This window comes from Leopardus geoffroyi, chromosome B4 (genome assembly GCF_018350155.1).
Source record: "Leopardus geoffroyi isolate Oge1 chromosome B4, O.geoffroyi_Oge1_pat1.0, whole genome shotgun sequence".
In the NCBI taxonomy this organism is placed as follows: Eukaryota; Metazoa; Chordata; class Mammalia; order Carnivora; family Felidae; genus Leopardus; species Leopardus geoffroyi.
Window position 1 is genome coordinate 81,191,220 of NC_059341.1, and position 121,847 is coordinate 81,313,066.

Sequence of the window (121,847 nt, forward strand, 5' to 3'; positions counted from 1 at the left end):
GTTTCTATTGTGCCTTCCTCCAGTGAACTCAAAACTTCTCAAAGTGAGATTTGAGTAGATATGACATCTATATTTTGAATGGCAGCTCCCTAATTAATGATGTTTTATCCCTTAAGACTAGGGTGGCCAACGTGTTGTTGTTGTTATCCTAGGATAATTATTGTTCCCCCCTTCATGCTCAAGAGTATCCTGGTTTGAAGGAAAAATTATGTGGTCACACCAATCAGTTAAGACTACATGGCTTTTTAGGGGACGATACCATATACCTAAAATATGATAAAGGAAGACATCTTTGTCTTTTGGGCTATTTTTCCTAGGAAACATTTTCTTAAAGTTTTTTTTCAAAGGTTTATTTATTTTTGAGAGAGAGAGAGAGAGAGAGAGAGAGAGAGAGACTGTGAGCTGGGGAGGGGCAGAGAGAGAGGGAGACCCAGAATCTGAAGCAGCCTCCAGGCTCTGAGCTGTCAGCACAGAGTCCAATATGGGGCTTGAACTCACAAACCATGGGATCATGACCTGAGCTGAAGTTGGATGCTTAACCAACTGAGCCACCCAGGTGCTCCACCTAGGAAACATTTTAATTTTCATATAGTTTGGTGTTAATATACCAAAGTGTAATTTAAAAAATTCAAAATATGTGTAAGGCCTTAGATGAAAATCTTGTTTATATTATGTAAATACAAGGGAGCAAGTCAGTAGCCCTCCTTTGTACAAAGTATACTAGAATGTGCTAGATTCTATAGGTATCTAGTTATTCTCCCTTCTATTTTCTGCTTTAAAGGGGAGAAAAAGATCATCTGAAAAGGATCTAGAAAGTATTTGGGTAGGAATAAGTCTCATAGGGTCAGAAAATATCCATTTGATTATAATTTCTACTTTTAATTGTAAGTCTAACTATACCTGAACTAATTAGTAAACTAGCAAAAAACTGAAGTCATTATTTAAAATATTTTTTTTAATGTTTATTCATTTTTGAGAGAGAAAGAGAGAGCACAAGCCAGGGAGGGGCAGAGAGCGAGGGACACACAGGATCCAAAGCAGGCTCCAGGCTCTGAGCTGTCAGCACAGACCCCTATGCGGGACTGGAACCCATGAACCATGTGACCATGACCCGAGCTGAAGTCAGATGTTTAACAGAATGAGCCACCCAGGTGTCCCTGAAGTCATTTTAAAATTAGCTAGCTGCAAAAAACAAAAAACAAAAAACAAAAAACAAAAACAACAGGTTAAAAGGAACAAATTTTGGCCTGTTATAAATTGGGTCTTGATTCAGTTTAAGCACCAAGTATGTGAATATCTCCTAGATGCATAGCACCAGGCTAGTGATGTATGGTATAGCAAATACAAAGCAGCATGTGATTCTGACTTCTCTTTTGAAGATTTGTGGTATGGCTGAGGTTGGACACCTGGTAAGTTTAAATGTGGTGAGGCATAAGAATTCGCCTTAAAAAAAAAAACAACAGCTAGAAAGAGATTTCAATGGTTGAAGGGCAAGGGGTAACATTTAAAAATGAACAGAGTAGCAAAGAATAAGGTGTATATAAGATTGGAATAACCTGACTTCTATGGAGTTAAGAAGGGAGATTTGGAGACATGCTCCAGACTCAGCTTCTCATAAAAACGATATCTTTTTTGTTTGTTTTGTTTTTTAAAGTAGTCTCCATGTCTAACATGGGGCTTAAACTCACAACCCTGAGATCAAGAGTCACATGCTCTACTGACGGAGTCAGATGCTCCTAAAAACTGTATCCTTTTTTTTTTTTTACTTCTTTTTGAAGTTTTTATTTTTTTAATTTACATCTAAGTTAGCATATAGTGCAACAATGATCTCAGGAGTAGATTCCTTAATGCCCCTTACCCATTTAGCCCGTCCCCTCTCCCACAACCCCTCTAGTAATCCTGTTCTCCATATTTAAGAGTCTCCTATGTTTTATCCCCTTTCCTGTTTTTATATATTTTTTTGCTTCCCTTCCCTTATGTTCATCTGTTTTGTATCTTAAAGCCCTCGTATGATGAAATCATATGATATTTGTCTTTCTCTGACTGACTAATTTCGGTTAGCATAGTACCCTATAGTTCTATCCACATAGTTGCAAATGGCAAGGTTTCATTTTTTTGATTGCCCAGTAATACTTTATTGTGTGTGTGTGCGTGTGCATATATATATATGCACACGCACACACACACATATATACCACGTCTTCTTTATCCATTCATCTATCGATGAACATTTGGGCTCTTTCCATACTTTGGCTATTATTGATAGTGCTGCTGTAAACATGGGGGTGCATGTGTCCCTTAGAAATAGCACCCCTGTATCCCTTGGATAAGTACCTAGGAGTGCAATTGCTGGGTTGTAGGTTAGTTCTATTTTTAATTTTTTGAGGAACCTCCATATTGTTTTCCAGAGTGGCTGCACCAGTTTTCATTCCCCAAAACTGTATCTTTTAAACATTGAAGGTTTGTACAAAATTAATTGAAGAAGGTTGATATGATGGTCATGTAGTACATGACTTGGAGTAGGAGAAAAATAATCGGAGGATAAAGAATCTGATTAAGGGGGCGCCTGGGTGGCTCAGTCGGTTAAGCGTCTGACTTCAGCTCAGGTCATGATCTCATGGTTTGTGAGTTCGAGCCCCACGTCTGGCTGTGTGCTGACAGCTCGGAGTCTAGAGCCTGCTTCAGATTCTGTGTCTCTCTCTCTGCCCCTACCCTGCTCACGCTCTGTCTCTCTCTCTCTCTTAAAACTGAATAAATGGTAAAAAAAAGAAAAACAAAAAAGGATATGATTAAGGTTACTGTATTTCCTGCACTAATAAGGGAAATAGGCAAAAAAGCCCTCTAGCCTTTTGGTTGACAAATGAGGATATGAAAACAAGGAAGACTAAAAAACCAAATGAAGCCGGTCACAGGAAGGATATTCTTTATTTAAATAAATAAAAACATACTAAGATGCCAACAATGGCTGGAGTTGTTATCTAAAACTTGACAGTTAAGATTTCCCCAAAGTTTGAAAAAGGACAATACATTTTCTGTCTGCTGGCTCTTTAATCCACAGCTTCTCCATCAGTTTTTCTGACCTATGGGTAGAAAGAGAACATTAAAGTAGTGTCATTTTTTATAGTGTTTTTATAGAAGACCTAAGCTCGATATGTGTTAGTTGCATTTCAAATAGAGTTTTAGACAGCTCTTTCTCCATACTCTGACTTAAAGCCATTGGGACTTTCTTTGCATTCTACTATTTGGTGTGGAGAAGGACTTAGAATAGAAAATATGGTTTATTTTTTTAAACAATAAAAGTTTGTCTAAGAAACTTTGAAGATTTAGAATACGACATTAGTGATTAGTTAAAACTGTTAATATCCTAGAACTATGATACTGTTAGTTTTTTTTGAGAGAGTGCAAGTGCAAGCATAAGTGTGAGAGGGGCAGGGGCAGAGGGAAAAGGAAAGTGAGAATCTTTTTTGTTTTTTATTTTTATTTTATTTTTTATTTATTTATTTATTTATTTATTTATTTATTTATTTATTTATTTTTTCAACGTTTATTTATTTTTGGGACAGAGAGAGACAGAGCATGAACGGGGGAGGGGCAGAGAGAGAGGGAGACATAGAATCGGAAACAGGCTCCAGGCTCTGAGCCATCAGCCCAGAGCCCGACGCGGGGCTCTAACTCACGGACCGCGAGATCGTGACCTGGCCGAAGTTGGACGCTTAACCGACTGCGCCACCCAGGCGCCCCTCTTTTTTGTTTTTTAAATGTTTATTTATTTTTGAAGGAGAGAGAGACAGAGTGTGAGTGGGGGAGGGGCAGAGAGAGAGGGAGACACAGAATCCGAAGCAGGCTCCAGGCTCTGAGCTGTCAGCACAGAGCCCATCGTGGGGCGTGAACTCACAAACCGCGAGATCATGACCTGAGCCGAAGTCGGATGCTCAACCCACTGAACCACCCAGGTGCCCTGAAAGGGAGAATCTTAAACAGGCTCCACAGCCAGTGTGGAGTCCGACTTGGGGTTTGACTTCATGACCCCAAGGTCATGACCTGAGCATAAATCAAGAGTCAGACACTTAATTGACTGAGCCACCCAGGGACCCACTAGTTTAAAAAAGTTACTCTACCTTTTCTCCAGGACTTATAGTTGTTAGGATGTTTTTCATCCATAGTCTCTTTTTTTATGTCTCTTGAGTCACTGTAGAAGATAACCAAAAAAGGAAAATTAGTTGGAGACCAGCACTGAAGATTTAGTTTAGATAACCAGTTCTAGGGGATTAAAATCACTTTATAAAAAAGGTTTATTTATTTATTTTGGGAAAGAGAAAGGGAGAGTGTGCATGAGTGGGGGAGGGGTAGAGGGAGAGAAAGAATCCCAAGCAGGCTCTGAGCTGTCAGCACAGAGCCTGGTGTGGGACTCCATCTCACAAACTGTGAGATCATGACCTGAGCCAACGTCACAAGTCAGATGCTTAACTGACTGAGCCACCCAGGTGCCCCAGAGATTAAAATTACTTTATCACAAATGGTTGATATTATTGTCAGAGTAGGAATTATTGACTTCGTGCAAGCTTCTGTTTATACAGTCCCTTTGTACTTCCCATACCCCTGTACACGTGGTGGGTAATTCCATCGATGGCTTCTTTCTCTCTCTATTTTTTTAATTTTTTTAATGTCTTATTTATTTTTGAGAGACAGAGACAGAGTACATTCGAGTAGGGGAGGGGCAGAGAGAGAGGGAGACACAGAATCTGAAGCAGGCTCCAGGCTCTGAGCTGTCAGCACAGAGCCTGATACGGGGCCTGAACCCATGAACCATGAGATCATGACCTGGGCTGAAGTGGGACACTTAACCAACTGAACCACTCGGGTGCCCCTCTAACTCTTGTTTTTAAGTTTACTTATTTTATTTTAAGAGAGAGAGAGAGAGAGAGAGAGAGAGAGCAGGGGAGGGACAGAAAGAGAGGGAGAGAGAGAGAGAATCCTAAGCAGGCTCTGCACTGTCAGCACGGAGCCCAGTGTGGGACTCAAACTCACTACCCAAGAGATCATGACCTGAGCCGAAACCAAGAGTCAGATGCTTAACCTACTGAGCCACCCAAGTGCCCTGGCTTCTCTAACTCTTAGATGTGCCCTTCAAGCTTGTTAGGTTGGGGATCCTTGTTAGGTTGGTTCATGTGTAGTATAATAATTATTTTCCCTTTACAATTTTAGGAATTGTTTTTTTTTATTTTTGAAAATCTAAGATAGAATTGAGAACCTGTGTAATCAAGTCCTTAATGGATTAAAGTCCTAAGTGGAGCCTTAGGGAGGGAATGGAGGTACTCAGAGCCCATGAGTATAGGTTTTTAAACATTTATAATTGAAGTTTAGGCATCTGCCAGGTCTGTGACATAGTGGCCATCTAGCTTTAAGAATTGAACTTAAAGGTATTTTTCTCTCTGTTCCAATAACTTTAAAAAAATTTTTTATAAAAAAATTTTTTAGAGAGAGTATGCAAGCGAGGGAGAGAGACAAAGGGAGAGAGAGAGAAAGAGAGGGAGAATCTTAGGTTCCATGCTCAGCACAGAGCCTAATGTGGGGCTTAATCCCATGACCCTGGGATCATTACTGAGCCAAAATCTACACGCTCAGCTGAGTGAGCTACCAGGCACCCTACTATTCCAATGACTTCTGTAAGATGATTTATCTTACCTTTCACAAACCAGCATTTTTGGAGCAAATGTCTTAAGAACAAATAAAGGAGAATGATATGTGTTATCTAGAAACAAGGAGAGAGGATGGAGATGTGATACAAGTACTAAGCATTTTTTTTTAATTTTTAATTTTTTTAAAGTTTATTTATTTTATGAGAGAGAGGAACGCATGCTGAAGGAGCAGAGAGAGGGAGAGAGAGAGAGTCCCAAGCAGGCCCTGCCCCATCAGCATGGAGCCCGATGCAGGGCTCGAACCCATGAACTGTGAGACCATGACCTGAAGAGTCAGACACCCAACCGATTGAGCCACCCAGGTGCCCCAGTACTAAGCATTTTTAGATTGTTGCAGAGAAAGCTAGTTGGCAGCAGAGATTTGAATCTCTCTTCCATAGTTGTTGCTGGGAATTGCCTGTGCCACCAGGGACAACGTTCCCACCAGTTTTACCTTAGGTGTGGCCATATGATTAGTTTTTGCCAATGGAATGTGAGTGGAAGTATTTTCTTCTGGGTCAAGCTGCTTAAGAGGCACCCGCACCTCCACTGTCTTTTTGTGGCAGTTTGGGAAGCCAAGCGTGGAAGGTGACAGTCACAGATGAAAAGAGCCTGTGGTCTCAATCCACCATCCCCACTGAATGCTTGCATTGGGTTACACAAGGAAACTTCTGTTGTGTTAAACCAGGATATCAACACAACTTGAACTTTATCTGTTAAAGGAACTTGCATTATTCTAATACACACATACATCTTTATTTAATACTTATCTTATAAGGTAGGTGTTATACCTTTATAGGTGAGGGAGATGTGGTTGAGAAGTAACTTTCCTTATGGCCACAGCATATAGTTGAACCTAGACTGACTGAAAACTAGTGAATTCTTTATGGCATGCTACATTTTAGAGAAAGGATATCACTTGAGATGGGATAAATCCAAACCTTTTAGACTACAAGTTTCAATTTATACCAATACTTTTTTCTATGGAAAGTGACCAGATATTGGTAAGGTAAGATTCTTTAAGCTGTTATAAATGATTTTTGGTTTTAATTAGATCCCTTTTTGCTGGGTTGCTTCTCCAGATGCAGATGAAATTCCCAGATTTATTTGACTGTGTTGAAGGATTTTGTGGGAGGAGTATTAAGACTTAATTTATCCAGGACTACAGTACTTATCAGCTATGAAGGGCTTAGAGTCCAAGCCTTCACTTATGGCTGTGTTCACTGTTTCACCCTTGCTCACCTATGTTCCAGACATCAGGGTCTAGAATCTGATTGGCAGTATTAGAAAGTTTTTCATTTGGCTCCAAACTCGGAGAAATAACCTTTGGAAGATTAAATGGCTCTGAAATAAAGCAGATCAGAAGTTGTAGAAGTAGAGTAGAAGAGTAGAAACTTCCTTTTGTTTTTCATTCCTCTTAGTGGGCTAAGACTTCCCTAGTTATGAAATATGGAGGGCAAGTGGCAATAGAACTTGATGCCACTCATCTATCCTCCCCCCACCCCCCCCCCCTCAAAAAGACTTACCATCATCTACAGCAGTTCTATTGACACAGTTAGCCTCATGTTCCTTGAGCCTTTTGACTGGGACCACATGGCAAGCATTATATTTGCAATTAGCCATCTTTTTAGCTATCTTCAGATTTTTCTAAAAGAAAAAGGCTCTTGTGAAATGGCTGTTAGGTTTTGCCTGTATTCTACCCTCCATTCCTTTCAGGAAATGCTGAAGACAAACCATTTCCAACATTAAGAACTGCTAAGTGCTATGTATGGTCAGAAGCTTGTTCTTTTTTTTTTTTTTTTTTTTTAATCTTTTAACTTTTTATATTGAGCTTATATTTCTTCCACCAGTGATTTAACATTTTTTAAAAAGTTTATTTATTTTAGAGAGAGAGAGAGAGATTGAGAGAGGGAGAGAAGGGGAGAGAGAATCCCAAGCAGGCTCCACACCATCAGCACAGAGCCTGATGCAGGACTGGAACTCACAAACTGAGATCATGACCCGAGCTGAAACCAAGAGTGGGATGCTTAACTGACTGAGCCACCCAGGTATCCCAACATTTTGTATTAACCAGGAAAACGTACCTTTCTACATGATGCCAGGTGGTACTGTAACCTGCTGGCTGGCATCCTGTGGTTTGGGTCATAAGGACATATTTCTAGGACTTCTGGCTCCATGAGGCCTAAATAGTAGGAACCTTGGGTTGACAAAGAAAATATTGACATTTAAGATCAAGTAGTTTTGACATAGGCCTACTTTCTGTTCTCAAAAAAAGAGGCAAAGATACGGGTATCTCCCTATGAAAGTTTTGCATGTCTAAAGCAATAGCCAAGTCAGCTAATAGGAGAACTTCACGGCTTACATGCCTTGGAAAACTAAAAATGAACATTTATACATATATTTTAGTCTTATGGGTTCTTTTGAATAGAATTCTGTGCCCCCAAATAGAGTATTAAACAGACAAGGCTCTTTGGAAAGCTCACAGTACTGGGGTAAGATGAAATTCAGCACCATCAGCTTGAGTGTTCAGGAAAGCAAGGCCGGGGCAGCTGGTTCCTTTACAGTTCAGCATTGCTCCCTTCCTTCTCTTTGCCAAATCTATCTAAATTAAGCCCTTTGCTAGACAAAGATGCTACTTGTCAGATCAGCATAGCCCTTTTGGGGAGAGGGGAATAGAAGAATGAACAGTACCATGTTCAAGTTCAGGCTACTTTATAATTATCTGCGAATGCCAGTCTGAAATCTTTAAAGTTGTACGTATCAGCATATGAAGACTCCTAGAAAGAACTAAGAATATACCATCTCAAATCTGCCACATTTGACTGCCAATAGGAGGCCTACTTTCCCTTATGGCTAGCTGTCTTTAGCTATCCTAGCAGACATTCACTTCAAGGACTCCCAAGTTTCCAGGCAACAGCTACAGCTGAGATTTCTGCAAAGCAGGGACAGCATAGTCTGATTGAGATGGGGGGGGGGGGCGGGGAGAGGATCAAGGCAGAGTGGCATAAGAAGGAAGGATAGAAAAGTGCCTAGAATAGCCCATTTCAATTCTGCTTTGGATCATGCCTAGGGCATAGACAAAGGGCACAGAGCTAGACTGTTAAATGTCAGATTTTCCTGAGAGCATTTAGATGATTAAGTCCAGGGATTTACACTCAGGTGCCTTTCAGGAACGCAAGCCAGGGTGGCTCTTTCAAGCTTACACTGCATGTTAATGATAATATTAGAGCCACGAACACTTATTATAAAGTGAATTGGCTTTCTGGAAAATAACACCTGCAGTATAATCCAGTATCATACAGTTATCTTTAGATTCTTAAAGATAATAGAAGAAGAGCTTTAATACTAAAATGTAGTCTTCAGATAACCCCAAACTCTTATTTTATCCAGCAGCCTAGAAAAGTATAAAGTTTGATCAGACTGATAAGGCTGGTCTTAACAAAGAGTGCTTCAAAAGTGGCAGCAAGAATTGGTAAGCTTGGACCGTTCGTCTAATTATCGATAGCTGAATATCCCATGTTGGGAGGCCAAGACTATAATGGAGGCCATTTGATTTAATACGTATTAGACTTGGCGAGAGTGTTGTAGCCTCGAAGCTACTTTGACAATTAAACTGAGTCTAGAGGCCTTTGAGACCTCTTACGTTATTCTTGAAGCAATGTCTCTCAAGAATCTGAAGGGAAGTGTGTGAATCTGAAGAGGGAAACAATCCTACAAGTCAGAACAAGGCAAATTTCGCAGAAGTTTGGGGTGAGGGAGAGCAAAGTACCTTTGTCAAGTGATGTAAATCAACTTTCTGTTCAAGCTACTCAATTCCTCTTCTCCCACCGTATGGTCTACGGTTTCTCAAGAGGTTTGGAAGTTTTTGATGTCATAGTTAAGTCTTGAATGACTGTTTTTCAGTCTTGGTTGTGCATGAAAATCACTGAGTAGTTTTAAAGTGACAGATCTTCCAGAACTAGCAGATCAGAATCTTCACACATGAGGTCTGGCTGACTGTGGCTTTAAAAGAGTTCCACAGGGGATTCTGACTTGTAGCCGGGGTTACTAGGCCCTGCCCGGGGGTAATTGAACCACCCTCAGAAGGGTTCTTCCAGTTTCCAGGAGGAACTGCTGCATGGTCTTTCCAATGAAGTTTCTCTAAAGTCTACCAGTTGGAACAATTAGTCCCATCTTTAAATCTGGCCTTTTTCTTTATGCGATGCCAAGTACAATTTCACAGAAAGTGACATAAGCTCATCACATACTAAAAACACCCAAATTTTACTTTCTTTTCGGCATTCTTAATCCAGCGTACCAGGCCTTGAGCTGAATGTTTACAAACACCACTTCTACAGGTATATGAGGAATGTAACCACTTCTACAGGTACATGAGGGATCACCACGGTTCTATAGATTAGGAAACCAACTCCGTGAGTGAGAGAGACCCTGAAGTTACAAAGCTAGCACATGTTTGAATAACATTAGTATTATTTGAGGTAATATGTACAAAAGCACTTAAAGTACCGGGTCCCTAGTATATAACTAGGTCATCACTTCGTGTGTAGGACCTTAATACAGTTCCTTTCGGTAGGAACTGTTATCAATATCTCCATTTTGTAGGCAGGGAAACTGGATCAGAGCTGCTAAATGATAGAGTTGGGATATGGACTCAAGCTTTATGGCTCCATAACCTGGCTTCTTGCCTCTAAATCATAAGGCTTTGTCCATTGGACTCAACTACATTCAAGCCCAAAATCTGTCCTATGCCGAAATGTAGGGTTTTCACATATACTAAATACAAGCAAATAAGTGTTTTCCAGTCTCCAGCAATCTTACAGTTCAGCTGGGGTGGCAGTAGAATATGAAACAGGCAGTCAAAGATGGGACCTAATTTAGATGTAAAATATGTGGTAGTGACCAAATACCGCAGGAGTTCAGCAAGGGCCGGACTTAGGACTCTTTGAGCCAGATCCAGAAGATCGAGTAGGACTTGGGTCAGCAAGAGGGAAAGCACACGTCATGAGAAAGGCAGAAATGAATGTGGCACATTCACAGTAGACTACTAGGCTGGTCCCTGCTGGGTTGGGGAGTATGTGTTTGGGAACAGGAGAAAAGATTGGCTTGGTATGGAGAGTCTTCAACAAAATTTTCAGGAGGATAACAAATGCAAGCGAAAAAGATCCAATGAAACTATACTAACCTGTTAAAAAGGCTGCGGCTGTATGGCAGCTGTGCTTCCTACCTGTTGGTGCCTCAGCAACTGCTCTCAATCTCCCCCATCAAGGTGAAAGACCAGTAGAAATCCCACCAATGTCCTTAGTAGAACCTGGGTTTCTTTGAGAATAGCAGGTAATTCAAATCTTCAGGGCCAATAACACCTCATTCCAGGCCCCTAGCTTTCTAGGGATTCTATCTAGTAAATAAACTGGAAGGCAGATTCTGTTTTCCAGGAGTATAAAGTTTCCCTTAGGGATGTTTGAAATTTTGTGTAAGCACTGTTATCTTGTTTCTTTAAAAGAGACATTATCTTGAGAACAAACGTATTAAGATCTGTATATAATAATGCCAATCAGCTCTCCTATCCCTCCATCCCAGGATTTATTGGAATAATGTAAGAGCCCTGGATATGGAAAATGAGAATGATTGAAAAGTGGAAGGGGGTGCCTGGGTGGCTCTGTCGGTTAAGGGTCCGACTTTAGCTCAGGTCATGATCTTGCGGTTCATGAGTTCGAGCCCCGCATCAAGCTCTGTGCTGATGACCACTTGGGAGCCTGGAGCCTGCTTCAGATTCTGTGTCTCCCTCTCTCTCTGTCCCACCCCCACTCGCGTTCTGTCTCTCTCTCCCTCTCTCTCAAATAAATAAACGTTAAAAAATTTTTTTAAAAGAAAAGTGGAGAAAAGGTATTGGAAAGGAAGTAGATATGAAGACAACTCTGTAATATAGAATTTTTCTGAGGACGTTCTGCTTTTCTCCTTGAAAGAAACATGAAAGTGAGTTGGTTTTCTTGAATTAGGGAGCTAAGGCCTGGTTAGAATGGCAAGAATTTTTTAGTGCTAAAATTTATTCAGCCTTCTAAGATTTAAAGTCTATTAATTACTTTTCCCTTGTTAATCTCAGTTAATATGTTCTTCATGTGGCCTATTTCCCAATTTAGTCTTAATAATTCAACAAACAAGTCAGCATCTTTACTAAGTGGTTGAGTCCAAGAGGTGGTGTTCTAGATCAATGTTTCTCAACATGTATTTGATGGAATATTTGCACCAAATCCTCCCATGGTACTTAGAAATGCAGATTTCTAGGCCTCACTGCAGAGTTACCAATCCTGAATCTCAGAGGATAGGGATTGATCTCAGTTTCTTAAGCACCTTTAAGAGCTATTGTACTAGAGGGGCGCCTGGGTGGCGCAGTCGGTTAGGCGTCCGACTTCAGCCAGGTCACGATCTCGCGGTCCGGGAGTTCGAGCCCCGCGTCAGGCTCTGGGCTGATGGCTCAGAGCCTGGAGCCTGTTTCCGATTCTGTGTCTCCCTCTCTCTCTGCCCCTCCCCCGTTCATGCTCTGTCTCTCTCTGTCCCAAAAATAAATAAACGTTGAAAAAAAAATTAAAAAAAAAAAAAAAAAAAAAAGAGCTATTGTACTAGATGGGGGCCTGGGTGGCTTGGTAGGTTAAGCATCCAATTCTTCATTTCAGCTCTGGTCATGATCTCACAGTTTGTGAGTTCAAGCCCCACATCGGGCTCTGCTCTGACAATGTGGAGCCTGCTTTGGATTCTCTCTCGCACTGTCTCTCTGTGCCTTCCCCACTTGTGTGACTGTTCTCTCTCTCAAAATAAATAAATAAACTTAAAAAAAATAAATGAACTCTTGTGCAAGAGCAGTGGTTCTCAAACTTGAGAGTACATTGGAATTACTTGGGAGGCTTATTGAAACACAGAGTGCTGCATGGGGCGCCTGGGTGGCGCAGTCGGTTAAGCGTCCGACTTCAGCCAGGTCACGATCTCGCGGTCCGTGAGTTCGAGCCCCGCGTCGGGCTCTGGGCTGATGGCTCAGAGCCTGGAGCCTGTTTCCGATTCTGTGTCTCCCTCTCTCTCTGCCCCTCCCCCATTCATGCTCTGTCTCTCTCTGTCCCAAAAATAAATAAACGTTGAAAAAAAAAAAAAAAAGAAACACAGAGTGCTGGACCCTACCCCAGAGTTTTGGATTCAGTAGGTCTGGAGTGGGTCCTGGGAATATGCATTCTAACAAGTTTCTAGATGATGCTGATATGACTACATTTTAAGAATCACTGTATTAAAGTATTGTGAAAGATATGAAGAAGTATTAGATACAATTCCTATCATTAAGGGGCTTATGATGTGGTTGGGGGAGATAAGTCATATACTTAAAAATATAGTGAAGAATATGGTGTTCTGTATAGTATTTGACACTGGAAGGGATAATGTGGAGGATTTGGGATTTAATCTGGGCCCTAAAAGATGGATAGGCCTAAGGTTCAGCTGAGAATAACATAGGTGTTCCTTTTTTTTTTTTAATTTTTTTTAAACATTTATTTATTTTTGAGAGACAGAGACAGAGCATGAGCAGGGGAGAGGCAGAGAGAGAGGGAGACACAGAATCTGAAGCAGGCTCCAGGCTCCAAGCTATCAGCACAGAGCCTGATATGGGGCTCGAATTCACAAACCATGAGATCATGACCTGTGCTGAAGTTGGACACTTAACCGACTGAGCCACCCAGGCGCCCCTAACATAGGTGTTCTTGATGGGGATATATAAAAGAGAAAAAGCATAAAGGTGGATGGGAGTGGGGTAGTCGATACTTGTTTGTCTGGTGCAGAGCTTTTTATAGGACTCTAGTGAAGGGGTAAGGCCAAAAAGGTTGGTGCTATACTGTGAGGAGCCTTGAAAGCCTGTCCCTCTCCCCTGCCTCCACCAATTTCACAGTCTTACCAAAAATGCTACACAGCTAGAAAGAGGAAGTGTCTCCTGCTGAGTGTGCAAGAGGAAGCACAAGAAGATTCTGAAGGTCTGTGAGCTGTAATGACTGCTTTCCCCCATGAGCCAATTGTAGAGGCTACAGGAAGACCAGCGCACCAACCAGGCTGGGTCCCTCCGCCCAGGGGGTGTCACCACCTGAGCTGAAAGTGTTTGGGGAGATTCGGCATTGCTGTCCGGATACTCCTCTCTTTCGGTGGCCATCATGTCTTTGACCTCTGCCTACCAGCATAAATTAGCCGAGAAGCTCACTATTCTGAATGATCGAGGTCAGGGTGTTCTCATCCGAATGTATAACATCAAGAAGGTAAGCATGAACAACTGGGCCAGTACTAATTATTCCAGCAACAGTAGGGCAGGGGACCCCGTGGCTGGCAGTTCCAGGGGCTGGACTCCTCTTCTTTCCCACTGGCCTTCAGTCACTCGGATTACATAGGCCAGCCAGTGTAGGAAGGCAGAACGGGAGGCTCTTTTTAAGGGCTTTCCCCTTCTCGATATGATTCTCGCCCCAATGAGAGTGTCTGCTTTCTGCTGGGCATATGGAGGTAGGAAATAATTTTGTTCTGAGTCACTTGAATAAGGTCTGGGATCTAGAATTCTGGGTCTCATTGTTTATTGTTGATCTCCCATACTCTGAAGACATCCAAAGTTGGGTCTCTGGCAAAAACTTTTCCATGGAAGTACTTACCTAAAAGGAAAAAAATAGATATTTCAATAAAATATGGGTAGGTGCCTTCTGAGATACTTAGAGTCTGAGAATTCATGCTCTGGTTGTGTGTGTATGCTTAGGATAGGATCTGTTGAGTTGAGAGAGGCTGGTGACAAGAGTGAGACTAGGCGGGGGTGGGGGGTGGGTGGGGGGCAAGGAGCTGGGCCTAGGGAAGTAAAGAGATAAAGACAGGGGCGGGAGTAGGGAGTTTCTGGAAGAGAAAATAGGGAGAGGGAACTTTTATGCATTTTGTAATAAAACAAATCACCAGGAACATGGTTTGTCTGACCCCGTGACTCCTACAAATGCCCTCTGGGTGAGATACTTAGATATGGACATAATTGTGACACACTTGCCCATGAAGTCTAATTCAGGAGCAGCTGCTTTTCTCCTTCCGGCTTCAGCTGAGGGGTGGGGAGAGAGCTTCCTCTTTGCGCTGGGGCCCCAGCAGACGCTGAATTCGCTGAATTCTTCTCCGTGAGACAAGATACCCAGGTTGTTCAGCTCTACTGATAGTTGGCTTCATGTCTTGGAGCTTGTTCCTCGTCTACTTAACAGTAGACTTTCATAATGCTTTCATAATGAATTCTCAGATTCCCTTTCCATGAGACTGTGTGAGAATGAATGCTGCAGGGAGGGGTATGTTTGGAGGGACAGGAGAAAGGGTTGAAACAGAGTGTGCTTTATTGGTGCAGACTTGCTCAGACCCCAAATCCAAGCCACCTTTTTTACTGGAAAAGTCCATGGAACCTTCTCTCAAGTATATCAACAAGAAATTTCCCAACATTGATGTCCGAAGCAGCACGGTGAGAACATGATCCCTCTCCTCTCTTTTCTCTGAAATTATTCTGTGCTTGGATGGCTTGAACTCTCCTCTTTTAACTGCCTTTCTTTGAACTTGGCAGGGGATAGAGTAGCCTCCTTTTAGTTTTCCTGGGCTCAACAACAGGGCTTCAGGCTCTTGTAATCTTGAGAGTTCTGAGATAAGATGGGATTCTCTCAGGGTAAGCTAGAGCAAAGCATTGCCCCTTTCTCCGTTGCAAGATTCACGAGAACACTTTGTTCTTATAGAGGAAGACAGTTTGATCAACCCAGCAAGGTACATTTATTTTACCGTTGTTCCTGTTTCCCCCTCTGTTTCCTTGCTGATTATCTGAGAATCAGGCATCTCGTGGAATGTTCCTTAGTTCTCCTCCATTAAATATTAGCCCTAGATTTCTTACCATTATACGTATAGCATCTTCTCATTCTGCTTCTTTTGACTTTAATATAAATGGCAAGCCTCTTTGACTGAAAGAGACCTTGAAGTTTCCTCTCATTTAGCACTCTGTATCTAGTCAAGATTATACGCATCATCTTACCTAGAGACTCTCCTCTGTTTAAGACCTTCAGAGCATTGGAGATTTTCCAACTTTGCCTGTCAGTGTATTTCAAGTCTTTTCAAGAATGTTTTAGGCATGACTCCTATTCTTCTTGGATTACCTTGAACAATTGTGTTATTTTGTGTTTTAAAATTTTTGCTTTGTGTTTCCCTCAGCAACATTTAGGACCAGTACATCGAGAAAAATCTGAGATAATTAGATTCCTCATCAACTACTACCAGTCATTTGTGGATGTCATGGAATTTCGGGTGAGCTCTCTCTAGCCTAGGACCCCAGTATAGGCATTATCCTTCTGAGGCTATTCCTTCTTTAGTAGATGTTCATTTATGTTTCTTAACATTGTTTCTTGAAAAAGTAAGGGATTGGGGCTCCTGGGTGGCTCAGTCGGTTGGGCGACCGACTTCGGCTCAGGTCATGATCTCGCAGTCCGTGAGTTCGAGCCCCGCATCGGGCTCTGTGCTGACAGCTCAGAGCCTGGAGCCTGTTTCAGATTCTGTGTCTTCCTCTCTCTCTCTGACCCTCTCCCATTCATGCTCTGTCTCTCTCTGTCTCAAAAATAAATAAACGTAAAAAAAAAAAAATTAAAAAAAAAAAAAAGTAAGGGATATGTACTGATGTGGAAGGATATCTTGGTTAAAGAAAAACAAGTTATAGTGTATGATATAATTACATTTCATTTATGGGGCACCTGGGTGGCTCTGTTGGTTAAACGTCTGATTCAGCTCAGGTCATGGTCTCACGGTTTGTGAGTTCAAGCCCTGCATTGGGCTCTGTGCTTACAGCTTAGAGACTGGAGCCTGCTTCAGACTCTGTGTCTCCCCCTCTCTCTGCCCCTCCCTGCTTGTGCTGTCTCTCTCTCTCTCGAAAATAAATAAACATTAAAAAAATAAAAATAAATAAATAAAAGGATACATAGGCTTGTATATATATATATACATATATATATATATATATATATATATATATATATAGTGTTAGTATGTACTTGGGCAGATTTGGAACGTTATACATTTAACTGTTAGGAATAACTACCTGTGGGAGTAGACTATGATTAGCTTTAATTTATTACAGCGTATATATTTAAGCATTATTAAGTATTCAAGTATTTTAAGTACCATTCCCCAATATTTTATTACAAATCTGAAAAATTTCAAGAATATTACAATGAATATGATTCTATTCTTCTCTTAGATTTCCTAATTGTTAGTATTTTACCATGTTTGCTAATCTTTATTGTTTTCCTGAACCATTTGAGTTAGTTGCAGATGTCGTGCCATTTCCCTTCCTAAATACTTTAGCATACATCTAAGAACAAGAATATTTTCTTACATAATCCTAATATAATTATCGCCCTCAGGAAATGTAACATTACTGCAATATTATTAGTTTTAGCATACAGTCCGTGTTCACATTCTACTAGTTGTCTCACGTATAACACATTGGATTTAGCTGTCATGTCTCTGTAGTCTTTTTTTTTTTTTAATTTTTTTTTTTAACGTTTTATTTATTTTTGAGACAGGGAGAGACAGAGCATGAACAGGGGAGGGTCAGAGAGAGGGAGACACAGAATCTGAAACAGGCTCCAGGCTCTGAGCTGTCAGCACAGAGCCCGATGCGGGGCTCGAACTCACCAACCGCGAGATCATGACCTGAGCCGAAGTTGGCCGCTTAACCGACTGAGCCACCCAGGTGCCCCTGTAGTCTTTATTTTTAAAAAAAAATTTTTTTTTTCAATGTTTATTTATTTTTGGGACAGAGAGAGACAGAGCATGAACGGGGGAGGGGCAGAGAGAGAGGGAGACACAGAATCGGAAACAGGCTCCAGGCTCTGAGCCATCAGCCCAGAGCCCGACGCGGGGCTCGAACTCGCAGACCGCGAGATCGTGACCTGGCTGAAGTCGGACGCTTAACCGACTGCGCCACCCAGGCGCCCCTCCCCTGTAGTCTTTAGAATAGTTCCCAACCGGTTTTTTTTTTTTTTTTTTTTCTTTATGTCTTTGATGACACTGACTTTTTGGAGTCCAGACTAGTTATTTTCAGAATATCCCTCAATTTGGATTTGTCTGATTTGTTAACTCTCTGATTGTAGTTTTGGTAGCAATACTACATAGATATTTTCTTTGTGTTTTAAATAATGAGCGGGTACTATTTTTGTAAATGTAAACAAACTGTAAAAATTATTTGGTATGATGTTTTTGAAGGGCAAATTGATGATGTGTTTCAAAAGTCTTAAAAACACACATTTTTTTTTTTTTTTTTAAAGTTTATTTTGAGAGAGTGAGAGAGAGAGAGAGAGAGAGAATGAGCCGGGGAGGCATAGAGAGAGGGAGAGGCAGAATCCCAAGCAGGCCCTGCTCTGTCAGGATAGAACCTGACGTGCCGCTCAAACTCACCAACCATGAGATCATTGACCTGAGCCGAGAAGAGTCCGTGGCTTAAGGGACTAAGCCCCCAGGCATCCCTAAAACACATACTTTTTAATGTAGTAATTTTATTTCTAGACGTTTTTCTTAAGGAAACAATCAGAAGTACAGAGATATGTAAGAGTATGTACTCTGTTAAAAAAATAATGTACTCTTTTGCCTTATTTAAGATAGTGACAAATTGATAATTGATGTATCCGATATATAGAGGTTCGGTTAAAAATTCAGAGTATATGTCTATAAATGAATATTATGCAGCTGTGAAAGATGATAATATTTATGATAATCAGCATGGAAAAATGTTTTTCATATATTCTTTAATGTCAAAGCAAATTATAATACAGTAAGACATAAGATGTCTCTAATATGTATATTTATATGGGGAAACACGCATATAAAGAAAATTTGAACTTCTGATTGGTGGGATTTTGAGTGATTTTAAAAATGAATTAAAATTATGCTTGTTTGTATTTTATAATTTTTCTGCAATGAGCATGTGTTATTTACGTATTCAAGAAATAACACAGATTTTAGCCATCTGAGCAATCCAAGTTTGTGATGGTACCATAGGATTTCTTCAGATGAAACAAGAGTATGGAACCCTGCTTTGGGTGCCCTGAATCTACCGGAGGGGGCTAATCCAGGCCTTTCATCACACAATGAAGTGGGGACATGGAAAACTGTAAAGTCTGAAGGAGGGTCAGGTCAGAAGTTATTAATCTTGGAATTGAGGGTAGTGGTTAGGAAGAAGGTAGGCAGGCACTGGTGGAGGTGGTGGAAAGAATGCTGGATGCGTATAAACTAGGAAACCTTTGGGTGCAAAGGGGATTTTAGGACACCTTCTGGTTGCTGCATTGGTAAAGTTCTGAGCCCAGGGTGTATGGTATCGCTCATTTAGGGTAAGAGGAATAATAGAGACACTGAGATATTGTGCATTGTAAAGTAGGTAGGCTCTGAATCAGACAGACCTGGTTTCAAATCTCAGCTTTACCACTTGCCAGATGTATAAATTTAGACAGGACACTCTTTGGATTCCAGTTTCTTTATCTATAAAATGGGGAAATAAGATCTATGTGGGGTATTTGTGAGAATTAAATGCGATGATGCAGGGAAAACATCTAGCTCAGTATTTAGCATATAGTAAGGTTATAGGCCAACAAATGCTAATTCCATTCTCTTTTGATTCTTACCTTTAGAAGATAAGACTTATGTAGTGACATTGTGTGAGTGGCCGATAGTAAATCTCATCTATAATCTTAGGGAATTGGGTTTCAGGAAGGTGTGGTAGAAAGGCCCTCCTAGCAAATGAGGCAACATAGGGGTAGACAGAGATTTAGAAGTCATGTAGTATACAGGGAAAATCATGAGCTCTGTGTTCTAATTCTGATACTATCCCTTACTAGTTTGTGATCGTGGGCATGTATCTTAACTGCTCTTAGCCTTGGTTTCCCCATGTATTAATTTATTTTTAAATTTTGTTTGTTTGTTTATTTATTTATTTATTTGAGAGAGAGAGAGAGGGAGGGAGAGAGAGGGAGAGTGTGTATGCATGGAGGAGAGGGACAGAGAGAGAGAGAGAGAGAGAGAGAAGGAGAATCGTAAGCAGGCTCCACGCTCTGCACAGAGCCGGACATGGGGCTTGATCCCACAACCCTGGGATCACGACCTGAACTGAAATCAAGAGTTAGATGCTCAACTGGCTGAGCCACCCAGGCGCCCCAATCCCCCATGTGTTAATTTAGATTAGGTCTTTTGGGGAAGATAACGTGGAAACATTTTTTCCTGTTTTAATAAGTTTGACACATATATGCACCTATGTAAAAACCACCACAGTGAGAGTATAGAAAATTTCCATCACTCCAAATGTTTCCTGAGCCTTTTTTTTCCCAGTTCAATCCCTATCTCCTCAACTCCTGGCCCCAGGCAACCACTGATCTGCTTTCTAGATTAGAATTTTCTTTTCTTTTCTTTTCCACAGGTTCATATAATTAGAATTTATACAGCATGCATTCTTTTGTATCTGGCTTCTTTCACTCAGTATAATGTTTTTGAGATGTCTCTCTCTTGTTTCATGTAACTGTGATTCATTTCCTATTTTTGTGGAGTACTGATCCATTGTATGGATACAATTTATCTATTTACCTGTTGATGGCTATTGGGTTGTGTCCATTATGCATATTGGTGGCCATTATGCCCACGATGCTATAAACGTTTGAGTACAAGTCATTGTGGCAACATATTTTTCATTTCACTTGGGAAAATAATTTAGAAATTGAATTGTTAAATCAAATGGTACGTGTATGTTTAATTTTGTAAGAAACTGCCAAACTTTTTTTCCAAAGTCGTTGTTCCCTTTTCTCCTCCCATCGGTCATATATTAGTGTTCCAGTCGCTCCACATTCTCATCAGCACTTACTATTAACTGACTTAAATTTTAGCCTTTTCATGGGTATACAGTGTTGTTTTAATTTGCATTTCTCTGATGACCAATACCGTTGAACATCTTTTCATTTGCTTATCGGCCATGTGTATATTTGTTATTATCAAGTATCTGCTCAAGTCCTTGGCAACACATTTTTAAAGTAAAAATATATATATTCTTTGATCTAGCAGATCCACCTTGTAGAAATGAAAGTACCAATATGTTAGGAATAGGGAACAAAGGAGAGGCCAGGGACTGGGAACAAAGAAAATGTCCATCAGTGGGAAAAAAGGCTGAATGAATTGACCATACCATGGGCTATTATGTGGCCATTAAAAAGAAGTACATTAGTGTTCTACCAGATGACTTGGAGGACTTTAAGCAGGTAAGGTTGGATGAGAAAAACAAAATGGCAAGAAGAATATAACATTATCTCAATTTTATAACACAAATGATGATGAAAAAAACCTCTCTCTCTAGTTTTCTCCTTCCCCTCCCCCCCCCCCCCCCATCTGAATAAGACTATATAAATAGGGAGAAAATTAAGAAAGTCCATACTGGGTTGTTAAACTGGTTTACCTGGGGGTTGGGGCAGGATGGAGGGTGGTGCCGATGTGGGGGGAGGGAAGTGTCCACAATAAAACTGCATATTTATTTAGGTAAAATTGTGTATGAAAAGAAAACGAATCCCTATCACACTGGAATGAGGGCTAAATGAAGGATATGCAAATTACCTAGTACGTACTTAGCACATAGTAAGTGGTCAGTAAATAGAAACATAGAAGGTTGGGTCATAGTCTCATTTGTTAATGACTAATTTCTGAAAACAGGAGATGGATTACAAGAAAAACTTTTGGGATTTATCAATAAAAAATGGGTCTAATTTCCAGTATCTTAGAAACAGCCTATCAGATGATCTGCATTTTGTAACCTTTTTTTTTGTGTGTGTGGAGGAAGGGGGCACTGGGATGGTAAAATTAAGGAGAGTATGTGTAATATAGTAGTGACTTGTGTCTGTGGAAACTTGGGCATTTGGTAGGGTAAGCTTAATAGGGGCCCACTGATGGCTTCCTGAGGAGAAACTCCCTCTATTCAGCTTCCCTTATGTAACTCAGTGGCTCTCTAGGACCTCTAAGGGAGAGAACCTTCCCTTCAAATTCTAGTAGTACATGTCACCTTCTCTTTATTCTTTATTCATTCTCATTTCCAATTCTACCCCCAGGATCATGTATATGAGCTTCTCAACACCATTGATGCCTGCCAGTGCCATTTTGATATTGTAAGATTCTTCGTCATTCTCTTCTACCTATTCCTTTAGGATGATAATATATTACAATATGTTTATAATATAATATACTGTATTGTTCACTCTGTGACTATAGTTCTTTTGTATAAAGTGCTGAAGTTAAAGGATATTTACATGTGAAGCAGATCAGCAGTATGATTTATTTAATATAACAATGACACCAAAATGTTCTTATTCCACCTCTTCTAACCTCCAGATGTTACCAGATTTCCTGGCCTTTTTGTATCTTGAGCTCATTTTTATTTTTTTTTTAATTTTTTTTTTCAATGTTTATTTATTTCTGGGACAGAGAGAGACAGAGCATGAACGGGGGAGGGGCAGAGAGAGAGGGAGACACAGAATCGGAAACAGGCTCCAGGCTCTGAGCCATCAGCCCAGAGCCCGACGCGGGGCTCGAACTCACGGACCGCGAGATCGTGACCTGGCTGAAGTCGGACGCTTAACCGACTGCGCCACCCAGGCGCCCCAATTGAGCTCATTTTTAACCCCTGGCTGTGGTTCCGATTTTCTCCTTCTGAATTTTCCATCCTACCAGTTCGTCCTTCTAAACAGACCCTTTCGGAGTCTATTTAGTACTGTCTGGAATGGTGGGTGAAATAGGGATTAATTGGCCTTGCTGTTCTTGGGTTCCTATGTATTTTCCTTGCAGAATCTCAACTTTGACTTCACCCGGAGCTACCTGGACTTGATCGTGACTTACACCTCAGTTATTTTACTTCTGTCACGGATTGAAGACCGACGGGTACTCATTGGCATGTACAACTGTGCCCATGAGATGCTGCATGGGCATAGGTGAGTTAAAGGGATTTAGGAGATGAAGAATCTCCTACATGGTGGTATGAGGTACAAGGTGGACACAAAGGAAATAGAATCCATGTTTTCTCATTTGAGGACTTACAATCTACATGATGATCCAGGCCAAAAAAAAATTTTTTTTTTAAATCCTTATAATGGCATATATCAACAAGTGCACAGCTCTTTTACATATCGTTAACTCTTGAGTATCTTCTAGTGGATTATCCAATTTGCATTGTCTCTGATCATTTTTTAATCCTGGGCTGGCTTCCACTGTGCTTTTCAGGTTATTGCGAAAGGAAGATAAAGTTTTCTTTTTTTAGTATTGGTGGGAATAATATTAGCAAGGTAAAGCCATTAGAGGTAAGTAATGTATGATAGTACATTTGAAGCCAAATATAAATGGATTTTGGATCATCTGAAATTCTGTGCCCCTCCATTAGTGCAAATAAAAGTATTTAAGGGCTGAAAAAATGAAGATGAGAAGAATCACAGTAGGCTGTGACACATTGTTCTATGTATGATGTGTATTCCCATGTGTCTCCAGGAATACCTAGGCACGTGCCTTACCCATTAGCTTTGAATTTACTTGTATCTTTTTGGGTTGTATACAGATTTGGACCTAGGCATGTTACTCAAATTGCAACTAATTAACGTGAATTTATAGAGTACCTATCATGTGTTCAGTACTATTTTGGGTACTTACATGGCAGAAACTTTCATGGACCTGCCCCAAACTATGTAGTTCTCTCTAATAGCTTGATACACTTGGGTCTGGAATGGGTTATCTGTATATGTAACTCACAGTTTAGTTTCTATATTTTTGAAGGTGGAGGGGGATGCCAGCCTATGCACACAGCTTTATCCCATCTGCAAACATGAGAGTTTACATCATGGTCAAGGGAGACCTGTAACTCTTCTCTCCTATGCTTTTTCCAGTGACCCCAGTTTTGCCCGTCTGGGGCAGATGGTGTTGGAGTATGATCACCCTCTGAAGAAGTTGACAGAGGAGTTTGGGCCTCACACGAAGGCAAGTTTCCTGAGAGAGTGGAGAATTCCTCTGGTGGAAGTATATCGTCCTCGTCATTGACATTAAGGATTCATTTGTTTATTCCCACAGGCTGTGAGTGAAGCTCTCCTCTCTTTGCACTTCCTCTTCGTCCGGAGGACCCAGGGGGCTGAGCAGTGGCGCAGTGCCCAGCTTCTGAGTCTCATCAGCAGCCCCCCAGCCATGATTAACCCTGCCAATTCAGACACGGTACGTTCCCTTCTCTGGTCAGTGATGACATTCTCTTGGCCAAGGCCATCTCTGTAGAGAGTGCTTCTTTCAAGAAATATCATCCCTAAGAGTGCTTTAGCCCTCTTCTAGGATATGCATCTAAGTTGATAACCTCTTATAGCTAAAAAATCATGTTTGGATTCGAGCTTTTGTTTGGACCAGGATTAGCGTGTGGCTGCCCATAGGAAGAATTTAATGAATAATCATAGAATAAATGGACAGATGAAAGTGAGTCATTAGACACCTATTCAGCCCAGCAGGAAATTAAACATAGGCATCAGTTAATGAACAAATATTTTTATTCAATTAATATGGGCCCAACATCCGTGCTTCAAGAACTTAAACTCTTGGAGGGAATATATGCCACGTAGTCATAAAAATACAAGAGATGGTACAAGATGAATGAGAAACGCCAAATGAGTGATTTGTGCTTGAAGTGGCAAAAGAATCCAAAGGAGGAAGCGATCATGAGAACATTTTGAGTATTGCTTTTCTAAGCTGTTGAAGAGATATTATATTACATGTTTCGTTGTCCCAACTTCCAGCCCAAGCTTCATTTCCTTTTCTCAAGTGTATTCATTTTTGCTCATTTCACTTCCACTGCCTCACCTCCATGATTGGCAGGTTCCCCAGCTACTGGTTTATCAAAGTGTCCTGAGTCAGTCTGGTAAAATAAAAGTTGGTTTTGATACTTAAATTCTAGTTTGACTTCCCTGGTCTTGACTGCCTTAGTCTTTAGGGGAAGACCAGGTTCAGTAACTGCTTGACCATCTCTGCCTCTCTTCTCACAGATGGCCTGTGAGTACCTATCTGTGGAAGTGATGGAACGCTGGATTATCAGTAAGTTTTATGGGATCAGGTGGGAGTAGATGTCGCAGCGTGTTACGTGGATAGAAAATTCTAAAAGTCTTCATCTGCACTATTTTATCCACCTGCAGTTGGGTTTCTTCTTTGTAATGGGTGCCTCAACTCCAACAACCAGTGCCAGAAGCTGTGGAAGCTGTGTCTGCAGGGCTCCCTGTACATCACCCTAATCCGGGAGGATGTGCTACAGGTGCACAAGGTCACCGAGGACTTATTTAGCAGTTGGAAAGGGTGAGACATGAGAGCCAACTAATCTTATTTTGAGATTTTTAGGGTTTTGGGGAAGAGGGAAGACAGAAGTGAAGGGAAGAAAACATTCTCAGGAGGGAAGATCGGTTATTTACATTAGATGACATTGAGAAGTCAAAGAAAATGAGGACTGGAAAATGCTCATTGGATTTGGCTATAAAGGTGGTCTTAGTGCCCTTCCTGTGCACAACTTCAGCTGAGTGGTAAGGTTGAAAACCGGGTTGTGGGTTTAGAAGCAAATGGGGGATAAGGAATTTAATAAGTAATTCTTTTAAGAAGTTTGACTGTGAAGGGAAGAATCGAGAGAGAACTATAAAGAGAAGGAGGCGTTGGATTGAGGAAGGGGTCACATATCTTTATTACTTTTTTATTGCGCACTAATATCCAGAAATGTACAAAATAGAAAGTGGACCTTGACTACAATCTCATCTCCCGGAATAGTTTGGCGTACGTCCTCCAGATGCTTGTGTGTCTGTAACACGTAAAGGTGTGAATGTGTTTTCAGCCTTACATAAGCAATTTTTTTTTTAATTTTTTTTTTCAACGTTTATTTATTTTTGGGACAGAGAGAGACAGAGCATGAACGGGGGAGGGGCAGAGAGAGAGGGAGACACAGAATCGGAAACAGGCTCCAGGCTCCGAGCCATCAGCCCAGAGCCCGACGCAGGGCTCGAACTCACGGACCGCGAGATCGTGACCTGGCTGAAGTCGGACGCTTAACCGACTGCGCCACCCAGGCGCCCCAGCAATTTTTAAAGAGCAATGGACCCGCCGCTACATTATGTTCTGCAGTTTGCTTTTTTTCACTTACTATATTTCAGATATTTTTCATGTCCGTCTATAGTGACTTATCTTATTCTTTTTAACAGTTGCATAGTATTCTATTATGTGGTTGTAACATAAGTTATTTACCCAATCCCCTGTGATGGACATTTGAACCATTTCCACTTTCCTTTCTTTGTTTTTTAACTGAAGCATAGTTGAGAGTGTTTCCTTTTTTAAAAAAAAATCATTACAAACAATGCTATAATGAACATTCTTAGACGCATATCTTCATGAACATTTCTCTAAGGTAGATTCTCAGAAGTGGAATTGCTGGGGTGAAGGGTATGCATATACCAAATTTTAATAGCTCCTACCAAATTGCCCTCCAAACAGCTGTATTATCTGCAGTCTATGAGAATACTTATTCCTCATACTCTCAACAACTGGATATTACCATAAAAAGAATCACTGTCAGAGTTAAGAGAGAGTAAGTCTAAGATTAATAATTAGAAGTTACAAGGGGTGGATTTGGGTCTATATCTACATCCATATCTGTATACCTATAAAACTTTCTAATAATTATTGCTTGTTTTTTTTTGAAGTTTCTTTATTTCTGAGAGAGAGAGAGAGAGAGAGAGAGAATGAGTGGGGGAGGAGCAGAGAGAGGGAGACACAGAATCCAAAGCAGGCTCCAGGCTCTGAGCTGTCAGCACACAGCTCGATGCGGGGCTCGAACTCACAAACCGCAAGATCATGACCTGAGCCGAAGTCGGACGCTTAACCGACTGAGCCACCCAGGTGCCCCAAATGATTATTGCTTTTAAGGAATGGAAGGCATGTTTGAAGAGTGTTCAGTTCCCCATCACTAAGAACAACAACTAAGATGTAAGGTTTATAGTTGAGGGAGGTTTTTGGTATAAATGATCTAATTTGATCTTCATGGTACTTATCCTCATGTGTAAGTAAGTATTAATATATTTTTTATAGATGAGAAAATGGAGTTAAATCTCAATGCCACTCATTGGAAATAGGAAATAATTCCAGATTATTTGACTCTAATCCTGTCACTTTCCATCATACTATGTAGAGGTGAAAAAATTATCTACCAGGAATGCTGTGGAGTTGAATCCTGATTTAATTAAGATACTTTCCAAGTCTAAATCTCTTTCATTCTGTGCCAAGTTCAGTAAGGGAGTGGTTTGGAAAAGGGAAAAGAAAGGTTATGAAGTTTGACTAATGCAGTGGCAACAGTGATGCAGGACAAGAGAAGACAGATATAAGGGACACAGGGAACACACAGAGCCTAAAGTAATGTGGGATTTTTGAGCCTGGATCACTAGTAGAAAAAGGAGATGGTCAGGAGAGTCAAATATTACAGACAAGTGAAGATCAACGAAAAGGCCATTTGGTGATTCAACAGTTCACATTGACTTTAGAGAGAACAGTTTTTTAAGTGTCAAAATCTTTGTGGGATTCAAGGGTCAGTGAAAGGTGAGGAAGTCAAGAGTTTAGGTGTGTCTTTGGAGGAGTTTGGTGGTGTGGGAGGACAGGAAAGTTCAGCAGATTGTCAAGGTCAAGTGAAAGTCTTTCAGGATAAGGGAGGCTTTGAACTTATGTGTTGGGAGTAGAGAGTAAACTGGTGGAGAGGGAGAGACCAAGTGACAGAGGTAACTGATAAAGAAAAATTCTAAGAGGAGAAGGGTGAGAATGGGATCCAAGGTAGAGCTGGAGTAACTACTCCTACTTAAGAGCAGGGCCCGTGTCATATTTATGCACTGCCTCTTTTGTCTCCCCCAAACCCGGAAGAGTACTTGGCCTAATGGTGTCAAGGCAGGAGCACATGACAAGAAGTCCAGACCCAGTTTTGCCATTACAACCCTATGTAACCTTGGGCAAGTCGTTCCTCTTCCCTGGATATTATTTTCTTCATCCGAAAATAGTGAGGAGAACTGGATAATCTCTAAGCTGTATGAGTCTCTTATTAGTAGGCCAGGGTGAAAAGTTGGGTTTGGAAAGATCCTGAAAGTGAGGGGTGCCCATGCTTCCCATACATAGGCTGTCATTTGGAATCTCTCAGGACTGGGAAGGTGGGACAGGGTCTCTAATTGGTGGTGTGGCCAACCCTGCTGTGCTTGTGTCAATTTTCAGGTATGGCAAGAGAGTGGCAGACATAAAGGAAAGCAAGGAGCATGTAATTGCAAACAGGTAAAGGTGGGGAATGGGCTCTCCAAGAGGGGATGGAATAGGAATCTCTCTTGACCTTTGTTCTCACCTAAACCCCCCACAGCTTAATTGCTTCAACCCAAGAACTTGCTGCTTCCCCACAGATTCTTGTGTTTTCTTACCAAGTCTAATGGCAGCACTGAATGTTCCTCCTATCTGATACCCCTTCCTAAATGCCTTAGGAGGATTTTTAAGGATGGGAGAGGCACTCTTCTCTCGTTTCTACTTTCTTTCCTTAGCGGCCAATTTCACTGTCAACGGCGCCAATTTCTGCGGATGGCAGTGAAGGAGCTGGAGACTGTGTTAACAGATGAGCCAGGACTGCTGGGTCCCAAGGCAAGAAAATGAAATGCTGGCAGGGGAATGATGACCAATGATGAGAGACTCTGTGGGGGAGTGACTTGGCATTCATTAGTTTTTGCATTTCTGAGTCGTTGGTGATCTGTTTATATATGTATACACTGATTCCCTTGAATCCTCCTGGAGCACCCCAAAACTTTTTGGATCTCTTTATTGGGTACCATCAGTGGGTAGTATATGATGCATTATAGCTGTTTGTGTCCTTGTCTTATCCTCTATTTGAGTGTGATCTAATTGAAGATAGAGCTTGCTTCTTTTTTTTTTTTTTTTTTTTTTTTGCCAAACCACATAAATGCCTACTAAATATTTCCAAGACTTAATAGAGATGAAATAGTATTGACTGTGAGCTAATGTCAACATACGTGCGTGTCTGATTCTGTTTCACATGGTTTTTATGGGTCTCTGTGTTTATTATTGGATACTATTGCTGGTGAGGTTACACGATTGTGTCCGTAGGCGTATTATCATGATGGTTCTCTGTGCTCTGAAATCCATTTTTAAAGTTGAAAATTCTCATAATCTCTGTCCTCTCCTTAGGCCCTTTATGCTTTCATGGCTCTGTCCTTCATTCGTGATGAGGTCACCTGGCTGGTTCGCCACACAGAAAATGTCACCAAGACAAAGACACCTGAGGACTATGTTGACTCGTAAGTACTTGACATGGTTAAGAGCCTTGACCTTAGATGGATTGGGAAATGGGACAGGGAGGCATCAAATGACCTCAGGAGGTCTCTGTTTCTGCTCTATTATCACTGTCTTTGTCTCAGTTGATATTTCTAGTCTCAAAACCTCCCTGTTCTCTTCCTTGACTCTGCAGGAGCATTGCAGAATTGCTTTTCTTATTGGAGGAGATTAGGGCTCTTGTCCGGAGACACATCAAAGTGATACAGCAATACCACCTTCAGTACCTGGCCAGATTTGATGCCCTTGTGCTCAGTGACATCATTCAAGTAAGTTTAATTAACTAAACTTTGGAACTGTCAGGGCGATCCCTGGTCATTTCCCGCTGGGGGCCACCCTGGCTGAATCTCATGCTTTGTAGATTGTCAAAAAGCCCGATTTTCCTCTCTGCATTTGTTGAAAGAAAGAAAAAAAAAAAAGACCTATAATCTCCACGGTCTTTTTTTTCCCCCCTCTTACATGAAGAAATAGGAGAGAAAAATACTGAGGAGAGAATATTTCTTCTTACATGAAGAAATAGGAGAGAAAAATACTACTTAGAAATAGAGAAAAATAAAGAGAAACTGGGTGTTAGCATGGCAGTGAACCCAGGGGATTTCCTCCATCTCTTGGTTAGCTCTTTCTGTTTCTGGCACTTACCAGTTCTTTCTACCTTCATGAACTGATTGAGCCTTGTGGTCCTGGTTTCTGTCCTGGTGGAACCTCTACCCACTTGATGTCAACTCAAACTTCTCTTTTAGAACCTGTCTGTGTGTCCTGAGGAGGAGTCCATTATAATGTCCTCATTCGTCAGTACTCTCTCCAATCTCAATCTCAAACAAGGTAATTGGAGGGAAGAGGAGAAGGTAAGGTATATAAGGGTGAACATCTTTAGTTCTAGAAATATTGATCTCTTGAGCCAGGGAGTGGGACAAGATGACTTTGAAAAGGACCTACCATTCTGTGGAGTTTGATATAGGGTGCTGTTTTATTATTTTCTTTTAAACTTCTGTTTTTCTTGTAGTTGATAGTGGAGAGAAATTTGAATTCTCTGGATTGAGGCTGGACTGGTTCCGTCTACAGGTAGGTCTGTTCCTGTTAATGGTCCCGCATTCTCAAGGTTCTTCCTCCTCAACAATCCCTTCTCTGTTTATTTCCTAATCTCTGCTGTATAGAGTGATTCAACATTGACAACTGCTGATTGACAGGACAAACCCTAGCCAAACTGTAGCTCCTAGGTGGGCTGTCCTTTTCATTTATTTTGTTCTTCTCCACCCTTTTCCTAACTCCAACCACAGGCATATACCAGTGTGGCTAAGGCTCCCCTGCACCTTCACGAGAATCCTGACTTAGCCAAGGTGATGAATCTCATTGTCTTTCACTCCCGAATGCTGGACTCAGTAGAGACTATACTGGTGGAAACTTCTGACTTGTCTACTTTCTGGTATGCCCTTATTCAGAGCTCTTTATCATTTGACCTGATCTCTTCCCTGGCTTCTGTGGAGAACAGTAGTTCCTTCCAACAGATGGGAAAATATTGTTTGAGAGTTCCTTAGAGGCAGGTGCTCCAACTCACTCATGCCAGGTTCTACCAAGTCATAGGAATTTTAGGTTGATTCCCTTTTGTTTTGGCTTTCTTTAGGATAATAATCTGTGATAATTCATCAGTATATATTTTTCCACACTGGTATCTTTGGAACCTTCTGCAGCTTCTTTTTATTCTTGGGGTATTTTGATTTAAAAGAGACATGGAAAATGTGGGGTTTCAGTGGAGGGAGCTGAAAATAATTGAGAGAGTTGGAGAATAGGGCCTTTGGAGAATGAAAATTAGTTTGTCTTCCTTAGGTATCATTCAGCATTTATCAAGTGACCACTGTTGGACATAACTCTATCCTTTGGCAGATCAAACAAACAACACAATATGTTGGCTCTGTTCCCTGCATTCAGTATAGGTGGGGAGATACAACACCCATGTACATGTGAAAAGGACATCAACATAATAATTGCAAATGTAAGAAAGTGTAAAAAGAGTGCATGATATTGAGAGGATATAGGGTTGAGGAAAGATTAGTATCATGGAATTAACCTGAGAAAGTTTTCTGGAGCCTCAGTGGTCGAATTTTGGGAGGGATGTGAATTAATATTACTGTAGGACTTCTAAATTAGGGGGAATAGCCCAAATCATGCAGAAGCTCTAGGGCGCCTGGGTGGCTCAGTCGGTTGAGCGTCCGACTTCAGCTCAGGTCATGATCTCACAGCTCGTGAGTTCGAGCCCCGCGTCGGGCTCTGTGCTGACAGCTCAAAGCCTGCTTTGGATTCTGTGTCTCCCTCTGTCTGCCCCTATCCCACTCGCATTCTGTCTCTGTCTCTCTCAAAAATAAACGTTAAAAAAAAATTTAAATCATGCAGAGGCTCTGAGGGAAGAATAGCAAATTTTGGACAAGGGCAGGGAAGAAGATTAGCACTAAACCACCATGGGGTCCAGTATGAAAATCGAAAAGGGTTAAGTTTCTTGGTTTCCTGTCTACCTTAAGAGTAGGGAGTTGTGGGGGCACCTGGCTGGCTCAGTCTGTAGAGCATGTGACTCTCAATCTTCGGTTCATTAGTTCAAGCCCCATGTTGGGCATAGAGTTTACTTAGAGAGAATGAGAGAAAGAGAGAGAGAGAGAGAGAGAGAGAGAGAGGTAGAGAGAGAGAGAGGAGGGAAGTGAGGGAGGGAGGTGTGAAGATCAGTAGATATTTGTTGAAAGAATGAATATTCTCTCCACCTCAAAGGGACCAGCTGGCTCCTAAACCCTGGTTCTAAGTCTGCTTCCCCTTTGTCTGCAGCTTCCATCTCCGCACCTTTGAGAAGATGTTTGCCGTGACCCTGGAGGAACCTACCATGTTGCGTTATGCCATTGCTTTCCCTCTGATTTGTGCTCATTTTGTCCACTGCACTCATGAGATGTGCCCGGAGGAGGTGGGTACCCTGACCTCTAAGCCCTGTCATCTCTCTAATCACATCTCATCCATATTCCACAAAACACAATTCCAAGGGTTGGTTTTGGTCATAAGAAGGGTACAAACATAGGTATGTGACACGTGACCCTAAGTGTCTCAGCTTGATGTAGAACGTGTCCCCTCTCTGGGTCTGTTTCTTCTTCTGAGTGGTGGCTCAGAGCAGATTATGAGGAAGAAGTGACTGTCTTGGTGATGACAATTTCTTCCTTGGTTCCTCTTTTCCAAAGTACCCCCACCTGAAGAACCATGGCCTTCATCACTGCAACTCCTTCCTTGAAGAGTTGGCCAAGCAGACCAGCAACTGCGTCCTGGAGCTCTGTGCTGAACAACGAAACCTGAGCGAGCAGGTAGGCTCAGTCTTCTCTCTCTATTTCAGTTTCCCTCTGTCTACCTTGTCTTCCTGTCAAATGCCAAGTTCTCTAACCCTTTCTCCCAAGTAGAGCTAGGGCTTTTGTGTACTTGAGTTTATGGCAGGTTTCTTTTCTTAGTGTAGTTCCTTCAGTCTTTACTCCCTTAGGACGAGATAGAGGTGTCCAAAAATACTCTTATTTGAACAGCTGCATACCAGCAAAATCTGTGCTCTCATTTGAAGCGTTCTGAGAGAGGAGTTAGCTCCCTTGTTTATTCCCCCTCCCCTCTCTGCCCTGTGTATGCATAATTAGGACTGTGGCCCCTATATCACCTGTCTTGTCTCACCTTTCTGTCCAGCTGCACCCTAATCCGTGGCCATGTGAACATTTTCAGGCACCTCCTCTGTGTTTATCCTCAGGGCTGCTTTCTTGTCCTTGTCTGCTTGTTTCCCCCACCCCCACGCCCCACCTTGACTGACTCACAGCACCTGGTCCTGATTAGCTCAACCTAAATTTCAGAAAATTAGAAAATGAGGAACTTGTTGCCCTGGAGTCTTTTAGGTTTCCTGGACTACCCACCCTTCCTGGGTTTGAGTCAGGCTTTGTAGCAACTTTGGTAGAAGGGGGTCCAGGTTGTGTGTGTGTGTGTGTGTGTGTGTGTGTGTGTGTGTTGTGTATATATATGGATGGTTAATATTATTACTTACATAACCTTCCCATTGTCTCATATGTAAAATGCGGATAAAAATAGTTTCTTCACAGAGGTATCATAGAGATGCAATGAAATAGAGTATGTTAAAAGATTTAGTACACCGCTCTCAATAGAGGTCAGCTGCTATATTATTTGGTACTTACTGAGCCCTAAGCTCTGTGCTGGGTTTTTGGGATGGGGTCCCAGAAGGAAGTTACGCAATCCCTGCCCTTGGGGAATGTCCTGGTTTAAGGGAAAGAGGAGTACAAACACATGCCAGAAAGAAATTTAAGTGATGAATGCCCAGAAGCTAGGCAACCAAGTAGAATTGCGGGCATATTCTTCACTTATTTTGAGTCCCTACTACACGCAAGGGACGCGAAAGAGTTTGCTCAGTGTTGTATTGGGTGACTCAAGCGTGATGTGAGTAATTGTTTTCACGCACACCAGGACTTTTGTGCCCAGATGAGTATTGCCCCCTCTAAAGTTATCATTTGGAATAAATAATTAGTGATGTTGCCATAACGAGCAGAATTACGTTATTTTGGAATTACTTTCAGAATCTAAAACCGCAGACGTTTTGGCATAATATCAGGGTTGACACATCTTTAGGGTCACATCTCTTAGCATGACTGTGAAGTACCAAAACCGGTTTTCTCATGGTGCTTACACTACTCTAAGAGGAATTCTGAATGAGGAGTTTCCAGACGTGCTCTGCACAGGCTCCACAGCATTGGATTAAGTGGAGAGAATTCTAAGATGATTATCTTGAAGGAGAAACCTGAATATATAATTCTATTTTATATTTTCTGTGCAGCTGACTGGGCTATCTCAGTGAAGAGAAGAGATACAGAATTGATTAATAATAATAAAAAAAGAAGTGGAAAGAGAGTGCTGGCCATATTGTGAGCTCTGAATCTTTGGACAGCTACATAGCACGGGCATCTGTATCCATGGGACAGAATATGAAGGGATGTAAAGTGAGATGGTTGTTCCATCCAAGCAAAAAATAACTTTCTTCCCAGGTTGGAAGATCCTAGAAAGTGCAGTTGCGTGGAGCTCTTAGGTCCTATTCCTTTTACTTGAATTTTTCCATCAGTAAAGAGTTTCTCTCAGGATGTGAGTGGGGACTTGACGATCTGATCCATAAAATACACTGCCGTTTCTAGACTTTGAGCCCTACCCATGGAGAGATATTTAGTGATACCTAAAAGAAATGAGTGCATTTCAAATTGGCCCCCATTCAAGGAGGAGATGCTGGAAGGAAAGAGAGAGAAAGGCAGACAAATAAAAGAATAGACAATAGTGGAGGGTCTGCGAGACGGGCTCCTTGTCAGTTTTAGGAATGGATCTCACTATTCACTTGTGTTTGTCCCTAAAGCTTCTACCTAAGCACTGTGCCACTACCATCAGCAAAGCCAAGAATAAGAAAATCATGAAGCAGAGGCAGACTCCCAGAAAAGGAGAACCTGAGAGAGACAAGCCCGGAGCTGAGAGTCACCGGAAGAACCGCAGCGTTGTCACCAAGTGAGGACCTGGGCCCTTGAGGGCCAGGTGGCCACTGCCTCCAAGAAGGGAGAGCAGGGAAGAGGGAAGGTGATTCGGCAGAAGAACGTGGGAGTGGTGGTGGCAAATGGCAGATACGGAAAAGCACTTCCGTGTGAATTTCCTACTTTGCCTTTGAAGGCGGCATCAATGTCCTAGAAGCTGAAAGGGTCTGAGGGTCATGGGCCTGACAAATCCTTCCTGGGTACTAGCAGGTAGTGCCAGCCCTGTAATTAAAGCTCGTTTTACTTTCTCAATTTCCCAGCATGGACAAGCTACACCTAAACTTGACAGAATTGGCACTGACAATGAATCATGTGCACAGCTTCTCTGTGTTTGAACACACGATCTTCCCTTCTGAGTATCTCAGCAGCCATCTGGAGGCCAGACTCAACAGGTATCACTCTTTCCTTGTCTTCTATGTTTGCATGGTATGGTAGTCCTTTTTTTTTTTTTTTTTTTTGAGAGAGAGAGAGAGAGAGAGCGCACACACGTGAGTGTGTGCGTGTGCGTGAGCGGGGAAGGAGCAGAGAGAATCTTTTATTAAAAAATTTTTAAAAATTTATTTCATATATAGAGAGGGAGCACAAGTGGGGAAGAGGGAGAGAGGGAGAGGAAGAGGGAAAGAGAGAGAGAGAGAGAGAGAGAGAGAATCCCAAACAGCCTCCATGCTCAGTGTGGAGCCTGACATGGGGCCCTATCCCATGACCCTGGGATCATGACCTGAGCCAAAATTGAGTTGGATGCTTAACTGATTGAGCCACCCCGGTGCCCCTGCATAGTATGGTAGTTCTTAAAGTTGGGTTCTGTCAGATTCATTTTGGTGGTCACTCTGATGGAGTTAATCTGGCATAGGTCTCAAGTATCTTTATTAAAATGCAATTAACAAAAAAGGTCCCAACATTCTACAGGTGGTTTGGTAAACAACCAGAACTGATCACCACTGGTTTAGTGGTTTAGTAGAGTGAGCGGGGATTTCGCAGTCAGGAGACCTGTGTTGACATCCTGGCCATTAGTTAAGACACTGGAGTGGGGAATCTGACTTGTTTGCGCCTTGTTTCCTACCCTGCAAATAAGGATAATGATATTTACCTTATAATGAGAATTACCTGTAATTGAGAATTGGTATAGAATTAAAGGTAATAATGTGTACGAAGTTCCTGACACATACAGGCTTCAATAAAATAGATTCCCTCCCTTCACTTTGCCTCTCTTTCCATTGCCCCTTGAAGTAGGAGGAATATTCCTTATATTGGAGTTGAGTGCTATAGTCAGTAATTAGGGGAATGAGGGGAAAAGGTTTTGTTTTTTTTTGTTTTTGTTTTTTGTCTTAAATAATACTCCAGTCTTCTATGTTTTGTTTTGGAATTTGTAATCTATTCGCTTGAGTTGCCAGGGAAGGCGTGCTTGAGAAAGTGACATTTGGGTAAACTCCTGAAGAAGCCAAGTGTGTGACTATCTGAGGAAAGAGCGTTCTAGGTAGAGGAAATAGCCAGGGCAAAGGCTCTGAGATGGGAACCTGCCTAGAATGTTCAGGGACACGGGGGAGGCCAGGATGGCTGGACCAGAATGAGCCAGGGACTGATGGGTCAGATGTCAGGTTAGAGACTAGGTTGGAGGAGTTGGCAGACTGTGTAGGTATTTCTATGTCATTGTAAGGACTTTGACTTTGACTCTGAGTGAGATGGGGAGCCTTGACAGGGTTTGAGCAGAGCACTAACAAATGTACCTACCTTTTTGGGTTTCTATGAGATTTAAAGGAGCTAATGTGTGTAGTTAAATCATAGCACAGCACCTGGAACACAGAATAAATGTGCTGCTACTGTGTTTAATATTATGATTGTGATTATGATTTTTGTCACCCAGAGCCATTGTGTGGCTGGCTGGCTACAATGCCACGACCCAGGAGATCGCGAGGCCTTCTGAACTGTTGGCAGGAGTCAAGGCATATGTCGGTTTCATACAGTCACTGGCCCAGTTTGTGGGTGCAGATGTTTCTAGAGTCATCCGCAATGCCCTCCTGCAGCAGACACAGCCACTGGACTCGTGTGGGGAACAGACGATCACCACTCTCTACACAAATTGGTCAGTGTTGCTTAGCCTCTTCCACTGCCTTATTCCTTTGTTACCACTTTTGCCTTTACACGGTCAGACCTTGGGTCCAGGCATTTTAGCTCTGAGGGTCATAGACCCCCAAATAGAGGCTTGTTTCTGCTAGAGGACTAGAGCAATAAGCGGGGGGCAAACCCAGATGTCCTTCTTTCCATGTACCATCTATTTCTGACCTTCCATGTAACACCCATTCATCTACCCTGTAGCAATTTGACCTTTCCCCTCTTATTCTCCAGTTCCTAATCTTCCTTTTCTGGATTCTTACTGTTTTAATTTCAAATGCTCTCTCTTCCTCTTTCTGAAGTTCTTTTATTTCTCTTTGCCCAGCTTCTCTCCCTGAAGACTATTCTGTCTAACGCAGTATCTCCAGAATACAATCACTTCACCCCAGATACGACCATGTCGAGTCTAGCAGTTTGTTTTTAATAGGAAGGGAGCCGCCTCTCCAAAACCAGAGGAGGTAGGGATTAGCAGTGTTTCCTTTGAGAGTTTGAGGATGGAAAGGAGCCAGATTCCTACCTCCCCAAGCCACTGGGTGGCGCTTTTAATCCAATATCAGCTCAGCAGGAGTCAGGCTGCAAAGAGCCCCCCTGAGCAGGGGTAAAGACGGAGACCAGTTTTGCAAGTAAGAATGCCACCAGGGGTGTGTCAGGAAAGGAAAATGGGTGTTGTGGGTTAGGTGAAGACTTTGAATTGTTAAAGAGGGCATGCTTCTCTGAAGGGGGCACCCACCCCTTGCCTCCACCTGATCGCTACCCCCACTAAGCGCCTTACTTTTAATGGAAAGTCTCCCAGTTTCAAAATTTTGACAACAAATTCAAACTAAAAGAAAAAAATCCCTCACCTTTGATGGCTGGGTTTGCCCCCCACCCAGGGGACTTCTGTAAGACCTAGACCCAGAGCTAGTTCCTGGGTGAGTGGCAGGGGCCAGCCACACCCTCCTTTGCCTGAAGGTCAGGAGGGGATATTTGGAGGCTGGATGACCAGTGCCCACAAGGCTTCTGTCAGTCCAGGAGGTTTGACTTGGGACTCGGCTTCTAGAATCCTATGTCCTCAGTCCAACATTCTTTTATTTAAAAAATTTTTTTAACATTTATTTATTATTGAGAGACAGAGACACAGCGTGAGCAGGGGAGGGGCAGAGAGAAAGGGAGACACAGAATCTGAAGCAGGTTCCAGGTTAGTCCAACATTCTTTTATTATTTTTTTTAATGTTTATTTATTATTGAGAGACAGAGACACAGCGTGAGCAGGAGAGGAACAGAGAGAGAGGGAGACACAATGGAACAGAGAGAGAGGGAGACACAATCTGAAGCAGGGTCCAGGCTCTGAGCTGTCAGCACAGAGCCCGACGCGGGGCTCGAACCCACAAACTGTGAGATCATGACCTGAGCTGAAGTCGGATGCTTAACGAACTGAGCCACCCGGGCGCCCCCCCTCAGTCCAACATTCTCATTGGAGAGGTTGAGGCTAAGTATATTTCAGAGGAGCCCAGTTAGTAGGAACTTTTTTCTTGTCAGTTTGGGCTTGTCTTACCTGACAGAGAGAGGCCTAGGGTGAGGGGAGAGAACAGTTGGAAAAGAGCAGGGGCTGAGAGAGGGGAGTGCATACTGTTACATCTGACAGCCCCGTGAAATACCCTGCGGACTGGAGGAGAAGCAGAATTACAACACTGCCAGTTGTTCTTGAGCCAATGGCTTGGGGTGTTAATAATTAGAGTGTTTTGCTGTCTTCTTTGAGTTTCTTCCCCCCACCCCAGCCTTTGACAGAGTTTCTCTTCCCGAGCCCAGTGGTAGTAGTGGGGAGCAAGCAGGGAGAAACGATCGAATGCTAATCTCGTGTGCTTTCTTGGCCAACCCTTAGGTACCTAGAAAGTCTGCTTAGACAGGCGAGCAGTGGCACCATCATCCTCTCCCCCGCCATGCAGGCCTTCATCAGCCTTCCCAGAGAGGGGGAGCAGAACTTCAGCGCAGAGGAGTTCTCTGACATCTCTGGTGAGCCCGGGGCCTGGTCTCCTTGGCAAGGAGCTGAGCCTTTCCCCTCAGTTCAGCATCTCAGCCTCCAGACCTTCCCAGAGGCTCATTCTGTAGGCTCCTCAACATCTCTGCGGGATTACACGTTGGGGACAATAAAGAGATCCTAAGTGAGAGCCAGAATTGAGGAGTGGGCGGGGGGGGGGGGGGGGGGGGGGGGGGGAGGGGGGGTTGCAGGTGGAGAGGGAGAATGAGGGGAGTTGGGAGCTAGGTAAGGCCACTCAAGTTACTGAAAGGGTTTACTTTTCGAAGGGTGGTAAATAGTTATTTTCCATTTCCACACAGAATAAAGAGTTAGACATATAACGAAGGGTAAAAGATAAATAAATGTAAGGAGGGGATTCTGATATTTGGAGTTATTAAATAGTAGTCTGATGTCATGGCATCTTCTTTCTGAGGGATAAATTTTAGGGCCTGAGCCAGAGCTTGGATTGCTGATGTATAATGATGATAAAATAATAGATGACATTCACTGTGGGCTAAGTTCTAAATGTTCACACCTATTAATCCCTTTAATCCTCACAATGGCTTTGAGGTAGGAACTCCCATTACCCCCGTTTTACAGATGAGGACACTGAGACACAGGGAGGTTAAGGAGCTTACCTAAGGTCACACATTCATAAATGTCTGAACTGGGATTTCAACTCAAGGCAGTCAAATTCTAGAACCTGGGTGCTTAATCACATGCGGTGCTGCTTCCCAGTGTCTAGAAGGACTTTTGTGTCTTAAGGCCGGTGGGTAAGGATTGTGGAGTGAATGAGTTGGGGTGTCCTTCTCTTTTTAAAAGAGGGCTGGAAGCCATACAGATCCTTTTTAATGGATTTGTTTTACTGACTGATTGATGAACTATCCTACTGTTTCCTCCCTCCTTTCACCTCCATATAAATCCTGGCTCCTGCATGGTGTGTGGTACAGGTGGGGGATGCTTTCGTGACCCCGCCTTCTCCATTCTTCCCCTTCCTTGTTTGGGGAGGGGGCATGTTATAGAAGAGCACACAGTTCTATTGTCCAGTGCTGTCTCCTTCTTACCCTCATTCTGACTCCATCAGTAAGCTGACCCTACTCTTTGCGTGCTGGAGGCTTCAGATGTCCCCTTTCATCAACTCCACCCACAAACTGTAGGCAGCATCTAAAATCAGCTTTAGGTCTTGCTGACAACTGATGAGCAGCAGGAGGTAAGGCTGATTCCCCCTTCTACCACCCCCACCCCAATTTCCCCGAGTTACCATGGTGATGGGGCAATGCTACTGTAAAAATAGATAGATGGAAAGAGAAGGATGGCCTAGGGTTACTAGCCTGGAGTTGAGAAGACTAGAGTAAGGAGATTCAGCAGATCTGAACTGGACGATCAGTTTGTTTTCTCTCTCCAGGGGAGGCAGTTCAGCCCCTCTTCCTCTCTATCAGCCATTTTGGCATTATCAAGTTGACCAGGTGGCACATCTTTTTCTAATTCTCAGCTCAGCTTTTTCTACTATAAATCGGAGAGGCCAGAAGTGCGTAGTATTTACTCTAGACGGGGCTCTGACCAAGTTCCACTTCCTCTGTTCTTGGTGGAAGCAGAGATCAACTGGTCCTGGCTTCAACAGCTTGAGCGTGAGCCTTGATTTCTTTCCCCTCTGAACTCCTATTAACAACGTTAAACTCACTTTTCTGCTACCGGTCTCTTGTTGTTGCTACTTTTGGTTTTGTACGATTTTCTCTGCTGGGATGGTGCATGGCCAAAGACCATCGCTGGAGCTCCTTCCTATTTGGATTTGTCACTAATGTTTCCAACAGGGGATTTCCCCAGTAGGGTGTTGTTTAATCCACAAAGAGCCGAAAGTGGGATGAGTAGGGACAGATAAGGCATCCGGGGCAGACTAGAGGGAGGAAGGATTTAGAGGAACAAACAACTGGGATTCTGGGGATGTGTGTTGGTTATGAAAAAGAAAAGGTAGGTCCAGGAGAGGAAAATTTGGACAATGAGGCATTAAATAAGGGAAGCAGAGGGAGGAGCACAGAAGACACCAGAGCTTAGATAAGAAACTGGTTGTGGTATCTACAGAAAGGGGCAATAAGACATTGTGCTAGGTTTCAGGTACCAGCCCTTGACTTGGTTAAGTGACCTTGAACAAGCGCTTGACCATGTCTGTTAAACCAGAAGGATGTACTGTATACCTCAGAGGGCTGTTAATAATGATCGCATCAATAATCCTTTAATCATATATATCTTTGTGGGCTTCTAAGATTTTTAGCATGGGCTCTTACTGACTCTCATATCAACTCCGTGAAGTATTTGGGGCAGATATTAATTTCTTCATTTTACAGAGAGATAAATGGAGGCTCAGAAGGGTCGGTGACTTGTTTAAGGTCTTACATCTAACAAGTTAGTACAGCTAGTCTTGCAAGAGCAAAACCCAGGTACCACAGAAAGGGACTTGGGAAAGGATCGCTTCCTGTAAGAATGTAAAGTAAATATCATTTGCGGTGTTTGCGTGAGTACCAGTGGGGAGGGGGTAAATGGTCCCACAGGATGGCCAGGTCTGTCACCTAAATGTAGGATTGCAGGCCACTTCTGCTCCCCAACTTCCCACTTCCTGTCCTTGAGGAAAAATATTGTAAATGTTCAGATTTACCGTCTGTCTGTGGTGTAAACACTCCAGTGCCCTCTGAGTCCCACCCGGGACCTCTGTAACTCTGTTTCAGAGATGCGGGCCTTGGCTGAACTGTTGGGCCCCTACGGCATGAAGTTCCTGAGTGAGAACCTGATGTGGCACGTGACCTCTCAGATTATGGAGCTGAAGGTACTGTGGAAATAAGGCCTGGGAAAAGGCGCAGCCTCAGGGAAAAGGGGCAGGAGTAGGAGACTGGTCGGGGGTGGGGGGATGTACCACGGTCTTGTCTTCTCCTGCTTCATGTCTCTATGTCCTGGCTGCAGAAGCTGGTGGTGGAAAACATGGATGTACTTGTTCAGATCAGATCCAACTTTAGCAAGGCAGACTTGATGGCTTCTCTGCTGCCCCAGCTGATAGGTGAGCACCTCCCTGATGGGACAAGGAACTGTGGCCATGGCATTCCGGATGACAGGGGTTTGGGGGGAGTGGGGCGGGGCTAGGCTGGGTGTGCAGAAGCAAAACCCGCACTAGTCTCCTGAGTTCTACTTTTCTCACGCTCTTCCCTCTCCACAGGGGCTGATAATGTGCTGAAACGCATGACCATCATTGGAGTTATCCTCAGTTTTAGGGCCATGGCCCAGGAGGGACTTCGGGAGGTGAGCTGAGGGCAAAGGGCTGCCCCAGAATCACAGATGCCCCTGAGGGTAGGGTTTGTATGAGAAATCGTGGAGACGTGTGGTGAGCATTGAGGAGAGAGGGGGAACGTAATTTGGTAGAGGTCCCGGAAGATCTCTGGGGACAGATGAGCAGAGGACACCTAGAAGCATGATGTTAGGGCCGTGTGGGAGGCTGGTGGGGCCCTTATCCAAGCTGGGGCCCTTGTTATGTTTGTTCCGTCTATCTTTGCAGGTACTGGCACTGCCCTGTGAACTCATTTATCTTCTCTCTCCTCCAGGTGTTCTCCTCCCACTGCCCATTTCTCATGGGTCCCATAGAGTGCCTGAAGGAGTTTGTGACCCCAGACACAGACATCAAGGTATGGGACAGCTCGAAGTGCAATCCACTTAGGAGATTGCTGTTGTAGAAAGGACGTACCCAGGACCTCGTGAGGGAGGGAGGGCTCTGAAGAATACTGTAGGGAAGGAGCCAGCATTTGAATTTTTTAAAAAATCTTTATTTATTTTTGAGAGAGAGAGAGAGAGAGAGAGAGAGCAGGGGGGGAACAGAGAGAGAAGGAGACACAGAATCTGAAGCAGGCTCCAGGTTCTGAGCTGTCAGCACAGAGCCCGAGGTGGGGCCCAAACTCACAAACTGCGAGATCATGACCTGGGCTGAAGTTGGACACTTAGCCGACTGAGCCACCCAGGCGCCCCAAGGAGCCGGCATTTGAATAGGAAGGAGCTGGGAGAGATTTTGTAGAGAGAGGAGTAGTGGTCAGACGATATTCTTGGAGAGACAGGGCAGAGCTGGAGAGACATGAGGGGGATGGACAGAACTGGGAGCCTGGCGTACCTGTGAGAGGGTTGGGGAAACGTTACTGGAGAAAGGTAAGATCTAGGGTGGCATTGGCGGCTTTTTCTAGCTAAAGTGTGCCAATTAGATACTGAACTGCGTGCAAACAAGTTCCCTCTTCAGTCAGGAGCTCAGGTACTTTTTGTAAAATGATTTATTGCTTCCATCCCCACCCTCTCCACCTGAGCCCAGTTTCCCTTTTCTGGCCTTTCCTTCCTCCTGGTTCTGAAACTTTTTGATTCCTCTATGTCTGTGTCACCTGGCTCAGGCCTGCATCTACTACAGAGATGGAGAGAGGAGGAGGGGCTTCTGCAGGCACCCCGAGTAGAACATCCACTTCTCTGCCCACCGCCCCCCCCCCATCTTTGCAACATCTTCTTGTCTTTTGGATCACCTGAAACAAACAGGTGTGTTATGTAGGATATACAGCCAAAGGCTGGGAACAAGGGCCTTCAGACACATAGGGCAGGCCACTTCTTCATGGAGAGAGCTCTGTGATTAAGAGGGAACTGGTCAGCAGGAAGAATCAAAGTTGGACATTAAGAAAAACTTCCTTGCCTTGAGATCAAAGGAATTGTGAAATTTCCCCTCTCTCCCCCTGAACCTCAGGCTGAAGCAGTCCTGGGGACCCTGTGGGTTTGATGTTTCACTGGGCTGGCTGCCCCTTCTGACCGTTCTTTTACAATGAACTTGGGTTTCTGGAAGCTGCTGATGTTGGGGACGAATGCTATAGCCTGTCAGAAGCTTGTCTACCTGTATCTCCTGGGCAGCACTGATTTTAGGCCCTGCCTGCTTGTGAAAATAAGTAGGTTGGAGCCGGAGTCGGGGGGGAGGAGAGGTGGCCTGTCCATCAGAGATTCTGTTGCTGTCTCAGAGGAGTGCGAAGATTAGGCAAAGAGAAAATAAGACTCCTTCGATCATCCCTTTCTTCTTCCAGAAAAATCACAGGTCATGGACCCGGTCCCTGATCTCCCCAGACCCATGAACTATAGGGAATTTAAATAAAGGGCAGAGCAGAACGTGGCAAAGGTGAGCCTTCCATGGCAAGTACCATAGGTGAAGTGTGTGTTGATTGGTGTATCTGTAGGGTGCTTTGCTAAAGTTACCCCACCCAGTTGTCTACTCTTGAAACAATTGTCCTTGTTCTCTCCAAACATTTTCAAGTAATTTGGTTAACCTCAAATGAGGTCTAAATACTCGGCATGGGAGTGGGGCTTTGGGGCCATATCCTGGGAACTTGATTTTAAGTACTAGAGATTCAAGTATCGATCAATAAATGTATTTTCGTAATTTAAATTTGGTTAGCTAACATACAGTTCAATATTGATTTCAGGAGTAGAATTTAGTGATTCATTACTTACATACAACACCCAATGCTCATCACAAGTGCCTTCCTTAATGCCTGTCACCCATCTAGCCCATCACCCACCCACCTCCCTCCATCAATCCATAGTTTGTTCTTTATTGTTAAGAGACTCTTATGGCTTGTTTCTCTTTCTTCTCTCCATCTCCCTTCCCATATGTTCATCTGTTTTGTTTCTTAAATTCCATCAATCAATCAATATTAATTGAATACCTTCTATGTGCTTAGCGTTGTGTTAAAAACTAAAGAGGAGGAAAAGAAGTGCAATGTTCCTGGCTTTGAGATAAAGGAAGAGGAGGAAAGGAATAATGTTGATTGGTGACTAATGTTTATTAGTGACTCTGAGTGTGTAGGGTAGATGCTTTATACATGTGACCTAATTTAATCTCCACAACAACTCTGTGAGGTATTCTCCCAGTTTTACAGATGAGGAAACTGAGGCTCAAAGAGGTTAAGTAACTTTTAGCCAAGGTCACACATTTAGAAAGTGGTGGTCCTGGGATTTGAACCCAGATCTTCTCACTCCAAGGCCTTTTTCTCCCCTCAGATGCCATGAGGTTGTAAAGGATTATTTTCTAGGTGCTGAGATAAGCCATATGTGCCACCTCCTATCTGAAAAGGTAACTGATAATACCATGTGTGATCCATGCTAAGTCTGTGGTACCACTTTAGGAAGGAAGAGATGAATTGGGCCTGAAGTGTTTCAGTGAGGGCTTCACACATAATATGAGATTTGAGTTAAGCCTCAAGGGGTGGGTGTCACTTAGATATAAGTAGAAGTCAGGAAAAGACACTGTAGATGAAGAGGGAACCAAAGTATGACAGTAAGGAAGCCAGTTGTAGTTTGGAGGCAGTGAATTGATGACTCTGGTTGCATTGACTGTAGGAAGCTCTTGGGGAATTAAGAGTGAGAGAGGAATTTCGTACTGTGGAGTATCTGAATGCCAAACAAAAGCATTTGTGCCTTTTCCCTGTAGGTTATGGAGAGCTATGAAAAGAATACCTAGAAAAGATGATAATTCACCGAAGGGTTAACATCTGTGATCCGGGAATCCTGACTACCTGTAGCTTCTGTCAAACACTTCCCTCTGGGAACCCTGTCCAGAATGTTGTTTTCTTCTCTACTAGGTGACCCTGAGTATCTTTGAACTGGCCTCTGCTGCAGGAGTGGGCTGTGACATTGACCCAGCCCTGGTGGCTGCCATTGCCAATCTGAAAGCTGGTAAGATTGGGGAAAGTGGGCAAGGGAGGGCTTGGACCATTATTTTTAGGTGGGAAAATGTCAATGTCAAAAGAAATCTTCCCTTGGGATTGTGAATTCAGAGGATATAAGCTGGGAGCTAAAGAAAGACTTAAAGTGCAGTCCCTAACCCCCAGAAAACATTTACATAGGCAATTTAGATTCCTAGCCATGTTCCAACCAGTTGACCTGTCAATCTGCTAAAAAGTATTAAGCGAGAGCCCCTTTGATGCTCAGCAAATACTCAAAGGAACTTGTGCTCTAGTTGGGGAGGTAAGATTAATGCAAATGAGACAATGAGAGAGCAAGCCACAGTTACATGTGATTTCATGCTGAGTTACATGTGATTTCATGCTGTGGTACAGCATCTATGTGCCTCAGAGTGATCTGGTGCTCTCCCCTCCCATAGAATCACCCTGATGCTATTCACTTCTTCCTCTCGTCTCCCGTTGTCTTTTACATTTCCCAGTACACATTTCCTCTTTCTTACCCACACTCAGAATGGGATGAAACCAAGCGGCTGGTATTAAGCCCTTTCAAAATTGCTGGACTGGCCCTTCTCTCTTAGTTTGGTAAGACTCTTCCCTCTCCTTCCTGCCTCCGCACCCCATCAGGCAGCCAGCTGACAGTGTCCTCTGACTGCATGTCCGCAGAGCCCTTCCCCAAGAGCTCCGCTTTGGTCACCAGAGGAGGCCTCCAGGATCAGGCCCCTCATGAGAAGTGGAGGCCAGTCCTGTTCCCCTTCAGCAAGAATGACTTGCCTGCAGTGCTTTAGAAAGCGCTTTCCTAGATAATTTTCTTACAGGATCTTCCCAGTAATCCTGGGAACTAAGACCTCTATAGAAGATAACTCCTTGTTGCTGATCTTACTTTCCCTCTTTTTTTTTTTTTCGTCTTACCAGATACTTCATCCCCTGAGGAAGAATATAAGGTGGCCTGCCTGCTCTTGATCTTTCTTGCTGTTTCCCTCCCACTCCTCGCCGCTGACCCTTCTTCTTTCTATAGTATTGAGAAGGATGGTAAGTAAGGAGTAGGTGGGAGGGACCAGTGCTATTAGGATAGTCTCCTGGGGTAGGGAGAGGAGACGGAGACATTTGTCTGGAGAATGTACAGAATTCTGACTCAGGTGTAAAGTTCTGTTTCAAAGAACACTTGAGAATGAAGTCTCCGTAAAATTCAATTCCAGTGAGATTTCTTAGGAATACCCTTATCCTAATATCTAAATATCTTCTGATGTTTCTAGGAATACATCCCCCAAATGCCTCCTGGTCCTTTTGGTGTCAAACGGGGGTGGCCTAGCCTGAAACAGTGAGAAAGTACCAGCTGGGGTCAGCCTGGGGTGGCTCACTTTATTCCTTTTTGTGTCTCTCCCCCTCTGTCAATCATAACCTAGGTTACAACAATAATATTCACTGCTTGACCAAAGCCATCATCCAGGTATCTGCTGCCCTCTTCACACTCTACAACAAGAACATCGAAACTCACCTCAAGGAGTTTCTGGTGGTGAGTACAGAGCCCAAGGCATAGCCCACCTCAAGCCCAACACAGGGCTTTGAGATCGAGAGCTGAGCTGTGATCAAGAGTTGAGTTGGACACTTAACTGACTGAGCCGCCCAGGCACCCCCAAGTCCTCTGTTTTTAATAAGGTCTCCGGGACATCTGATGCACAATCAAATTGGAGACACCAAATTTTAGAACCCATAAGGAAGCCCTTTCCAACTCTAATCCTCACAAACAACAAGGGAACCTTTTTTCACATTCTCAAACCTTAGTGTAAATCAGAATCACCTGGAGAATTTCTGAGTCAGTAGATTTGAGGTGGGGCTAGAAAATGTGCATTTCCAAGATCCCAAGTTGATGCTGTTCATCCTGGGATCTCGCTTTGAGAACCACTGGGCTTGATTTCTAGGACTGGGGCTTATAATCAGGCAGCCGATTCTACTGTAGGTTACATCCCATTTATTCGAGAAAAATTGTTTCAAAAAATATTTTTAGCCAAGGTTTGACTCCCTGTAGCAGTCACCATTTATCTTAAGTTTTGCCTCTGGAAAAACACAGAATAAGTAGTCTCTTTCCATTGTTGAAAACCCTGGGGTTTTCCATTCTAAGTCCTCCATGGTGGAATTCAATCCATAGGCTTCTGATACATGGTCCATTACCCACTGCCTGACTTCAGCATTCTCAACAATGGGGAACTTATTCCTCTGCAAAGCATGGGCCTGACTTAAGAATTAGGGCCTCATTTGTCTCCTTTTAGGAGGACACATGGTAAATCATATTCTCTTTGGAATCATACCATTTTCCTGGAAGCTTAGTTAGAGGATCTCCATTTAAACTGGGCCAGCCAGCCAATCAGAATGGGATCCGAGCATCTTAGATATAAAGAATATTCGTACCAGATCTCTAAGATGGGGTGAGAAGGGACCCCCTCTCCCCTTTTCCGTTTGCCCTGTTTCTTTACTGAATGAGAGTAACCTGGGCCTGGGATGCAGTTAATCATGTTTCTTCCTCCCTCTTTGATCTGTTGGGGGCCTGGAGGTGAATGGAGAGGACAGCCATTTGGGAGTTGACAGGAGGGGAATGTGAAGAACACTGCCTCTGAATCAGAGGCCCAGCTCTGTCTCTAGTCTGGTGGGGAGTCAGCTGTAAACAACTTGGTGACAGTGCTGTCTGAAGGCTGCCTAGGAAAAGGGATTAATCTCCAGCATACAGTATTACCTGTCTTTGTTCTAGCTTTTGTCCTTGCCCCTTGCAGCCTCTCCCCCAGCACCCCTGGCAACCTCCTGTTGTCTGCCCTGCCTGGTTTACAGGCAAAGCGCGTCTCTGGAGCCTAGGGGATTTGCTACTTTTCCACCCAGAGTCTCCAGGAACATTGCAGCACTTCTTAACTCTCCTCCTTGATCTTTGCTTAACTTCCTGTAGCCTGAGGCTGTCCCACTCTGACCTCCATAAAAATCTGCTTTCTTACAAATTCTTCCCCTACAGGTGGCTTCTGTCAGCCTCCTGCAGCTGGGCCAGGAGACTGACAAGCTTAAAACCAGAAATCGGGAATCCATTTCTCTGCTCATGCGCTTGGTATGTATTTGGTTTAAGTTGGTCTGGGAACAGAAAGAGCAAAGGCCAGAGGGTTTTGTGTCCTTACCTTGTTGTGACTCAAAAGCATGAACTCAGGGGCACCTGGGTGGCTCAGTCGGTTGAGCGTCTGACTTGGGCTCAGGTCATGATCTCACAGCCCATGGGTTCCAGCCGCATGTGGGGCTGTGTGCTGACAGATCAGAGCCTGGAGCCTGCTTTAGATTCTGTGTCTCCCTCTCTGTCTCTGCCCCTTCCCCCCCATACATTCTCTCTCTCTCTCTCTCAAAAATAAATAAAAACATTAAAAAAAAAAAAAAAAAAAAGGCCTGAACCCAGAACTGAATTCAGCCTGACCGTTAGGACTCACATTCTGGTTAACCTTCCAGACTTGTTCTGTAATCCCAAGGTAGAGTCTTCAATGACTTCTCTGCAGGACAGGGCCTACCTTGTCCCTTGGCTGACTGCGTCCTTTTTCCTGCAGCGTTCTCAAGTCTGATCCGATGGGGCAGCTGTGTCCCTCATCTATAACTGCCTGTCCAGTTCATGTTTGATTTTACTTGACCACTTCCTACCACTGTATGTCTTGTCCTTAAGAAGTACTATGGGAAGGGTGCGGAATAATACAGAGCTGAACTGGGGGCGGGGAACTGGGGGCTCAGAGGAGGAAAGAATTTTCCCCTGAAAAGCCATTAAGACCGAGAGCGCGGTGGGTCATGAATCAGGCGCCTCCTGCTATCTCTTTCTTCCCAAGCTGTGGGCTTTTTGCTACTTTGGCAGAAACTTCTGGGAACTCTGACTCAGTTAACTTAAAAAAATCTTTTCCTCATGACCCTGTTTTCCTCTTCAACACGCTTACTCACTCTTTTGCTCTAAATGTCTGATTCTCTAGGTTAGTACTGCATTTAGATATGGTCAGGAGAGACTCCGGGACTGACCCCTGTGTTTCAGAGGCCCTCCTCTGGCGTATGGGGAGAGGACAGGCCCATCTGGAGCCTGTGCTCTGCCTTGAAGTCCACACTAAAGATTTCTGGGACCCCAGAATTCTCTGCTAAGCGGCTCCAGCCTACTTGTAGGGCTTGTGCAAAGTTTCTTCTCCAAGTACATCCTATTGAGGCAGGCTGTGCTGTTGGAGGATTACCTCTAGTGCTCAGGGAGAGAGACAGAGACAGAGACAGACACAGAGTGTGAGTAGGCGAAGGGCAGAAAGAGAGGGAGACACAGAATCAGAAGCAAGTTCTGGTTTCTGAGCTGTCAGCACAGAGCCCCACAGGGGGCTTGAACCCGTGAACCGTGAAATCATGACCTGAGCTGAAGTCGGATGCTTAACTGTCTGAGCCACCCAGGCGCCCCTTTATTTTTATTTATTAATTAAAAAAATTTTTTTTTGAGTCTAAGAATTCTTAATTCAAACCTGACCTTCCACGAAATTATAAAGGTAGATTGTGAAGGTTGAACAACAGAACATAATAGTTTGATTTATTTAATCACATAGTATGCTGTACTCTTGGCAAGGCCCACAGATGTTAGGGGCAGGCATGCCTGGGACTCCCTTTGAGTCTGCTGTAAATACACAGGCATGGAGTGGGATCTGTGTCTCAGCTAGAAAAAGGCCTAGACTGGGCTGAGGATCCTGATGGAGATGAGAAGAGAATGGAATGAGGGTGTGGGGGGAGGGAGGGGTGTATGGTGAGGGGTGAAAGGGCAGAGGAGGCAGATGAGGGCAAAGGCCAGTAGTGTGCTAGGTAGAGCACAGTCTTTGGAGCAGCATGACCTTGGGCAAGTTAATTAACCTTTCTGAGACTCTGATTCTTTATCCAGAAAAGTGGGCCATAGTCCTTGCCATAGAGTGTCAGGATTCATAAGAAAATATATGTGAAAGTGCTTAGTACATAATACATGCTCAACGAATGTTAGTTCTCTTTCTCTGCCGCTCATTTTAGTTTCTGGATGATTCTTCATTTGCTTCGTCATTTACTTGGGCAGCTGTCACCTCTGTAAGGTTGGAGGCGATTCTGTATGGCCACTCAGCCATGCCTCCTTCAGCTTTGCTGGTCCCCTGCTCGTCCCCAACTCCCCCCCCCCCTCCCCCTCAGTGTGGGAGGGTGTCTGCCCCTTGTGGCCTCACAGGGAGGCAGCCGAGTAGCTGGGACAGAGCTAGGCCCTTTATGTTAGAGGGAGAGACCTAGGGAGGAGCTGCTGCAAAGCAATTTAAATGCAAATGTTTCCCCACGGAAATACAGGGGAAGGAACTGTATTCTGAGTTAAGAGGCTACTCATGTAGCCCCAACTCCTGGCCAGGCACTTCTCTCCCTGGGGGTCTTTCTGTCTTGGCTGTCAAGCCTGGGCAGTGCCCACCCCTGTTACTGCCAGCCTGTTCCTGGCATGGGTTTAGCCGGGGAAGAGATGGCTCTCAGAGAATCATAGAATTCTAGATGTCAGAATGAGACCAGATCCTGGCAATTGGTCCAGTCCTTACACTTTATGGGTGAGGAAACTGAGGAGAGGGTGGGAAAGATGACACATGCAAGGTCTCCCCCAAAATATATGGACATGAGAACTCAAGTGTCTTGGCTTTCACTCTAGGGCTGTTTCTACTGCCATGAATTTCCTCCAGTTAGGAGCCGTGTTATCCTCTGTGCTTAATGGAGCAAAGAATAGGAAGTCTTGGGCCAGTGGATTCTTCGTGAAGCCATCACTCATTTCACTGGACCTGAGGGTCATATCCTAGAAAAGAGACCCTATCTCTCTCCTGGCTTACTGTTTGAAAGTCTTGCCTAGCGAGAAATTCCTTCTGTTATCCAACCTAAGATCGGAGCTACTGTTTTTCTGGCAGATTTCCTTTCCTCCAGCCTGCTGTGTCTGTTCCTCTGAGGCTGTTTGTATGCGTTTGTATGTGCACATATTTGAGAATAGCAGAATCTTATAAAATTTAAAACTTGAAAGGACTTCAGAGAAATAAACACATTAGAGTTGATATAGTAGATTCTCTTTCCAGAATGAATTTTGAGGAATCAAAAACACCAGACATATTGGGGAGGGCCCATCTGTGTAAATTGCCAGAGGATACAGGACACTTCTCTCCAGAGTGTGTTTTTTAGTCCCACAACTTCATGGATGAGGAGAGCACTGAAGGAGATACACCCTGTTTCTTCTTCCGGGATGGGGAGCCTCCAGCCCAATGCTAGGCCGTGGGCTCTTCGCTAATATGCCCCCCTTCCCCCACCCCCTCTACCCTCAGTCTTATCCAGGCATCTTGATCTATCTTTCTGCTTGGCTGTGGGGGCTGCTGGGATCACCATAGCACACAGGCTTCTAATTAAACTAATTAATCATGCCTGCTCCTTTATGCAGCATCCTTACTGCTCCCCAAGCACTGTACTGAGGGAGGGAGGAGACTGAGACCCAGCACAACAGGACCCATGTGGATTCCAGGCCCTTCTTTCTTGGCCTGCAGTGGTGGTTGTTGCCTTCTCTGTAAAGCTCTGTCATTGGCGCTTTTATCCAACCTTACCTGCTTCTGTGCTGCCCCCCGCAAATGATTTGGCATCCAGAATGGGGAAAATGGGAGTTTTTCTGCCACCGGAGAAATGACTCTTTCCTGCCTTCTGCTTCTGACCTTTTCCTGTAACCCTGAGAAGGGACACAGGAGCCATTATAGGGAAGCTGAAGAGGCCACGTTGCTTTCCTAAAGCTAAACCAAGTGAGGGGAAGAAGGAGGGGGGTGTGATTTGGAAACTTGTTCACTTGTAACTCTAAGAGCCTCAGAGGGCCCAGGAAACTGAACGAAGGAACAGGGTGTCACAGAGCTATACCCTCCCCGAGGTTCTCATCTCTTGACCTGTTTCCCTTCCAGGTGGTAGAGGAGTCCTCCTTCCTGACCCTGGACATGCTGGAGTCCTGTTTCCCTTACGTCCTGCTTCGAAATGCCTATCGGGAGGTATCCCGGACCTTCCATCTGAACCGAGTGCCAACTAGTACCCACTGAAGGGCCATTTGGACCTACCTAAACCCAGGAAGCTGTAGCCATTTTCTCAAGGGATGGGGTCAGGAGCCAGAGCTGATGAACAGACATATGGAGGAACAAAACCAAAACCATCCACGGCTGAGAAATCAAAGAGAAATGGGGCAGACGGTAGGGGGTGGGGGCAGGGGCGGGAGACGGAGGACAGGTGACGGGAAGAATTAGGGACCTGGGGCCACATGTGTACATTTTAACATAGTAACATATAAATCATGTTTTCTAGCTTGTGGTGGCTGGTGCTTGAGCTCTGACTGGCATGGGTCTCTCGACCTTCATCACTATTCTAGGATAATGCTGGCGGGCAGAGATGATCAATCATCATATTAAACCATAATGAGCTTATAATTCTCCCACTGGAGCTGCTATTGTCTCCTGCACATTCATTAGGACGATTATCTCCTCTCTTCCTCTTCCAAGTGTGTTCGGCAAACATTCAGCCTGCTCCTGCTGCAAAGTAGCTAATAGCAAAGGAACTTCCTTTTTCCTTTGTGGGGGCTCTTTCAGGAGTCACCGGTCTCTTCCTCTCCTCCATCTCTACTGCCTACAAGAGGGAGTGCCCTTGAGAGATTCTGGCCCCAGCTGCCCTCACCTGCTCTACCACACCTTGTAGGGACTAAGCTCTCCCATCTGTGTAGCCATAACCCCTCCTGCTTTTTCTTTGACATGCCACAACCCAGAGCCATGGGTCAATCTAGCTAATTCTAAGTCACACCACAACGAGTGGGATCCGAGTCATGTGGGTCTCCCTCCCAGATCGTTCGGGGATACTCTCCCTGCTATCTGGAGCCCCTAATTTAACCCAAATCCCCTTGTCGTCATCCTGGGTACAGCTGTTGCTGTAGGCAGGGATTTCTCTGCTAGATCTTAAATTTCATAGACCTCATTAGATTATAGGGCCCTGAGAGTGGGTATACTTGAGGGAGTCCAAGCTGTTTCAACTTAGCCCTTTTCTGCACTAATTAGAATTTCAAGTGTCACAAAGCCTGGGGCGTTCAAGATAGCACTAAACTAGATTCAGTTAGCTCCGTGGCAGGAAAACAGTGGCCCCATCCATCACTTCTGTGCACCACGGCCAAGGAGGACTGGGGCAACAGACAGTAGGTCACAGGTTGAGAGTGGTGGAAATGGGCGAATATAATTAGTTGATTAATTAGGGTCATGTCCATATTTCCGTGATAAAGAGGAAGCACTTGTTGGGTTTCAGCAAAACCATCTGAGGTTCATTAAGGCTATTTGATAGCTGTTTTGGGATTTTGTATGCATGTCTGATCTTTACCTCTCAGTACCCAGGCTTAGTCAGTAGTTCTTAAACTTAGCATTCATAATCGATACACAAGTTTTTCTTAGCAACAGTTGTCTGCTCTTCAGGATAGAAGCAACAGAGGATCCAGCTTCAGGCATCAGCTGGTTGTCCTTCCTTGCTGTGGAAGGGACATTATGTTGTAAAGGAGTGATTCAGGGTCAGGCCTATTGAGACTGAGGGCAAAGTTGATCAGGAAGAGGAGTCTCAGATGTATCTGAACAACTACTCCTAGATCCTACTCTGCTAGGATCTTACTCTTGAGATGGAGACCTCTTTTCCATGCACGTGTAGCACTACGTAAGAGGAGCCTCTTTTTTTTTTTTTTAATTTTTTTTAATGTTTATTTACTCTTGAAGGAGAGAGAGAGAATGTGAGTCAGGGAGGGGCAGAGAGAGAGGGGGAGACCCAGAATCCGAAGCAGGCTCCAGGCACTGAACTGTCAGCACAGAGCCCGATGCGGGGCTCGACCTCCTGATCTGTGAGATCATGACCTGAGTGAAGTTGGTTGCCTGACTGACTGAACCACCCAGGCACCCCAAGAGGAGCCTCTTAAGGACAGAAGAGATAAGTTGCTGTAGGAGAGTAGAGGGTAGACATGATACTTCTTTTTTTTTTTCAATTAAAATTTTTATTGAGATGGGGTGCCTGGCTGGCTGTCCTTAGAGCACGTGACTCTTGATCTCAGGGTCATGAGTTCAAACCCCACGTTGGGTGTAAAGCTTACTTAAAAAATTTTTTTTTATTGAGATAATTAATCCACATGCACATGAGAAATAACACAGAGACACTGTGTGTCTACTATACTCCAATTAAAAAAAAAAAGGAAAACACAGAGAGCTCTCGTGTATCGTTACCAGTTTCTCCCAGAGGTAGCCTCTTGCAAAATTATAGTCTACTATCATAACCAGGATATTGACATTGATACAATTCATGATCTAATCCAGATTTTCCCAGTTTTACTTATTCTTGTTCCTCTGTGTGTACAAAATGTTGTTCCGTACAGCTTTTTTACAGCCACATCCCCTTCGCCTTCCCGAACACTTGGCAATACAAATCTGTTCTCCTTTTCTAGAAAATGTTGTCATTTGACATAATATCTTGTCGCAAACATGTAATTAAACACACACTTCTCTGCTACGTATACTTTTCCGAAGCACTTTCACAACTTTTATGACAATTCTGCAAGGTAGCTGGGGAAGGCTTCCCTATTTGAGGCCTGTCAACAGATTCAGAGACGTTCAATGATTTCATGAAGGTCACGTGTTTAACAGTACGTCTAGACCCAGGACCCGAGTCTGGTGTCTCAATCCTCGACGTTTTCTACCTGACCAGACTGCTTCCACATCTGGGAGCTTTCGCTGTTAGAAACCAAAGATTCTAGAATGAGCGAATAGGAGAAGGTTTGGACATGATGGCCTTCACCACCTGAAACAAAAAGTGTCTAGAGGTGAAGGGGCCCATTGGCATTTCAGGCAGTTTGCTTCCTTGAGCAGGAGGTTCTCTGACCCCGGACAGCTGGGGACACAATCCACGATAAGCCGCCTTCTGCTATCAGATGCCCAGCTTATTTTATTCAGGCCTTAAAAGGAATTGAGGAATGAATTCTGAGGGAGAAATTCTGACTCCAGTTTGTTTTGTCTTGCAGGCAGAGAGTAGGTTCTAGGCTCAGCATTTTGATTAGTGCAGTGTTTTCATTAAAGTCTCCATTAACTTGTTTGCGGCAGTGAGATGGAATTATCTCTCCCACGGGGCTGGGGTGAGATGCTTGTAGAGGAGATCCCTTTCCTTTGGGCGGGACAAACACTGCTCCCCCCACTATGGTGTTCGGTTCAGTGGGCAGGTGGGGCCGGAGCCTGGCCGAGGGGATCTTGCCTGTTGGTCCTTGGCCTGGGAGGAACGGGCCAGCCATTTGAGCACCGGGCCCCAGGAGGGAGGGAGGTTCCAGCTAGGGAAAAGGCTTCCTTCCCACAGGTCCTCTGTGCCCCTATCAGTTCTTCTCCAACAAAGTTTGACTCTCGGAAGAAGCTGGCACATGGCTGAAATGCACTCACGAGGTTGGGGGAAGCGTGTTCTTCCAGTTCTCCCCCTACAGGGCCTCCTGCTTCTCCCAAGTAGCTGTCATCAAAAGAGTTGAAGATGAGTCCCCCCTCAGCCCCCACACCTCAGTGAGTGTCAAGCGCTCTCCTCCCACCTGAATAGGAAGCAGGTGCACAGGCCAGGCTGCAGGTTGAGGAAGTCAGAAGTTAACTTGAGCTGAGTTTGCAGCTCTGGAGAAATTGAGGAGCAGGCTTTTCTCTTGTCACTTTGGAGGGAGAGGATTGTGAGGCTGCCCCTTTAAATAGCATTCCCGTAGGAGGCACATCACATCCATCCGTCACTGCTGCCAAAGCATCATTTTTGGTCTCTATCAAACTCAGAGCTTGTTGGGAGGCATTGTGGGGTTAGGGGAGTGATGAGGCAGGGTCTTCGAGAGGCAGGGGCCATTTGGAAGGGAAAAAGGAAAGGAATGAGGTTGGCAGAAGGAACCTGGAAAAGAGGGGGGTTGGGGACGAGAGGACAGGGAGAGAAAAATAGTGGTCTGTTGAGCCTGTGGATGGAGCAGATATATCTGGTTCTTATCTGTCTGGAGGTAGAGGAAGGCAGAAATGGGATGAGATTGCTGCCAGAAGGAAGAGGTTGAGGTTAAACACCAGGACTGGTAACTAAAGAAGGAGAAAGAGAGCCACAGAATGGAAAAACACAAGAAAAAGGTTAGGAGGCTTGGCCCTGGCTTTGTTGCTTTGCTCTCTGTGGGGACCGCGTCATTTTTCTGGGCTTAGTTTTCCCATTTGTTGAATGAAGGGGGTTAGACTCGATGGACTCTAAAGCATCCTTCATGAATAACTTTTTGTTTTGTGTTGGTGAATTTTCCTTTTCTTCAAATGGGTTGGGAGTTGGGGGCCTGGGAGATCGGGGTGGGATATGCCATTGTGTTGACAAGAAGTGTCAACGGATGATCTGAGATCCCTCTGAAAGTACATCTCCCGCCTCTTTCCCACCTCTTTGTGTTTAAATACCTGCCTAATTTGGGAAGCTCCTTAGCTTGGATCCTAATTTGCAATTCTTTTGTAGTTTCCAGCCCATTCTTTTTCAGTTGTTAAGGGAGGTGATTGCTCTCGAGTTTGAGAACTGGATTGCGTAGGAGTCTGACTGGGGTCTCGGGTTGCAGCTTTGTCCTGCCTGGGGCTCTTCCTCAGGAGAGAGGGGAAAGGGTGATGGATGCCGAAGTTCGATGGACACAGCGAGGGAAGTCTCCTACTCTTTCTGCTTTTTTCCATCTCTGCCTCTGCCTGTGTAACTTCCTGGGAGCTGGTGTTGCTGATTCTTCTCTGTCCTGCTAGGTCTGAAGGCCCGACCTAATCTAATCCCCTAAAAGGCAATTCTTTTATGTAGGATGTCTTTGCCACTTCACTTCTGCCCGGCTGCTTCTTTTCTCCTCCATTGCCTGGGAAGGTGGGGGTGGGGTGGGGTGGGGCGGGGGGGGGGGGGGGGAGAACTCCCCTCCCCCATTTAGAATGGAGTAAATATCTTCTGATCATCCCTCCTTCCAACCTCCAGGGTTCTTGAAATGAAAACTCACAGTTTGGGATTCTGGATTAGTGGCCTGCTTGGGATCCAGCAGTTAGTGAATACATCCCCAGTTTCTATTTACATAGGATTTTCCCATAATGCCAAGGTAGGTGGTTATTAAGGAGGAGAGCCATTCTGAGGAATCCTAAGGCGGTTCCTGCTAGAATCCTTAGTAGGATTCAGTCCAATGCAAGAGGCTTTGCCTGTCACAAGGTCTTGAATTCAAATTTGGGTTCATTAATTGTTTTACAAGTGTTTCAGCAGCCAGGCTGTTTGGTGTGGGCCCTTAGGCACTAGATTTCTTTTAGGAAAGACAGAATAAGAGGAAATAAGAAGGCCCCGCTACAGGAGGGGTTGAGATGAGATACCAGGAATAGTTTCCTGGTTCTTGCGGAGTTCTGTACAAAGATGATGCAGTCCTGCCTGCTCTGGTGGATTCCGTCTGGAAAGCTTTAAGCTTGGAAGAAACCCCCACAGGCCAGGGAGATGGAGAGAGGCACGAGGGGGAAGGCCACAGGGATGGAGACATATCGGGACCACCAAGTTAAGGGAACTGGGGAGAGGAACGGGATCCCGTGGCAACTCAGAGCAGACCTTGAACTTTTCCCCTCACACGAAGGCATGAGCACAAGGTGTGAGGGTCTGTCTGGTCTGGGGCTGGGTTTCGGAGGGTGGATGGCTTCGGTCGGCCACGGCGCACGGGTTCCCCGAGGCAGAGAGAGAGGGGCGGGGGGGGGGCGGGCGGGGGGACTCGACCCCTCCCCCTCCCGCCCCACCTGGGGCGCACGGGCTGCTAGGCACCCGCGGATCCACGAAGCCACACGCATACACACCGAAACTCAAAACACACACCGGGGAAGGCGCCCAGCCGCCCACACGGAGCGCTGCGGCCGCCCGCGCGCCAGGCACTCTGTAAACACGCACTCGCACCCCCCGCGCGGGGCACACGCGCCGCCGCTCGGCCCGGGCGCCCGGGTGCGTGCGCTCGCCCTCGGAGCCTGTGTCTGCGTGTGCCCCCGGCTCCCCCGCGCTCCTCGGGGAGGGGGAGGAGGGGCTGCGCGGAGTGAGAGACGAGCCGGCAGGCCGAGGAGGGAGGGCGCGCAGGGAGGGGGGCCGGCCGGGGGAGGAGGAGAGAGCAGAGGAGGCGGCCCCGGCGGCGGCGGCGGCGGCGGCGGCGGCGGCGGCGCGGAGGGCTCGGACTGGGAGCCAGAGCTCGGCTGGACAGCGCGAGAGCAGGAGCCGCAGGAACTGCAGCTCCGCCAGCTTGGGCCGAGCCCGGAGATCCCGGCCTGGCTGGTCGGCGCCAGCCGCAGGTGGGAAGTGGTCGGGGCGGGCGGTGAGGGGCTCTCCCGGCTTGGGGCTGAGGCTGAGCCGCGGTGCCGTCTCCTCCCTCGGTTCCATAGATTGAGGCTGAGCATGGAGCTGTCCCCCCGCAGCCCTCCCGAGATGCTGGAGTCGGATTGCCCGTCACCCCTGGAGCTGAAGTCAGCCCCCAGCAAGAAGATGTGGATTAAGCTTCGCTCGCTGTGAGTCCCCGGCCGGGCGTAGGGGGAAGGGATCTTAGGGAGCCCGGAAGGGGGTGGGGGTGGGTGGGTAGCTGGAGCCGGGCTGGTGGATTCCCTCCGGCACACATGTTGGCAGGTGCGAGGAAATAAGCGGCCCTGACGCGCAGGGCCAGGCCACATGTGCAAAAGGCATGTGCGGAGCAAGTCGGCCGGTTGGAGAGGGTTTAGGAGTTGCAAAGCTAACGACGCGCCCGTGCCGGTGGACCCCCCGGGGGACACACGCAGCGCGGAGAGGCGGCACGGGATGCGCCGTGTGGCAGGGCTGCAGACGGGCAGCTTTCGGGAGGTGCCAGGCTGACTCACACGTATCCGTGTGCAGGGTCGTGCAGATGTGAGAACACATGTGTGTGCATGAGGGTCCGTGGGACACACAGATGTGTGTAGAGTGATGGCACACAGCTGCAGATCTAGTGCATGGGGATACTTGTGCCAACCTGTGGGTCATATGGGTCTCCGTTGGGATTGGTGGTTTCAGCCTCCTGCATCTTTCAGGGGGTGGGGATGGGGGGCGCCCCGTACCTGAGCCCCTCATTTCTCTCGGGGCCTGGAAATCCACTGTGCACAGTAATGATGGGGGACCCAGCTGGGATCTGGAAGAGGGGGGTGGAGCCCCTACCTGGGAGCCCCCGGTGGTGGTGGTGGTGGTGGTGGTGGTGGTGGTGGTGGTGGTGGTGAAGAAAAATTGATTGACAGGGATAAGGTAACTGTCAAAACCTTTTTGTTGCTATATGATCTCCCAAGGATCTCCAAGCACATTTAGGCATCTTTTCTTGTTGTTGCAGGAGAAGGGCATGGGGGAGGATGGATAAACAGGGAAACAAGGGACTCAGGTGTCCCATACTCCGGTCCCAGGGGAGGGAAGCAACTTTTCTTTCTGTTCCTCAGAGGAGGAGAGGATTGGGTCAAAGACAGACCATGCACCATGTTTATCTCGCAGTCAGACGCCATCGGGTAATCTCCGCAGTCTGTTGATTCTTAATCAGAGAACAAGGGAAGGTGTCCTTCTCCCTGATATGACTCCCAATGGTCCCAGGAAAAAGGCTGGAGATGTTTGGTGAGGAAATGCGGGAACCATAGCCCTGAAACCCAGTTCCTCCCCATTATCCTCAATAGTGAGCACTGAAGCTTTCCATTTACTGGGTTCTGGCAGCGGGAGAGACGGTGGTAGGAGATGGATGGATGCTAGTGATTGCTTTGTTTTTAAAATACTATATCTATGGTAATAAGATGACCCCTTGATATTGGGTGGGTCTGTCTGATTTATACTGTAGCTGCTCGGAGAGGGCTTAGGGAGAACTGAGGCACAGTGGGCAACAAGGCTTGGCATCCAAATGTGCTTCTCAGTTCCTCTCCTTTGCTGCCTCCAGCCAATGCAATTTGCTGGGCTCTATGAAGCGCAGCCTTGGAATGAGTTCTGGGATGAAGAAATGGAAAACCGGATTGAATTGATTTTTGTTGGGAGGAGCACTGGGTGATTCTTGACAGAAGACGGTGCTCTGTTAATGGTGACTAAGCCAGGGTTGGGATGGGGGTGGGCAGGTAAGGAAGTGGTGGAAAGGCAAAGAAGGGACCTCATGGTTCATACATTAGAGAATTCAAGGTGTCCCAGGACGGCTTCCCCATAGTGCTCATAGCTCATCATATACTTTCCTTGCCTCCTTTCCAGGTAATGAATGAGACCTGCAAGAGAGCGGGTTTTACCTGTTCACTGTCTCCCACACCTTTCTAACCCAAAGTCTTTCCTGGAAGAAAATTGATCTTTCTTCCTTGACTATGAGAAGTGCTCACTGGTGAGAGAAGAGGATCCCCAGAGGAGGCACTGAAGCCCAGGGAAAGAAGGGAATAGAAGCAGCTGCCCCTACACTGCATTAGCTGAGATGTCCTTACGGGAGATCATGGTGGACAGGGATCGCTAGTCTTATTGATTGAATTATTCTGGTCTTCACTCCTGTCAGCAGTCTGGTTCTTAAGAGTGCTACTGCATGTCATAACTTATCCAGAAAAGCCCCGTTTTCATATTATCAGTCACCAGGAATAGATTCTTGATCTCCCTTTCTCAGAGCAGAGAAAGATTTTGATATCAAGGTAGATCCCGAGTTGATGGCTTATTGGATTTGGCCCTGTTTGAATATTGGGGAGGCTTGAATGTGGAAAGAGGGGGATGGACGTGATTATCCCATGAGTGGGTTCTGAATAGAAATGAAGACATATGTATAAAGGCCTTGATTCCTCTACACAACATATCCTATCCCTTCAGCCCCCCAACTGTCCTTTCAGTTTCTTTTTAAAAAAATTATTTAGGGGCGCCTGGGTGGCGCAGTCGGTTAAGCGTCCGACTTCAGCCAGGTCACGATCTCGCGGTCCGGGAGTTCGAGCCCCGCGTCAGGCTCTGGGCTGATGGCTCAGAGCCTGGAGCCTGTTTCCGATTCTGTGTCTCCCTCTCTCTCTGCCCCTCCCCCGTTCATGCTGTGTCTCTCTCTGTCCCAAAAATAAATAAACGTTGAAAAAAAAAAATTAAAAAAAAAAATTATTTAATGTTTATTTGTTTTTGAGAGAGAGAGAGAGAGAGAGAGAGAGAGAGAGACAGAGCGTGAGCAGGGGAAGGGCAGAGAGAGAGGGAGACACAGAATCCAAAGCAGGCTCCAGGCTCTGAGCTGTCAGCATAGAGTCCAATGCAGGGCTCGAACTCGTGAACTGCGAGATCATGACCTGAGCTGAAGTCACTCCAAACCCTCAACCACCGACTGAGCCACCCAGGTGGCGCCCCATATCCTTTCAATTTCTAATATAGGACATCTAGAGGGAGTCCTCCATTCAGGGAGGCTGGGTCTGGTGTTTTTGCCTTGGGTTACAAAGCCCATACAAAGCCCATCAATGAATCTCATTGTGCAGGGCAGTTTCTTCTTGGGAAGGGCATCCAGGACTCCTGTTTCCCACAGTAGGACTCTGCCAAAGATTAACTTACAATCTGGAAGCTATGAGCTGAAGTGTCTCTAGCTATGGGATTTCACCTCTACCTGGCAGGAAAATTTTCCTAACAGCGCAGACCCGTGAGGGGAGGCACAAGAGAGGCTGGGATAGACAGTCTGGAGATGATGGGTCGAGCAGGGTGAGTATCTCTAACCCTGAGTGAAGGATTTGACTGGACTGCCTACCCTTCTCTGAGACGAGAGGGCCTTGAGGAGTGTAGGGTAGGGTCAGTAGAAGGAGGTTTTCTGTGTATTTTGTGAATCAAGAAAATCTGTGAACAGAGATTGGTTGGCTTGCCATCCTTAGCTCATTCATTCATTCAACAACTATTAATTGAGTGCCTCCTGAGGGTCAGGTGACGTGCTGGAGGCTGGGATATACTAGTGAACAAAGTAGACGGTCCCTGCTCCTATGGAGTTTGTAATCTGGAGTAAAGTGCAGTGGAGAGGGGATAAGGCACCCTGTTCCTCATTTTGCTACATCCATCCAAGTGGTAAAGCTCTACCACTCCAGTTTCTGCCTAAACTTTTCCTCTGAGGGGGCCTAGACACCAAGAAAAGCATAGAAATGAATTCTTTCTCTTTCTCCCAGGATAGTACAAGCATCACTTTCTTCTCTCTGTCCCAGTTTCTCCTGGAATTTTACAGACAGAACTTCCCTTTTCCTTTGGGATAGTAGAAACACAATCCCTTCCTCTTCTTTCTTCACATGGACTCAGGACTCCCCAGATCTAGGTGCTATGTCCTAAGCTGTGGTTCAAGGTCATTACGGCTGAGCTGGAACAAGGACCCAGCTGGGCATTAGTTTTGGTCTTCTTTGTTTCATCAGAGTCTAGTGTGGTACCTGAAACATAATAGGCACTCAATACATGCCGTTAAATAAAAGGAATGAACAAATGAATTAATGAGTATATGTGTACATGTCACGGGGCCCAGTTCTGTCTCTGCTTCTGTGGTGCGTGTGTTCCTGCGTGTGGGTGGAGGGGGGTGGGGTAGCAGGAAATAGGGATGGAGGAAAAGGAGATGGTGTTGTGTTTTGAGAAGGCGATGTTTGAAAGGCGTGGGGTTTGAGGACCACAGGACGGAGCCTGGAACTGAAGGAGTTGCAGAGAGGATACAGAAACGTTATTTGGGTGTGTGGATGAGATGTATGAGGATAAAACTGTAATGCCTGACATGGGTACATATGTGTCTGGGTGAAGGTTGTGGGGGGGGGGCAGCTTGTGGAGTCAGACCTCCATGAGGATGCCTCTTTGTTTTCATACTTATAAATGGCATTTGTGATAATAAATATGTCGGGAAGGCATGCACTTCCCTGAATACCCGAAATTGTCCTATGTATGAATGAGGTGATGATGATGATGATGATGATGATGATGATGATGATGATGAGTATGTGTGTGTGTGTGTGTGTGTGTGTGTATGTTCATGCGCGTGGGCATGTAGGTAATGGGATACTAAGTATGTGTGATCTTGTGTATGTGTCTGTGATACACTAATTTTTTTTTTTTTTTTTTTTTTTTTACAATACTGGGGAGATGAAAAGGGCAGGCGGAGGAAGCTGAGGGACTGGACTGGGTGCCTCACTGATTGATTTATCCCCCCTTGTGTCCTCATTTTGTATGTGACCCACAGAGTGATCTTCAGTGGCTCTTACTGTTTTTGAAAGCTGTGCAGCCATTCTCCTTTTTCTGCATATGGCTGTGGGGCTGCTGTGAAGATTGCAAGATAAACTGTGGCTCCCTGGATCTCTGGAGAAAAAGCCCCATTTCTCCCAGGCCCTGGCAGGGATGAGTTTTAGTGCCTCCCTCCTCAGATCAGCCCAAGTCCCTCTTTTATTTCCAACCATGGCAAAGGGAATCTCTCCTTCCTGGGTTTTCTAGCCCCCTGTCTCACCAATACCTCCCGTCTTTCCATTTCCTTCATCAGCTGTGTCTTGAGTGAGGCATCTCGATGGTAGAAGGTGAAAAACTCTTGTAGTAAGGGAAAGGGAGGTGCAGGGAGGGAGGACATCAATTTAGACCAAAGGAAGAACTTCACAAACCTCTGGTCGGAGCGGGTGGCTGGAGAGAACGAGCATGGCCGAGTGGTGGTGGTGGAAGAACATAGGGAATGGTGGGAGACTTGAGTTGGAGTTTATGTGCCCATGCCGCCAGTTAGTAGCTGCATGACCTTGAAGTCACACGTAGTCCCTCTGATCTCAGTTCTTCATTTGATACCATCCACGTGAAGGTTTGTAGATGGCAAAGTCTGGAGTTCTTTCAGCATTGCAGAGCTTGCTGTGTGAAGAGGCAGGGGGAATGAATGGGTGACCGTTGGCTTGGATGGGGGGGGGAAAGCTAAAGATTCAAGAAGCAGGAATATGAATTACTTAATGGGTTGAAGTCCCGGTGTCTGGGACATGATTTGGAAGAGTCTTGATGAATGGTTGTCTGGAGGGTTGAGACAGGTGTCTGAGCTTAGACAGTAGAAGACTGAGTGGGGTTGCAGGCTGGCTGTCTTACAAAGGATGTGGGACACCGAAGTCAAAAGAAAAGAGAAGGACTTAACTCCCATCACCCCTTTCCCAGTGGGTCAAGCTAGAAGTGGATAGGCCAGTTGTAGTTCTAAGACATGGTGGGTGTGGGGAGCCCAGGGACTGCCACTGGCGAGTTCTGGGAGCATTGGAGAAACTCTTCTCTGGCATTTATCCTAAATTTCTAGGTCTTGTTGGGAGTGATATGATCAGGTATGCCACATCCTATACTAGAGAATCTCTAAAGTCTCTCAGAACCCAAATATCACTTTGTTTGCCCAGAGGCCCCAGGAGGCCAGTTGGAAAGACTGAGAGAGGAAATTCTACAGTGGAGATTGCATTTGCCAGGAGGAAGGGGAGGATGGTGAGGTGTGATGTACCGGTACTGGAAGGCCAGGTGAGAGACCCAGCAGGAGAGAAGCCTAGACTTCTCTAGACCCCTTTCTACCTGCCCGCTGTCCAGGGAGCCCCTGAAGTCAATGAAGTGACTAGCTGTTTCCTATCTTCCCCTCTTTTTTTTTTTGGCCGCTCCCATCTGAGTGGGATGGAGGAGCAGGGGACCTTGAAACAGATCTTTCCCTCTCTTGTGAGTCTTTAAAGGAATCATCGAGGATTTGTTTCCGGCTCCTCTGCTCCCTCTGCTTTCCTCCTCTTTTATTTTTCTTGCATCCTTTCCTCTGTCCCTTCCCTCCTTTGTTCCTGTTTTTCTCTGCTGGGGTGCGTTTTGCTCTTCTCTCTTGTCCCACTTCCTCTCTTCCTATTCCCTTTGACCTGGCTTCTCTGGCCCTCAATTCTCCTACCCCTTTCTCACCTTGGCCAGGGGCCAGGCCATCCCTGGCGCCTACCCCTCCTCTTCCCCCTCCCTGCCCCCAGGAGTGGTGGTGATAGTGCAGGGTGAGTTTGCTGCAGGCGCCCTTTGGGACCACGTTGGGAGTCCAGCCTCAACGGCTGTATTCTGCACCTTCTGCACTGCCTTTCTTTTGCCTTCTCAGTGACCTCATCCTCCCAGCCTCCCTGGGGAGGAAGCCAAGTAATTGCCTTTGGATCTCAGGGGGCTTATTTTCTCAGGTACGGAAGTTGAGTAGCTATTTTCCAACCCTCTTCAGGACTGAGAAAAAGGGACAAAACCAGGGCAGCAGGTGGGGTGCAGGGGAGACACCCAAGAGATGCGAAGTTGTTAGATAATGAGACCTTCCACTAGAGAGGAAGACTTAATGGTCCCCGGGAACTGGGAGAGCATCCTGGGGCTATTTAGTGGGGGCGAAAGGAAAAAAACGTGAAGGGAAAAAAACATTCATTGTTGTGCATTCAATGCCGAGAGGTCCCTAATGCAGGTGCTTTTGCCCCTTTGTCCTGAATATCCACCCCTCCGCCCCCCTTTATCCTGCAGTGGCTTCTCTCCCCTCAGCTCCTGCTGCATTTGTGTGAGTCTGAGAAGGAAACACCAGGTTAGGACTCGACTTCAGCATCTTAGACCTGGCAGGAGTCCATTGAGGGAGCCGTGATGAGATTTTGGTGGAGAAGCAGGCTTGGTGGGAAAAGGGTAGGGTATATCCAGGGAGTGACCTGGGCGGGGGGAGGGGGCTGGGAGAAGAGTGAGAAAGGGGGTGCTTCAGGTGGTGCTGTTGGATACAGCCTGGGTCCTTGGTCAGCAGATTCCATAGCTGCAAAGAGAAGTCAGATTTGCAAATAATTACTGTGGCTGCAGTGGCGTGAACAGGCTGCCAGCTGCTGTTGGCACTATTTAGTTTTGGGAAGGGAGCTTAGCTTCTGGGGGGCTTAGTGATTTTTTTTGGCAGGCAAGACCCGAGGGCTAGAGAAACGTCCCTTTCCTTCCTGTTCCTTGGCTTCCCTGCTCCCCTGTTTATCAGGTCTTCCACATCTAATGTGATTGGCTCTCTCCTCTAGGCCCACCTTGTTTGGAAACTTCTTGGGGCCTGAGCTGAGTGAGCACACATCCCAACAGTGTCGCCAAGCTCCCTAAACGCGGACCATATCTACCAAACAGTAGCTTTAGAAATTCCAGTCTTGAAGAAATATTATAAATCAGATTGTACCAGACTCACCCTAAAGACTTCTGTGTCCTGGTTGTTCTCTTCCTTTCTGTTCCTTCTTGAAATGCCCAGAAGATTGACTGTTGTTTTGATTGCAGCAAGATGGAATAAACAGAGATACACAGGAGAACTTCCTGGAAACTTCATGGAGGTTAGAATGTGACGTTCCTGTGATAAAGAAGAAAACCATCACCCTCCTTTTACATCAGGGTAGGGATGAGTTGGGGAAGCGGTGAGCTACTCAGAAAGGATGAACTTGAACCAGGGAATCGAGACCCAGGCATCTTGTTTTCCTGAGTGCCTCCAACCCAGGCACTGAATCTGAGGATCAAAATGTTCAGAGGAGGGAGCGCCTGGGTGGCTCAGTCTGTTAAGCGTGGACTTTGCCTCAGGTCATGATCTCATAGTTCGCAAGTGCTGACAGCTCAGAGCCTGGAGCCTGCTTCAGATTCTGTCTCTCTCTCTCTCTCTCTCTGCCCCTCCTCTGCTTGTGCTCTCTCTCTCTCTCAAAAATAAATAAACATTAAAAAATTAAAAAAAATGTTCAGCGGAGGAAAGTGGTGCCTAGAGATGGTTGGTAAGGTTGGGGGGCAGGGCTGGGACTAGGCTCCAATCTCGCTAGTCCACAGTTTTGTGCCACACTGGAGTATACACCTGCAGTCAGTCCCTTTCCAAGCTTCCAGCTCACTTTCCCATCCCAGGCCGCCTTCAACATCTGCTAGGCCCCCTGGACACAGGGCATCTGCTGGAACATCTGCGGGGATGTGGTTTGGAGGGCTGTGGGGTGGTCCACATGGAGGTGGTTAATGAGCAGAATTAAACAATGCAGGGAGGGAGGGACAAGTGAGGCAGAGAGAGAGAGAGAGAGATCTTAAGGATTGGGTCCTGGGAGCCTCCTCGCTCATTAGCTAGCCTTCCTTGGACTCTATTGCCCACCCCTCCCAGTTCCTCCTTCTCTGAAGGGCTGAAGCCTCAGGGAGAGGTGACTCATTTGCAGGCTGGGCTGGGCTGGGAGCCGGCATATCTGGGGTCTTATTGGTCTGGGCTGAGGCTCAAGCTGTTTGGTTACCCTCTTCCTCATCTGATCTGAGCTGTTCTGGGCTTTTGCTAGGAACACCTGTTAGAAACGGCTTCTGGTCAGGAGGCAGAGGAGGAGTACTTTCAGACACAGCATGGATTGGGGCCAGCCCCTTTACCTCTGCTTCAGTGTTTCCCCAGACCCTCTTCTTCAGCATCTTTCAAATCTCTCTTCTTTCCCTCCCTGTGCCCTTAGTCCCCACTGCTCCTCCTCCTCCTCCTCTCCCTGCACTCTCTTGGTTTCTGTTCTTCTCCCACTCCCTGCCGCCCTCCACCACCCTCCCTCCACCCAGCTCCTCCGTCCAGTGCCTAGAGATCTCTTACTACCGCTGCCATGTCAACCTGAGGCCCACCGCCTCCCAGGATGGCACCCCAGCTCTGCCACCAGGGGGGCTATTTTTATCCCTAGAGCCACCCCCGCCGCCACCGTGCCCAGCCAGCTGCCAGAACTGAGGCTGCTTGTATAGCAATGGGGGAAGCCAGGGGAGTAAGGGGAGCAGCAGTGCTTGGGGAAGGTAGAGATCTGGTTGTTCTTGGTTGCTGGAGCGCTCTGCATTTTTGCCACTTTCTGCTTCTGACTGCCTCCTGGCCCCTGTGGACTCAGGAGCCAGGGACAAGCCCTAAACATCTGGAGTGGTGGTGGCAGGGTGACTGGGGCTTTTCCACACCAGGCGGCTGGGTACAAGGGTGAGCATAGGAGGCTTTGTTCATGGAGGACTCCCAGTGAACATTTGCTGAACAAATAACTAAATAAAGCTCTGGGCTAAGGAATAATCTGTGACCTTCATGTATCACTTTATAGTTTGCAAGGTGCTCTCATGCGATCTCATTTGATCCTTGTGTGAATTCTGTGAAGCACATATTACTTCCCCATTTTACAGACAACGAAAGGACCTCAGAGTGTCCTGCCCAAGGTCATACATGGTGACAAAGTCTAGGCAAAAGTCTTCTGATTTTAATTCATGTCCTCTTTCCATTGGATGTAGGTGATTTCTTTGGCTCTTTCAATTTCTGAGATTTTGGAGCCTTGACATCAGCCAGTTAATCCCTTCCCTGACCCTCCCCACCTCCACCCCTGCTCTCATCCACTCCCCCATCCCCACCCCCTCTCTTACACTCCTCTGACCAGAGGCAGGGTTTCCAGTTCTTGGTTTACCCCCTGTCCCAACTCCTATTCAGTGCAGGTGGGGAATGCTGGGAAAAGGCCTGGGAGGGAGGCGTTATGCTTGTGCTCCTTGCTATTTTTAAACTAAATTTAAGGACTAAAGGAAAGCCCATGCTGGACGCTGCTGGGGTCATCCTATCTATGCCCTGCCTTCCACCCAGGGAAGTCTCGTTAGCTCAGACAGAAGTGTGGGGTGTCTGTAGATGCGTAGGTGAGTGGATATGTGTGAAATTGTTCTCCCCAGGAAGGGGTGGTGGTTGGCCAATATCCTTCCTTATTAGGAACAGTTAATAATAATACCAGGCTGGGATGAGCACGTATGGGATACATGCTGGGATGATGCAGCATGTATGTATGTGGGGTGAGGTGGTCAGCAGTCACTTGTCCCACCAGCTTTGGTTTTACTGAACAAGAGAGCAGAGGGAAAGAAACCTGCAACTTTCTGTGGGAGGGTTGAGGTTCGTGTGTACTTGACGTGGCAGGGCCTGGAGTTGGGGGTGGGGGGTGGGGGAGCTGCCCTGGCTTGGTGTTTGTTGGTTTTCCAGGCTGTGTGCAGCTGGCTACCACCTTCCTCCACTCCCAGCCCATCCATGTCCCTCCAAGCAAGCATGTCCACAGGCCAGGCCAGTGACTTGTCCCTCATCCCCTGGGTGTCAAGTTCTGGGTCTCTGACTTTGGGTCTAGTCCTTTTTTTCTCTGAAAAACACTCACCAGTGTGTGTGTGTGTGTGTGTGTGTGTGTGTGTGTGTTGGGAGAGCAGAGAGAATGAGATGGGCCCAGAGAGGGTTTCCTTTCTTCCAAAATCTGCAGCAGCCCCGCTTCATGGCTACCGGGACGTACGCCAGGAAACAACTTGTAGATATTTAACCTCCATTCCTCTGTTGCTGTTGAAGCCCACTTCCACTTGTCCCAGTGCTCAGTGAGGCTGAGAAACAGCAGGTTCCCAAACTTCATTTGTTTATAATCCTTCAAGGCTTTGGCACAGTGACAAAGTATTTTAATTTCTCTCCGCTTTTTGGGGATAGAGCTGGCGGGGGGAAGACTTCCCGTCATAAAATCCTAGCTCTTGGTCTGTTTCTTCTCTTTTCCCTTTCTCCTGTCATACTCATCCCCACTAGTCCCCTTTCCTCATCTCCACATTATTCCCAGCTCTAAACCCTGGATTAAGGAGAAGGCAGTCGCGCGGGACTCTTCCCTGGATGCGTTTGTCTTCACCCGGGGCTCTCCTCCTTGGCCCCGCCCGGCCCCTCAGCTGACCAATCGCGGCCCCGGTGCGCTTGTATCGGTGACGTCACCTCACAGCCAATCGGAAGGCGGGCTGGGGCTGTACGCGCACGTCCACTTCGCGCCGCAGAGGCCGGCTTCTGTCCCCCAACCTGAGCAAGAGCAAAGCTTGGAGGCGGAAGGGGTGGGGGGTGGGGGGTGCCTGGTCCCAGGCCCGTCCTAGGCCGTCCCATCAATTCTCTTCTCCCTCTGGGCTGGACTGGCCTCTCCCCAGTTCATTCACAGTTATCCCCCAGTCCGCGTTTTCTAGATGAGACCACGGTGGGGGGGGGGGGGGGGGGGTGGGGTGGGGGCTGGGAGTGGGAAAGTAACTTGCCCAACCTCTTCTTTTCTATGAGCGAGTCCTCCCGACTTTCATTCACTGCTTGGGCGGGGCCTTCCCTCCCCCTTGAGCGGGTCTCTGGGTGAGGATTCCCCTGATTCCTGGCTTCCATAAGCCCCTCCCCTGTAGTTTCTGCTTCTCATACTGTCTTGCTTCTGTCCTTTCAGGTGGGTTAAAGCTCATTTTGAAGAATGGCCCCGGAGGAAGACCCTGGGAGGGAGCTGAATCTGCCTTAGCCCCTCCAGGGGGCCCTAGCAGGGTCCCTTCCCCTCCCACGGGCGGAGTTCCTCTCCACAACAGGTTCAGGGTGGGTCCCTGGCCCTGTACCCTTAAGCCTTCTGCTAACCCCTTCTCCCCAAAGAGGAGCCCCACCTCCTCAGAACAAGGGGCTGGACTGTGCTATTTCTGTCCTTTCTGGGATTCTTCTGAGAACAGATTCTTGTTTTCGGTCTGATTCAGATGTGAAACTTTTCCCGTGGCCTCTCACCCAGTTGCTGTGGGCTGCTTCTCTGTCTCATCACTCCCTTCTTCCTCCCGTCAGGCCCCTCCTGTTCCCCTCCCCAAAGTTCTCTCTGGTCAGTCGCTCAGTTCTGCCGAGACCTGGAGGAGGAAGTTGGGCCCAAGAGGGAGTCATTCCCCTCAGGGGCCCTGGGGCCCTGGGGGCGGCATTTTGGTAACTCTGAAGTAGGACACTTTGATTCCCATGGCAAACCCTGTTCCTGTGCAAAGGAGCCACCTCCAGGTCCCCATCCTCAGGTAGGCACCAGGGCTGAGAAGGGGAGAGGGGGGGAGGAGGAGAAGGAGGACAGGTTGCTGTGGGTCCACCACTAGTACTTTGGTGGAGGGGGAGGGATCAAGACTTGATGGCCCCCATATGTGGGGTGTGTGTGTGTGTGTGTGTGTGTGTGTGTGTGCGCGCGCGCGGCCTTCTCCATCTTTTACACCATCTATCTTACCCTTCACCTTATTCTCCTTCCATTTCCATCTCCCTTTTCTTTGTTTCTTTCTTTCTTTGTTTCTTTCCTTCTTCCTTTCTTTTGCTTCCTATTAACGGTGGCAGGTGACTTAGCAGTGCCTCCCCCCTTTCTCTCCTCACCCCAGCATCCTTAGGACCTCACATTCCTCTGAAATCTCCTCATCTGGTCTTAAGAACCCCAGAGGGAAATAGGATTCTTCTCCCAACTCCTAGCCCTTTGACCTGAGGCAGTCCTGTCCTAAGCGCCCACTCACAGTGATTTTTTTAGGCGTGTGGTTGCTGGAAGTAATACAGGGGGCTTTGGAAAGGGCCAGATCATCAGCCATGATGATCCAAAGAAATGAAGTGCTGGGGAAGCTGAGCTCTTCTGGGGTGTTGGGATTGTTACTGCCCTGAGCCTTCCCTTTCAGCTGCCTAGAGCTGGGAGAGACTGGGGCTTCCCAGGGGTCAGGGTCTGAGACTTTTCCTGGGGCGCAGGGGCTGAAGGGAAAGGAGAACGAAGCCGGTGTGGTGAAACAGGGCTAGGGGTGGAGGTGGAAGGATTGCTGGGGAAGCTTCCAGTTTTTCTTAGGCGGGGATGAGGACTGGACAGGGGTGAGCATCCTGTTGTGCAGGGAAAGGGACCCTTTCCTGGACTCTCTGAGGACCGAACCAGAGGGGGTGGAATGATACTGCCATAGGTGGAGAAGTGGGACTTCCTGCAGAATGCTGAGGTGAGGGCTGTGGGCAGGTCTGGGGAGATCCTAACTCCGCAGCCCTGAAGGACTTTAGAACCAGAGAGGCCACTGCCAGGCTGGAAGGGTGGTGTGGGAGAGATAGAGGACTTCAGGAGGGTGACGTCCAGCACCTGGAGCCTTCTAGCTGCCCGAGTCCAGGTCCCCTTCTTGGACTCCCCATTTGTCAAATGTATTCTTTAATCTTTCTTTCCCTCCCTCCCCATTCCTTCTGGTGTCTGGATCATGTCGGGTTCAGATTTCACCAGAAGCTATAAAAGAGCAAGATCTAGAGGGGGAGGCAGGAGGAACTTGGAGGGAAGGGTGTGTTAAAGCCAGCCACAACTTCATTCTTCTCTGCAGGCTCTCCATTAGAGTTTTCAGAAGCCCTGCCTCAGAGATCTCCATTGTGAGCTCTGGCAGATAACTCCGCACCTGATTCCTCTGCCCCCTCTCCCTTTTGTTTATTGAACGAACATTCACTGAGCACGTACTGGGTGCTGTGCTGGGTATAGCAGCAGAATAAGCAAAGTCACTGTTAGCGTCGCTAAGGTGCTTACAGGCTGCTATGGGCTGACAGACACAAGCACTTCCTGGTGGCGCACTGAGGAGCCATGATGAAATGGGTTCCAGCCTCTCTCCACGCAAGTTACATGCTGGAGCTCCTTCTGCCCAACACCTTTGGTGTGCGGGGCACAGCTAGGCTCCAGTAGTGTGAGTCGTGGGCTTGCCCGCCTGACTGAGATTGACAAGTTGTGTGACCTTGGGCCAGTCACTTAACCTCCCTCATCAGGTGATTGTGTGGCCCACGAGAGGTTTGTCACTATGAAGGAGAGATCATGGCCATGTTCACTGCCCCATTTCCCCTGTTAGGGGGCTTCCTAATCACCAGCCTCCATCCAAACTAGACTCACCCTTCTCCACCTGGACTTGGGTTGGAGAAGGCAGGTGCTTGTTGGATTCAAAGGCAACGGTGGGTGAGCTGGTTGGGGTGGGGCCAGCGTGATGCTGGTCAGTTCATTCCGATTCACATCACGTTTATAGAAACCCATCATTGTGTGTCAGGCCCTTCGCACACATTATTTCATTTAGTCCTCTTGTTGACAGCCCTTCACAGGTGGTTTATCATTATCTTCAGTGTTTTACAGATGAAGGAAAAGAGGCTCTAAGAGAAAGGTTCTCAAACTTCTGTGTGCAGGAGAACCATCCTGGGTGTTTGTTAAACATGTTTGCAGATCCTTGGACCATGACCTCAGAAATCCTGGGTCAGTAGGTGTGCAGGGGGACTTAGAATCTCAATTTTTCACAAGTAGCCCAGGTGATTCTGATGCCAGTGGTCTGCAGGCCACATTTTGATAGCTCCTGATTGAGAATTAGTCAGTGACTTACCCAAGGGCTCAGAGCCAAGAGGTGATAGATTTGAATCCAGGATTCCTGCCTCCCAGAGCTCAGCCTCGGTTTCTGCCTCGGAAATAGGGGTAGCGATTTCCTCCCAACTCCCTCCCTCCCTCTAGGCCCATTGTGAAGATAATATGAGATAATGTGGGAGAAATCACTTTTTAAAATGTAGAGCTGGCGGCACTGCTAACGATTATGCGAATACATGCAAATGAACACGCGTGGGCTTGGCTGTTCACTTTGGGAGCCTGTGCTGGGATGTTTCAAGAGGTGGGTCGAGAAAGGAAGTGGAAGAACTTTGGTGAGTTTAGTTTTGGGTTTTAAAAACGGCTGACCAAAGTGGAAGATGAGGGCTGGGGCGGGAATCCGGGAGAGAGACGAGACCAGAGGCTTTTCTTTCTTCTTGGGTTGTGTGTCCCTAGATTTGAGGGTCCCTGGCCATAGGGACTGACCAGGAAAGGGAAGCCCTGGCTTGTGCCTGGGCTCCAAAGGCCCAGAGGCGGAGCGAACCTCTATGTTCTGCGATCTCTGTGTTAGCAGTCTGGGAGAGGCTGGCTCAGTCCCCCTTCCCAGCTCATTGGCTGGAAAGCCTTTTATGTTGACTAGCCTCTATCCCACCTCCCTAATGAAGCCCTAGCTGGGGCAGCAGCTTTACTGAAGCTGGCTTCTTTCCTGCCATTTGCACATGCAGCAGGAAGGTCAGAAGTGGGGTTTGAAGATCATCCACTGAGGAAGCTGCCGCATCGTCCTCAACTGTTTTCTTCCTCCCTTTCCCCCTTTCCCTTCTGCCCCATTTGCATTCTGTCTTCATCAGGACTGCTGGCCCCTGAGGTGAGAGTTGGCCTGTGACTCTCCCTGTGGCTGGCTATTTCGGGCACCCCCTTTCCAAAGCCGCTGAGACCCCGGGATTCTGGAGCCGCTTCTGTTCAGGAGTACCATTGTTCTCCCTCCCCGGCATCCCTGGGAATTGATGCTAATTTCAGCCTCTGGTCCCTGACTCATTCTTTTCTCCTTCCTGACTCATAGGGTGACCTTGGGTTTCTGAAGCCCCTCTCAGTGGGGAAGTGTCATGGCCACCATTTCACCCCCGACCTTGGTTTTAGGCGAGGCAGGGCAGAGCTGGGGGAAAGAGTGAGAGGGGAATGTTTCTTTGCTTTCTTTAAAATCACCATCTAAAGTCAGAGTTTTGTTGGCTTTGTGGCTGCCTGGGCTGGACTCGCTGGACTTCTAAGAAGTCTCCCACTTAATCACTGACCCCCAGCACTTGCGGGTGCAAAAGATGAGGGATTGTACCTTCAGGCAAAGCATCCCGTAAATGAGACCCATGACCTCACTCCCACCACTCTGGCTCTGGGGGAAGCTGCTGTGGGGCAGAGGTTGGGGATGGGCACAGTCACACATTGCCAGTGCTTCTCTTTGGCACAGCATTGGGGAGGCAAGGGTTAATCCTGCTTTGTCCGGGTTGATGGATTCAGGAATCATAATCCATTAGCTCTGCCTGGATGGAGTGAGGCCAGGCGAAAGCATTCAGATTGGTCTTTGTTCTGTGTCTTCGCCATCCCTGACAGGGACGGAGGGGTTGTGGACATGTACCCCCCTCCCTGCCATGACCAAGGGACATAATGGAAGAATCTCGGGGGCTCTTTTGCTTGCTGTTGACCCCACAGCTCACTCTTCTGGGGGAAATTGGCAATCTCAGCTCTTGGTTATCCAGGCTACGAAACATCATCCCCAAAACATTGCCCCAGGGGCTTGTACCTGCCTAATGGTGCTGCGCCCAGGGCAGTCTGAGCCAGAGTTTTCAGGAAACAGTGACTGAAGGGAGGTGTTGAGAGGTCAGAGATAGGTGGGGATGGTGGGGCCAGAAAAAAGCCCAGGATGAAACTTTGGGGGTAGATAAATTTAATATAGGCAGTGGCAATAGCCTGGGATGAGAGACACTAGCTATGATGCTTACTGTTAGAAAGAGTAATGATCTGTGGAAGACTGAGGCTGGGTCTGTAACATGCACCCCATCAGAGGGTGTTGTGTTACCACGACAAGGTAGCAGCAGCGTGGCTGACCCTGACCGGGCTCTGCGTACCCACCCCCCACAGGCTGCGCTACATGGTGAAGCAGTTGGAGAATGGGGAAGTGAACATTGAGGAACTGAAGAAGAACCTGGAGTACACAGCTTCTCTCCTGGAGGCCGTCTATATAGACGAGACACGGTGAGAGAGCTGCACACACAGGAAGATCCCAGACAGGCACAGTGATCCAGGGTTGGGAGTAACACAGAAAGTTGGTGACAGAGACACGTGCCAGGGCTGGAGCAGGATGGGAGAGCAGAACTGTAGATAGAGATGTCATGGAGGTAAAGAAGCAGAGGAACAGATAGGGAGTAACAGAGGTAGAGACAGACACAGGTACCAAGGAGAGAAGACCTTCCGAGCTGGAAGGGACCTTGAAGCTCATGTGGTCCTAACCTTCTTGCCTGGCGGGTGGGGGAGGAATCCCTCTAGACCTGTGCTGCCCAGGATGGGAGCCACTGGTCACAGGTGGCTGTTGAGCTCAAGTATGAATTGAGCCATGTGTGTATATGTAAAATGCACGCTGGTTTTCAAACAGTGAGAAAAAGGATTGTAAAATATCTCAATATACTTGTTGACTTCACATTGAAATGCTAATATTTTGGGTGTATTCGGTTAAAGAAACCTTATCATTAAAATGAGTTTCACCTGGTTCTTTTTACTTTTTTATTTTATTTATTAATTTTCTTGATGTTTATTTATTTTTGAGAGAGAGAGAGGCAGACCTAGAGGGAGACACAGAAACCGAAGCAGGCTCCAGGCTCTGAGCTGCCTGCCAGCACAGAGCCCAACGTGGGGCTTGAACTGATGAACTGGGGGATCGTGACCTGAGCCAAAGTCCAGCACCTAACCGACTGAGCCACCCAGGCACTCCCCTTTTTACTTTTTTAATATGGCTACTAAGCAATTTCAAATTACTTATGTGTGGCTTGCATTTTATTTCTGTTGGACAGTGCTGCCGGTCTCCAGGCTCCCTGACAAGGGGTACCCGGTCCATTTTCTGCTTGAGCACTTTGCAGAGTTGGGAGGCTCACTACCTCACATAGTGAGCTGTTTCATTATTGGAGGCATCGGATAGAAAGAGACAGACATTTAAAAAATGTAGTGAGAGAGCACTCCTGAGTGGCTCAGTCGGTTAAGCGGTAAGCCTCTGACTTCGGCTCAGGTCACGATCTCATGGTTCGGTTTGTGAGTTCGAGCCCCTCCCCGCGGCGGGCTCCGTGCTGACAGCTCGGAGCCTAGAGCCCGGTTCGGATTCCGCGTCTCCCTCTGCCTGCCCCTCCGCCGCCGCTTGCACTCTGCCTCTCTCCCTGTCTCAAAAATAAATAAATGATAAAAAAAAACGTAGTGAGAGAAAGGCAAGGGAGGGTCAGAGAAGGGAGCGAGGAGAGTTGCTGAGCGGTGGGGTGTGGCTGGACCCAGCGTCTCTAGGTTGTGGAAGCACCCGCTGTCTTTGTTCTGTGACTCCCCCTCCGGGGCCTCAGGCAAATCTTGGACACGGAGGACGAGCTGCAGGAGCTGCGGTCGGATGCTGTGCCTTCGGAGGTGCGGGACTGGCTGGCCTCCACCTTCACGCAGCAGGCCCGGGCCAAAGGCCGCCGCGCGGAGGAGAAGCCCAAGTTCCGCAGCATCGTGCACGCCGTGCAGGCCGGCATCTTTGTGGAACGGTGAGGCCCGCCCGTGCCCAGCCTCCCTCTGCCTCTAGATGTGACCCTGTCCCCCAGACACCCAGGGCTTCCGGGGCCCCTACCGGACCACCAGTGTGGCCCCCCTGCGCCCAGCGCGCAGCCTCACAGCCTGCCCCACTCAGACCCCACTTCCCAAACCTTCTTACCTGCGCTTCTTTTCATCATTCGCCCTTAGGATGTTTCGGAGAATGTATACCTCTGTGGGCCCCACCTATTCCACTGTGGTCCTCAACTGTCTCAAGGTGACCCCCCGGGTTTTTGGGAAAGAGGAAGAAGGGTGGGGGATGGAATGCTCATTGGGACTTTCCGACTCTTCATGGGGTGATTTTTGCTTTCCCTTTTAACTGCCATTCCCATGCTCCTCAAAACGACATGTTGCCCACTCCAGAGGCAAACTCCTACGTTTTTGTCCCCTCTGTACTGAGAGATGTGTTGAGAAGAAGGAGGCCCCGCTTCACCACGTCTTTGTCTTCCTGCTTCCCAAGCCTCTGTAAACATTGGGAAGTCCTCCTTGAAGTCTAATTGTAACCCTTGCGGAGGCTGGGAAGCTCCCCTGGGAGTCTCCCTGCCTAGTCTGTTGTTTCCACAGAACCTGGACCTCTGGTGCTTTGACGTCTTCTCCTTGAACCGGGCAGCAGATGACCACGCCCTGAGGACCATTGTTTTTGAGTTACTGACTCGGCATAACCTCATCAGCCGCTTTAAGGTTGGGCAGCATCGGACCCCTCTTCCTGGGCAGGGTTCTCGGCTCCCATCACTCCTATTCTAGAAGATTCCCAACAAGCAGGTCCCACAGGCTCCCTCACTCAGTCTCACCATCAGGGAAGTGTCCCTGTGCCCACCCGCGCAGCCTCTCTTTCACTTGCTCCATCCTGAGCTTCTGACTTCATTTATTGTTTTCGAGGAGAAGATTCTAGGTCTGCAACCTTCCAGCCTAGGGTTCTGCTCTCTCCCGCTTTGCTTCTTTCTCATAACTTGTCCTCTCCAGGCTGGCCCGAGGTTCAGCTCCCTGTGTCAGCCACCCTGCCTCCTGCCTGTGGACACCCGAGGCCTAGAGTCCAGATGCTGTCAGCCTGTGCCCTTGGGACTAGAGTCTCTCCATTTGTTTCCTGGCCACTCCTTCCCTTCCCCCTCAACTCTAGTCTCTGGCCAGGGAGTTTTATGGAGAGGATCAACTCTTGGCGAGGCTGGGTGGGGCTGTCTGAGGGGAGGGAGGGTGTGTGAACTCCATTTGTTCTTCAGCTTGGCTGACCACAAAGAATACGGGATTAAAGTCCTCTCCAGATTCTGTGCCAGGGGAGAGTGTCTTTGGGGAATAGGGGCTGGAAAAAAACACTTCCATGTGGAAAAACCACACTTGGAGTTGGAGGGTAAAGGGGTTGAAGGGTCACATTGGGAATATTTGGCCAGCGCTTAGGTGGGGGTGGGCCTAGATGTTAGAGCAGAGGAAAACATGAATGTTCTGAGGGGGCCAGGCTGGGGACAAAGGGGTCTAGTTGGAGGGGCCTTTCTCGGAGGGCTTTGGAAGATCGTCCAACCGTCCTCTGCCTCTGCTTCACTGTTATGTGCCTTTGGTGCGTGTGAGCCTTTCCTTGACCCTTGACTCCTCGTTTTACAACAACTCTCAAGAAGGTTTCCAGAACTTTCCTGAGATGCTCAGTTGAGATTTTCCTCGGTGCCTTCCTGAGGCCAGTCCTTCTGCAGCCTCATTTTCTTCCTTCCAATCCTGCCTTCTCCAGGCCAGAGAACAGCAGGGTCTTCCTTTTCCTAAGCTTTTTCCAGCTCCTGTTTCTCCAAACTGGCTCTCAGACATACTCCAGATGCCAGGTTCTCCTAAACTTTGCTTCCTTGCCTGGAAGGACTGGTTTTGAGGGACCCCGAGAATAACTGCATCAGGTTGGGTTTGGCCCAGCCCCAGTCCACTGTGCACCAAGGCAATTAGAGAGAGAGAGGCACTTCCTGCTTTAGTGTTCACTCAGGGCAGAGATTCCAGTCGGAGCTGCCCTTGTCAGGCTCCACATTCCCTTCCTGGGCACCCAGCCCCTCCCCTGCGTCCCTTCCCTTCCCTCCAGGGACACCATGGCAACGCAGAAGCAAGGGCAGTTGTCATGGAAACGGTCCTTTAAAATTCCCTGAATTTGGGGCACAGCCCTCTGGGGTGGGGGTGGGAGATGTTAGGGTCTGACTGATTAGTGGTGCATCTTCTACGTCTCCTCACTATTGCTCACCTCTACAGAAGCCTGCCCCAGTCTTGAACCTCGCTCTCCTCACAGCCTCAGCAGATCCAGGGAGACTGGTGCAGACACCAGCCCTGCCCTCTGGGAGCCTTGAGCCTTTGAAGGAGGCAGGCATGCTCCAAGGGCATATACAGAGACAACTCACAATAGCTGGACAGAGCTCTGGCTCCCGGTGCTTGAGTGTGTGTGTGTGGGGGGGGGGGGGGGTAGGTGGGTGTGTCTGGAAGGGTCATCTTATTTTTTCCCCTGAACCTCTCTCCTTGGTCTCAGATTGGGGATGGGATGGGGTGGTTGGAAGATAGGAGGGAAGTTTTCTTTTCTTAAAAATCCCCAGGGAAATAATAATAATTACAGCTACTCTTTAGAGAGCACTTACTAAGTGCCTTGTACTTATCTCATTAAATTCAAGGTAGGTGGTATTATCTTCCTTCTGCAATGAAGTATCGGAGGCATGTGGCTTACCCAAGGTCACAGGGCCAGCAGGCGGTGGAGGTGGGGTGTGAGCCCAGGTTCACCTGACTGCCGAGCTCGTGCTTTCTCCCTGGGCCCCACTGCCTCCTGTAGACAGGCAGCATTGCTGATGTCAGTCCTCGGCTGCGGGCCATTCCTGCAGATCCTCGATTTTCTCCTTCCCACTGCAGATTCCCACTGTGTTTTTGATGACTTTCTTGGATGCATTGGAGACAGGCTATGGGAAGTACAAGAACCCTTACCACAACCAGATCCATGCAGCAGATGTTACCCAGACAGTCCATTGCTTCTTGCTCCGCACAGGGATGGTGGTAGGTGCCCAGGAGATCATTCTTCCGTGGTTTAGGGTCTTCCGGCTGCAGAACTGGGAAGTCCAGACTGTACTCCCATTTCCCTTTCTGTCTCTTTGGTTCCTTGCCTTTGGTATCTCAAAGTCTTTACAAAGTCAAATTGGACTTCACTCAATTCTAGAGAATTCCTGGGTGGACCATAACTTCATGGGCAATGCTGGAGATGTGTGCTGGGATGCAGTGGGAGTGTTGCATGGTGGGGGAAGGGAGGGCATTCCGCCATTCTGGGAGCTGAGAAACCTGCCGTCTTAGCCCAAGAGCTGGCCTCGAAGAATGGAAGGGATGGGCTGAGTGGTATAGCCTGGTGTGGAGGTCTTTGGGCAGTGAAGGGCAGGGGTCAGACTCCTCTCATCCTGTCCCTTTCTCCCAGCACTGCCTGTCCGAGATCGAGGTCTTAGCCATCGTCTTTGCTGCAGCCATCCATGACTATGAGCACACAGGCACGACCAACAGCTTCCACATCCAGACCAAGTGAGGGGTGCAGATGTGGCAGGGGCAGGAGGGGCCAAGTGGGGGTGGGGGCGGTCACCGGAGTCGCTACCTATAGGGAGCTGGGCCTGATGACCCTTGGCTTTGCAGGTCAGAATGTGCCATCTTGTACAATGATCGCTCCGTGCTGGAGAATCACCACATCAGCTCTGTCTTCCGAATGATGCAGGATGATGAGATGAACATTTTCATCAACCTCACCAAGGATGAGTTTGTGTGAGCCGAAGGCGGGAGTGGCCGTCCCGGAGAGACCCCTCACCCAACCCTGTCTTCCTCCTTCCTGGCCCTCCTGCCTCTGGGTGCTGTAGGGGCTGATCGCTTTTCTGCTTCTGTCCATCCAGAGAGCTACGGGCCCTGGTCATCGAGATGGTGTTGGCCACAGACATGTCCTGCCATTTCCAGCAAGTGAAGTGCATGAAGACGGCCTTGCAGCAGCTGGAGAGGTGACATCTGGTGGGGGTGTGACCGGGACTCGGCCAGAGTGGGGGCTGTGTGAAATGGGGACACGTATGTGGGCAGTTGGGGTGCCAGGTCTTTACCTGGATGTAGGAACTCTCCTGGTCCCAGGTATCTGAGTCTGTCTCTGTGGCCCTGTGTGTGTGTGCGTGTGTGTGTGTGTGCGTGTGCGTGTGTGTGTGTGTGTGTGACACGTGTGTGTCCACGGCCCTGGTTTATGTACATCCCAGGCTGTCGGTCTCCTGGAGAGCACTTTGGGCCAGGAGTCTGAAATGAACGTTACAGCCCCTGCAGGACAGCCTTTCCCTGGAACGTTGGCAAAATCAGGCAACCTTTCTGGACTCGCTTTCTTCTCTGTGCAGTGTGAGAGTGACAGGCTTCCCTGCAACGGCTTACAGCCAGTTCCTCTGCTAATAGGGCTATTGAGAGAATCATTCGAGGTTAAAGAAAAACAGCACAGAACAAATGCCGTGATTGCTGAATGTTGCTTAAAAGTGGGTGGGAGTCTATAAATGCGTTTAAGAGAGAACAGACTGTGTGTGTGTGTGTCCTGAAGGTGTGTCCCGTACAGCGTCTCTGCGTGGGACAGCGTGCAGTGTGGCATTGTCGGGGAATAATAATATAACAGTAATAATAATAATAATAATAATAATTGTTACTAATGTTATTATAGATAATAACTACTCAGCACTTACCACGTGCCAGACACTCTACTAAATGCCTGTATGTTGTGTGTCATTTAATTCTCAGAACTACCCTGTGGGGCGGACTCTGTTACTATTTCCAGTTAGCCTTGAGGAAAGCGAAATATGGAGATCTTAAGTAACTTGCTCTGTGTCTCACAGCTAGGGAGTGGTAGGTAGAGTGGGGATTCGAACCCAGGGCCTCTGGTTCCAAGAGCTCGGGCTGCTTCCTATACGTATAGGAGTGTGTGCGCGCGCGCGTGTGTACCTGTGTGGGTGCGTGCGCATGCGTGTCATCTCAGAGACCAGTTGGAGTTGCCCGCAAGGATCCAAGGACATGCATGTGATGGGAAGTTAGGAATGGTCCAGGTTTCCTTCTCCTAAAAGATTGGTCTCCCTTTGCTTGCCACCTGCCCTGACCAGGATTGACAAGTCCAAGGCCCTGTCTCTCCTGCTCCACGCTGCTGACATCAGCCACCCAACCAAGCAGTGGTCAGTCCACAGCCGCTGGACCAAGGCCCTCATGGAGGAATTCTTCCGCCAGGTAGCATGGCGTCTTCACCCACCCTTGCCCTTCTCTCCCCTTTGTTCTCCAGGTTCGCACTCCACCTCCAGATCTTCGTGCAGCTACCTGCAACTTCTGACTTGATCCCAAACCCCTGGGATCAGATGTCATTTTCCCAGAAGCTTAACTGTAGTTGCATTCCCCTTGCGTCTCATCCATTTCCAGGCCAGAGGCGCTGAAATTCCTCTTCTCCCACAACTCCCAAGCTCCCCCAGCCTCACCCCGGATCTGGTAGTCTGAGGCACCCCCTCCAGCTTTCCCTGCCCTGTCTTCTCCCCAGGGTGACAAGGAGGCAGAGCTGGGCCTGCCCTTCTCTCCACTGTGTGATCGCACGTCCACTCTGGTGGCGCAGTCCCAGATTGGTGAGTGTCCTTTCCCATAGGGAGGAGAGTACCGGGAAGGGGAGAGGATGCCTTCTCGGCCTGGCCCAGGGTTGCTCAAAGTTGCCATCCCTCAAAACCAGTCTTGCTATCGAGTAAGCCTGTGCTAGAGCACGGGGTCCCGGGTGAAAGGCCTGGGGGTGCAAAGGCAGGGTCAGAAAGGCATTATTCCAAAGGCTGCCCCCATTGGGAATTCCTCAGCCCCGGGTTACCCCATTTTCCATGCAGCAGGGGGTGCCAGCCACACAGGCCCCCGTCCTCTGCCCAGCCCTCCAGGTGAGGCCTCTCCATCCTGCTCCCCCTTCCCTGCAGGCTTCATTGACTTCATCGTGGAGCCCACCTTCTCTGTGCTGACTGATGTGGCTGAGAAGAGCGTCCAACCCCTGGTGGATGACGACTCCAAGTCTAAAAACCAGCCCAGGTGAGGGATGCTGGGGTAGCTGGGTCTCCTGCTTCTGGGGGAGGCAAGAGGGGCTCACAGAGAGCCCAGGGAGGAGGTACAGCCATGGTGGGGCCGGCGGAGAAGCAGGCTACTCAAAACTTGGGAGTCTCTGATGTGTGTCACACACAGGGGTGAAAGGATGAGACCAGAAGGGTGTGACCCGCACCTGTGGTCCCCTCCACCAATTTTTGTTTCTTCCATTAGCTCTGTCTCTCTTGCCTCTCTGCTAATCTTGTTTTTAGTTTCCTTCTAGTAGGAGGGAAGGTGTGGAGAAGGAGGGGTGAACTTGAGTGAAGAGGGCCAGGGACTTGGGGGTACCTAGCAGAGGGAAAGGGAGAGAAGGATAAGTCTCCTTAAGCCTCCTCCTGGTCTTCCTTCCCCTCCACTCTGAGGGCTGGTGAAGGCAGCTCTGGAGTGGGCCGGGTCTCACCTCTCGAGCTGGGGGGCCTGCTTTAGCTTCCAGTGGCGCCAGCCTTCTCTGGATGTGGAAGTGGGAGACCCCAACCCTGATGTGGTCAGCTTCCGCTCTACCTGGACCAAATACATTCAGGAGAACAAGCAGAAATGGAAGGAACGGGCAGCAAGTGGTGGGTACCGTTGGAAGCGGGGATGAGGCCTTGTGGGGAGGGTGGCTGATGGAGCAGTAGCAGGACCATTTTCCTTAAGCCCTGGAGCATCCCTTTGTGTGACTCCCAGAATTGAGGATGGAGCTAATCAGACTAAAGTTAGATCCCAGGAAAGACTGTTGAGCTGACTGGCCTGGATCATTCTAGAACGGGGACAGGAGAGAAGATAGAACAGCCGTATTCCACAACCCGAGGGACTCCATGCATATTGTGGTCTGCAAATGGCGCCCCGTTAGATTTGGGTAACTTGGTGGCCTTGGCTGGGAAATCTCTTCCTTTATGGGTGAATTGAGGGTTGTGAATGTTAGCACGGCTGGAGGGGCTCTCCCTAAGTTGGCATGGGTTGAGTATAGTTCATCTTGAAGGCGGAAGGATGCATGAGAATCCTTTACTTTTCTCTACATACTTCTTGGGTTCTGGGGAAAAATATTTCTTGGTCTGGTCCTGACTTCCTAAATGTCCCCTGCAGGTATCACCAACCAGATGTCCATTGACGAACTGTCCCCCTGTGAGGAAGACATCCTGCCCTCCCCTGCTGAAGATGAACACAACCAGAACGGGAATCTGGACTAGTCTGGGACTGGCCCCGGTGAGCCTGTGTGGTGGAGTGGGGAGGGTCTGGAGATTCTGTAGGGAGTAGGGAGAGCTGGGTGTCTGACAAGGCATCTTAGAAGGGTCATCTCTGGGGTTCAGTGGATGTGAAGTTCTCCCTCACTCTTCCCGGGGAGGAAAATGGAGGAAGTGGACACAGAACTGAGCCAGGGTGTGAGTGGGAAGCAAGGAATTTTTCCCACCCCCTCTGTCCACTCCCTGCAGGAAGGAAGGAGGAAGCTCCTCAGAACAGGGAGGGCCTGAGCAGCCAGCCTCTGTAGCACCTTTGAGAGGGTTCGGGAACAGGGCCCAGTCAGGGCACAAGATTCTGTGAGGTCGAAAACCATCCCCCAACACCACACCCTTGGCTGGGCACCCTGTGCAAGGTGGTTTGGGCACAACTGTATATGGGACTGAGTGGGGGGGGGACCTGGAGAAGGTGAGTCAGGCTGGAGATAAGGCAAAGAGCTGAGCACTGAGACCTCTCCCTCTTTCCCAGGTCCTCAGTGAGTCCAAAGTGTTCGATGTCATCAGCACCATCCATCGGGACCGGCTCCCCCATCTGCTCCAAGGGAGCACGGAGGTTGAGGAACAGACAACCCACCCGAAGGCCAAATGCCAGAGATTGTGGGGTTGGGGGAAGGGCCCCTCCCCACCCGACACCCATTGGGGCACACTTCAATTTCCCAGAAGCAAGACTGGGGAACTTTAGGGTCCCAATGGTCACTGTGCCCATCCCCCTGCCTCTGGACTTGCCCCACCCCCTCCGTGGCCAGATGGCAGGCTGGGGGAGGGGAGCTTCTTGGAGGCTTCCCAGGGCCCAGAGGGGAGGGTCAGAGATGCCAGCCCCCAGGCCCTCCCCCATCCTTTTTGCCTCCAAGTTTCTAAGCAATACATTTTGGGGGGTTCCCTCAGCCCCCCCCAGATCTTAGCTGGCGGGTCTGGGTCCCCCTTTTCCTCCCCTGGGAGGGGCTGGAATAGGATAGAAAGCTGGGGTTTTTCAGAGCCCTATGTGTGAAGAGGGGAGTGGGCTCCTTCAGGGCATGATACCTTTCTAGGGCCTGGGAATGGGGGGGGGGATATCCTCTTTACCCCAGACCTATACTGCTTCAGTGCCATCCTCAGCACCCCCCCCCCCCATCCCAATCTTCCTTCCCTCCCATTCTGAAATGTCGACTGGGGGAAAAGACGAGGCCTTCCCTGGGGTCCTCAAGAACTTGGGATTGGTCTAGGCCCTTGGGGCTTATCACTTACCTACCCTGGCTGTCCTGAGCCCTTTGCCTCCTTCCCCTCCCCTGGGGCCAGGAGGCTCCCATCCGACCAATGTCTGTAAAGTGCTTTGAGGTCTCCCCAGCAAAGCACCTTCAGGATGCATCTTAGGAGCACAGGCAGGAGAGACCAGCTGGGTTGGGGTCAAGGGTGCATGGGGAGGGTGACGTAGAATCCAGTAATCCTGCACTGCTAACAGAGAGGGTCCCTCCCCTCCCTTCCCCCTTCCAGCACCTGCCCAGCTGCAGACACCAAGAGGCCCCTCCCCCGGGACAAGTGGAGGGTGGTGGGTGGAAGGCAGATGGGAGGGACTCAGGGCTGCTGCCGGGTGTCCCCTGAAGACAGCCCAGCCAGGCCCTGTGCCCCTTCCTCTCCTCAGGCTCCTTGAGCCGCCTTGTCCCAGGAAAGGTCCAAGTCCAGGTGACTGCCCTCCTCCTTTCTTGTAAATACCAACCATGCATTTGTACAGTGGGCCCTGTTTGTGTGAAGTCCATATCCATGGTCTCTCAGACCTGCCACCCTGACACTTGTCCCTCCTACCCCACCCCGAGTGGGGCAGAGACGCATGTGACTCACCCCTGCCCTGGGTCTCCCAGAACCCTGCTATAGCCAGAGATCAATAAAGAAGGGAGACCAGGCCTGGATGTGTTTGGTGTTCGCTGGGTAGAAGTCCTCTGGACATCTTCATGTACACGGACTCCTTAAGCTCGAGAAAATCCTGGTGTGGTGTTCTCCCTATCTGATGTGTAGGTGGGTAAGCTGGGGTCTTGCCTGAGAGCACATACTAGGAATGGCAGAAGTGGGACCTTACACCCAGGTTCTTTTTCTCTCCATCAGAGTGCTGCTTCAGTAAGCAAGGGTGAATCTTGCCTTCCCTCTTCCCCTCTCCCCCCTGGAAAGACAAAAGCAGGAGAGGCCTGACTATGGAAGTTTCTTCGCCTGTGCTGGCTTTTGTGTTTTCCCCTGGCCCCTCAGTGTCTAGGACAAGGGAGAGATGATCTTTCCTGGTCCCAGCAAAGGCCTCTTTGTTCATAGCCACTGTGTTCTCCATGCGTCTTTGCTAACGGGTTGGATTAGGGGGTGTGGTCTCCTCACGGCTGAAGGAGGGAACACGCCCTGAAGTGTGGGAATCATTAAGGTTTGGAGGACAGGCAAAGGCATCCACACAAGCAACACCTCTTTCCCATGGGCGAGCCAGGGTGCAGTTCTGCCTCCTGTCCAGCAGGCGGCGGCCACAGCACAGTCGCAGCTGGAGGGCCTTACAATTCCCAAGTCTCACAGCTGCAGGGCAACCCTGCCAGGTGGCGGTATCTTTTCTGCAATTAAGAAAAGAGAACCCAGGCCCTTTGTTCCTTCTTGGTGCCCTGGAAGTTAGTCCTTTCACCTGTCTGACCCCCATCTCTCTTCCCAGAGCAAGTAAGGGCAGGGTTGGGGGAGAACTCCCCCACACCCAACCCTTTCTCATGGCTCCTGCCCAGCTTCCCCATTTCTCCTGCCCAGCTTCCCCATTTCTTTCCAGAGGGAGCTGGGCAGAAGAGCAGGGAGTTGTAGAGGGGGCAGGACAAGAAGGGAGGGAGAAAGGATTCTCTAAGTTGGGAAAGAAGGAAAATGCCAAGCACCTAACACCAAATTTATCACTTTTTAAAAACAGGAGATTTTTCCCAAAAGTGAAGAATAAGAAACAAATCCAGTGTCCATGCATCCCAACCGCAGTCTTGATTCCAGGATACCTCCTTCACTCTCAGACCTGTTGTGGGGGAGGGGCAGAAAGAGGGCATGTGAGAGACCAGAGGTCCTACTGTCCCCACCCCTACTAGTCTGCCCATCCTCAAGCATCTAACCTCTGATGTCTGACGCCAGTCGCCCCGCTTGCCCGGCCTACGCAGGGGAGGGAGGACCGTAAAATCAGAGCCCACGAGGCTGTTTCATCAATGCCTCTGCTCCAGGCATGACCACTGCTCACCCAGCCTGGACATGAGGCTCTCCCTTTAAGTTCCAAATGCCCTTTCTCAGAAAGTCCACGGTCTACTTCATCACCCAGTCCAGGAGCCAGAAACCCCAATACAGAGTCTAACCTCAACCCTTCCTCCTGCAGCTTAATCCCATTTCTCTCTGTCCATGGATACGTAATACCCCCAAATCTTCTTGCCTCAGACAATAGCTCTTCAGTAACTGAAGCCGGTCCTCTGTTCCCCCACCCCCTAATTCCAGATCTTAGTCCTTGCCCTCATTGACACAGCCTGCTCTCCTGTAGACCAGGCAGCCCCAGCCCTAGGCTCTTACCGAGTTGGCTCCCTGGGAATCCAATGGTGGTATATGGGTTGTGGGTTCCCCTGTGCTGGGTTTCTCACTGCCCCTCTCCTGAGTTTTAGGGATGGATTCTGCAGGCTCTAAGGAGGGAAAAGGGGTGGTGGGAGGGAGAGGCAGTATTCATGAAAGCTTGGAGAGGGAGCTGCTCCTCTCACTACATCCAGTGACCCCTGAGAGGGGCCCAAGACCAGGCTGGGGGCAATCGGACAAGCCCAGCGGTGTTTTCTCTCATCACAATGATTACTACAGGCTCACTTTTTAAATTTGCAATCAGAAATTGAAAGATAAAAAAACGCTTCAAAGGGGAGTTCAAAAAAGTTTGGGTACAATTGGGCAAAACCTGACCTGAGGTGATACGGGACTCCTTTTAGTCTTTATCCCATTTGGTAGGACCATTCATTTCACTGCAGAAATATTAATGTGTGTGATTACAGGGTGCTCTGTTGGAGGGTATTACGTAATATCAGTAGATATATACACACACCATGTCACCTTCATAGAATGGGAAAAGCTCTGGGTTCTGGAATCCCACCTGGGATGAGGGACTGTGGAGATGTGTTAACAGCACTACCAGCAGCTTCCGGTTTATTGCATGTGTCGGCTGCTGGGCTAGGAACCGGTCTCCTTTCATTTTCGCAAACAACCCAATGCCATAGGCATCGTCGTTATCATTTTACAGACTGAGGTTAAGTGAGTCGCTGGAGGCCTCCGGGCTGGTCAAGTGAGGAGGATTCTAGCTTGTGCGTGCTGGACCCGCCACGGTGGGCTCGCTCCCTCCCTCCGTACAGCAGGGAGCCCTGCAGTCCAGGTGGGGAGGGTTTGCTGTCATTCAGTAAGCAAAGGTGAGGAGACGCAAATACGTGGAATACATCCAGACATATCCATATTCCCAGGACAGTTTCCGGCTCCTAGTAGACCCCTCCCTATCACGGGTAAGGTCTGCCTCCCCCCGGGCCAGTCCCTCCCCAGCCTCAACGTACTTTGTGCTTTCCCAGAAGGGCCCAGCCTTAACTCCGCTTCTGTGTCTGTGATCCCAGGCGGGCAGGACTCCTGGGTCCCTGTGCTCTCGGCGGCTCCCTCAGGTTCCTCTCCCTGCTGCTGTTGCCCCAGGTGATGTTCAACCATCATCTGGAGCTCTGGGGGCACAGAAAGGGAGGGACGTGACTGCTCAGAGTCTCAACAGCCCCGCTGAAGGGCCGGCAGACATTGCTGGTGTGACATTTCCATCCCCTGAGATCTGAACGGGGGTCGGTGGGGGGGGGAGGGGTGGGGTGGGGAAAGATATGAGCTGGGCACTAAGGAGGGCCTAAAGCTAGACAATAAAACATACTTCCTTCAAAAGTCAGAGAGGCGAGGGGCAGGGCCTTCAGGAAGAAAAGACCCTCCTAACTTGCTGGGATACTTGGGGCAAAAGAGAAGACTCAGTTTAGGTTCAAGAAATATTTGAGTACCTTCTGTGTGGTGAGCACTGCATATTTTATTTAACTGCCGTAGTGAGGTGGTACTCGGGGCTCAGTAGGTTAAGCAGGTTCTGCCAGGCCGCCCAGCTAGTGGGAGGCAGAACTGGAGCCCAGCCCAGACTGTCTAGCAAACGATTCAACTCTAACAGAGGCAGGTTTCAAGACTTCGCAACGGTTCCCTGCAAAGGGGTCATCAGGTCTACGGCTCAGCCTCAGGCACAGCGGGGCAGAAGGGGACGGGAAGGGTGTTCCTAACCTTTCATTGTGGGTGTGGTCCTCGTCACCTTCTTCCGTTGCCGTGGAGACATGGACAAAGTGGACTGTGAAGGACACAGGGCACAGATGGGGGCCGGCCCGTCTCGCCCACCTTCTGTGCCTTGCCATGCTTTGGACTGGAGATTGGGGGGTCGGCGTGGGCTTCAGAAAGTGGGGGAGAACATTCCTGCTTCCCAGCCACCCCTCCCCCTGTCCCCACAGTGAGCAAAGAGACTGAGTGTGGGGGGATATGGCGTGAGTGTGTGTCCGCTCATTGGGAGGGACGCAGAGAAGGGGGAGTCGGAAGGCCCTAGAGATTGGTAGGGCTGAGGAATAATCCCCTAATAATTCTCTGGGCTGGGCTGAGCGTGAGGGACCAGCTCACCTTGAGAAGCGGGTTGGGGATCCGGTCTTCATCTATCTCTGAGGGGGAACAGGGAAAGGAGAAAGTGAAGAGGACTGAAAACCCAGGGGGGGACCCCCAAAAGAGAGCTGACTTCCCAAGGGGAGGCGCCTCGGTGATCACCTCTTCCCTGATCTGTCCCTCACATCGGCCGCTAGGAAGTCAGCCTTGATGGCTGGCTGCCCCAGGCCTGCTCCCTTCAGCTCCCCCCTGCCTTGCTTTCTTCCCGGTACGTAGTCCTGTCCTTGACTCTGTGGTCCATCGTGTATTTACATCCTCGCCTCAGACCTGGAGGTTCCCAAAGTGGGATCGGTGTGGTGTGTTTGCTCCTTTCCTCTCTCTGAAGTATCCATAGCTCTTTCTCCTCCCAATCATTGACCAGGTTCAGAACGGAACCGTGCATGGGAGGGAATACCAGATAAAAAAGAGCAAGTTTATCCTGCGCAGGGAGGTACAACCAATTTTGGTAGTTGGGGGCAAGCCGGACATTCAGGCATCTTGAACTCCAGTCTGGCTTATTAGCATGACCATCTCTCCCCGACACTCCCTGAGACCCTGTTCTCTCCCCAGACCTTGCTGGGCACAGTGGTGACCGGCATGCCAGCTGCTCCCTGAGCTGTGTCTAACCTTCCCCTTCCCCTCTGGGGGCTGTGAGGCTAGCTGATGGAGGCGGTGTCTCCCCCTCACAGCTGTCACTGCCTCTGGGGGTGGGGGCCTCAGCGTCTCAGTTGCTCGAGAAACCTGGAAGACTGTTGCCGCAGCAACGGCACTCAGTTGACCACCCCAATTCCTGGGGGGGCTTAGGACGCAGGTGCGTTCCCTCCCCTCCCTAGCACTGCTCCGTCTTTCCAAAGCAAAGGAAATCCTCCTGCTAATCCAGCCGCCCGCTTTCCCGACCCTGGGACCTAGAAGCTCTCGGACTCCTCAGATCTGCCCTTCTTCCAGCCAGCGCCCCCCCCCTTCTCTCACTGGACCCCCTCAGCAGCCCCCACTCCCTTCAGCGACCCATCCCGGGGGTGGTTACCTGGGGATGACTGGTCACTGGTCAGCACGAGGGTGGCGGGGGTGGGGCGGCGCCTCCGAATCTGAGGGGAGAGGTCAATTGCACGTGGCAGTCTCAAAGCCCCACCCAGTACCCTTCAGCAACATAATCCAGGCCACCCGCTTAACATACCTCAAAAATGACCACATTACACTGAGCCTCAGGTCCCAGGGTGGACATTCTTGGGCCCATTCCTTTCCCTTAGGGACCCAAAAGATCACCCCCGCCCCCTCTATCCCCCATCCCCCCTTTCTGATTCCGCATCTCCCCAGCTCTCCCTCTCAGCAGCTGTATCTGCTCAAATGCATCGATCTCTGGCCTGCTGTCCTTCCGTCCATCCTGATCGATGGTCAGAAATAACCTGACAGGGCACGAGGGCTTTCCCCCAGTCTTCTAGCCCACCACCCCAGACAGACAGGAACGTTTTGTGCGCCAGCATCTGTGGACAGCACCCCTCACACCCAGCCCAGCCTGGGCGACGGCACCAGGAAGGTAGGTCTGAAGGTGCGTTCCCTCGCCCATGCCCCTCTCTAAATTCCATGTCCCTCTCTAAATTTCTCCCTCTGTCATCGGACACACTGCCTTTCTAATTTGTCAGCAAGTGTGGTCTGGGCAAATCCTTGTAACGGTAAATAAAATACAGGCAGGACCTAGTGGGGGGGGGGTGTGCTAAAGTTACCTGAAAAATCTTATCGGGGCCCCAGGGTCCCATTCTAAGAAATTAACATATAAAAGCTGGTTGACTCCTGGGCCTCTGAGCCCCTTTGCCCACTGCTGCTCTTCTGCCAGGCTGCCAATAAAGTTGATTGTTGTTGCAGTCAGTCCAAGGACTCTTGGGACATGTAGGTTTTCTTTCCTTTCTCGGGAGGGTTTTGAGGCTTGGAAGTGAGGGGAGCACATGGGGCTGGAGTCCCTACAGCAACCTTCCGGGGCAGCAGAGCTGGGGGGGGGGGGGGAGCCAAAGGGCTGGGAGAGGGGTTAAGATCATCCAGGGCTGAGCGCGGTAGGGCGAGGATACTGAAGGATGGAATTCCTCTCTCTCTCTGTGTCCATTATTTAGTATCACTACCACTGGGGGCGGGGGTGGTAAGACGCCCGCCCCTCTCTATGCCCAGAAAATGGATGTCAGCCTTAGCCAAGAGGCACAGTGTTAGTCTGAGAGGGCGATTCTCCCCAAAGAAGTGAGATGCACAGAATGGGGGGCTCTTGGGGTGGGTCACTGTTTTCTCTGGAAAATCCAGTGGCATCTGTTTTGGGTGACATTTCAAGGTCCCCGGCAGTGCTGGTTGTGTGTGTGTGCATGCGTGTGTGTGTGTGTGTGTGTGTGCGCAGTCATACACATATGCATACACATATGCACTACACACACATGAGCTGTGAGTCCGTCTGGCCATTCCTGGTGCAGATGTGCTGGGCACCAGCAGGCGGGTACGTGTTCTTCCCGAATGTGGGGTGAGGGCCATCCTTTCCTAGGAGAGGACTCCTTTTTATTTCTCTCCTGCTGTAGGCGGAGGGGGAGTGCTGGTTGTGGAAGAGTCAGAGAGGCAGGGAGAGGGTGGGGGTGTTAGTGGAAGTTGGGAGTCCGAGAAGGAGACCACAAGCATGCCGGAAAGGGCTTTTGAGAGGGCACCAGGGCTCTGTGATGTTGGACAGGTCCCTTCCTTAACCTTGGACAAGATCTCTAGGCGCTCAGAGTCTTGGACAATTTTGATATCCTAGAGATATCAGAGAAGGGAGTAAAGTCAGACTTCCTAAAGTAACCCCCCTCCACCCCAGGCACCTGAACTACTAGGAAGTGAATAGATGGTCTTTCTTCTTTTTCTTGCACCTCCCCAAATTCCAAGTGCTCAAGGATACCTCGTGCCTTTGCCTCTGATTTATTGCCAAACCAGTCACACCAAGTACCTGGTCGCCGTGGGCGCCCCTCCATCCCCTGCCACTCTGTGCTCTGTAACTCCTAGCTTCTAACCCCCTTTGCTCTCCCATGTCAGTCTGGATTAGGCCCTCTTGCCACGCCTGGAGCTTTTTGCTTGGGTAACACACTTGGACGACACAGCGAGAAGGGCTGAGGTTAGGCTGCAGGTAGAATTTCGGGTCTAGTGGACAGGACACCGATTTCTGAAGGCTGGAGGAAAACAGGCGGCAGTCCCGTCTCTCTCTTTTTCCCTCTGGCTCCAGAGAACTATCTTCTCCTCCTGTGTCTCCCGACCCCTGAACCAGCTGGACTACCCCCTCCTCCTCCCAGTACACATGGACACCTGCCGTCTCTAACACCAAACAGATGCAGGTGTCCGGGAGACCTGTCTGTGCCAGTGGAAGGCAGTCCTTCTTGGAACCTCACCCCTAACCACCCCCAGCCCACACTCACGGGCCCGTTTCCTGGGGCTGAGGGTATCTTAGCTAATCCCCTGCCTCCAGGCGTAACAGTCTTGCCCCTGACTCTGGGGGGACACTCCCCAGGCTCGGGCTCTCCACCCTGCTCATCCTCACCAGGCTTGAGGCCTCACCACAGTCCGTCCTGCTGTCACACTTTGGGGGTCTGGAGACGGGGCTTCCCCCAGGCCAGGGAGAGGACAGATCAGGTTCCTCACCCCTCCCCACACTTTGGGAAGCTGAAGTTGCAGGGAGAGTGTGTGCACCTACCCCTCCCTTCAGATCCTGACCTTCTTCTCCCAAACAGCTGGAGCCCACACAGAGAACCCTCTCCAGCCCATCCCAAGAGGTCACAGGGTGTTGTCAGGTGGGGAGGCCCCGCCAGAGCCCTGGCAGCCGCGTGGGGGAAATGGAGAACTGACCTTGTGGCCGACAGATATTCTTTAGGACCGGGGATGTCCAGGCAAATGGACAGAGAACACAAAACGAGATGGCGCAAATGAGCAAATATTTGGCAAATGGGCGGTAGTAGTGACCACGGGTGGTCACCCTCTCCACACACATGCTCACTCTCCCTGAGACACACACTTGCTCACACACTCTCATCCACTGCCGCCTCTGCCAGGCTGCTCTGAGCTAAAAATAGGCCAGGCCCACGGCTGGGCCAGGGCCCTGGACTCCCACCCCTTGAGCCCAGGCCAGCGCAGTGCTGCTCCCGTGTTTAGGGAGTCCCTTGCACCCAGCTCCCGAGAGCCCCTGCCTCTGGCTTCCCAGCGCCATTCTCTGCAGGCCACCCCCACTCTCTGCTCCGAAGGGCAGGAGTTGGGAATAAGGACCCACGTGTCCAGACTTGCATTAGAGGGGAGCCTCAGCCTGCAGACCCAACCACCCCTCTCCCCAAAGCCCGGGCGCTCTTGGTTTTCCTAGGTTCCTTCTGGTTCTCACTCTCTGGAGTCACGCAAGGTGGCCTTCAATGAGGGGAGGGCTGGGAGAGCTATTTCTCTTCTTTCAACTCCTTTCTGCAGCACCAGGCTCCCTCCGTTCCCCGCCTCCTCCCCTAACCCCTCCCGCAAGGCTGCCGGGCCCCTACGGCGCCCCCTCCCCCCCTCCCCCCCCAGCTCAGAAAGTCTGGCGGGGGTTGACTGAGTGGGGGATGCCATACTGGCGAAGGGGGTTGGGGTCGTGTCCTCAGGCAGGCCCCCTCCCCCAGGGCTGGGGCGCAGAGAGCGACTCTGCGGGGACAGGCTTCGAGTGGAGGCGCTCGTGCTAGCACGGACAGGGAGAGGTGGCTCCAACAGTGGGGGAGGGGATAGAAGACCCCCCTCCCCCCCAAACTGAGCGCGGTCGCCCTCACAGGGGCGCACTGCCGAGGGCGGACGAAGCAGGTTTCTCAGATCCTCCAGCCTAGGGGGTCCCTCGTTCTTTGCAGGGCGAGTCCCCTGCCACCCCGCCCGGCTCCGCACCTGCTCCGCCGCCTCGGGGTCAAGGTGCGGCTCCAGCAGCGGGACCGTGAACTGGATCTTCCGGGGGCTGTTGTCTTGCTCCATGGTTGGGGCGGCGGCCGCTGGGCCGGCGCTGCGGCGGGAGAGAAGGCGGCGGGACTCGGGGCTGGGGCGGGCGCGCTCGCTCTCCGCTCCGCTCCGGCCCCGGCCCCAGCCCGGCGCGCTCGGCTCCCGGCGCCCTGCTCGGCGCTCCCCGCTCGCGGCCCCGGGGACTCTGCGGCCGCCGATTGGCTCCGCACCCGCCCCTCCCGGCCCCCTCCCCCTCCCCCCCGCCCGGAACCTTAACCCCGTCGTGGCTGCGCCGCGGGCTGCAGGGGTCTCCGCCCCGCGTGCGGGCGAGCCGGGCGTGGCCGGGTCCCAGTCTGGGTCGGCGGCCCAGGCGGGCCTCCGGGTGTCCTCAGAGCTCGGGGCAGGGAGTGGGGGTGGGGAGCGGTACGGAGAACTTCTCCAGGCTAGGGGGACAGGTTTTAGGAGCGGGAAGGTGGAGGGGCGCTGGCAGGAGGAGGCGGCAAACGCGAGAGGAAGATTTCGTTTATGATCCTGCAAGGGGTTGTCTCATAGAGCAAAGAAGGGAAGGGGATTTAGGCATGCAGCAGGAGGGATGAAGGCTAGACACGGAGAGGGACTTTCCCTTGGGAAGAAAACAGTAGAGCGAAGGGGAAAACTCGGAGGGGAGGTGTGAGGGCTGGGCGCGGGTCTTCTGTTCACTCGGCAGGCAGGCAGGGGGGAACTGAGAGGCCTTACAGGGTCTCCAGAGGCCAGAGCCTCTCTGTTGAAGTACCGATGGGAGTGGGTGGAGGGCTCAGGGAGAGAGGACCATCTGGGACTCAGCAGAAGGAGTGTTGGGGGTGGGGAGCTGATGATGCTTGTGAAATAGATTTCTCTTTCTGCTTGCTAAACTACGGGGCTGGGAAAGCAGGTGAAAGGCCTGCAAAGGGAGAATGCTGGGGGATGGAACGGAAACTCCTGGTGGGGTGGCTCGTTTACAGTTGGGGTTGATTTCCAGTTCCACTACTGGCGGGATAATGAAAGTGATCTGCTGTAACTGAAGGGATGGAGGTTAGACTAGGTGAAGAACTTACCACCTTGGTGTAGGACCAGATGTCAATCAGGACCAGTGAGTGAGGCAGATAGGATATTCATAGGAGCTGTTGGGCACCATGCCAGGGCCTGGGGGCCATCGCATAGAGGGGAAAAGAGGTGCCATGGACCTGGGGAGGGGCAGGGCTGATGAACCACAGGGGGTGGGGGTGGGGGGAGGAGAAGAAGTAGGGAGGAGAAGGGACAGGGAGTTCTGGGGGAGGGGCTGGGCCAGGGCCAGGGCCAGAGATCTGTTTCTTTAGCCTTAAGCCCAGCAACTGCAAGTTCCATACAGATTAATGCCTGGTTCTCTGGGGTCCCTATCATCACTCTTTCCTCTAAGGGGTCAGCCTCAACTCTTAGTTGCCTCCTCTCCTGGGCAGCCCTTCCCTGACCTGGATTTCACACCACCCCTTCCTCTTTTACCTCCCAAAATAACCTCCCCTCTCACCCTCCCCCCCCCCCCCCCAGCCATATCTCTTTACACATGCCAGGCTCAGCTCAGTTTTCTCAGGACAACACTGGGGTATAGGGACCCAGTGGGCCAGCCAGACCTCCATTTGCATGCTAACTGACCCCATTTTGTTGTCACTAGACTCTAGGAATGACCCCCTACACTCAGCATGCACTTGTGGGGGGGGGGCTTTTCATTCTTTTAAAAAACATTTTTCCAGTTTTATTGAAAAGTAATTGACATGCATCATTGTATAAATTTAAGGCATACAGTATGATGATTTGATTTACATATATTGTGAAATGATGACCACAATAGGGTCAGCTAACATCCATCTTCTCATATAGATACAAAAAAAAAAAAGAAAGAAAGAAAAAGAAAAAAAGGGGAAAAACATTGTTCCTTGTGATAAGAACTCAGGATTTACTCTGTTAACAACTTCCCTATATAGCTACATAGCTATAGTCATCATGTTGTATGTTCCATCCCTTATTTATTTACTTATTTGAAATTTTGTTTAATGTTTATTTATTTTGGGGAAAGAGAGAGGGAGAGCATGAGCAGGGGAGGGGCAGAGAGAGAGGGAGACACAGAATCTGAAGCAGGCTCCAGGCTCCGAGCTCTCAACACAGAGCCCGATGCGGAGCTTGAACCCACAAACTGTGAGATCATGACCTGAGCTGAAGTCTGATATTTAACCAACTGAGCACTTACTTATCTGAAATCTGGAGGTTCAACCTTTTGACTACCTTCCTCCACTCCCCCTCCCCCTGTCTTCTGCTTCTGATAACCACCAATCTTATCTCCTCTTCTCTGAGTTCAATTATTTTTTAAGATTCCACATATAAGTGAGGTCATACAGTATTTGTCTTTGATTTATTTCACTTAGCATAATGCTCTCAAGGTCCATCCATGTTGTCACAAATGGCAGAATTTCCTCATTCTTTTTTTTATGGCTGAAAAATATTCCATTATATCTATAAATCTATATCTATATCTAATCTATGTCTATATCTATCTATATCTATCTCACAAGGTTATCCCTTCATCCATCAGTGGTTGTGTGTCTTCCTATTGTAAATAATGCTGCCATGAACGTGGGGGTGCAGATATCTTTTTGCCGTTAGCCTCTCTTTGACGTAGCAAGGCCAACCAGGAAAACAACTGATTGTATTTCCCAGCCCCTCCCCTGAAACTACCCCCATGCCCCCAACCAGAGTGACTGGGGAGGGAGGGGATAAGAAGACACTGAAGCCAAGAGAATAAAGGTGGGGTGGGGAACGCAGGACCCATTAGCAGGCAGGCACTTTGGTTTCCTCCTCACTCACTCACCTCCTAACCACGCATACCCAGAGCAGAGTCCAGAGTATCCTCTCCATAGGTGACTGGCACATCCCTTACCCCATTTCACCGGAACTCTGGAACTTGAAGCCAGGATTCTCACATTCCTGGATCTCTGGAGCCCCAGAATCCCCTCACTGAGCTTCAGTTTCCTCATTTGTAAAATGGGAGAAGAGTCTCCACCTGATAGGGTATCATCTGAGGTAAGATACTGGCATGTAGAAGACCCTCGATGAACCCATGGCTGCTGTCGTTACTGTCTTGTTATCTCCTAGCAGACAGCAGAGTTTGGGGAGACAGCCCTCCAGGGTTTCATCAGGAGAACCTCTACCCTACCCCAGTCATCCAATTTGCCTGGGCCTCTTTCCCTTGTATCCCTCAGACTTTGGTCTGGCCATGGAAATTCCTCCCCAAGTCCTACACCCACCCTTCATGTTGCTTCCTCAAGCTCCAGAGTCTCCGAACCATGGTCCAAAAGCTACAGGTAGGGAGAGGGGCCCCGATTGCTCAGGCCTTGGGGAGATGCCCCATGAGGGGCTGTGTGGGAAGAAGGGTCCCGGGAGCAGCCGGTGCTGGGGTGGAGGCAGAGGAGGAGAGAGCCGGGAGAGGGAGGAGACAGCTCCGAGTACCCGGCTTGGCTTTTCCAGGAGGAGGCTGGGTGCGGGTGGGCGAAGCGTTTCTGGGTAGTGGGGAGGTGGAGTGTGACTGGCCTCAGCTCCTGGTGCTGGGGTCTCCGCGTGGGCTACAATGGGTCTGTCCGTGTGTCCTGTTTGGACCTTTATTCATGCCAGAGCTGGGTGAGTGGCTGTGTCTGATGGGCTTGTGGGTGGAAGAAGGCACGGGTTGCTCACACACAGGGCTGGGGAGTTGCGGAGGGCCTGCCATCCGCTCTTGGAACCCTCTAGAATAAGAGGTGGAGCCTGCGCTGCCCCAGACCTTCCCCAGCTCACTTGTGTCTGTGCAAGTGTGCTCCTTTGTACGAGCGTTCCCATCCCCGCTGCAGTCACAGCCCGGCCGGAGGAGCGGCCGCTGTTCTGCGCAGTGCCCTTCTGGGTCCATGAAATATTTAAGGCTACAGGGATGTGACTTGGTGATGCAGTCACTTAGCCTTAGCTCCCACCCGCCCTGCTCTGGGAGCTGGACTCTGGGTTGATGGGGCTGCTCTTTTCGCTCTCAGCACGGTCTTCTCTTATTTATCTGTCCTCCTTACCCCCACTCAGCTTCTCAGGCATTAATTCACGACTCCTCACAACTGACCAGGAGGGAGGCATATGTTAGGATCTTTATTTTACTTTTCATGGGCGGGGCCGTGGAGCAAACTGCTGCTGGGATGGGCCGCTTGGGTTGGCGTTTGGGAGGTTAGAGGTCAATTCTTCCCTCTGCTGCCAACTCTCTGGGCCACTGTGGGGCAATCGCTACCTCCCTACCCCCGAACACACAGTGGCCTTTGTTTCCTCACCTGTAAATGAGGGGAGCAGGTGACTACGTGGGTTTCTCCCCATTCTAATATTTTGTCATTTGGGGTTAGGGGTGCTCTAGCCACATATTGGGAAGTCTCAGACCCAGGGTTGGGACCCAGAGGTAGGGACCTCACCTCTATCTTTGCATGTCTCCCTGCCTGGCCACTGTGGCAGGGGTTAAACCCCTGCCTGTTGGATACATAATGCATGCATACTTTTTTTTTTTTTTTTAAACATTTATTACTGAGAGACAGAGACAGAGCGTGAGCAGGGGAGGGGCAGAGAGAGGAGGAGACACAGAATCCAAAGCAGGCTCCAGGCTCTGAGCTGTCAGCACAGAGCCCCGTGCGGGGCTTGAACTCATAAACTGCGAGATCATGACCTGAGCTGAAGTTGGACGCTTAACCGACGGAGCCACCCAGGCACGCTGCATGCATGCTTTTTCACACATATAGCTCTGAGGAGGTGAGGCTAGAGACTGATTTATACACCCAAAGGAGCAACGACCCCATCCAAGTGGTCCCCCTGGGAAGCCATATGTTCATACCGATTTGCTGCAGTTTCTCAAACATTTCTGGAAACTTTTGGAATCATCTGAGATCTTGTGACATATGCTCTGAAAATCCTCACGGTAGAGTGAATCTTTGTCCTTTGGAGTGGCTTTGCTCTTCTGGAAACGCCTGAGAGTCTTCAGGGGTCATGCATTGTGAAGAAGGAGGGAAGCCAGGTGGGGAGAAGAACTTGATCTGGAACTGAGGTGCGGGTACCCCGGAGTGAGGCTGCATGTCCCCTGCGGCTCTGACACCCATCTAGAAGGTCTCTCTGCAAGAGAAGTTTCTAGAGCTTCTTGTGAGCCCCAGCAGCACCAATGGTGGGGATGTGTGGCGTCTAGGGGGATGACTTGGAAGGCCCAGCCTCCCTCCACTGTGTACGTCATGGTTTGCCTGTGAAAAAGCCCATCGTTGCAACTCTGCCAGGCGTGGGTACACCCCCCTGCAGCTGGCGCTCTCGGGAATGGGGCCAAAGCTGATGATTCAAACACAGGGGCTGCTCACTTCCAAAGTGCTTTGCGTCTTCTTGAACCACAAACTGGTAGAAGTGGAAGAGACATGAAGATCAATCCACTCCCCCCTTCAAACTAGAGAGGGGAAACTGAGGCCAAGAGAGAGGAAGCAGCTCTCCCCAGGACTAGAATCCATGCCAGTGCTTTTCCCGATAAGCCAGGTTTGGCGGCATTTGCGGGGCAATGGCTGAACCTGGAACAGTGGCGTGGACCAGATGATCTCTCGAGAGGCACTTTAACCCTCTGATCATCACCAGCTCAGAAGAACCTGTCCTTAGCTGACCCCTCCTACTCCAACTCTGACAGGTTGGATTCATTCTTCCAACCAGTATTTATTGGGTGCCAGGCATTATGCTAAGTGCCGGGGATACAGTGGAGCACAAAACAGATAGTCTCTGGGCATCTTACAGCCTAGGAGGGGTCCGGGCGGTGGTGGGCTGACCAAGCAATTATAAACGATGACTACTACAAAGGGGGAAGTCCAAAGAATGAGATGCATCCAGAAAGGAGGAAGGTCAACGTAACCTCTGACTGCTTAGACCCCTCCCCCCCACCCCCCCCCCCAACTCTGTCCCATATGAGCTCCTTCCCGCATGGGGGTTAAACACCCAGCCTCTGGAGCACTCTGCCTGGGTTCAAGTTATGCCACTTAGTAGCACTGTGGTCTTGGGCAAATTGTATAACCTCTCTGAGCCTCAGTTTTCCCACCTGTAAATAACAGGTATCCCTCCTGTTATAGAGAGGGGTGGGATGAGGTGAGGTCCATAACGTGCCTGGCTCAGTGCCTAGTACCCGTTAGGCACTCGAGAAATGGGCATGAGTGATTAGGAGTCCATCTTAGCAAATGTTTTCTCCTTTGACTCTGGAAAAAGCAGGGGGTGAAGAAATGGGGATTTCAAAGCTTTCAGAACTAGGGTTTGGGCATCTGTAGGACATCCCTTGCCCCTTTTCAGCCAGAGCCTGCTCCTCCCCACCTCTGTCTGATCAGCTGTTCTTGATGTCCAGCTGTGTTCTCATCAGCATGGATGGCCTGCTAATTAACACCCGTCCTGTTAATGATTACATCTAATGACTTTGACTTGGGCATGAGACGGAAAATTCCCCAGCCACGGGACTGGATGAGGGTACGTTACCAAGGTAGGAGGGAATGGCCCCCTGGGCTCTGGCCGTGTTGTTGATGGTAGGCAGCTGGGGGAGGGGAGCAGATTGCCTGGGTTTTCTCTCTGGGCTGCTCAGCTGGGGGAATGTGGATGGTGGGGGTCATTTGAAAGTTATGGCCAACCGTCCTTCCCCACTCCTCCCAGGCTTGGCAGAGTGCACCAGGCCCCGGCCCAAGCCTTGGCATTCCTCTTGCCACGGGTTGGTGGTTGATTGCTCCTGCAGCCAGGCAAGGCTTGAGATGGTGTATTGGTTTCTCAGGGCTCCTGTAACAAAGTGCCACCAACCGGGTGATGGTGACTCAAAGCAGCAGGAACTTATTCTGTCACAGTTCTGGTGGCTAGGCGTGTGAAATCAAGGTGTCAGCAGGGCTGTGCTCCCTCTGAAGGCTCTAGGGCAGAATGCTTCCCTGCATCTCTCAGCTTCTGATGGCCCCAGGTGCTCCTTGGTTTGTGGCATCGTTACTCCATGTGTTTACATGGCCTTCTTTCCGCTTGTGTCTCTGTGTCCTCTCCTTTTCTTATAAAGACTTCAGTCATGGGGAGCCTGGGTGGCTCAGTCTGTTAAGCTTCTGACTTTGGCTCAGGTCATGATCTTGCAGTTCATGGGTTCGAGCCCCGTGTCGGGCTCTGTGCTGACGGCTCGGAGCCTGGAGCCTGCTTCAGATTCTGTGTCTCCCTCTCTGTCTCTCCTCTGCTCGTGCTCTGTTTTTCTCTCAAAATAAATAAGTAAACATTAAAAAATAAAGACTTCGGTCACTGGATTTGGGATCCTCCCCTAAATCCACGATAATTTCATCTCAAGATCCTTAATTAATTACATACATCTGTAAAGACTCTAGTTCCAAATAAGGTCACAGCTGAGGTTCTAGGTGTACCTGAATTTTTTGGAGACAGTACGCGCCCGACTACAGATGGTGCCTGGCAGGGCAGAGAGGTGATGCTGACCTTGTGGCCCGTGCTGGGGCTGGCACCTGCCTCTCCTCCCCAAGTAGAGGAAGTTCTCAGGAACTCTGGGAGGGGCTGACTTGGGTCTCAAAAGGCCTAGAAAGGGAGGCGACTAGTGGAAAGAGGTGAAGGAGTGATGGGAGTAGGGATGTTCTAGATTGGAGAAAAGAAGGCTGAGAAGGCTTTGAAGGGAAAATCCTGGGTCCCTGTAATTTAGTCCTATCGGAGGGGAGAGTGTAACCCATGTTATACTGTATATATGTTATCTATATACATACTATGGCATGTATTGTATACTGTATGTTATATTTTATATTATGTGGCAACCACCACTTGTCATGTAATAAGAAAATAAAGTTGCAGTTTGATTTCCCCGGTGAGTTTGATTCATGACATTTTCCTTTATGCTTCATTGGGATGCTGGACGGGGGCAATTTTTTCCCTTGCTCTAAGGAAAGACTCTGAACTATTTTGCTTATTCTCACGTAAGAGACAGGCATGGAGCGTTGATCAGAAACCAGAACAACCAGGCGAGTACATGAATCAAAACTTGGCGCTATTTAATGTCATTCTTGTGCTGCCTGTTGGGCCCAGTTCAGTTGCCGGGGAAAGAAGCGGGTGACTGGCTTCTGTCTGTCATGTTCTCCCTCCTCCCCTGCCCCCCAGGCCTGCCCTTCGCCCGCTCTCACCGGTTGCCTTTTCAGAGTGAGGTGCGGTGGGGAGAGGTGGGGTGGTGTGGAGCAGACAGGAGGGGGCAGGTGAGATTTCACTCGGTGATACTCAGACTCCTCTTCCATCAGCCGGTGGAGAGAGGGAGGCACAGAATCCGAAGCAGTCTCCAGGTTCTGAGCTGTAAGCGCAGAGCCTGATGTGGGGCTTGAGCTCACGAGATGTGAGATCATGACCTGAACTGAAGTCAGACACTCAACTGACTGAGCCACCCAGGCGCCCCTTGTACTATGAGATTAAAAAAAAATATCCTTGGTCTGGCCGAGGTGGTCAGAAACTAGTTCTTAAAAATTTCCTTTGAAATTTGTCATATGATGAGTTGGTACTTCACTTTAAAATCTCACCTGTTGGGGGCACCTGGGTGGCTCAGTCGGTTAAGTGTCTGACTTTGGCTCAGGTCATGATCTCACGGTTCATGAGCTTGAGCCCCACATCGAGGTCTGTGCTGACAGCTCAGAGCTTGGAACCCGCTTCAGATTCTGTGTCTCCTTCTTTCTCTGCCCCTCCTGCACTAGCACTCTGTCTCTCTCTCTCTCTCTTAAAAATAAATAAACATTAAAAAAAATTTTAAAGACCCTCATCTATTGTATCTTGGCGCCTACTTGAACTTCTAATTTTAATATCTTGTTACAAAAGCGCCTGGGACAGTTAAGATTGTGCCAGCAGAGGGGGGCATCAGGTTCTTTTTTTTTTTTTTTTTTAATTTTTTTTTTTTCAACGTTTATTTATTTTTGGGACAGAGAGAGACAGAGCATGAACGGGGGAGGGGCAGAAAGAGAGGGAGACACAGAATCGGAAACAGGCTCCAGGCTCTGAGCCATCAGCCCAGAGCCCGACGCGGGGCTCGAACTCACGGACCGCGAGATCGTGACCTGGCTGAAGTCGGACGCTTAACCGACTGCGCCACCCAGGCACCCCAGGGGGCATCAGGTTCTAAATCCATGCTGGCAACTTCTCCGCCTCAGGGAAGGGGAGGACACCGAACAAATGGCCAGAGGCCGAAGGGCCACCAGAGGGCAGCAGATCCTGTTTCAAACTCTTGTCTTTCATTGTACTCCTTGGAATAGTTTCTCATTGTTCCCAGAGACCAGGTAGAGCCCAGGTGGTGGGCCATACGGAGGGGCTCAGTTCTCCTGGTGTCTCCACTGGTTCCCCCATGGTGACCCTACTTTCTGAATTTCTGCAGTCTGACCACTGTTCTTCCGTTTGAAGTATCAAAAACGTCAGTCTACACTGAGCAGTAACAGCCACTAAACATCTACGTCGTAATGCGCCTGGAGATGAAGCCATACCCTCTGCCTTGGAGAAGCCCGACCAGGGAGGGAGAACGGCGACCAGACACGACGAGCTGCAAAATGGCAACCGTCGTTGTAGAGACAGAAATAAGGGTCTTGTAACTGAACACACAGAACCACGGAGCGGGTTGGCAGTTGCCAGGGACAGGGGTGGGGGAAACGGGTCAAAGGTGGTCACAGGTGCAAACTTTCAGTTATGAAGGATGAGTAAGTTCTGGGGATGTCATGTACGGCATGGTGACGGCAGTTAACAATACTGTATTGCATATTTGAAAGCAGCTAAGAGGGTAGATCTTAAGAGTTTTTACATACACACACACTCACACTTGTAGCTGTGAGGTGATGGGTGTGCTAACTGGCCGAGCTATGGGAATCACTTCCCAGTACTTATATCAAGCCATCACATTGTACGCCTTGTATGTCAATTACATCTCAATAAAGCCGGGGAGGTGGGTGGGAGAGAAATAAGGGCTTTGGGAGCACTGAGATCCGAGCACGGGCTGGAGAAGGCTTCTCTGAGGAGGGGAATTGGGGTCAGGTTTTGCTTTTTTTTTTAAGGATGAATAGGAATCTGGGGAAGAAGAGGTGAGGAATAGGGGGAGGTAGACTGACAAATCCCGGGGGACAAGGGAGCGGACAGGTGACAAGGGAGGTGGAGGACAAGAGCTTCCTTTCCCATTCCCAGGAGGCGGGTCTAAGGCTGGATGGCTGCAGGATTTTATTAAAAACCGAGGTGGAGGCGCAGAGAAAAGCAGGATGAGTGCTTTGAGCTTCTCAGAGAAATGCTGCTTGAATACTTGAAGGAATTCATGTGGCTTAGCCGGGCTTAAAGAAGACTCAGGGGTGGGGTGATTTTGGCATAACAGGGGAGCTGAGGGCATGGGCTTTGGATGGAGTGGATGTTGGAACGGATCCTGGTTCTTCCAATACCCGGGGCGGCGGGTGGGGGGGGGGGGCCTGGACTGACTGCCTTACTTCTCAAGCTTATTTCCTAATCCGTGGAATGGGAATAGTAATTCCTATATGGTAGGGCACTGCGAGTATTGATGGAGATAATAAACGTAAAATGCTTAGCACGGTGCCTGGTAAGCTTGGTTAAATGGTAGCATTTATTATTGGAGTGACAATTACCTTTAGATGTCACATGGAAGCAACCAACTTACTCGTGCTGTTCTGCCAGGGCTGAGGCAGCCATGCCAGTGAGAGGGAGAGAGACCTGGCCTGGCTGGGAGGAAGGATGCTCTTACAGTCGGAGGCACCCAGGCCTAGAAGAGGCTGCACTGTGTGTGAGGAGACATGTGTTACTGGACGTACTCAAGAGGCTGTCTGGGGTGTCCTTACGTTGGGACCTGTTTCGGTTCTATTTCAATCCTTTGAGATCCTGGGTTGCTCTGAAACTGTGCAGGGGCGTCTACGAATAGAAGATTCTGTGATTCACCTTGAAGGAGAAGGGCCCCGGGGACAGGGGAGACGGAGCTGGCGGTGGAGAGAATCAGTGCCTCTCCTGAGCTAGGGCCAGTTTACCCAAGGCCTTAGCTATCTTGTCTCCTCAGGTGAGGGGAGGGCATGTGGGAGGCTCTGTGGAGGCTGTCCCAACCCTCATCCTGAGTCCCTGTGATGGGACTCCATTTCCTGTGTGGGAAGGTTGGGAGTGGTGGGGAATATTCTTTTTTAAGACCCCTTCCTTCACTTCCAATAAGAGAGTCCCCATTCTGGGGATCCCCTGTGCATGCCTTGAAAAGCCCTTCCTGAGACAGAATTTCAGGCTTCCTCACGGCATCGTCTGGACCTCTGGTGCTGTACGATGTTCTCAGCGAAGGTGGCCTTTTCTTCACCTCTGCATTAATTCTGCAGATCCTGGGGAAGGGAGCCCTGGGCCTTTGAACAAAAGCTTCCCAGGGTCTTTTCTTCCCAACCACTCTCAGGGAGGGAGATCGTTACCTGCCACTGCTCCCCTGTGCCCCTTTCCATTAGAGGAGAGGACTTTCCTCCCTTCTTCACAAGGGATGTAGTGAACCTTCGAGTCTCTCTCTGTTCCTTACTTGTTCCTCCGAGGAAAAGAGTAGCTAATTTCATCCCTCCTTCCCTCCTTTCCTCCTTTCCTCCTTCCCTTCTTCCCTCCTTCCTTCCTCCTTCCTCCCTCCCTCCCTTCCTTCTTTCTTTCCTTCCTTCCTTCCTTCCTTCCTTCCTTCCTTCCTTCCTTCTTTCCTTCCTTCCTTCCTCTCATAAATTCAATTTGGATTTGTTCATTGAACTCCCCTTGCCCAGTAATTACTGTTCACGATACTGGAGAGAAATGATAAATACTAATAATTCGCAAGTTCCCAGGTTTCATAGAGCTTACATTTTTGTGAGGTAGAGAGTATATAAACAGGTAGACAAATGTGTAAATAAGATAATTTCAGAATGTGGTGATTGCAGTGAGGCAATAAATAGGGTGAGGGGACTGATGGGAGGGTAGACGGGGGTGGGCACTGAATGGGGTGGCCAGGGAAGCTCTCTCCAAGGAGGTGACCTTTCAGCATAGCCCTGAAGGATGAAAAGGAGCCAGCTAAGCAAAGAGCAAGCAGAACAAGGTTCTTAGCCAAAGGAACAGCAAGGATGGAAGCCCTGAGTTGGGAAAATGCTCATGTGTCCCAGGACCATGAAGGATGCCACCATGGCCATGAAGTGGTGAGCAGGAGAGTGGAGTGAAATGAATGGGAACTAGACCATTTAGGGCCTGTAGGCCCTGGAAAGGAGTTTGGATTTTATTCAAAGTGCAATTGGAAAACACCGACGAGGGGGCGCCTGGGTGGTTCAGTTGGTTAAAAGCATCCAACTCATGATTTTGGCTCAGTTCATGATCTCACTGTTTGCGAGTTTGAGCTCTGCATGGGGCCCTGTGCTGACAGCGTGGAGCCTGCTTGGGATTCTCTGTCTCTCCCTCTCTCTGCCCCTTCCGTTTGCGTGCACGCATTCTCTCTCAAAATAAACAAACATAAAAAAAAAAAAAAAGATGAAAAAAAAAAAAGACCACCTGTGAGGTTTTCACGGTGGAAACAATTAGTTTTCATGACTAACTGACATGATTTGATATACTTGAAGAATATCACTTGTCTGGGGCGCCTGGGTGGCTCAGATGGTTAATGTCTGACTCTTGGTTTTGGCTCAGGTCATGATCGTGAGATCAAATCGCAAGACGCGCGGCCTCACTCAGAGCCTGCAGTCTGCTTGGGATTCTGGCTCTCTCTATCTCTCTGCTCCTCCCCTGCTCGTGTGCACACTCTCCCCCTTTCTTTCCTTCTCTCTCAAATAAAAATGAAGATAATGATGAAAGAAGATCATTTGTGTTTTGGAGGTTGGTTTGGAAGGGGTAAGGGTGGAGGCAGAGAGGTTAGTCAGAAGGCCTTTGCAGAAGTCTAAGTGACAGATCATTCTGGTGAAACTGGGGTGGTGGCATGGGGATGGAGAGAGTGGGATGAAGTCAAGATGTATTTTGGAGATAGAGTCTAAGGCTCTGTCGATGCGGGGATTGAGGCAAAGGCAAAAGTCAAGATAGAGTCTTAGGTTTTTGATTTGAAGAATTGAGTATATGAGGTTATATGTAATGAGATGGGAAGGTGAAGTGGACAAGTATATGAAGATACTAGTTCAGGTGCAACAACAAGGTCTCGATACCCTGGCTTAAGTGGAAATTAAACATGGGTAATATGGTGGCTTCACAATATTCAAGACTCAGGTTCTTTCTATCTTGTAACTTGTCCTTTTCAAAATGTGGCTTCCATTTAGTGGCCTGTGATGGCAGTTCCAGCTCTCACCTCTTCATCTCATTCCAGTTGGTGGGAAGGGGGGAAAAGAGAAGGGGAGGACGTAACTCCTTTTCTGTCACTGCCCTCTATAATTTGCCATCATCATATTGGCTCATATCCTACCGGCGGCAACCAAGTCACATGGCCACATCTAACTGCAAAGAAGCCTGGGAAATGGAGTCATTAACTACATGGAAAAAGTGGTGACGTAGATCAGGGGTCTGGGTAAGGCCAAAGAGTTGGTACAACTGAACTTCTAGAGGAAAGGAGATGGACGGTCAGGAGGTTGTAGATAAGATGTGATTCTTGGAGATTTTGGAGGTTACTGTGGTAAAGGGTAGGCTGAGGTACAGAGGTCAAGGACTGAGAAGCCAGAGTGTCGGTGAGATCATCTGTGTGAATGTGGAACATCATCAGGAATGTTGACAGGAGCAAGTGAGGGGAAGAAGAGCAGGAGTTGAGGTCATCAGCGAACGAGGGGGGAGGGTTGGGAGGAGGGGGACAGCCTGTGTTCAGAGCTTCCAAGGAGAGGAGGTTTTGAAATTGGAAGGAGGAGCAGAGCTATAGAAGCAGCAGTGGGAAACCGGCAGGCCTTCCCTTCCCACATTCTAGCTCTGAGGTAATTGGCAGTGAGAGGGAGAGAAGCCTCCTCTTGAGAGCCTGGTAGGGGCTGTGGGACTCTCAGGAAATCTTAAAAACTTAAGACTAGTCAATTGAGAGAACACTCAAAACAAGACATTGGCACTGTCAAGGAGTTTGCTGATCACATGCCAGGAGTTCCTGAAGTCACAGTAGAAGGGTCTGGGAGAGAGGCCGGGCAGAGAATTGGGTTGGGTTAGGGAGATGGGAGTCTGGAGAACTGGGTCTTGGAGGCTTTGGCTTGACTCTGGCCATGACTGAGGAAAACAGAACAGGTGTGACAGGAGGGATTCGGTTACCCACCTTCCTCTGAGAGCAATTGGAACAGGGTATAGATTTTAGTACCTCCCTGGATGGTTTGGGACCCCTGGCAACTGATTCCTGTGGTACCAAGGCCTAAGTGGGTGTGAGTGGTGGCCGATCCCATGGGAGTGTTAGCAAAATCATGGCCCCCAAGATACCCATATCCCAATCCGCAGAATCTGTACTATGTTAGCTTTCATGGCAAAGGGGAAATAAGGTTTGGGATGGAATTAAGGTTGCTAGTCAGCTGGCTTGAAAATAGTGAGGTTATTCCAGATTATCTGGATGGGTCCAGTGTAAGCACAAGGAACCTTAAATGTGGGGAGGGATTCAGGAGAGAGAACCAGATGGGTGGCAAAGCGAGAAGAGCTTGGCTGGCTGTGGCTGGCTCCGAAGATGGGAGGATGGGACTGAAAGCCAGGGAATGTGGGCGGCCTCTGGAAGTTGGAAGAGCACTGACAGGGTTTCTCCCCTGAGCCTCCAGAAAAGAATGTGGCCCTGCTGACACCTTGATTTCAGCCTCATGAGACCACCTTAGACTTCTGTCCTCCAGAGCTACAAGATCATACAGCTGTGTTGTTTTGAGTCAGTACATTTGTGGTAATTTGTATTTAGACACTGTACTTAGGAAACTAATACAAGATGAAAGGATCTCCTCGTGCAGGCAAGTGCTCCCTCCTGCAGCGTGGGGGTGCCGTGGCAGCTGGGGAGACAGAACATTCATGGGACAGGTTTCACCAGGGAGAGCGGTCCATGCGTTAACAGGAATGTTCCTGAATAGCGTTGCCTCTTTCTCTGCTGCCCTCTCATGATGCAAACACACACATTTGGACAAGGCTTCCCTTCTCCTTCTCTCCCTTGGGGTGTGTCTGCTGTTTCCCTGTCTGCTTACTGGCTCAGGTAGGGAGGAAGTAGAGGAGGCCCCGCTTGGACTTGTGTCTTGACTGCGTTCTTTAGTTCAGCTTGTCAGAGAGGTCAGAGTACCGTGGGTTGTCTGGCACTTGTCTGGCCATTAATAAAAGTGATGCTTTGTTCTCCTTTCTGCCCGCTGTTCTGGGAGCACCTTCTCCATGGGCCTGATTCAGAGGGATGGAGGGTTGACAGGCTGTTGGGCCACCCTGGAGCCTTGACAGTAAAATCAGGGACTGGCCTAGGGGGACGCCAGCACGGTGGATTTTAACAGGCAAAGGCTTTGAAGTTAACTTTGACCTGCAGCTTTATGGGTGCAGCTGAAGTGGGAATGAAATTACCCCAATTTCATGTGGGTACAGAGCACAAGATGGTTACACTTTGGCTTCCGATTATTTGTGCTAATCTTTGGTAAGTGGTACGAGGTTGGCTGTCCCCGATCCTGATTGTCTACTTTGTTTTAAACTACATTTAAGGCCACAGATGGAAGCATGGAAGGATTTTATTTATGGCCTGCCCACAGGGTCCTAGAATTATTCCTGCCACACAGCCTCAAGTTGGCTCTGGGTTGTACATTTATTAAGTCAGCCCTGACCTCTGAGCTCAGAGGCCCGCTGTGGGACTAACCACATAGGTGTGTTGCACTTTGCACAGATAAAAAGGACCACGACCCCTTATGTGGAGGAAACACCAATGTGGATGAAAAGAATCAATGGAATTATTACAAACCTAAAGGTTGGGTTTGTATCTATTTATCAAGGGGTCTTGAATATTGTGTCTTTAGAAATCAGACTTAGGGAATCAAGGAGATGTGGGGAGCATTTGAGATGCAAGTCTTGGTCTTATAGGGAGAAAAATCAGCAAGAAGAGGAAAGAAAAAAGAAGGAAGTTCCATTGACTGAGCTGGAGAGAAAGATAAGATTTTCTCAGGAGAAAGGTTGAGTTCTTAGGGGCCTTATTTGAGATATAGCGAAAGAAAAAGGAAATGTCTCCCTATCAAGTGTTTTTAAGGACTGAGCTAGAAAAGAGCAGAGTATTTATTCATTTCTTCTGGGCAAAAGATATGAACAGACACTTTTCAAAAGAAGACATCCAGATGGCTAACAGACACATGAAAAAATGCTCCACATAACTCATCATCAGGGAAATACAGATCAAAACCATAATGAGATACCTACCACCTTACACCAGTCAGAATGGCTAAAATTAACAACTCGGGCAACAACAGAGGTTGATGAGGATGTGGAGAAAGAGGAACCCTTTTGCATTGTTTGTGGGAATGTAAACTGGTGCAGCCAGTCTGGAAAACAGTATGGAGGTTCCTCAAAAAACTAAAAATAGAACTACCCTACGACCCAGCAATTGCACTACTAGGTATGTATCCAAGGGATATAGGTGTCATATTTTTCAAGGGGCACGTGCACCCCAATGTTTATAGAAGCACTATTGACAATGGCCAAAGTATGGAAAGACAGATGAATGGATAAAGAAGACGTGATATGTATATACAATGGAGTATTACTTGCCAATCAAAAAGAATGAAATCTTGCCACTTGAAACTATGTGGATGAAACTAGAGGGTATGATGCTAAGCGAAATTAGTCAGAGAAAGACAAAAATATGACTTCACTCATATGTGGAATTTAAGATACAAAACAGATGAACAGAAGGGAAGGGAAGCAAAAATAATATAAAAACAGGGAGGGGGACAAAACATAAAAGACTCTTAAATATAGAGAACAAACTGAGGGTTGCTGGAGGGGTTGTAGGTGGGGGGCTGGCTAAATGGGTAAGGGGCATTAAGGAAGACACTTGTTGGGATGAGCACTGGGTGTTATATATAGGGGATGAATCACTGGATTCTACTCCTAAAATCGTTATTGCACTATATGCTAACTAACTTGGATGTAAATTAAAAAATAAAAATAAAGTAAAAAAAAGAGAGGCAAACCAGGAAACAGACTCTTAACTATAGAGAACAAACTGATGGTTACCAGACGGGAGAGGGGTGGGAGGATGGATTAATTAGATGCTGGGGATTAAGGAGGGCACTTGTGATGAACACCGGGTGTGTATGGAAGTGTTGAGTCACTATATTGTACACGTGAAACTAATATTACATTGTGTGTAAAGCCACTGGGATTTAAATAAAAATTTCAAAAAGAAAAACAGAAAGAAATATTCATTTCTGGATCCGAGAGGATGAATGGGGCCGATTTAATAAGGATGCAAAGCCGACCGAGGCCGCTAGAGGGAGCCTGGATGGGGCGAGAAACCAACGTAGAAGGGTTTGCATAGTGTCAGCGAGGAAAGGACCTGCTTAGCGGCGAGCACAGCGACTATTGTTAGGTTAGTTTCAAAGGGACACAGTTATTTAAGAATGAGTGGTGGTGGAGGTATTGCCCATGACCTGAGAGGCAGGCCCAGGAATTTGTGGTCAGGACCTCCCTGCTCCCCGAGCAGTGAGAAGATGAAATACACACCAAGGGGAATTCATGCAGGAAAGAAATATAGATCTAGCCGCATCTAAGTTAAATTAGGACTACTGGGAGCATTATTCCAAATTTTTAAATATCACAGGATGACAGAAATGTCTTAAACGCCCGACTTTAAGAGAAGAGATAGTAGCATGCTCCCCACCCTCTAGTGGTAAACTGAATGTCCAAATTCACCTCTCCATGGGACGTGGGAGGCCGCTGTGGCTAAGGGCTGGCCTCCTGTATCTTGAATCCTCATTAAGGGTTCTCCCCACCGCCCCCCCCCCCCCAAAAAAAAAAACCCACAAGACTGTTGTGCACTAGATTCTGGGCACATGATTGCTCTGAGGCCTGAGAATATGCTCGTGCTTCTAAGTTTCATTGGTGCAAAGCTGGTGCCATAGTATTATTCTGCGTCCCAGTTACTCTGACTTTGAATAAGAGGGACCAGTGAGCTGCTTGGGGATAGATTAAGTTAACTTTGGAGATGCCGGGAGGAGCTGTTTACATTTCAGGGGGGAAGACCAGGATGTAGCCAGTCTCCTGCCTCCGGGCGTTAACAGTCTTGCTCCTGACTCTGGGGGGACACTCCCCAGGCTCGGGCTCTCCACCCTGCCCCAGGCTCGGGTTCTCCACCCTGCTCATCCTCACCAGGCTTGAGGCCTCACCACAGTCCGTCCTGCTGTCACACTTTGGGGGTCTGGAGACGGGGCTTCCCCCTAGGCCAGGGAGAGGACAGATCAGGTTCCTCACCCCTCCCCACACTTTGGGAAGCTGAAGTTGCAGGGAGAGTGTGTGCACCTACCCCTCCCTTCAGATCCCGACCTTCTTCTCCCAAACAGCTGGAGCCCACACAGAGAACCCTCTCCAGCCCATCCCAAGAGGTCACAGGGTGTTGTCAGGTGGGGAGGCCCCGCCAGAGCCCTGGCAGCCGCGTGGGGGAAATGGAGAACTGACCTTGTGGCCGACGGATATTCTTGAGGACCGGGGATGTCCAGGCAAATGGACGAAGCTAGGTTCCTTCGGAGTGATGCCTCCTGGCTAAGAACAAGCAGAACAGGACATGGTAAAGGGAAGAATTTTGGACGTTTCATTTTCTTGCATTCTAATGTAAAAGAAAAATATACTGAGATTTTGTTTTGTGTTACTTTTGAAATTAGGAGGGGGGGTTAGGTTCAAATTTAGAGTACTTCTTGGTTGCTAGAATTGAGGTATTTGATATTTTATGGTGCCAGGTAGTGTTTATTTTCTAACCTGCAGGTGAGCTGTACCGAACAACAACACTGAGCCAACTGGAGAGAGGAAACCGAGTTTCTGTTGTCTTGGAGTTAATTTTGGCCCCCTCTGGACCCAATCGAGAGGACTTGGGGGGCAGTAGTTAATTGGCCACCCCAATGATTCCAGGAGGATATACAAAGAATAGTGATGAGAACTTGTTACTTCATTTTTTGTTTGTTTGTTTGTTTGCAAGTATTAAGTGAGCAAATATATGTAAAGCACTCAGAAACTTATTTCCCCATTTCCTGTTTGGAAATCTAGTTCTTATTTCCTCCTTTCACATAGCAGGGGCTACAGAAATCAGTGGGCCATATGATATGGCCGCTTTGTTTTTTTTTGTTTTGTTTTGTTTTTAAATTTTTTTTTTTTTTCCAACGTTTATTTATTTTTGGGACAGAGAGAGACAAAGCATGAACGGGGGAGGGGCAGAGAGAGAGGGAGACACAGAATCGGAAACAGGCTCCAGGCTCTGAGCCATCAGCCCAGAGCCCGACGCGGGGCTCGAACTCACGGACCGCGAGATCGTGACCTGGCTGAAGTCGGACGCTTAACCGACTGCGCCACCCAGGCGCCCCGTTTTTAAATTTTTTAATGTTTATTTATTTTTGAGAGAAAGGGTAGACAGAGCGTGAGTGGGGGAGAGGCAGAGAGAGAGCGAGACACAGAATCCAGGCTCTGAGCTGTCTGAAGCAGGCTCCAGGCTCTGAACTCTCAGCACAGAGCCCGACACGGGGCTCGAACCCACGAACCGTGTGATCATGACCTGAGCCGAAGGAGGACGCTTAACTGAATGAGCCACCCAGGTGCCCCTGATATGGCCACTTTGTAGGTCAGGAATAGCCAAATATCTGTGACGTGGGAGGCTGCTCTGATGCATGGCTTGTCTTCTCCTCCCCCCCTCCCCTTCCCTTCCTGTCTTTCCAGCCATACCTGTGATTGGTTGCAGATCCTAGGTCCACCTGTTAAGCCAAAAGGGTGGAGAGAAGAGAAGGTTACTCCATGTTGAGGGTGGGCCCTCTTAGAAGCACCCTCCCCACAAGAGGAGCAGGTTGGAGGGAATACTTCCCAGCCTGTTTTCCCTTGTGTTGCTTACTCTCCTTTGGGGGAAAAGTAGATGATCCTATGGGTGAGAACCCCAGAGTAGCTCATCCTGCCCTATCTCTCGTTTAGTCTGTGAATCGGGGGTGAGGTGGGGTAGGGTGGGGTGGGAATGGGGAGATGGGGTCAAAGCCGAAGGCTCCTTTGGCCTGGGGTCTCCTATCCAGTTTTAACCGAGAGCCCTAAATTTTGGGTTTATAGAACATCTGTCCAGCTGCTAGGAAGCTGGATGCTTTCACCATTATGTAATGACCCTCATGTCATTTTTTTATTGGTCTCAACTGGAGGGTCAGAACAATGAGTCTGGGGCTTTTAATCTCCAAGGCACTTCAATTTTCCTAACCTAATCTTCTCAAGGAACTTCCCCTCCAGTTCTTTCCTAAACTCCAGAATCTCTCTCCACCTTCCTCTGTCATTTTGGCAAGAATTTATGTCTCATCTCAAGAATTTATGCCTGGCAAGAATTTATGAGAAAGACCCATAATAGAACTTTCCATCTAGGTTGGGTGATGTTTTTGGTGGAGTTGTGAGTGTGTCTTTGTATTGGAGGGGAGGGTGGGTAACTAAGGGCAGTGGGCAGGTGGAAACTTTCTGTACCAGGAAAAAGCGAAGGAAGGAAGGAAGGATGGAGATTATTTTATCTGCCCCCAGCTGTGAACACACTTCCAGTTTTTTCTGGGCCAGGGCAGCACCTGGCCTGCGTTGCTGTGGGTGGATCACCCTGTTGATCTTCCAAGTGAATTTTTTTTTTTTTTTTTTTTTTTTTTTATGTCCTGGGGTAGGATAATAGACATCAGAGGTGGCTCCTGAGTTGGAAAAACTCAGTCATCCATCTGTCTTTCCTTATTCACACACAGAACACGTCACTTCTGACACTTCTGGTTCCCAGTGCGTGTGAGTTTTCTCCCGTCAAGCAACTCTGGTCAACTGGGTGTCCTACGATCCAACTCAGCTCTGACAGTACCTGGAGGTTGCGTCAGCTCCCACAGGGAAAGGGCTCAGTCCCACAAGACTGTCCTCCTTCAGATGCCAATTGCAAGTCTAGGTTGTCACCTGTTCTTCTGACTGATCGGCTATAAATCATATAAATCAGAGCTTCCCATGACCCTTCCCTTGAGTTCAATTAACTTGCTTCGGCTCAGGGAAATGCTTTGTTTACCAGTTTATCAGTTTATTAAAAGATATGATAGAGGATACAGTTGAACAGGCAGACAACGAAATACCCAGGGCAAGGTCCAGGAGGGTCCTGAGAGCAGGTGTTTCTATCCCAGTGGAACTGGGTGATGTCACCCTCCTGGTGTGTGGATGTGTTCACCAGCCTGGATGCTCTTAGAACCTCACTGTAGTGGGATTTTATGGGGACTTTATCACATGGGGCATGATCAATCATTGACTCTGTTTCCAGCCCCTCTCCCCTCTCCAGTGAAGTAGGGGTGGGGCTGAAAATTCCAAGCTTCTAATAAGGGCTTGGTCCTTCTGGCGGCCAGCCTCCATCCAGGAGCCTCCAAGAGCGCACCGGGGTCACCTCATTAGAACAAAAGATGCTCCTGTCACTCTTATCACTTAGGAACTTACAAGAGTCTTAGGATCCCCATCGCGGGGATGCGTCAAAGTCCAGATACTAGAACAGGGATGATTCTAATGTGCTTATCACTTAGGAAATTACAAGGATTTTGAAGCTTTGTGCCAGGTATGGGGGAACAGAGACCAATACATATATTTTCTATTATCTCATAGTTTCCTTCCTGCCATCCTATCTCCCTTTGAATGGGCAATCTTCCTTCCGTTTGTAAGACCGAGAGAGATTTTTATTTTCCCAGTCTCTTCTTTCCCCATTTGGTCCCATATGCCTTTATAGTGAAAACTGCCCAGGGTTGTGTGTGTGTGTGGGGGGGGGGGGGCGGGGGGTAATTTGGCACATATTAGGTAGATGAGTGTGACATATAGTAGACACTGGGTGGATGTGTGGTGGTGGGTAAACGGGTAGACCCCATCCACCCTGAGGTGAAGCTGAAGTCTTGTCAAATGGGGATGTAGAGGAAGGAAGGTGGAGAGAAGATGAGAGGGCACAGGATGGGACCCTGGGAGCATAGAGTGCATGGTCAGAAAATGTGCCAGGAAGGAAATGGGGGGCTTGGAGAACCAGTAGAGTGCAGCACATTGGGAGGTCAGTGCGGGGAAACTTTCTAGGAGGGGTAATCGTGTCCAGTTCTGCAGAGACCAGGAAGAGAGGAGTAGGGACCAGAAATAGCCACCGGGCTTGTTGCTGTCAGTGATGTTGAGGGGAGCAGTTGCTGGAGGGTGTGAAAATGCTGATTGCAGGGGGTGAGGGGTGCAGGGGGTGAGGGAGCAGGGAGGCAGTGTGGATGAAGAGGAGGGGCAGCTTGAGGGGAGTCAAGACCTCACAGAGGATATTTTGGGACATGGAGACTTGAACAGGTTGTAAGCTGAGGAGGGGAGGTTTAAAATTAGAGCGATGGGGTAACTCAGGAAGAATCCTAGCGGAGTGGGGGCCTCCGCCTTCCCTCCTGGCCCGACAAAGCCACCACAGAGCCAGACTGGGATGCAACGCTTTAATAAGGGACATGGGGGAACTGAGAGATGGTGGTCGGGGCAAGGAGGGTTTGGGTGCCGTAGACCCCAACTTTGGCCGGGACTGGGCCTTATTATCATTAGGGCCTTATGACTTCATAGGCATGAGGGAGTAGGTTTTTCAGATAGCTCACGGTTTCTTGTTTTGTCCAGATTCTTCCCGATTTTATGGCCGAGCTTGGCCAGTTTTCCCTCTGAGGTGGTTGCTGGGGAACATTGGGAGAGAAATGGCAAAGTAAGGTTAGTCCCCTTATGCCTCCCCCACGCTCCTCAGTGCTGGCACAATCAGCAGGTTCTCCATATCTCATTTACCTTTAATTCTTGTTCCCCTTCAGCTTCCTTTCTCTTTCCATCCCCAACTTTCTCCCCCAAGGTAGTGTCCCGCCACCACGTTTTTCTGTTTAATGCCTCCCTCCCGGGTTCTTCCCCTTGGCCCTGGCTCCTACCAGCCCTGGGAGTGAGTTCTGTAGTCTCTTCTGACTGAGAGGCAGCATTTCTGATACTGTCCTCCTGGGGGATGGGGTGAAGCAGCTTGGGCCTTTGACGCTTTGGTCTCCTGGTAGATTTGGTCATATCATCCTCTTCAAAAACCAGCTCTTCTCTGGAGATGAGAGATTCCTCAGAAAGGTTTTCTTTTTTTTTTTTTAAAATTTTTTTTTTTCAACGTTTATTTATTTTTGGGACAGAGAGAGACAGAGCATGAATGGGGGAGGGGCAGAGAGAGAGGGAGACACAGAATCGGAAACAGGCTCCAGGCTCTGAGCCATCAGCCCAGAGCCCGACGCGGGGCTCGAACTCACGGACCGCGAGATCGTGACCTGGCTGAAGTCGGACGCTTAACCGACTGCGCCACCCAGGCGCCCCTCAGAAAGGTTTTCAATGGAGACATGGTCCTTTTCAGATATCAGCTGAGCAGCTGGGACCAAGGAGATGGAATGAGGGGCAGAGAAAGAGCTCATGGTAAGCAACAGCCAGCCAGCTCTCTGCCATATCCCTTAACATGCAGGGAGTGTCAGGGTTGGGCCATTGCTCAGTCAGTGTAGACCAGAATTGAGATCCAATACCCACATCCAAATCTATGAGCACCTAAGGGCACACCCCTGATTTTGAATGCCGTTGAATAGGGATTCCATTTCTAGCACATTCACCTTCCCTATGAAAAGAGATTAACTATGCAAACACCCGATCCATTGTCTGGTGCATAGGAGGGGCTCAATAAATACTGGCTCTTTTTTTCTGAGTTCTGGGTATTGCTTGAGTCTTCCTTCTCCGATAAATTGGGGGAAGCTAGCCTGAGACTGAATTGTGTTTATGGATAATCTACAAAGCAGGGTCCTGCGATATTCCCGACTTGGAGGCGGTGGAGGAGCCTGGGACCGAGGAGCCCCTCCAGCATCCTCCCCTCAGGGTGAGCTGAAACTCCCTACCTGCTAGCATTTGGGTATGAGATATAGTCATCTTCAATGACTTCCCAGCATGAAGTGCTGTTCAAATTGTTCCCGGCCCCCAGATCTTGGCCAATTAGTACAGCAGGAAGGATTAAGTTCCAGCGCCAGGAGGGATGGTCTCTGCTCCATTTCTTCCTCAGGTGGAGAATTCATCATTTACTGGACCTGAGCATGAGCAGGGGAGGGGCAGAGAGAGGGGGAGACACAGAATCCGAAGTGGGCTCCAGGCTCTGAGCTGTCAGCACAGAGCCCGACGCGGGGCTCGAACTCAACAACTGTGAGATCATGACCTGAGCCGAAGTCGGACGTCCAACCGACTGAGCCACCCAGGCGCCCCTGTCTTAGCACTTCTAACACACTTAGATAATTTGTTTAATATGCCAATTATCTGTTTCTTTCTCCTAGAATGACATCTCAATGATGACTGAGGTCTCTGTGTTTTGTTAGTGTATCTCAAGTGCCTAGAGCTGTGTGTCTGGCACAGAGTAGGTGCTCAATAAATAGTCGTTAAATGAATGTGTGTATATGTCTTGCCCTCATTGTTACAGAGGGAGGCAGGGGGGGCCCGGAGGAGGTCAGTGGCTTTGGCGTGTCCAGCACCCTCAGAGGCTGGAATCTTATCTGAATCTCTGTTAACCCATAGTCCACCTTGATTTGGGTCCAGTTGGCTCCTCTGGCCCCAGCGCCAGGATTTCTAGGGCGCAGGATTCCTGGTATCATGAGTCCTAGTCCCCCGCCTCCACACCTCAGCCATCCCGGGTGTGCACTTTTGGTTATGTGTTCTCCACACGGTGCATTACAAGGATTAAGGAGGGGTCTTCCTAGGGCTGACGACTCTCCAGGGGACAGCTCAGTGACCTCTGGGGAACAAAGAGGAGTGTAGCGAAGCCAGACTCACCATTAAGGATGGCGAGAGAGGTGGAGGCTCAGGTGGCCAGCAGCAGGATGGTAAAGAATCTCATGGTGAACCTGTAGCCAGATCCGTCTTCCCTGGGGAGGCTGTTTAGTGCTGCTGAGGCGGTAGTCCGGCAGAGGCTTTGTTTATCTTGGGGTGGGAAAGGGCTCTGGGGAACCTGATTCCGGATTGGATCTGGGGGCATTCCAGGTTTCCCCTCCCAAGTTCCCTTTTCTGAATACATTTGTTGTTGGGAAATGGAGCTTTTGGGAAACCAGTTAACAGGAAAGTAAGGCCCCCAGCATTTCCCTGGCATGGGCCATGCCAAAGGTGTTTCAGCCCCAGGCTCCACCTCCAGAAGTCCTTGGAATAACTAAGTGGGTGTGAGTTTCTCTCCTTCATGGTACTCATTATTGGTGTAATTTTATTTTTATTTGTGTGATCAGTTAATATCTCTCTGCCCCAGGAGGACAGAACTTCCGTGATGGGTGGTGGAACTATGTTTTGCTTGCCACTGTTTTCCCAGAACCTAGAAGGAGCTGGTACATAGTAGGCACCCAGAACATATTAGGAGGGTGAATGAATAAAGGCAGGTAGGCTGCAGATAAAACTCTGTCAGTTCAGGAATGAAGGAGCGCGGCCGTTATAGGAATTCTGATTACATGCCAGGTACTGTGCAGAGTTTGTTCATATGGGATATTTTATTTAATTCATCATGGCTGTGAGGTATGTGTTACTCATCAAGCAGGAAAAGCGATATTCACAAAGGTGAGGTCACACATCTGGGTGGATTTGAATCCATGTGAGTCTAACTCCAAACTCTATGCCTGCTACATGTAAGGTCTGGTGACTCCAGAGGTGGGCGAGATGAAGCAGTGAGATGCCCAAAGAGCCACATGAGAGGCGGTGGGAGACGCACCCAGGACTTGGGCCTGGCTCTGGGCCTAGGGCTGAACTCATTGATCTCCGGTGCCTCCCTCAGGTTGGAATTTTTGAAAAGTTTTTATTTAAGTTCCGGTTAGTTAACGTACAACGTCATATTAGTTTCAGGTGTGCAGTGTAGTGAGTCAACACTTCCGTACGTCATCCTGTGCTCATCACAAGTGCCCTCCTTAATCCCCATCACCTATTTCACTCATCCCCCCCCCCCCCACACCTCTGGTAACCATCAGTTTGTTCTCTATTGTTAAGAGTTTGTTTCTTGGTTGGCCTCTCCCCCACCTCTCTTTTCCCCCCCTTTGCCTGCTTGTTTTCTTTCTTAAATTCCACATGAGTGAAATTATATGGTATTTGTCTTTCTCTGACTTATTTTGCTCAGCCTAATACTCTCACCCCATCCATGTTGTTGCAAATGGCAAGATTTTATTTTTTCATGGAGTAATATTCCATTGTGTGTGTATTATATATATGTATGTATATACATATATATGTATATACATACATATATACATATATACGTATACTTACATATATATGTATACATACATATATACATATATATGTATACACACATATATACATATATATATACATATATATGTATATGTATATATATATATACATATATATATGTATATATATATATATATATATATATATATATATATATACCACGTCTTCTTTATCCATTCATCAGTTGATGGACACTTGGGG

General features: G+C 48.3%; 4 protein-coding genes and 2 long non-coding RNA genes across 9 annotated transcripts; 3 read left to right on the top strand and 3 right to left on the bottom strand.

Annotated features, from left to right (window-relative positions):
* Positions 1-2,909: 2,909 nt before the first annotated feature.
* On the bottom strand, positions 2,910-11,313 carry LOC123592033 (gametocyte-specific factor 1-like). 3 transcript variants are annotated; one of them, XM_045466830.1, is made up of 8 exons: positions 9,448-11,302; positions 8,370-8,465; positions 7,763-7,875; positions 7,205-7,325; positions 6,921-7,022; positions 5,686-5,752; positions 4,119-4,189; positions 2,910-3,080 (listed from the first exon to the last, which is right to left on the bottom strand). In XM_045466830.1, exons 3-8 carry the CDS (start codon positions 7,853-7,855, stop codon positions 3,067-3,069), a joined length of 468 nt encoding a protein of 155 aa, XP_045322786.1. In that variant the 5' UTR covers positions 7,856-7,875; positions 8,370-8,465; positions 9,448-11,302; the 3' UTR covers positions 2,910-3,066. The 3 variants fall into 3 exon arrangements, with proteins under 3 accessions (XP_045322786.1, XP_045322784.1, XP_045322785.1); XM_045466828.1 differs by lacking the exons at positions 2,910-3,080; positions 4,119-4,189; positions 5,686-5,752 and adding an exon at positions 5,990-6,391 and having other exon boundaries at positions 9,448-11,313; XM_045466829.1 differs by lacking the exons at positions 2,910-3,080; positions 4,119-4,189; positions 5,686-5,752; positions 8,370-8,465 and adding an exon at positions 5,990-6,391 and having other exon boundaries at positions 9,448-11,313.
* A 2,473-nt stretch (positions 11,314-13,786) lies between these two features.
* NCKAP1L (NCK associated protein 1 like) lies at positions 13,787-53,877 on the top strand. Its single transcript, XM_045466831.1, has 31 exons — positions 13,787-13,957; positions 15,055-15,165; positions 15,897-15,989; positions 21,809-21,865; positions 22,542-22,684; positions 23,627-23,717; positions 23,808-23,945; positions 24,758-24,806; positions 24,905-25,061; positions 27,993-28,049; positions 28,307-28,403; positions 28,965-29,074; positions 29,245-29,377; positions 29,849-29,930; positions 30,112-30,170; positions 30,386-30,531; positions 31,917-32,049; positions 32,318-32,437; positions 34,513-34,658; positions 34,942-35,073; positions 36,543-36,761; positions 38,652-38,782; positions 41,507-41,604; positions 41,739-41,832; positions 41,989-42,071; positions 42,371-42,451; positions 45,419-45,512; positions 46,433-46,549; positions 46,924-47,033; positions 48,516-48,605; positions 52,459-53,877. The coding sequence occupies exons 1-31, from the start codon at positions 13,856-13,858 to the stop codon at positions 52,588-52,590; spliced, it is 3,405 nt and encodes a 1,134-aa protein (XP_045322787.1). The 5' UTR covers positions 13,787-13,855; the 3' UTR covers positions 52,591-53,877.
* A 4,775-nt stretch (positions 53,878-58,652) lies between these two features.
* On the top strand, positions 58,653-86,530 carry PDE1B (phosphodiesterase 1B). 2 transcript variants are annotated; one of them, XM_045462945.1, is made up of 16 exons: positions 58,653-58,851; positions 58,942-59,064; positions 75,673-75,786; positions 77,130-77,312; positions 77,509-77,575; positions 77,923-78,039; positions 80,212-80,352; positions 80,762-80,862; positions 80,971-81,096; positions 81,222-81,323; positions 82,443-82,563; positions 82,865-82,946; positions 83,277-83,385; positions 83,863-83,993; positions 84,502-84,621; positions 85,123-86,530. In XM_045462945.1, exons 2-15 carry the CDS (start codon positions 58,955-58,957, stop codon positions 84,603-84,605), a joined length of 1,608 nt encoding a protein of 535 aa, XP_045318901.1. In that variant the 5' UTR covers positions 58,653-58,851; positions 58,942-58,954; the 3' UTR covers positions 84,606-84,621; positions 85,123-86,530. The 2 variants fall into 2 exon arrangements, with proteins under 2 accessions (XP_045318901.1, XP_045318902.1); XM_045462946.1 differs by lacking the exons at positions 58,653-58,851; positions 58,942-59,064 and adding exons at positions 70,468-70,656; positions 71,031-71,245.
* A 978-nt stretch (positions 86,531-87,508) lies between these two features.
* PPP1R1A (protein phosphatase 1 regulatory inhibitor subunit 1A) lies at positions 87,509-95,442 on the bottom strand. The gene is made up of 7 exons (XM_045462947.1): positions 95,199-95,442; positions 91,345-91,405; positions 90,303-90,340; positions 89,919-89,982; positions 89,183-89,338; positions 88,176-88,282; positions 87,509-87,639 (listed from the first exon to the last, which is right to left on the bottom strand). Exons 1-7 carry the CDS (start codon positions 95,280-95,282, stop codon positions 87,634-87,636), a joined length of 516 nt encoding a protein of 171 aa, XP_045318903.1. The 5' UTR covers positions 95,283-95,442; the 3' UTR covers positions 87,509-87,633.
* Positions 95,443-117,818: 22,376 nt separating this feature from the next.
* LOC123590967 lies at positions 117,819-118,416 on the bottom strand. Its single transcript, XR_006709059.1, has 2 exons — positions 118,298-118,416; positions 117,819-118,057 (listed from the first exon to the last, which is right to left on the bottom strand). It is a non-coding gene; the product is annotated as an uncharacterized LOC123590967 (long non-coding RNA).
* LOC123590968 lies at positions 118,367-119,091 on the top strand. The gene is made up of 2 exons (XR_006709060.1): positions 118,367-118,478; positions 118,724-119,091. It is a non-coding gene; the product is annotated as an uncharacterized LOC123590968 (long non-coding RNA).
* The last annotated feature ends 2,756 nt before the right edge of the window (positions 119,092-121,847 follow it).

What these genes read in the sequence shown, in the direction of transcription:
- LOC123592033 (XM_045466829.1), bottom strand. Translation starts at nt 7,855, where the DNA reads ATGGAGCCAGAAGTCCTAGAAATATGTCCTTATGACCCAAACCACAGG. An exon ending in ACCTGGCATCATGTAGAAAG is followed by an intron (nt 7,326 to 7,762) that starts GTACGTTTTCCT and finishes TTTTTCTTTTAG; the next exon opens with AAAAATCTGAAGATAGCTAA. An exon ending in CCCTGATGTCTGGAACATAG is followed by an intron (nt 6,392 to 6,920) that starts GTGAGCAAGGGT and finishes TTCCTTTAACAG; the next exon opens with ATAAAGTTCAAGTTGTGTTG.
- NCKAP1L (XM_045466831.1), top strand. Translation starts at nt 13,856, where the DNA reads ATGTCTTTGACCTCTGCCTACCAGCATAAATTAGCCGAGAAGCTCACT. An exon ending in GATGGAACGCTGGATTATCA is followed by an intron (nt 24,807 to 24,904) that starts GTAAGTTTTATG and finishes ATCCACCTGCAG; the next exon opens with TTGGGTTTCTTCTTTGTAAT. An exon ending in AACCGCAGCGTTGTCACCAA is followed by an intron (nt 34,659 to 34,941) that starts GTGAGGACCTGG and finishes TCAATTTCCCAG; the next exon opens with CATGGACAAGCTACACCTAA.
- PDE1B (XM_045462945.1), top strand. Translation starts at nt 58,955, where the DNA reads ATGGAGCTGTCCCCCCGCAGCCCTCCCGAGATGCTGGAGTCGGATTGC. An exon ending in ACCTCATCAGCCGCTTTAAG is followed by an intron (nt 78,040 to 80,211) that starts GTTGGGCAGCAT and finishes TTCCCACTGCAG; the next exon opens with ATTCCCACTGTGTTTTTGAT. An exon ending in TGCTCCGCACAGGGATGGTG is followed by an intron (nt 80,353 to 80,761) that starts GTAGGTGCCCAG and finishes CCTTTCTCCCAG; the next exon opens with CACTGCCTGTCCGAGATCGA.
- PPP1R1A (XM_045462947.1), bottom strand. Translation starts at nt 95,282, where the DNA reads ATGGAGCAAGACAACAGCCCCCGGAAGATCCAGTTCACGGTCCCGCTG. An exon ending in ACCCCGAGGCGGCGGAGCAG is followed by an intron (nt 91,406 to 95,198) that starts GTGCGGAGCCGG and finishes CTCTCCCCTCAG; the next exon opens with ATTCGGAGGCGCCGCCCCAC. An exon ending in GACCACACCCACAATGAAAG is followed by an intron (nt 89,339 to 89,918) that starts GTTAGGAACACC and finishes CTGTGCCCCCAG; the next exon opens with AGCTCCAGATGATGGTTGAA.